General features: G+C 39.9%; 2 long non-coding RNA genes across 2 annotated transcripts; one reads left to right on the top strand and one right to left on the bottom strand.

Annotated features, from left to right (window-relative positions):
- Positions 1 to 48,281: 48,281 nt before the first annotated feature.
- Positions 48,282 to 127,334, bottom strand: LOC117886641. The gene is made up of 6 exons (XR_004648010.1): positions 127,223 to 127,334; positions 92,762 to 92,875; positions 90,990 to 91,068; positions 90,151 to 90,185; positions 72,924 to 73,116; positions 48,282 to 48,628 (listed from the first exon to the last, which is right to left on the bottom strand). It is a non-coding gene; the product is annotated as an uncharacterized LOC117886641 (long non-coding RNA).
- A 223-nt stretch (positions 127,335 to 127,557) lies between these two features.
- Positions 127,558 to 131,690, top strand: LOC117886867. Its single transcript, XR_004648073.1, has 4 exons — positions 127,558 to 127,615; positions 129,179 to 129,262; positions 130,036 to 130,130; positions 130,830 to 131,690. It is a non-coding gene; the product is annotated as an uncharacterized LOC117886867 (long non-coding RNA).
- Positions 131,691 to 144,179: the final 12,489 nt, after the last annotated feature.

The following is a 144,179-nucleotide window of genomic DNA, read 5'->3' as shown; positions in this document are numbered from 1 at the left end:
CAAGAAGTAAATGCTGGCAGCTTTTTGACCCACGATAGTGAGCAAAATTGAGCAATGGACACTTGGATGCTCGGTTACGGAGATAGGGCCACTACACTACCTGTCAACGTGAACAGGTGCAAAAGGCTCCTCATGAAAAGGAAATTGACTTTTCACCAGTTTCACATTAAAGTAGAATAAAAATCTCTTTTCACTGGTGCACTTTTACAAGTAAGCATAAAACAGTTAGTGGCTTACCCTAAAGCCTTAACCACTGTCATAAAAATTAGGGTGCCATCAGATATAGCAACATGCTTTCTCCCCTTTCCACCTTATGCCTTCACTGGAGTGTGTTCCTGAGAAGTAGCAGCAACTATGAACTGATAGAGTGGCTGTGCCCCAAGCTTGAGTTAGGGACAGAATCACCCTTAAGGATAAGACTGTCATGGTCCGCTAGAAGCGACACGTAACACGAGTACCAACTTATCATCCGGCAAAATGGCAATGTATTCAGTGCCTTAGGATTCAAAGCCCAGCTAGTATTAGCTGTTAGTGAAAGAGCATTGATACTATTCACTCTTCTTCAAGAGGCTAATTATTGTAAGTGTCTGGGAACCTGCCATTTTTGTGTCAGGAAAAGAGAGATTAATTCAGAGTTTGCAATGAAAATAACTCCTTACATAACTACTGTTGATGTTTTCCACTAACCACCCTTTACTAGACCCCTATAGGAACGACCAGCACAATGGGGAAGCTAGGATGTCCTTGCCACCTTAGGGAAAATTATAAAAAAATAATCTTATTGACATAGCCCTATGGCTAATTACTTTTGACTAGTTAGTTTTACTTATTTTAACTTTAATCACAGCAAATAAGTTGCAATAACTTTTATTTGCTAATTAATATGTCCATACCAATCATCTGCAAAAGCTCTCACTGTGCCAGATGAACCTCAACATTAAAAAAAGGAAATATTAACACCTTAATTTGTTCAACTCTAGCTGTTCCTGAGAAATCTCCCTTACCTGGTCTAATTGTACTTAAATTGTGAGGTCCAAAAGGATCACAGTACAGCATTCCGACACCTTACACTGACATCCATTCAGCAGAAGATCATGCTTTTAGGCAAACTACTTCTCTCAGCATGTGTTTCAGTGGTCAGCAGGGAGCATGTATATATTTCAGGGCACACTTGGCAAATGCCCCCTCTTCCTTATAAGGAAACAACTGTTGTAACTTTCTAATCATGACATCAAATTATAAAGAAGATCAAAGCACAATTCCTTTTTGTATTTAACACTTAGAAAAATTAAGCATGAAGGCACCATCCTGTTGAGCTTCCCTAGCCTGAGACACAGGGAATGAAGCTCAGCCCTAGAAAGTATAAGATGCGGGACACTACCAAAGATTTAAGATAAATTCTATTGTGTTTGGCTAAACTAACAATGGCTGAACCAAGGTTAAAGTAACCTAAAATGCTCTGATTGAAAAAAATACCCTAGGATCCAGCTGTGACTTCTCCCCAGTGTGCCTACCACCACTGCAGCATGCTTCAAGGGGCACCTCTGATCTCTGGTTGTTATTCATCAGCCACAGCACCCCATGCTCCAGTGAGAACCAAGGAAATAACACTGGACACTCCAATCCCTTTCCACGTTGGCACCTTCAAACCCATTTTACAAGCTCACTGGTGTCCTTTGTTGTTCTACTCCCTACTGCCCCTCACACATGCCCATGCTACCTGACTTCTCTAACACCAGTTTCCTACACACCTTTCCCTTCTCATCTAAATATGCCTGCATCCTCGCTTCACACCCAACCATGCAGATTGTCCCCCACCCTTGCTTTCCTTTGCTCCAATGTCCATCTCCATGACCCATATCACACCACTTCCCTCCTGCAAGCACTACTTCTCCTTCCCCTTTGGGCTTCCCCTCAGCTGCCTCATGCCTCATTACACTGCCCAATAAATAAACAGAAATGGTAACTATCACCAACCATCATTCAACATATTTAAAACAAATTGAACACCTGCGGCCTTCTGAGTGTGTGGTTCCTATGATGTACCTCTCCCATAACCCTGTCCTCCCCTGTTCTATTTCCACCCATTTGTGACATCTTCCTTGTCTGTGGTTCTGTCTAAATTTAGATTAGAAGCTCTTTGGGGTGTGCACTGTCTCTTTCTATTTATTTGGTTAGTTCATCATGCTTAGCTTGATAAAGGGTAGATTTTCAACCCCTTTCGTCTACTAGTAGCAGTTATCTGCATGATTCATGCCAAAACAGTCTACAGAATGACGCCTGGAGTAAAGCACTATGCATGACCCAGAATTGCAAAATCTGGCCCTACTAATAATAATGCAGAAACACCTCTGACTGGCATTCCTTTGTAGTGTATTATAAACTCTGCAAACATTACAAATACATCCTGCTTCCTTTCTGACCAAGTCTATCAACTGGTGTGTGTGCGCGAACTGGCACAACCAGTTTAGTTTGGTTGAATTGTTAGTATTTGAAGCACATACCATAAAAGGTTTCCTGCAGTATTATATGCTAAGATGTGTCAGAGATTTCTTATGTCTGCAGGAGCACATCCTCCCCAGTTGTTTTTCCCTAGGCATCTGCAAAAACTCAAGTGTCCCTGACCTATGGCACATCAATCATTCATTCCTCCTTTTTTCCCCTATGTCCCTCACCTCATTAGCCTTCTGCATACCGTCCACATTCAGCTTGATTCAGGTTCATGGTATAACCTTTATTAGTGTACTGGGCAACAGTAGCTTTGTCTGATGAACCTTGTGAACTAAGTACTATGGATTATACACATCTCTCATAAAATAAATGGTCTTATTCAAGCCATAAAAATCCATCTTTCTATATTGTAAAATAAGGCAATAAGCTGTGTTAAAAACAATCAGATAAATTGCCTGTGCAGATATCTATGCTAATCATAATGCAACCACAAACCCATTTAAATGAATAGGTACAGTAACAGATAAAGGAATAAATGTATTTTGTATTAATTTTCTGACATCAGGTAAGAAATTCAGTACAACCAGAATGTAACGGTTGGTGAGGTACATAGCTTCTTTCCTGTTCTTTAAAATATATATATATGTCTGCAGAGATAAGTTCAATTTTGAGTTGGGGTTGGTGGCAGCATAAACAGTGATCTACTCGAGGTCACATGAGTGGTTTAATTACAATTTGAACTTCAAAGTTTTCTGGCTTTTAGTTATTTGCTCTAACCAGCAGCTGATACAGTCCCCACAAAATGTATATATATATACACAAATCCAGACAAATCAACATGCAGAGATTACCACGATGATGAGGGCTGACCCAACATGCATCTATTATACACACACGTATAGGCTATGTCTACACTACGAGCTAGGGGTGTGATTCTCCTGCTTGTATACACATACTTATGCTAGCTCTCATTGAGCTAGCCCAGGTAGAAATAGCAGCGTAGCAGTGGTAGCATAGCTGAGTACATATCCATCAGTTTCAGGTGGGTTTGTACTCGACACTATTCAGCTGTGCCATTGCTGGCACTACCCAGGCCACCGGGGCTTTGCTGCTATTTATACTCATGCCAGGTCACTGAGAGCTAGTGTGAGCAGGTGTACTCAAGCAGGGGAATCACACCCCTAGCTCATAGTGTCAACACACACTCACTGCTTCTTGGTGGTCATTAATATTCATAAAATACCAAGCCGAATAGCCATATTATCTACCTATCTCATACAGAACACCATGGTATCTAAGCATTACTGAAAGCGCTACCAAGGAGTGGCTTGGGAAAGTGATGTGAGCAGAGATCAGAAAGCTCAGACTTGTTGAGTTATAATCCTGGCTCTGATACTGACACTTTTTATAGCCTAGGGCATATCACTTAGTTCACGTGATGTGGCCTCTATTTTTAGACACTTAGGGCTTGAATTTCAGAGGCACCAAATCCCCACTGATATTAAATGGAGCAGTGGATGCTCCTCAGCTCTGAAAGAGCCATCCCAAGGTTTCTGATGCGGAACACTCAGAAACCAAGGTTCTCAAAATTAAAGGTAACTTTTGAAAAACTGGTCCCAAACCTGTCTATGATACACGATTGTTCCATTTAGGCCCTGGGTGACAAGAAGCACCACACATTTTCAGAGGCATGCTTACTACTCTCCGAGAGCAAGGGGGAACACACACACTACTTCATGGAATGCAGCATCTTCTTGCCCCTACACACACACACACACACACACACTCTGTGCATGGATGGGATGGTGGGAGTAAAACAATAGCTTCACCTGTTGTAGGGTTACAGGAGGCATTCTAGAGTGGAAATAAATGTATACACTAACTTATTCAGTAAAATCAAATCAGATACCCATGAATAAATTGAACCAGGATTCAAGTGATATTCTGGAAAGGTGTTGACACATAGTACGCCTTGACAGGCCATCTGGTAAATGTGGGTGTCATTCAATAGACTAAATTTCCAAAGGAGTGACATGCCAAAATCTCACTAGAATAAGGAGTTGTACCAAATGCCAATCATTCATTATCTTCTAATTCCCAAAGGGGTATTTTTTTTTATCCACTTTGGCATCCATAAGGAAAAAAATGCTGTGTGTTTACAGATGAAAATTCTGCATCTTCAGATCAAACATAAGTACTGGAGTGCATGGTGCACATAGTAAGGCTACTTACAAAGGAAATTACCATGTGCATGATATGGAAATGGTGATATTATCAAAAAGCTCATCAAAACTATATCACATTTAATGATGAACATAAGCAGGAAAATTAAAGCAAAACCAGAGCCATGCTCCCCTAATTTCCCTGCTTATATTCATTTTCTAGACTATTAATATGGGACTAAATGACCAAAAACAAATGGAGGAATAACTCATGATGCTATAATCAGTACCCTCAGTGGTCTGTAAAGAGCGGTGCAATGCCCTCCTAGATTTCAGCTCCACCATGGACTGCTTAAATAAGTATTTTCCAAAGTGTGGGGCCCTCTCCCAGTGGGAAGGGGCATAATGCAGCAGCTGGGGAGTGTGTGATGGAAGATATATAAACTGAAGAGTAGGACTTTAAAAACACATGGAGGGACTGCATAGAGGGCACAATTGGTTTCATTTTCCTGAAGGGGGTAAGTACGGAGCGTTGCTTTCAAAAGTGTCGAAAACTGCTAACCAGATTAATGTTACTTCTAGCACAAGTTCATTTGAACCAGAGCTGGTTAACCTACTGCACTCATAAAACACATTAATAAGATTTCACTTGGTGAAATCATGGCTCTATAGACATCAGTGACAAAACTCCCATTGATTTCAGTGGGGCCAGGATTTCACCTATTATATTCCCTGAACCAGGGGTTAGATTTTGATGTCTCTCTGGTTCTCTTTCTTATAGCAATGCAGATTGTGTTTTGGCTGTGATTAGTTTTGTGAGGATCATGGCTAGAGTAGCAGGAGGTCTGCAGGTCAGGATGAATATTCATTGACAAAACTGCTTTTGCACACAGCTGCTGGCACTGAGGTCTATGTTATACTACACCAGCGCCAACCTTCTAGAAACAGTAACATTCATGAAAATAACCTCAAACTTATAATAAACAAAATGAAAACAAGAGAAAAGCTCCCCCTGAGTCAAGAACAATAAAGAACAATGACAAAGATCTATGACCTCAATGACCCATCATTTTACTGAGCTTACAGCCACCTCTCTGACTATGATGTATGTTTCTGAGTTCAGAGAGATGAGAGAGTTCTGTATTGTCCTGAAGCATGTGCCAAGGACACACAATGCTCCAGGCATGAACATCCAGCACAAAGTATGGCTTGAAAAACATCAGAAGATAAGGGATGAATGAAGGTGGGTGTGACTTTCATTGTGAAGGTCCTGGGACAGGGAAGAAATAAGAGAAAGAAAATGAATTTTTTTTCTGTTTGTGTGTTTAATCTTTTCTCTTCTTATAGGGCCCATTGTCCTTCAATTGACTAAATGCTGAATTCCATTTGGTCTTCCCTTTTACATAAATTGATTTCTGAAGACATTGGGTCTGAGTCACAACATCGTAACACCAGCTTTACACAATTAAGCAAAGTTACACTGATGTGATGCAGTGGTAAATGAGGCCTAGTCTCTTTCAATGTGTTTCACTTAAGGAATATATTATGGTGCCAATTTAGCAAGACATTTAAATATGTGAGTAGTCCCACTGAAGTCAGGGGGACTGCTCAAGACAATGGAACTACTGACATGCTTGAAGTTAGGCATGTGCCTAAATGTCTTTCTGAATACGGGCCTGTATGACTACAAAACTATAAAATGATCACCTACCATTAAAGTAGCAGAAGTAAGGTAATAGATAATTAGGATTTTGAATGAAGACACTGAAGTCTCACAAACTGGTGAAATAATCACAGTGATGTTTTTGTTTTTGTTTTCGTTTTTTTTTTTTGCAAATTGCAGCATTCATTCCACATTTCTAATATATTATAATATAATCAATTATAACTACCAGTAGAGCTTTTTTTAGACAAACTGCAAAAATACCATGTTATATATTCACAGTCAAGTTGTGTGGTTGCTATTTTATCACACAAGTCATAGGGTATTGGATCAGGTGTTCTAATTGACTGAACCAAGCCCATGTGAATAAGAGGGTTAACAGAAGCCAGGTTGAGTAATTTTCTCAGAGAAAGTGGTGACATTTTATGTGCCCTCTTTGAGCCATTCAGAAAAAAAAAAAAAAAAAAAAAGATGGAGATGCTCTGTGTTGCTCTAGAGTAGGAAATGCCCTTCACAGAATTAATTAGTAAAAAAAATGTTGCCATGAACTGTTCACTCTCTCTCTCTCCCTGGAAATCTTCCACAAAGTGATTGCCATTAGGGGTAATCACAGTTACCAAGATTAGTAACTATATCTTCATGCTTCCTTGGACCCCATCACCATGATATTTGAGTGAGTCACACATATTAATTCATAGATTTTAGGACCCAGGGTGGCCCATTATGATTATTTAATCTGATCTCCTGTATAATACAGGCCAGATAACCTCACTCAACTTCTAAATAAAGCCCATAACTTCTGGTGAACTACAGCATAGCTTTTAGAAAGTTACCCAGTTTTGATTTAAAGACTGTAAGTGACAGAGAATTCACCATGTCCCTAAGTAATTATTTCAGTCAGGCATGCCAAACCCGCAAAAAACCCAGCAGAAATTGGGCTTGTTTTTGGGTAAATTAGCTTATGAGTTGCTTGTTGGCTAGTTTTTGGCTTGTAGCTTGTTGTGTTTTTTGTTTGTTTGTTTGTTTTGTTTTTAAATCAGCTTCTGGCAAGCAGGGGTTGGGGTTCAAGAAAAAGCAAGGGTGGGGAAAGAGATTCAGGGGTGCACAGTGGGCCCACCACAGTCCCAGCCTGCACACCGGGGAGGAATCTAGTCAAAGAGTGTAGGGGTTCTTAGGGATTGGCTTGTTTTGGCCTTGTTTTGAAATGATATTAGCTTGATTTTGGTTTATTGTGAAAGTCAGGATGCTTATTTACCGCATGAAAGTTGGCAAGTTTGGTTCCAACTGTCAATTACCTTCACTGTGAGAAATCTGTGTCATTTCTAGTCTGCAGTTGTCTAGTTTCAGCTTCCAACTATTGGATATTGTTAGGTCTTTTCCTACTAAATTAATGATTAAGTCACCTCTTAATCTTTTGTTTGAGTTTGATAAACTAAATAAATTTCTCACTCTAAGGCATATTTTCTAAATCTCTATTCATTCTCACAGCTCTTTTATGAACCCTTTCCAATTAAATGGTTTGTATGACCTGAAATGAGACATTTTGATTTGATTCAAGCTTTTTAAACCTTTTCTTTAAAGAAACTGAAATATTTCAAAACTAAAATTAATTTGGAATGAAAACATCCAAACAGTTCAATTTGTTCAAAGTTTATGTTTGTTTTTACAAAACAATTTCACAAAAATACATGAAATGTTTCAGTCAACCCAAATCTGCAGTTTTCAGCATAAAAATGATTTGGCCAAAACATTTCACCCAGCTCTACTCCTAATCAGCTCAACCTCACAATGCCCTTTGACAAAAAAAGTATTGCTATGTGCACTTCTAAAATGGGAAATTTAGGTATAGGGAGATTAAATTAATTGTTCAAGGTCATATAGAGAGTCTGAGTCAGAGTCAAGGATAGATTATAGACTCTCTCGGTCCCAGTCCAGTGCTTTAACCACATGACTCTCCTTAACCCGTATTTGAAAAACCATAGTAACTCCCTATATTGGGAAAAGAAAGAAACACGTTGGATCTTAGATATGACTTATGAGTAACTGTGTGGAAATAATGACCTTTTCATGGCAACCCAAGTATTTTTTCCTTTACATTTTATAAGGTGCATATCACTGATAGACCTGTTTCAAAGCAAACCACATTTTGCAAATTTTTATTTGCTTGCAAAATGTATGTAACAGTTTCTAAAGCATTGTGTTTTATTTTCTTACTCAAGCAGTGGAAAAAAATCAAAGCGAAAGCATATCATTCACCCTATACCTGTGCTCCTCTTTCATGCCCTTGCTCTCATCTATTCCTCTTTTTTTATGGTTTTAAGTCACATTCAGCATGAGATGGTGCAACATAACTTTGAACATTCACTATAGTGTCAATTTGAGAACTCAAGTAGCTCTTTGTCACTCTTTAAAAAACTGACACAGAAGACCAGCTTTTTAAAGTGCAGATTTAAAGAGAGAGCGCCTTCGGCAGATTCCTTCTTTGCCAAAAGTAGAAATTTTGGTAAACAACAAGCTGCAGCTGTATTAAAAATACAGGAATCATATTTTTGTGATGATGAATACTATAGTAATGCCATCACTTGATGGTCAGTGAGAAGTCCATGGTCATCCTAGGACAGTGGAAATATCGTACTAGAATAATACCGATCTCATTGTTCCCAGATCATTACACTGTTCCTTCAAATAGCAAGATTTGTTATGGCAGAAATGATAAATGTGTATGTTTTTTATATTTCTAAACTTCCGTAGACTTTTTCCACGTTTTGAATTTTAAGTTCCTGTACATTTTGTAATCTCTGGAAATGCAATGGCTGCCTCCTGTTATATCCTGATTATGAGCATTTGTAAAGTAGCTTTTCCTGTGAAAAAAATGACTCATATATTCCAATTCTGATATTTAAGGCTCCATTTTTAACTTATTTTCAAAGGTTTATCTACTGTATGTTGAACAGTGATTTTAATTCCTCAATTTTATTATAGCCTGGTGTGTTCAGACAGTATATTAATCCTTCTTATATTGGCATGAAATCATAGGAAGAATATCATAGCAATTTTGTATTTATTCTAAATACACTGGATAAGCCTTCAGCATTACTGCAGATGTATTTTTATTATTTTTCTTCCCAGCCAGAATGGAAATAGATTTATTTAATATTAGATGATGGTTTCATATAACAGACAGGATTAGCCTATTAGTTTATGTGTAAATTAAGACATCTTGAAATGAGAAAGGAGGGGAAAGAATGAAATCTTGATAAAGATGGGAGACCTATCTATTCCAATAATGAGGCTGAAACAGCTGGGCTGATTTTCTTGTGTAATCAGTGATAAAGTCTGTTAGAGAGATAATCTGTGGATTCCTATAGTACTCCATAATTGCCTACCCAAATTCCACAAAGCTGCATGATTTATCAGTGTCTATATCATTTCCTTCTCCCTCCAGTTCCTCACCTTTTTCCTCAGAAATTCCTCACAAGGTATTTATGTTCTGTCAGAAGACACGATTTCTTCATAGAAAAATCTTGAACTGGTAAAGATTTTCTGTACCACACAAGTGTAGTCTGCTGTAAATTTAGCTTCACAACCCTATAGGCTGCTCTGGTATGGAATGATGGCAATATGATTTGACAAAACTTACTCGACTGTCTATGCTATATCCATATATCCATGCTCAAATAAATTTGTTAGTCTCTAAGGTGCCACAAGTACTCCTGTTCATTTTGTGGATACAGACTAACATGGGTACTACTCTGAAACCTATGCTATATCCATAGTAGTTCTTTTTTTTTTTTTTTTTTTACAGAGATTGTTACAGCCTGGAACATGTTTTAGTGCATCATTTTTCTTCACTGAATGGCATATGCCAGCCTGTCCAATATGCATATCAGCCCCTCTAATGGATGAGTTAGTGATACTTTTGCTTTATCTTCAGTAGTAGAGGGCTGTGGTTTTGGAACATGTCTGTGGTTTTGGAAGATGCATGTCTGCAGTCAGTTGATCACTATGGTATCTGTATTCATGTGTTCCCTACTTCACTGAGACCATCTGTTCATCTCTGACACATTCACAGAGAGGTCCAAATTATATGTTGATTGTGCAAACTCCATTAGGTCTGCAAATACCTTGATTTGCACTAACACAGGGGTATTTGTACATGTATATTAGGACTTGAATGCGAATTCTAAATTCTGTACAGCTTAGCAAACCTAACTGAAAACATGGCCCACATACACTGCTTACAGCACACCATGTCTCTCTCTCACTTCAATATCTCTTCTCCCTTGCAGTCATTTTTTCCCTACAACCAAGACTTCTTTCTCAGTCCTATGTCATCTCACCCTTTTTGGCTTTGGTTCCCATGCATTGCTCTCCCCTATATCCAAGTATCCATAATGGAGGCCTCCCGTGCTATATTGCTTCTCAGCCTTTTCTTTACAATGTTTTTCCAATCCATCACCTCTAAATATCTTTACTGTACTAATGTGTTTTTCTTTTAATTCCTCTCATTCTTTTAACATAGCTTAGCCTATCCATAAAATTCAAATGGCTGCGCTGGAGAAATTCTGACATTAAAATTTCCTCATAATTAATCTTAGGGGGACAATATTGAATATAATTCAGAATTCAAAGAGTTTGGCTTGTGAAGAAATTCTACATTCCTCATGACATGCCCTTTCTTCTGTAACTATTTTGAAGTTATAAAGGAGATATTGATGGTATTTTTAATTTATTTCACAAGGCTTATTTCTAAATTACAGATACATTCTTCTACCCTTCAGAGGAATAGTTAAAATTAAAACTTCTCTCATTGGAATAATTAAAATCAGATAGAAGCTGAAATTTTGTTTTTTAAACTGCAACCAATATATTTCTATTTAATAACCTTTAAGACAGGGTCACAATCCTTAAGAACTAAAAATAAAAATGGCTTAATACTAACCCACATGTCTTTCAAAAACCTTGACTGAAAATATGAGTCTAAAACAACAACAGTTCCATTTCCTGACGTATGTTTAGCCTGACACAAAATGAATTTCTCAGGCAATCATGCAGCCAAATGTGACATTTTAATAAATAGTTTGTACTCAGATAGGAAGAGATAAAAGTCTCATCGTCTACTGCCATGTGCTCCAAAATGGGCATAAAAGATTAAATCTTGTTTCCATTTCTACTTCTAGCTATCCAAGATTGAATGAGTACTGGTTCACAAGAAAACGCGCTTGTTAAAACTAAAAATGTCATTCAAAGTTTGGATTAAACTTTTACACGTCACAAAGAATATTCAGCATAATTTGTAACCCAATCAAACTATGAACACGTTGGCTATTCATAGAGAAAGTAAGATAAAATCTTGGAGTGTTTGGCTCTGATTCACCAAAATATTTGGTTGTATAAAATCAAACTTTTTGTTTTAAAACAGCACCTTGAATCTCCCAGTTAATTTCACAAAAGCAATTGCAATGTGTCAAAGCAGAAGGGGGACATACATTGAGTTATTCTGTTCATAAACAAATGGATGTAATACTGATATAAACATAAGATTCACATTATTTTCTGCATCTCAGCATGTACACTATTCCACCATTAAGTTATGTGAATCAGACTTCTGATCCACTAAGTATGGAAACTTAGATTTGCTTTGGGTATAGCCTATTTATTCTGAATAATACAAGCATATTTATGTAAATGGAGTTTTCTTCTTAAAATTGGCCTGAAAACAGCTGTAGTTTTGGTTGGATGAAAAAAAGAAACCAAGGAGATCTTCATTATTTGTTTCTTTGTCACACGTCAAAAAAGTATATGTGCTTCTCTGTGCACATGTTAGAAAAAGCAGGTCAAAGAAATGTGTCCTGTACTTGGAGTGGAAGGTAGAGAGGTTTGTGATGATCCTTAGCTCTTGGAAGAGTTCATTCCATAGTCTTAGACTGACACCCAAGAAAGCCTTGTCTCCCACAAGGATAAGTGTTAACCTTTTTGTAGAGAGTTCCATTGTGCTGGAGAAGCAAAGTTGTTGACCACCATCTTTATCTGGTGCTTTAGGTGATCTTTTGAGTATCCTAGGCCCAGACCATTGAGTGACTTGAAGTTATGGACCAAGACTTTGAACTTGATTTGATATTTTGTGCGAAACCATTGTAGAAAGTGGAGGGCGGGTACAGTGTGTTTGTGAGGAGACATGCCACCCCATTGTTGCTTTGTTCCTTTGAACTTTGTGCATCTGTTTGTATCTACATGTTCTCTTTTCCCTTAGACTTAGATTGTAATCAGTTTGGGGCCAGGACTGTCTTTTTGTTCGGTAGCTGTACAACACCTAGCACAATAGGATCCTGGTCCATCACTGAAATACTATTGAAATACAAATAAATAAATAGCTGGATGGTCCCCAGAACAAAGAATGAACCTTGACTGTTACGGGGCAATCATCTGCTGGTCTGTATTATGCTGACTGGCATGTTGGGAGCAGGAATGCAGAGCCAAGTCTGTGTGTACTCCCTGCACACTCAACACTCTAGGTTTCAGTACCTAAGTTGAATGTAGTGGATGCGCCAGCTTTGTGCTGGCCCTCGGCCAAAGGGTGAATTACACACACTCTCCGTAAAAGTCTTTTGCCTAATTTTAACAACATTCACAGGACAAACATCATGTCTTTGATAGCACCTCTATGCCAAATAAAGCCACATTTTGAGCGACTATTTTGCATGGATCTAATACTTTGGTGTTTACTTGCACCACCATTTCGCTCAAGTAATCCCATCCTCTCTTTTCCACGTTGCAACTGAACATGCTCATGCTAACTCCTCTTTCACAGATGCAATGTTAGTCCTCAAATAGCCTGTAGGGAGCAAAAGCAGTTAAAGTTCTGTACCACATTGACAGTCTGTATCCACCCACTCACGATGAGAGTATTGCTTCTGTGACACATGCGGCCCATTCTGCACAGTGGCTAATTCCAACTCCACAGACTTCTATTAAGTGTTTTATTTTGCCTGTCCTCGCATCATGGCATCATCTTGTCTACCGCTGACTTTTTCATTACCTTTCATTACCTCTCATTTCAGCTTGCCCTACATTGCAATGTCATTTTCAGAGACTTTCACTGGTATCACTTTGAGGAATTACATGATTTGAGTAGCAGCAATGATGCATCCACTTACTAAACACAATTTTAAAAATTAAGAAAACTGAAAAGAAGCCACAATCAGGATTTCAGCACAGAAGACAGCACAAAATAAGTATTTTAAATCCCCCTCTAATTCAACATTGTAATTTAAGCACTGTAAATTAACACAGAAGAGAATGAAGAGGATGGAAAGAGACAATTTGCTAAATTAACCTTTTCAGTGCTGGGGAATTGTGCATGGTGGTTAAAGTAGTTTTCAAGATAATGGAATCTTTTGCATGTTATAAATGGTGCAGAATCTTTCAGAATCATTTTCAGTTCTTAGTGGATTTTTGGACCTTTCTCCTACTTTGAGTCATGATAGCCCATATTATTTTTAGGGCAGTGGGCTGAAGAGTTCAAGGATATTTCTATTTTTTGCCTCCACTAGACCGCAGAGTCCAACCCTTCCACGGTAACCTTCTGCCCTTCCAGAACGATTCATAACTATGCCAAGTTAATAAGTTTTCTCCAAGTGTTTAGCACACATACATGCAGTTTGGATGACAACAACAGATGTTAAACTCTGCTGATACAACCGCCAATTAAGATAAAAGTAGGCTATAGTTAACAGACATTTATTTGCAGTCTTTCCATTTGTTGCTGAAATAGTTTCAACTGGTCTGCACATTGCAAGACAAATGTTATAGTTGGTTATTTAAAAGGGCTCGATAATTGTATGACTATTCCCAAGATCTAGGCAGGGAAAATGGAGACATTTCAGGTTTCTGGGCTTAAGCCGATTTCCGACAGGAGGTCAGAGGAACTGCTTCCTGCTCATGATGTGCTTTAGGGGATTTATTCCTGTATCTTCTCCTGAAGCTTCAGCTTATGGCCCAGCTGCTTGATTAGGTATGCCACAGTCACTGTTTCTCTACCTTCTTTTCCCATGCATTGCAGATTTCTAATCAAAACTCCTGAGTGAATTTGATGTTGTCCCAGTTTTGTCCTTCTAAAAAGTATGCTACTTTCTCAGTTAAAGTGCTGAGACTCATGACTAGTGCAAATTAAATTGTACTTGGCCCTGCTCTATGAAACCTTTTGGTGGGATTCACCAGAGGGAATCAAGCTGAGCATAGCAATGCCTACGTTTTAGATGCCCTGTCACTCAGGGGAATTCACAACTCCAAGTTAGGCACTCAGGCTCCCTGTAAAATGCCTGGGGAGACTTGGCACAGAAGGCAGCACACTGCTAAGCTCACCAGTAGGAAATGCCATGAAGAGGGGTGTGACCTAGGCCCCATGCTTCAAAGGGAGATATCTCCCCACAGTCTGGAATTAAGTGGCTACTTCCATGCACTTGAGTTTCATAGTGCTGAACCCTCTCCTGAACATAGGTGTCTAAACCTGGTCAGCCCTTTTTCAAGAAAAAAAAAAGAGAGAGGGTGTCCTCCTCACCCCGTCTTTTAATATCCAAAGGTTTGAGCACTCACCCAGGATGAGATCCCCATTCTGTCTATGAAGATCAGGGACTTGAACCCAGCTCTCACAGTGAGGGCCATAGCCACCGGGCTATTTGGTTTTCTGATATGGAGTGCTCGCTTCTCTTGAAGTTAGTCCACTGTCTGTAAATTACTTAAATAGTGATTGTATGAGAGAAACTTCAGAGCCCAGTGGTTAAGGCCTTTGCTTTGTATGTGGGAGATCCATGTTTATGTCCGTGCTGCAAGAAATATTTAAGTATTTTACACAAAATGGAACAGCTTCAACAGGGGAAATTGAGAAAGCCCCACTCACTACTTCAGTGGTTAGTGACTCATCTTAGAGGTGTCAGACCAGGGCTCAAGACCCTGCTCCACATCAAACAGAATCCCACATGTTGGGTGTGTGCTGTAATACTGGGCTATTGCGTATAAGGTGAGGAATCACCACCTCTGGTGGCTATATGATGTGTCTGGCCCAATTCAGTTGATGTACTCTAACGTGGCCACTAAGCATGTTTATCAATCGGGTCCTGTCATCAAGATAGGTGCAGGATACCATTTTGTGACTTCACTGGGGCTAAGGCATGAGTTAGGTGCTGAGCTGCTCAGTGGCGTCAGGACTGAGACAGTTGCGAGTGGGCCCACCAGGGAAATTTAGGCATTTAGGGGATTTTACTTACAGAATATTAGTTCCTAGGGCATATAAGTGGTTACAGGCTTAGGCAGCAACTGAGCAAAGGTTTTGAGATCTAAATTTGGACTTATGTGCCTAAAGTGGCACCTGAACCCCACCCTGTGTTGCTATCGGTAGCAGTTACAAACATTCAATTCTCTAACTGTTGAACCTAAGACCAATTCAGCTGATGCCAGTGTTGCCTGATCCCAAGTAGCATTGTGCTGAAGCCCAAAAATACATAGATCACATCACATCCTCAAAACACCAAAAATCTGCACTCTATTTATAGAATATTTGTGCCCTTCAAGGAAGCTCAAATATAGCTGCACATATATTGGCTCCTGGTGGCTACTTGGTGTCATCATGTCAATGAGAGACATTGTCTTCCTTAAAGGGGAATAACCCCAAAGGAGCTTAATCTCACTAGTTTTTCAGCACAGTACTGCCAACCTCAACCATTCAAAAATCATGGGTCAGGTTCCCCCAAAAAGAAAAAAAAAACCACAAGATTGGTTTAAAAATCATGAGATAAAAGAATTTTTTTTTTTTTTTTTTTTACATTTGCCTTCTGATGTTGAACCTTTAGGGTGCAGTGGGGTCACGTATTAAAACTTTCTTCCCCAGCAATCATGAGGCCTAGATGCTTACTTTTTTAAAAACAACAGCTCAGAGTTTCACGTAAGTCCACGACACCAGGAGCAGGCCCTTGAGGGAAACACACACACACACACACACACACAATAAGATACCGATACATAGAAATTGTTTAAGTGTTGCATGGTACCATCCATCTCAGAAATAAAACAAAAGCTCAGTGAATTCCATAAAAAATATACAGATGTCCAACAAAGCACTGCACAGTTACTGTATGTGAAACCGAATTAGGTAATCAACAAAAACTAGAGAAATAACATCATAATGGAATGTTTATTTTCCTGCAGATATGCCTCCAATTCCACAAGGGGGCTTCTGATTTTAAAACTTCTGGCATGGATAGAGACAAGATGGTCCATTATACTGTTAAAACATACACACACACATCTGTAAATAATGCTAAACCAAGCTGTGTTGTATTTTTTTTCACAGCTGGAATACTAGTTTTTATTACAGCTCAACTGGCATTGCAAATTAAAATTCATCTCTGTTTGTTAAACTGCTACTTAAAATGGCTTCCACCAACTGTTACAGTTGGATATTATGTTGTCATTTATACATTTAGTGGGAACAGTTCAATAGCACGAATATTTACAAACAAGTGTAGAGGAAGTATTTTTAATTGGGTTTCAATAGCTAACTTCTGACTTATGTTCCCAAGTTTTGGTCAATGTTTGCTTAATTCTTCATTAGTGATGAACCAGCTGTCTACAGAATTAATGCAACAAGATTTATTTATAGGTGCATCTCACAGTGCCTGATCATAGGGAGAAGTTTTGCACTTTTAATGGACATTAATTAAAGCACTCTGCCATGCTGGTTAGTCAATACCCAACAAGTTGTTTGGTGAAGTTTCTTTTATCAACGATCAATGAAATACAAATGCACCCTTGAATGAGTTAGGAATCAGGAATGAGATTTTCCAGAGCACTTAAGCAATGTAGGAACCTAACTTCTAAATTAGATGAGATATTCATAACTTTCTAATGGACTGAGGACCTTACAGGGCAGATTTTAAAGGTATTTAGGTGCCTTAAGATGCAGATAAATACCTAGTGGGATTTTCAAAAGTCCTTGGGTGCCTACTTCCATTGATTTCAATGGGAGATAGACACCACCTAGATGTTTTTGATAATCCGACAGGCATCTAAATACCTTTAAAATCTGGCCCTAACTGTCTTAGGTGTCTGAAAATCCCAGCCTGAATTATCAGACTACATCCCACATTAAATTTGTCTGCAGCTTGGGAGATCCTGGTCTAAAATATTCTTGTTTTTTTTAAGGGTTTTTCTACCCAATTTTTACATGGAATTGGGACTACATTATATTCTTAGCACTTTCATGGTGGTTGAGTTACAATACAGGCTGTCAGAAATTTTATTGGGAGTGGCTGAATGTTCAACACTTTTGAAAATCAGCCCAATTATTTAGGCACCTAAAAATGGATTTAGTGTAGGATTTTCAAAAGCATCTGTAGGAAGTCGGTATACAGTTGACTTTCAATTTCAGTGAGAACCAGGCATCTAAATCAGTTGGTCACTGTTGCAAATATCTACTCTGGGTGACAAACATCCCTTCACGCCTTTGAAAATTTTGGACTTAGATTTTCCCCTCCCCACCCAACCACCTTTAAAAAACAGTTGTATTTAAAGCTTTTGTTTTTTTCATTGGAAACCATAATAAGAGGCCAATCATACCAGGTACTGAGCGCAGTCAATAATTATTGAAACCAGAGTTCACAGCCTTCTTCAACTTCTTGCTATCAGATCTCCCTTGCAGGTATAATATATATCAGGGGTTGGCAACATTTGGCATGCGGCTCGCCAGGATAAGCACCCTAGTGGGCCGGACCAGTTTATTTACCTACTGACGCGGCAGGTTCAGCCCATCGTGGCCCCCACTTGCCGTCCCGGGCCAATGGGGGACGGTGGGAAGCGGCGCGGGCGAGGGATGTGCTGGCCGCGGCTTTCCGCCACCCCCATTGGCCCGGGACGGCGAACCACGTTGCCAAACGTTGCCAACCCCTGATATATAGTGTACATTTAACCTATTTTTCTAGTTAGTATTTCATACACTAACTTCAAATTATACACATCTAAGTACCTTGTAAATGTTCCAGATTAGTAAAATGGATGTAAAAGACTCAGGATCAGGGTCTTATATTAGCTTTTTTATATTTCTATATTTACTTCTCTCCCTCTTTCTAAAACCTTCTGCCAAAAAATCTAATCTACAAACCTCTGAGTCATTTTCCCCTTACCTCACAGTGAAGTACATTTTACCTATTTTGTTTCTTTAACTACGTTGTAAATACCATGCATTTAGGCAACAGCAACAAGGCAGTTGGAAGTAACAGTTCAAACTTTTGTCAAAATATTTTCATTAAAGTAGTTACTAAGCTTATATATTTATTTGTTTATTTTATTGGAAAAAATTTTTTGATACAAAGCCATATATTTCCTCACAGCATCATGAGATCTTCTCATTTTCAGAAAGTAATGGTAATGATTTTTTCCCACTGTCAATATATTGTAGATCAGTAGGCAAATACCTTTCCATCCATCATATTTCCCAAAATCAAATAAGCATCAGTTTCACTGCATATCAGCTGGGAAATAGTGCATTTCCCCGTTTCCAGTGAATTTTTTCCCACCTGAAATAAAGGATGCTGCAGAATTGGCTGAAACTTTTTAAACTTCACAATATTGACTTTTATGATAATCATGTCATTTTAAAAATAAAATAAGATAATAAAAATTTGTGTAGTTGGGGCAGAGGAAAATTACTGCGCCAATGGAACATAATCAGCTTAGCTTTAGCCCTATGCGATTTTTTTATATGATTATCCTCTGGGTATATTAGATAAATATCTACAAGTATGTCCTTTGAAACGTCTCTTCTAATCTTACTGTGAATTCCTAACAGGATTTCCTAGCTCTTTTCATTCTTTTTGGAGGTAAAGAGCAGAGGTAGGAGAGGGGCACACAAAAATAATGCTTCAGTAAATTGGTCTCCAATCTAGTTTGCTTTTTTCAGAACATGCACATTGTTCTGACTTGTTACAATGCCATTATCAACATTTCCCCTTGTTAAAAGTGGTACTCAGCTTAAAAAATATAGGTAACTATTGAGCAGAACTTCCCTCGAGCTCAAACTAGAATTCAAAGGGTTCACTTACCTTTGATCCTCCCCCACAAAATAGATCACACATACTGTATAGGTATAATTACACATAACAACTAAGATTTCCAAAGGTGAATTTTGGGTGCCCAAAATCACATGCTTTAAAGGGGTCTGGGCAGCCACCCTCTAAAAATCAGGCCTCTTTAAGGAATCTCAGATTGGGCACCCATCATTTCAGGCACCTCAAATTACTAGAGAGCTTGGAACATGTTGACTCTGTACTTGGTTTCCAGAGACCTATGTATTTTGCAGTTCTGCAGATATAAAGTGTGTTGTGGTATCCATATCCACCTGTTGTCCATTACTAGCAGTAAATCTGTGCTCCAGAATTATAAGATATCTTTTTTTATAAAAGGAAATAAGTTTCTAATCAGCTGGATTGTGAAGAGACCCTTGAAAACATGAGCAGAGTTTAAAAGAATGCAGTGTTTTCTTCCCAAGGTAGCAGATGATTTGAAACAATGGCTCAGAGATGTATGAACTGCCCCATTTTCTTTCAATGGTCTTTTAACTCTGAAACATAAAGATGACAATTTCAAAATCAACTATGCTGATTCCCTTCACAAAAGATTATTTTAGCTGAAAGATCCAGCTTCTGTGTTTTGCCCACCATCCCAAACTCCCTGTAGTGCTTCTCCAAATGTCCTGTATTCAGCTACCCAAAATTCCATATGATTATAACTTACTCATTTTCTTTAATTAAAAAAAAAGCACACTTTATATTAAGTTTTCATTATAAACAGTTTGGAAGGGGTTAAATAAACAACTAAACAATTATAAGTATGTTATAGATATAAGCAGTATGCATATAGATGGTTATATATTTGGATTATTTTAAAGATATGCTCTTGTTCAAAAGGAATTAAAGTTCTGTAGCCTGTGTTATACATGATGACAAAAACAATCCCTTCTGGTGTTGGAATCTATACATGCATGAGAAGAAGGTGTTATATATTCTTATAAACAACCTACTAACCTGTTGCACTCTATAACAATTAATTAATCTTTAACATTTCATTTGACGTTCCTGCATGTGCCCTTGAACTTGACAGTACAGGAGTTAGCCATTTTGTACGTTCAGCCACTGCTGGTTGAACCCTAACATTACATAGTTAGGAATAATTTTAGGCTTTGTAAGACAAGGCTAGACAGCTACCTATTTGCTAATTAGAATGGGAGGATGGGATAAAAAGTTATGGAAAAGAGCAAGTGAATAGCAACCTTGGTTTTAGGTGCTCCTGACATATTGCTTTTATGACTAGAAATATTAGAAATGTTTTGAAATAATGAGTAGTTTGTTAAAATTAGGAGAATTCATGACCCAGTAGAGGTAAGATATGTGTTTTGTTAGTGCTAGCTATAAAAATAGGTAAAAGTAAATACCTTGGAGCAGTCTGAGGGAGCTTTTCTTTCAGAAAGGAGCTGACATCTAAACTCCCCATCAGCTGGATGGAAAGAGGGCCCTTGGAAGTCCAGCTGGTGATTACTCAAAACCATCTCAGACTGTGGGTAACTATATCTGGGATCTTCTAACCTATTGCTTATATCTGTGTGTGCTTAAATCTAATTGTAGTTTTAAATAAAAGCATGCTTGCTTGTATTAATCATTTATCAAATATTTAACAGTGTTCCCATCAATTTATTCCTGACACCACCTGAAGAGAAACAGTGAAGTTACCACTCTTTTTTGGATTCTAAAACCCCCAGGTAATACATCATTTGTTAACCCTTGTGTTAAACTATTTGAACTGGAACATTATCAAGTATGACCTGGTGCATAGGGGAGTATGGAGGCAAGCAGCTCCGGAACGACAATTCCCTTCAGGCAATGCACCACTTTGGAACAATACAGTTTAATATTTAACTAACTCAAAACAAAGTGTGTCATGTGAGCTAAATAAACTAAAATGAAACATTTCCAGTTTTGAGAATGCTGAAATGTTCCTTTTGGACCAAAAATGTCAAAAAAACAAAAACACGATGACATTTCTATTTTAGTGGGGGGTGGGGAGGCAGAATAATCCATTCCAAGGCAAAAGAAAAAATCCCAGAGGATGAGCACGACTAAATCTTCATTTACAGATAGGGAGCTGCTTTTTTTCTTCTACATTGCTATTTTTACTGTTTTCTGTTTATCACACAACTAGTCTTGCAACTGGAAAGACAGGGAAAGATATATAAAGAGATAACCCATATTGTTGAATAACTATTTCATTTTTCATGAAGGCTGGCAGCATGTAAATCTGTGCTGCAGACAGGTTCAGAAAGCTCCAGAAGATCCCAAAGGAGTAGTTTATATTACTTTGCAAGAGAAATTGAAAGTATACTACCTGAATAAACAGAATAGAAGGATATATAGATGCAGACTGGTTTCTTTTAATTTTTGGAGCACTTTTAAGAGGTGGCAAATGCATTGTAAGGGTAAGTTAAATGTGTTTTGAGGGACTAGATAATTTGTGAGGAAAACAAACATATCTTGGAGATATTTGTTGATTCCTGTTTATATACTCTTGAGTTTTCCTCCTGGCAGCTTTTGCACAAGGCAGTGCACCTTTGTAATTCCAGTGACAAAAAATGCCCAACATGTTATGGAGAAGAGTAGAGATAGAACATTTAATTGCACTTCAGACAGAGGAGGAAAGGAAGATTAAGGACTGAGACATTAAGTCTAATAAAGAGAAAGAGGAGAAGGGGGAGAATAGTGATTTTAAAACAGATGTCAGCAACCTTTGGCACGTGGCTTGGCAGGGTAAGCACCCTGGAGGACCGGGCCAGTTTGTTTACCTGCCGCGTCCGCAGGTTCGGCCGATTGCGGCTCCCACTGGCCGCGGTTCACTGCTGCAGGGCAATGGGAGCTACTGGAAGCGGAGGCCAGTACGTCCCTCAGCCTGCACCGGTTCCCGCAGCCCCCATTGGCCTGGGATGGCAAACCACGACCAGTGGGAGCCGCAGTAGGTCGAACCTGCAGACGTGGCAGGTAAACAAACCAGCCCGGCCTGCCAGGGTGCTTTCCCTGACGAGCTGCGTGCCAAAGGTTGCCGACCCATTTTAAAATAATGTGATCTGGGAAGAAGGACCTTTTATTGAGAAGGAACCTGCAGCAAGTACTGCCATGTTGCCAAGAAACAAAGAGATTGGAAGCCACTTTTCCAGCGGGGCTACTTATCTGGCCCCTCACTGATAGGACACAACTCCAACTTGGACAGCATCATGGAAATATTTCTTAAATCAAAGCATCAAGTACTTGCAAACCACATATACCATTTGGCACCCACGCATCAGCCAGAGTTAGAAGATTGGATGTCATTTCAGACGTGTCTTTTAAAAAGAAAACACCTGAATCTAATGCAAAGGATGAGGAAAGAAATTAGAACCAGGGTTATTCAAGAAGATGAGGCCAAGAAGATATCATTTTAAAGTTACAGAAAATTTACACATAGTCTCTCCTCATACTTACTAACTCCTCTGAGTGTGAAAACTGCAAACCAAGAGGTACTATCAAATATGATGGCAATAAAAACAAACATCCTACCCAGCAGAACAATCTTGGAATAAGAAAACTTCAGGATTTAGCTATGAGTTGATGCATAAATCTAATGATTCACTGGATCTTAGCCCCAAAGCAAAGGATTCTACCACTTGATCTACAGCATTAGCTCCTTTCAACCTCTGCTGGTGACCCTTCAAAATGATTAGTCATACTTATGCCTAAAAAGACTCTTGATGTCTGTTGACCTCAAAAAGCTCTTCTTCGAATGGATATTTCACAGATCCTGTGGTTAACATAAGTGCATCATCTAAGACCACTAAAGACAGAGCCATGTGATCTGCATATATCAAATGCTAGATCAAATGTCATTCATAGCAAATGATGGAACAATCACATATGCAAGAATATGATGTTCAATAAATACGAGTCCTAGATATTCTAGGCATCAACTCCAACTAGAAGTCTGGGGAATAAATTAAATGTCTTTTGAATGTCAACAAATTGCAGAGTTATTTTATAATAGTAATAAGACACTCCAGGGACCTACTTACTCTCACTAAGCCTAGGAAAGTTCAAATCAGTTCATCTTTGAACTTGTACTTCACACAAATTACCCTATATGTGGTAACATTAGACAGCATTGTCACACCTTGTCATGTCCTATTGTTTAGCTGGAGAAGTCATCAACTAAGTTTGGCCTTGCAAAGCTCTTCAAATGCAAGTTTAAATCAGGAAGCTTGCAACACTATACATTACAGTTTCTGAAATATCTGACTCTCCAGCTGACCTTCAGGAAATGCAGCATCAGTTGGAAGTCTGCCTTGCCTGCAGGTCCATGACTCAGAATTTAATTACATTAGAGAAGGGTAGGATCAGAAAAGCTGATGCTGTTGTTATTCCACCCACTGCAAGCTGATTGCCAGGTTAGTTATCAACTTCCATTCAGCTGAACTGGTCACACTGGACGTTTGTGGTGTCAGTGCTAATATGAGGCTTATGATGGGTACTTTTTCTGTGGTGGGCCCTCCTGGGAAAAGAGAAGATGAAACAAAAGAAGACATGCAGCCAATTATTAGGACATCAATTTTAAATTGCCTGCAGACTCCAGAATCAGTGAAATATCTGAAGGCAAAACTGCTTGATTTATGCCTCAAGACCAGAATTGTCCCCGTGCTTCCTTGCAATACAATTATGTCTAATTGCAGGAGGAAACTGTAAACCATATGCAGAATGTGTCACTGATTGTGTCCACCACTCATTCGAGTGGTGGGTAAAACTCTCAAGAAACCCAGGCTTATTGGGAAACTCTTTGGTTTTTATATTAGGCTGGGAAGCCTAAGATTTATTATGAATTGAACAAAGGAACAAAAGTTTTCTCTGCTGGATAATACCTGTGTCATAAGCAAGTCCAACATCCTGCCTCCAACAGTGACTAATACTAAATACTGAGACCAGAAAATGGTGGAAAATGACTCCAGAATGGACCTAGACACCTGTGTAGCAATCTACGTAGGCAAAAGAAAATCCTTCCTGACCTGTGTGTTGGTCCAGTTATGCCTTGAAAAAAGAGATTTAATATTCCCATTATTTCAGCCATGCTCTAACAGGATGTTATGTCAGCATTTCATTGCTAATGTTTGATATAGATAGAAATAACACACACAGACACACACACAGCGGGAAGTATAGTTTGCTGCAGTATCCTCACAGAGACATATTGAATAGAACAGTGCAGCAGAACATAGAAATTGCCTTACTAGGTCAAGCCGAAAGGTCCATCTAGGCCAGTGTCCCATCACCAGCACTGAGCAGATGAATCAGAAGGTGTAAGAACCCTGTAATAGACAAATGCAGGATAATCTGCCTTCCTTCCCCATATAAAATCTCACCCTAAAGCATTTAAGCATGTGCTTTACTATAAGCATTGAATAGTCCTATTGAAATTATGTGCTTTGTTAGGTTGGGGCCATAAGGCCCAATGCTGCAGCCCTTACAATGACTAGCACTTACTCTCAGGAACAGTCTCATTCATGCCATAACCATTCTCATATGCACCTAGATCAACTTTGTGATTCCTTTTCTACATGAGACATATTACATCATTTTTTAAATTATAATCTCATTGTGATAAGAATATAGATACCAGTTTGATGTAATACATTCCATATAACATAGTTTTGCACTGGACAAAAGCAGTTTATGCCGAAAGCATGTTATAATCCACACACCACCTACTACAGATCATCTTAACTAACAAGTAATGAGCATGGCAAATGCCACATCTGCTTTTTCACTTTTTAACACACGAGGAACCGTTTTTTTCACTGCCCTTTGATTTGAATGTGCAAGTAACTAAATCCTAGTATGCCTCCACTGTTTCAATGTACTCCTTCCAATTATGATTATTGCACTTACAAGGAACTAGGGGCTCTAGGCTGTTAGAAGGTTATAGCATTTCTCCTATCACTGCACTGAAAGTGCACAAGAAAATTGTAAATATGCTTGGAAACGAGATTCACTGCTACATGTTCATAGCCTATAAAGATGCCCAATTGTACTTAGATTATTATTTACCTAATGGAGACATTTTGAAAAACCTGAAAATTTTCAATTTACATTTTGAAAAACCTTTACAATTTTCATTGTAGCATAATTAAATATAGTTTTAAAAGCACTCAACGTTTTTTCATTCATTAATACTTTACATTATGACGGTGCCAGTTGAGTCTTTATAGTTGAAGTTCTGCATTTAAATCATTAGAAAATATTCAAAGACACTGCAAGGGAGGCCTGTAAAATGTATTATTGTTTAAAATTTTATTCCCCCTATGGATTTCTCTTACATTTTAAGAATCTACACATCCGCTATGTTGCATTCTGCTGTGATTATTGTATCTGAGATTAACAACATGATGAAAAGACTGGGATTTTCAAAAGAAGTCATTGATTTTTTTGTGGGAGTAGGGCAACTACTTATTTCCCTTAAACCTTACTGAAAAATTCCAGGTTAAATCTTTTCCATAACAAGACTATTTCAGTAAAATTTGAGTGAAAAGAGCAAAAATTAACAGCATGCCCTGCTATAAAAAAAAAAAAATCAGCAAATTCAGTAATATTGGCAAAAAATGTCATCAAGATGTGAAGTGTTTTATGTGTCCTTTATGGGCCATATTGTACCATTGGATGTATGCACAAATAGCTCTGGTAGAAGCTGCATGAGCTCATTAGAAGGAAGATTTTTGCCATGGAGTACAATGTAAGATATATTAAATTATCAATTTAAATTTGTAAGTTTCTGTATTGCTTCTGGGCCCAATCTTTCTGTCTTTGAAATGAATGGCAAAACTCCTACTTCAATGGGCCCTCTGTGGATTAACAATAGATTTCAGGCATCAGGGCTCCTGACCTTCATTTATAAGAAAATATCTAAAAAATAGGTAGGTATGATATGCTATGTAATTGGAAATTTCCTTTGAGATCTTCCCAACAATGGATGCTTTATGGTGTTTATCCTTATCCAAAACCCACTGAAATAAATAGAAAGCCTCTCACTGATTTTGAAGGGCTTTGGACTGGGCCATATATTAATTTTCAGCACAGTTTCAATGCCTCACATACATTGGCCACATTAAAGGTGCATCTGACTCATACATGGGAAAATGGGAAGCTATGTGAGGGAGAACTTTAGTATTCTGTGTAATTCAAATCGGTGAAGATACCACTGCAACTGGAGCTATTGAGGGGGCATGGGGGATGTGGGGACATTGAGCGGCAGGGCCTAGACCAAAGATCACAGCCCCTTTTTTAGCACATATCTTGAGGTCCTTACTGCATTTCATCAGCTAGGTTTCATCATACTTTCATCGTACTAATGAAGACATGAATCTTTGTTATTATACTTTGGTCCACCAAGTTTACCTTGGGCAACCTTATTTGAGGGAACAATATTTGTTTACAAGACATTTCCAAAAGGCTTCACAGTAAAATTATACCACCATTATACTAATTATTTTCAAGCAAAGACTTCAGAGGGACTCAGGTAAACATATGATAAATTAATAGGAAAATTTAAAAATGCCATTTCTCCTACACAGAACTCCTTGCATAACTTTGGGCAGAAAGTATCCAGCTCAGAGATCTAGCTAGGAATTTGAGAAAAGCCGAACCTAGTTCTTATTTAAATGTTTTTGGTAACACACGTTTTCTTTAACAAAATTTGAGGGGAAAAGTTGAAATAGTGTAACTTCACTATCTAAGAGGAAACTGTTAAAAAAAATTGAGAGAAAGGTAAACTGGGAGTTCAATACATTCATGGCTTAATTTTCACCTGCAACTCCTACTGGTTTCAAGAGTAGTTATGGGTGTTCAGTAACTCCTTAAAAAACAACAACAATCCTCTAACAATCATTTCCTGTTTCAGTGCTGTGTGGAGAACATCTTTAATTATAATACCCATATAGACAAGATATAACTATTATTACTATTATTATGAATCCAAGTCAATAGCAGCTTTGTTTTTGCCTTTGTCTGTGATTCATTTGTGAAAGCCAACAGATTCTATACCCATCTTGAGATTTCTCATTGGGAAGAGGTCTCCCATAAAAATTGTCTCCCATAAAAATAATGGCTGTGAAAAGTTTTTTAAAATTGTACCAGCAGTGTTTTCTTAGTCTAGGAGAAAGCTAGTATTAATGCTTGTCACCACTATATGAAGAGACATCCATCAGGCATGCACGAATAGTCACAACACCAGGAAAGCAGCCAATGGTGTTAATCAAAACAATTTCAAAATAATGTCTCTGCAGCACAAAGACACATTCATTTTACTTAATCTGGTTAGGCTAGGTATAAAATGTAGTATTATTGATTATTTTTATACCATTGTCCCATCCTGTGTATGTTTGTAGTATGTAAAAGAGAGAGAGAAGGTGGAGTTTAATACTTTTAATATTTTTTACTTCTGGAGATACCAGTTCAAATGTGGCCTAGACCATAGATTAAATAAAGATGGTGGTCTCAGGCTAACAATGTATACATTTCACAACCACAAAACAAGTTGACACCATACAAGCTTTACACTCAGCTCAGAACAGCTCCACTCTGGAATAGCAGGGGTCCTGCACAGCAGAGCTCACTCTCATAACACGTCCATGGTGGCTGCCCCCAGCACATTCATCCCTTGACAGTGCTTCCACTTATTATGAACACTAAAATCAATGCCCAAAACAAATTAAAGAGAAGAGAAAAGAGTTGTCTCCCATCATTTGTGTGTTCTTTATTTTTCAAAGGCTTCTAACAATTAATTTGTTGGACGTTTTATTGCTATCTGGTGAACAATTTATCTTGTAGGGACATCTTGGGTGAAAGATGTTATGGTGCAAACAAACAATGGCATCTGTTCTTACACTATAAATCTGGTTCCAGAACCTGATTCTAATCCTCACAGGTCCCAGATCTCTCAAAAGTAACATATCTGTTTGTCTGTTTGGGAATAGAGGCCTTCCATTTGCACTGTCTGGAAAGTTTCTTCACATTTTTACTCAGGAAAAGTATTGCCATCTGTTTTTTCGATTATTGTTATGGAAGTATTAGTCTGCGGTTCCATAGTTAAGATTGAGTTTCTCTTATATACTTCACACCACACACACACACAAAATCATATAATGAAAGAATGATAACATTGTTGCATCAAGCACTCAAAAATTCAGAAAAAATGCAGTGTCAAAAAAATCCTTCCTCAGGAGATCACAACAGGAAATGAATGATAAGCAGCTGACAATATCACACGTGCTTTAAATCCCCTGCTTTTTTGTACAGAAGATGACTGAATTCACAAGGCAAGGAAGACTGTGAGGAATACTGCATGAAATAGATCGACATAGTAGTTCAGAGCACTAGTAAGTGAGCCTGCATTGTATAAGTAATTGTGTTTTGAAAGGATATACTGTATGTATTGTACTCTTAGTTTATGACTGTCATTTCCTTAGTGCCGTTTCAACATGAATGAAGAGCAAGATTGTCAGACAAGTTTTGACCCTCCGAGATAAAATACACTGATGACTATGATAATGGTAGAACTTTTGTACTGTAAAAAATATCTTGACCATCAAGGATTTAAAAAAAAAAAAACCTACTTTAGTCAATTGTGGCTTTGTAAAGAAAATGCTAGTGACTTGTTGCAGCTCAAACATAAGGATGATTGTCCACAAGACATTATGGCCAATCTAGCTACCCTTCTGGGAACTTGAGCACCCCATTTGAGGCCTGTCAAATAAAATGGTCATTTGCAATGTGAAATAAAGAAAACCAGTGGAAGAATTATGGCACAGACCTCTACGAGTTAAGGTAAATTGGAAGCAAAATCTCTTGAACAGTAGATATAATCCTGTTCCCACTGTAGTCAATGAGCATTTTGCCATTCATTTTTTGATTCAGTGGAAGTAATAAGGCCCAATCTCAGCTTCAAGTACTACCTTCCAGTGCATATTAAAGTGTGAATTTTTCAAAGATGCTACAATACCATAACTTTGATCATTTGGGGCTTGGCTAATCCACGTGCCCCATAATTCACACTCAAATACTGCAGCGTCTCATCTGTTCTCAGCAGACATGCAATAGCAAGGAGCTAGAGTGAAGTTTCCTTTTACTGAGACCTAGTCTTTTCTTTAAGAATACAAAGGGTCCAATCTTGGTCCCATTGAAGTTAATAGCAAAGCTCCCATTGATTTAAATAGGAGCAGCAAACCCATAAAAACACAGTATGGTCACATGTCTGCCATTTACCATTCACAGTGAAAATTAAAACTAGGTTGTGGGGAAATAGAACGGGGGGGCCTTCCTTTTAATAGCCAGAGCTTTGAATCTGAAGGCCCCGAAATAAACCTTCTAGCAGAGATCTGTTATGCTGACGGCCTTTATACAGAGTAGTACAGGCCCTAGCATGAGCAAGACTGAACAACACGGTTCTCTGCCAAACTCGGTCAAGGGTAATGACCAGAGGAGTGGGGTGGGGGGGGGAGGAAAAACCCAAAATGATGATAAAAGCTATAGCAAAAACTGCTTTAGCAACATAATAACTGCAAGTTTATGAAACCGCTCGAAAAATAGAATATCCGCTTACATTAAGAAATTGCTTTTGCAAGAGTTAATCATTCTTACAATTGCAAGCTATCTGCAAATTAACCAATCATAGACCTTCTTTTAGCATCCTATAACCCTCCCCCCCTTAACCCCTAACTGAAAACCCCCAGAAAATATGTGCTTTGCCGAGAAATGTACCCAAACTGATGCCAAGTACCACCCCAGGGGAAAACCACCAAGCGCCCCTCTACCCAAATAAACACCCACTTCTCGGAAAATAATGAGGAAGGTACCGGGAGGGGGGAGGACTGACCCCAACCCCAGTTTCTTAACTCATGACGTATTGTTTGTACTTTGCTTGCGGTTTAATAAAATGAAAACCCGTCTGTGAGCGGCCTTCGGGGTGTCAGTTTTCGAACTGCACCCCAAACGCGTTTGGTACGTATTGCAATAAAGGCCTCAGGCTCTGAGTCTGTGAACTACAATCAGTGCGTGGGTGATTCTTTCCACGCAGGTTTCACTTGACAAAAAGCAAATACCTTCCCTGAAGCGTGATTATTGTTTATTAATGGTCAATCCATGTGAGAATGTTTAAGGGGTTGGGGGAAGGTGCCTTCCTCCTCCTTACATCCCTATATCAAGGGCTAAGAACATAAGAACAGCCCTACTGGATCAGACCAAAGGTCCATCTAGCCCAGTATCCTGTCTTCCAACAGTGGCCAATGCTGGTGCCCTAGAGTGAAGGAACAGAACAGGTAATCATCAAATGATCCATCCCCTGTCACCCATTCCCAGCTACTGGCAAACAGAGGCTAGGGACAGCATTCCTGCCTATCCTGGCCTAGCCTGCATTAATTTATATAGTTTTTTTTTAACCCTGTTATAGTCTTGCCCTTCACAACATCATCTGGCAAAGAGTTCCACAGGTTGACTGTGTGTTGTGTGAAGAAATACTTCCTTTTGTTCATTTTAAACCTGCTGTTTAAAATAAACAAAAGGATTTGAGGTTTCATTTGGTTTCATTTCATTTGGTGACCCCCAGTTCTTGTGTTATGAGAAGGAGAACATAACACTCCCTTATTTACTTTCTCCACACCCCTCATGATATTATAGATCTCTATCATATCCTCCCTTAGTTGTCTCTTTTCCAAGTTGAGAAGTCCCCATTTTATTAATCTCTCCTCATACAGTAGTTCCATAGCACTAGTCATTTTTGTTGCCCTTTTCTGAAACTTTTCAAATTCCAATACATCTTTTTTGAGATGGGGCGACCACATCTCCATGCAATATTCAAAGTGTAGGTATAGAATGGCTTTATATAGGGGCAATATGATATTTTCTGTCTTATTATCTATCTCTTAATGATTCCCAACATTCTGTTAGAGTTTTTGACCGCCTCTGCACAGTGAGTGGATGTTTTCAGAGTACTATCTACAATGACTCCAAGATCTCTTTCTTGAGTGGTAACCGTTAATTTAGACCCCATCATTTTTTTGTATAGCTGGGATTATGTTTTCCAATGTGCATTACTTCGCATTTATCATCATTGAATTTCATCTGCCATTTTGTTCCCCGGTCACCCAGTTTTGTGAAATCCCTTTGTAACTCTTTGCAGTCTGCTTTGGACTATCTTGAGTGGTTTTGTATCATCTGCAAATTTTGCCACATCACTGTTTACCCTTTTTCCAGATTATTTAGAAATATATTGAATAGGATTGGTCCCAGTACAGACCCCTGGGGGACAACACTATTTACCTCTCTCCATTCTGAAACTGACCATTTATTCCTACCCTTTTTTTCCTATCTTCTAACGAGTTACCAATCCATGAGAAGACCTTCCTTCTTACCCATGACAGCTTACTTTACTTAAGAGCCTTTTGTGAGAGACCTTGTCAAGGCTTTCTGAAAAGCTAAATACACTATATCCACTGGATCCCCTTTGTCCATATGCTTTTTGACCCCCTAAAAGAATTCTAGTAGATTGATGAAGCATGTTTTCCCTTTACAATAACCATGTTGACTCTTCCTCAACAAATTATGTTCATCTATGTGTCTGACAATTTTTTTCTTTACTACAGTTTTTAATTGTAATTGCCAAGATCACCTCTGCAGCCCTTTTTAAAATTAGTGTCACATTAGCTATCCTGCAATTGCTTGGTACAAAAGCTGATTTAAATGATAGGTTACAAACTACAGTTAGTAGTTTTGCAATTTCACATTTGAGTTTCTTCAGAACTCTCAGGTGAATCCCATCTAGTCCTGGTGACTTATTACTGTTTAGTTTATCAATTTGTTCCAAAACCTACTGTAATGACACCCCAATCTGGGACAGTTCCTTAGATTTGTCACCTAGAAAGAATGGCTCAGGTTTGGGAATCTCCTTCGCCTCCTCAGCTGTGAAGATCGATGCAAAGAATTCATTTAGTTTCTCCACAATGGCCTTATCATCCTTGAGTACTCCTTTAGCATCTCAATTGTCCAGTGGCCCTACTGGTTGTTTAGCAGGCTTCCTGCTTCTGATATACTTAAAAAAAAAATTGCTATTACTTTTTGAGTCTTTGGCTAGCTGTTCTTAAAATTCTTTTTGGTCTTCCTAATTATATTTTTACACTTCGTTTGCCAGAGTTTATTTTCCTTTCTATTTTTCTCAATAGGATTTAACTTCCACTTTTTAAAGGATGCCTTTTTGCCTGTCACTGTGTCTTTTACTTTGTGGTTTAGCCATGGTGGCACTTTTTTGGTTCTCCTACTATGTTTTTTTTTTTTTTTAATTTGGGACATACATTTAAATTGAGCCTGTATTATGGTGTCTTTAAAAAGTTTCCGTGCAGCTTCTAGGGATTTCATTTTTGGCACTGTAATTTTAATTTCTGTTTAACTAACTTCCTCATTTTTGTGTAGTCCCTCTTTCTCAAATTAAATGCTACCATGTTGAGCAGCTGTGGTGTTTTCCCCACCACAGGCATTTAAATTTAATTATATTATGGTCATTATTACCAAGCAGTTCAGCTATATTCACCTCGTGGACCAGATCCTGTGCTCCACTTAGGGACTAAAGAAAGAATTGTGTCTCCTCTTGTGGGTTCCAGGACTAGCTGCTCCAAGAAGCAGTCATTTAAAGTGTCAAGAAAATTTATCTCTGCATCCTGTCCTGAGGTGACATGTACTCAGTCAATTTGGGGATAGTTGAAATCCCCCATTATTATTGCAGTTTAATTGTTATAGCCTCTCTAATCTCCCTTTCTTTCACAGTCACTATCACCATCCTGGTCAGGTGGTCGGTAATATATCCCTACTGCTATATTCATTCTAAGGAGTGGTATATCAGATGAACTCTGGGAGGCATTGTGCCTTTTTGCTTCAGGAGATGTGGCAGATTTGTTCCACCCTTTTACTGAGGGCTGAGCCTCAGTGTACAGTCTGTCCCTGGCTGTGTTTGTTTGCTTATTGGCTAGTTCACGTGGTTCTGTCATGATGTCTAGTGAATGTGCAAGCCACTGGTGGGAATTAGTGAAATGGATTGTGTGTACACTGTCTTGATACTTATTGTATCTGCCTCAGTTTTAAAAATATACTTTACATTTTGACACTTCTCCCCCCCCCCTCCCCGATACATGATTGAAATTTTCAGTGAGGAGTTCCTGGTTGAATGGGGGAAAATGTAGATGTTCCAAGACAAATGATTCCATCACAACTCCATTTTCACACTTTCTCTTGGCCATTCACCACACTAATGTAATGGGATCCCATGTGCTTTAAGCCTACAGAATCCAGGCACTGAACCAAGTCCAGACATCTCCCTTGGCTTGGGTCCTGTAGGCACACAGTCAGCTTGAAGCTTCTCTGTCTTGCGTCTCCACCTGAGACCTGGTGGTCCAACTGTCTGGCCCCTGGGATCAGTACTGACCCTCCGACTCCACACAGCTTAAACATGCCTTCTCCCAGAACTCAATCCATGTTGGTGTCCTGGGTCCACAGGTTAATTATCCAAGGGCAAGTGATAGGAGTAGTACATATTATACACAGACTTACTTTGCAGAGGAATCTAACACACCATTACCTTTTACTTAAACATTAAAAAAAAAATAGCAAAGAGTAGAGATCATGTTGGGAAAACACACACACACACACACACCCTGAACACAATGCCCATCATTCTGGCTCACCCTTCCCTTTGGAGTTCTAGAGAGATCACCTGAGTTCAGACAGGATACCCCAAAATCTCATCAGATTCCTGCAGTAGCTTCCCTCTGACTGAGCTTGTGAAAACAGGTAAAGACCCCAAATAAATCACCTCCTGCCCTTTTGTAACCTCCCAGGCCAGTGTCAGGTGACTTTTGGATTAGCGTCCTCAGGTGATACCAGACCCATACCAGGTGACTTCATTGCTTAGCAATCTCTCCCCTGACAAACAAGTTCTCCTTGGTGGGAGCCAGTCTATTGTCAAGGACATTTGTATTTGAATAGATGACCATCCCAATTTAACAAAACTCTATTATCAGCACTGAATCAGAACTCCTTGGAATTTAAATGTAACGTGGAGTTGAAAGGACACCAGAGATGACAAAATGGAGTTTGCAGCTTGGTAAAGTTATAGACCCAAAGTTAATAATATCACACAGAATAAAAAAGTTGTACACACAGATCTCCCAAATCATCATAATGCCACAGAAGCTAATGAATCCCTATAGCTTTCCTATCTTCACTAGGTTAAGATATTGTGGAAGATTTAGGAATGAAAAATATAGCTCCCATCCTTTCCAAATAGCAGTGCCTCTTCATATTACCTAACGGGACATTACATTAAGCATGAAGTGATGAAGCAGTGTTAGATACAATCAGATCTTGTTAAACAGTGCTGAGCTTGTCTGGAAGATTTTAGTGGGAGTCAGCTTTAAAACTGATATGCACTACTGATAATGATCTAATATTTATACAGTGACTTTCATACAGAAAGATGCTTAAGTACTTTATAAGAGTTCACAAATTCTATAGATGGAACATTTCACCAGTGAAAATGCAGCCTGATCTGGGGTGAATTGTGACACATCATCATGGCTGATCTGTTTCACCATACATCATCATCTTGATAGCAAATGTGTCACAGATTGGTGTCACAGAGTCAGTTCTCAAAGGAAATGACAGAAGTCTCTATATAAAGGGGAAAATTCTCTCTCCATGGAATTCCGTAGGGCATACATTTGAAACACACACATACAACCAGCCAACCCACCCAATTTGGCTTCCATTAAAATGACTTATTACCTCAGATAGGAATATTTCAAAAATTAGGAAATTGTTATATATCAATTTAAGGGCCAAAATGTAAAGAAAAAGCCTATTTGACTGCAAAATGAACTTCTTATTACTGTGAATTTCCTTGACAAATAGGTATTACACAATTAACGGGCGATTTAGACATCCAAATGTCAATTTGTCGACACGAGTACCACATGTGAGCACACAGCTCTAGTAATTTCACACATAAACAAAGACGAGCAGCTGTGCAGATATTTTTGCATGCAAAAGTTGACTCCTCTTTTTAATATTATTTGGTCCCCAATTATCTCCATATTAGGCCTTAAGCATACAATCAGAGATACATATATATGCATGAAATGCACAGCCATTTTGAATTAATCCTTTTCTGTTGAATGCAATTCAAGAGATAATGCCAGTTCTGACTTTTTTCCCCTCTTTTCAGTTTTATTTCCTTCTTCATGCAAGTCTTTTAACTGAATTTTATTAGGTAAACCAATAGATGTCTCTCAAACTGAATTTTGCCTGATTAAAAATAATCTAACCTGTAAGTATCAAACTTTAAATATGAGCATAATAATAAAGTGCTAAGTGACAAGCAGAATTTATATACATGACAGCCATTAAGCTATTCATACATATCTAGTCAAACCACTACTAGTCTACTAGTTTATTAGTGTGATACTCTGAAATCATCAGAGAGGAAAAAAAGAGAGTAAGAGAGACAAGAGCTGAAGTCTTTTATGAATCTTGACGCTGTCATTAATTTTAAATAGCTTTTCTACTTTTCTCAAAAGCCTTACAGGAGCACAAACAATTTTGCAAGTGATTTTTAACAGTATCTTCCATGGCACATAAAAGGGAAAGACAGCGGGCAAAATTCTGCTCTCATATTCATAGAGTGGAGCTTGACTCTGATTTTCTGTATTCTCTATAGTCACCAATATCTCAGTGAGATAAATTCTGGCTTTGGATACCAACATGCAATTGCCACTGGACCAACGGCAGTTGTGCAGTAATTTCCATGGACAGAGTTTGGCCTACTGACATCAAAGCATATTGGGACAGCAAAAATAATCAGAGCTGACATTCATCATAGAAATCTAAGAGCAAAATTTGATCCTGACCATAGATCATTAGCAGTGACTAAAATAGCATGTGAAAGCCAGAGCAAAATTATCCTTCCCGGTCTCTACTTTAGATTTCTATTACAGGTGCTGCAGTGTGTGACAGAGATCAATAATGCACACTGGAGATGAGAATTTTGACTTTGCATCATATTAAAAAGCACAATTCAAATGAGGAATGGAAAGTCAAACTCTGAAAACAGAATTGGGTTTGTACCATTTTTTATAAAAGTGGTGGCACAAAACTCCCGTTACTATATCTTCCTTTCTGATTACAGATGTCCAATTAGCCAGCTAGCAGTCGGATCTGATCCTTCACACACTTAAAATCAGCAGAGTTTTGAGCATGTCCAAGTGGGAAAAAGATCTAACTCAAAATGTTATGTGATCACTATAGAACTATCCGGCTCCTCAGCTGGGGTAAGCCACTGTGGGTCCATATTGAGGTAAATAAAATTATAATGGACTTACACAAGCTGACTGTCTTGTACATAATATTTAATTAGAGCTAACCTAATTTTCAGTTGCAACCTTTCTCCAACCAAAATAAAATACAATAAAATCAATCAACTCTGAAAACTTCTGAAATGATTTTCCCCCCAAGATATCTGATTTTAATTTAAACAAAAAATTGTGACATTTCAAAATGTTGATTTTTTTTTGCGTTTATCATTCCTTTTTACTTTTCTCTTCTTTCTCCTCCCCCTGCCAAATGCAATACAATTAATTATATCCATGGTGGGTTTGGGTTTTTACACTTTTCCATTTCCTTTCCTCCCCCCACCCCCACCCCAACCATGTAATTTTTCAAAATTGCCTCAACTTTTAAAAAGTTAAAGTGGTAAAAGAAAAAAAAATGGAGATGGGGATCTCAATCTGCATCTCATTTAAATTATTTCATTCAGTGGTAAAAAAGGGGGGGAGGGAGAGAAGAGAGAAAGCAGAAAAAATCTTCAACATTTTGAAGTATTTAAAAAACATGAAGAAATGTTAAGGGAAGAAAGAAAAATCATTCAACTGTGAATCTTATGAAATGCAAACAACTTCAAAATTTGTATATTTTCACACAATTGTTTCCCCATTTTACAATCAGTTCTGTATTTAAGTATATAGCTGAATATTTTACTGAATGGTTCTATGTCTGGCTACATTCAAAATACGAAAAAAAAATAGTTATATTCTGGTAGGAATCCATTAATTTTTGTCAGAAATGGTGACTTTTCCCAGCCTATATTAATATATTTCAGGCTGATTATAAATCTTTGGAAGTTTGAAGACATGTATATTTTGAATGAATGAGTTATTTTGTTTTTCCTATTCTGATACAAGCCTAGAGAAAAGGAGGTAATCTCCACTTTTATAATGCCACATGAATTTCAAGCACCTGACCCAAGTGTGTTTAAACAATGTCATATTATAATGTGTGAAAAATCTCTCCCCCACTCTCCCCTGTTTCTTTTTGCTGGGGTCTTTTATAGCTCAAAAATAGCCAGGATTATCTCTCTGCCAACATCCTTAGTTCATCTCAGTGTTCTGAAAGATAAGATTAGAGGCCTTGATCCGCCTGCTGTTAGAACAAGACCTCAATCTCTCACTGTCTCTATTTAATCAGGTTCCTATTTTAGCTGCCACAAAGCTGTCAACAAAAGAAAATAAGCTATCCTCCATTAAGGGGTTAAATTGGCTTTCACAGTGTGCGAATGCTCTTCAGAGCAAAATTCCACCTGCACCCTCCATCAGGCAAATTACTTCTGACTTTTAATTTATTTCTCTAGGAAATGGAAAGGTATGGCATAACCAAAGTCAATAGGGAATACAGAACGAGGTGTAATCAGCCTGCTCACCAATTCAGAGCTCTCTTCCCTGTCAGCTTTAATAGATTCTCAGACCATACAATTTATAGAATGCATGACATGTCCTTTCTGGTCTGCGTTTTATTTTGGACTCGTCTAGTTAATGGTCCCAACAAGTGACAACTGATGTTTGTTTGATGTAATGGTGCCTGTGAGACATATATGTTACCCAGTTAGTTTTTGGACACGGTCTTTGACCACTATGGACAGTAATGGAATTGGACTTCAGTTTTACTGTCCTGCCATGTATGAATTTTTATAGAAATCTGATCTGCATGAAGTAAAGTGGTCAGTTCCCTAGATCTTAGTGCTATGCTATATGTTTGTCAATTTCAGCATTACCGAATGAATTAAAGGTATTATCTTTATGGCTTAAACTATATCTATTTTTAACCTGGATGAAAATGCAGTCTGATAACATATTACAACCAACACACCTTTTTTCACTTATACTGAAGACACTTACAGTATATTTACAGAAACAGGCACTTTTCAGATTTTTCTTAATTCTTTTTTCCTGTTATTTCAGTTTTTTCCAGTTCTACCAGGGCCTGATCCAAAGCCCACTGAAGTCAATGGAAAGTCATTCATGGCATCACCAGGTTTTGGATCAGGCCCACATGGATTACAAATATATGTGTGTAGGTGTCGCTATCTATCTATCTAAAAAAGAGATGCTTTGTCTATTCTTTATATGTCCACATTCTTGCCCTCAGTTACCCTTTCATGGTACATCTACAGGTGAGAGCATGCCTCCTAGCCTGTTTAGACTGATGTGCTAGTTTAAGCAGAGCTAGTGAGCTAAAAATATCAGTGTGGATATTGTGACATGGGCAGAGAGGCTCAAGCTAGCTGCCCAAGTATGTACCCAGGGCATGTCCGGGGGCAGCTAGCCAGCGCTACCACCCATGCAACATCCACACTGATATTTTTAGCATGATAGCTTGAGCAGAGCTAGTACGTGTCCATCGACCTGCACTGTGATGCATGCGCCCAACTACGACATAGGACTTACCTGCACGGCCCCATTGACTTCCTTATGTTGCTTGAATGTAACTGAGGGCAGAATTTGGATTCTGAATTTAGGCACCACCATATCCCTTAGTAGAGAATGTTATTACCAAAGAGAATATTCATTGCCTGGTGGTCCCTGATTGAAAAGATATGAGGTGGTCCAATTAAACATTCATAACATTAGCATTCTCCAAAGGAAACGAGGTATGATGTCATCAGCATTTCAAACAGCTCCAATGAGTCTGCATCAGATCTGTTTTTCAAACATGAAGGGTAATGAGTGAGTGAGTGTCATTTTCACTGAGCAAAAGGGATATATATCCTCGGTGTCTCCATCTTATTTTACATTTCTGGGGTGTGAAATGAGAACTGCTGTCCTCCAGAGTATTACTGTAGGACATCTGCTACCTTGCTGCTAACATCTGTCCACCTATGATCATTTAGACTTAGGCATAATTTTGTCCTTAATAGCTTTCCCCAAATTTCTTTCTCTTTTTTTTTTTTACCTCTGATAGCCTGTATTTTATAATCCAAAGAGTAAAATTGCCTATTTTTCAGCTAATTATAGCTGACAACTCCTCATTACTGAAATAGGAATGGATTTGGAGCCAGAAGTACATATTTTTTCTGCTTATTACCTCTTTCCTGGGCTGAATTATATGATAAGAATTAATCAGAGTGATATGAAAGGTCTCAGAAGTCCATCAAAAAATCAATGTGTGTGTGTGAAATACTAATACTGTAAAAGGAAAGGCTTTTGTAGCTGGATTAAAGTATAGATTACCCCGTGCTATCAAATTACCAGGCACATTATTCAATTTATCTTCTTATAATGCTGCAATTCATGTTTTTGAACAGAATGTTTATCTAAAATAAAATGCAAGTGCCTAGAGTAAATAAGGACCAACAAACTCTACATATACCAAGAACCACCGCCATCACCAATCAACAACTGCAAAAAAACAAAACAAAAATAAATACATGGTGCATACAGTACATACAAACACACATTGCTCAGAACGAGTTCTTTTTTAAGCCCCCTTTGCAAATCCCATTTTAAGGGATCCAGGCTCCTAAAATGCCAGCCTTAAATATTGTTTTCCATAGAACTTATGGAAACTCACAGAAATAAAACACTTTGTTTTTTATGCAACAAAGTATGTTAGAGGCACATTTTGGAACAATTGTGAAGAGCCTGAAGTAAGCAAATATTGTACCCTGAAAACTGCAAGATGCCAAGTTCCCACACATCATTTTGAAGGATCGGGTGCATTTCATTGATAATAAGGTTCAATTTACAGTATGTGTCTCTTTAGAAGAATAGTTTGAAAGTTCATTTACAAGTTGGCATAACTAAAATATGAAAAAATGAAAAATATTCAATGTCAATGGAAGACACCACAGACTTAATCCAAAGCACACTGAAATCAGTTGAAAGGTTCCATGGGCTTTGGTTGAGGCCCAGTATGAGGATATAAAGACATGTATCTAGAAGATTTTATCTCAGAGGTATCATTCTCCTAGTAATTTCTGGATCAAGAGTAAAACAATGCACCAGTGTAAACAAGATTTACTTTGTATTACAAAGAAACACTTGCACTATCAATGCAAACACACAACTGTCCTGTAACTCTAGAATGACTGATCTCAGCAAATACTTGCCAGCTTTATCTACAAAGTGTCAGAAATATACATCTTCATTTTAATCCTGTCAGTGTGAATAAATGAGCTGAGGTGACAACAATTATCAAAATATGGACCAAATCCAGGTGCAAGAGTCCTTGGACTTTAAAACTTATTGCTCATCCCATAGCCTAGCTTCATGAACTTTTAATGCACACGATAAAGGTCAACTTTTCTCTTGTGCTTTTGCAGTAGAAGTGGTTGACACACACAGGACGGTTAAATGTGGGTTATCATCCTCCTCATTTTAGAGATGTATTATTTGAGGTATTCATTTTATCATGTATTTTGTAGAAGAATTGATTCAGTGGGCCAGATCTTTGGCTGGCATAAATTAGTTCCTTTTACTTCAATAGAGCTATGTCAATTTATATCACTGGAGGATCTTGCCCATTATATGTTTTTATGGCAAACAGCTCATTACTAAACTACTATATGTATCTGACTGTACAAATTGGATGGGATGTGCTGGTGAGAAGATGAGGAGAACACTAGAAAATGGCACTACATGACAACATTCTCAAGAGCTGGACTGTGAGGGAAGTAGAGGTAGAATGTATTTTGTTGCTCCTGAACAAGTGCTGTAAATGTCAGTTAAAAACAGTCGTGGGGATGGGGTGGGATTAATTCAATGTCCGAAAAAGGAGCATTAAATGAAAATAAATTAAAACTGATGGGAGAAGGAAAAGGAAGATAAATGGTTATATACTTTTAATTAACACTATTGCTTTATCCAAAAATCAAATAAAACCCTCACCAGGGCTCTCTCAAATAGTATCTTCAATATTCATCTCTCATTAAAGTTTAATATTGAATAAACAAACTTTTGTAGAAATTGCTTCAGAGGACTGCAGTAGACCCAGAAGTAGGATGCTGAAGACTTGGGCAATGTACTATCACCCCTATGTTTTCCTACATCAGGACCCGAAGAAATGGTCTATTCCACCTGAGAAGTTTCTTGCCAATCACACAACTAAAGGACATAATTCACTTCCCCCAGAGAACAAGCAGCCCCTTAAACTCAGGATTGACCTGATGTGGAGACATATGACCTTATTGGTGCAGGAACATGGAATTGATCCTGCTCCAATGAAGCCCATGGCAGTGTTGCCATGGACTTCATTGGAAGCAATATTAAGCCCTATATGCAGCACTTCCTGCACTATCCTATAGCAGCCACATAGCTATGAATGCCCTGTAGACATAAAGAGACATTTTGGCCATGGTTATGCTAAGCAAGAAAGCTGAGATTTTAGCTGAGATTTAGAGGCTTTTTTATTCTAATTGTTGCTGTTGCAAAATTATTTTTTAATGACAATACAAGAGGTCATGTGTCATGTGCTGTGCTAGCTTGCATCTCCAGGAGTAGAGGAAAATGAAGTGGTGAAAAGCCACACCAGGTATGCTGAGAATACCTTAGGTGCACCAAATATGGGAATTTTCACTAAATATTATGATTTCCTCAACATTTTTTTCCTCTGATAAAATGTCTTATTTTTCATTTGCTTTTGGATTTTGTTTCACTTAAGTGTTCTGAGTTTAAGGGTGGGGGGGAGGAAGAAGGTTTGTTCTTTTTCTCCTTGCCCATTTTAACAGGTCATTTTACTCATATGGTGGGAATTTCAATTTTGAAATAAAATAATTTCCCCTTTAAACATTTCTGATTTGAAATCAAACAAATGTTTCCATAAAATATCCGCAGAAACATTTTAAGAAAAATTTCTGTTTGAAATCTCAGTAAAAGGAGGGCTTTGAAACTTTTGATAGTTTCACAACTTAAACACAAAGTTTCTACCAGCATTAATCAGACCTTTTGATTAGTCTGTAACAAAAAAAAAAAGGATGGAATCCACTATCTACGTTAATTATTATTAACAGCACTTATTATTTGCATTATGGTAAGGCCTACATATTCTGATCAGGATTGGGGCTGCATTTGCCAGAATTGGTAGAACTTCCCATTCTCCCTTTAGACTGTGCTAGGGTTCCATGGTCCAAAGAGAGACATAATTTTACTCTACACAAGGATGATCCAAAAAGCTGAATCTCCTCTCCCGGAAAACTGGGGGCCTTAGCATATACTAACTAATGGTAGTACATTCAACTGTTGCTTTATCAGGATTGATGTTATATCACTGAAATTTCCATTGGAAAAGGACACCACTCTGTGCTACTCTTTCACTACATGACACCAGTAACATCAGCCCAAGTGGTAGTATGTAGACATCTGATGCAAAAAAAGAAGTCTTTGATCTCAGCAGTGATTGATCAGCCCATCAGACTTCTCAAACATCTTGTCTTGATGCATCAAGGCCAGGAACCATGAGTGCAAAAGCCAAATACAGGTTACTATGTTGAGTCAGCAGCAAACACATACAAATTATGACAATGAACACATTTGTTTATGGGAAACTGGTTTTAAATGTCTGCTGTGTTGCTAATTATAGATACAGCAGTCACTATGCATCAGCTTCCCTCTGATGGGAAGAGACTGCTGCATAAGAGGGACTGCAGAGAATTAGGTCTTCATTTACACACACATCCACCTATGCACCCACAGAGTCCAGGGAAATGGTCATAAGGACGATACATTCATTTACTGAAAGTGCCAAAGGACATCAGGGCAAAAAATAAAGTGCCAGCTCAAATACCTACTAGTCATATCATTGTACAACATAGAAAGGACTCTGAAGCTCAGATCCTCAGCTGGTGTAAATCAGTAAAGTTCTCTGAAATGGAGCTATGCCAATTTATACCAGTGGAGGATCTGGCCCTAGCCATTTAAAGGGATTTTTTTTTCAAAAAAAAATCCTGCCATGCAATATGGAATAATTTCCTAGCCAACATTAATATAATTAATAGGATTTTTAGATATTAGTAACTATATAATATATTTGATATCCGTGTTATTTCTTCCAACTTGATACATTTGTTTTAATTTCATGGCATGAATGTTTGGAATCAGCCCTAATCATTTAGCTGTGTTTCTTCACAGGTGCCAGTAGGTGTCTCTCCTGTGTACTTTCCAATGTGCATAAAGCTTTCAGTTTTCCTCCTCTGACTATACATATCTTTCTGCAACTGTAAGCTCTTGAAGGAACACATACGATACCATGATTAATTCAGTATCTTCCTTTTTTCCCCCTGGGTGTTTTTTGTGGTTGTTTAGTGCACTAACTTGTAGCAGTTTGACAGCATTCAAGTTTAATCTCAGCACCACCAGTAAGGCTAACATTTCAATTCTATGTACTTGTACAATTTGTTCACAATTCCAAAGGGCAGCACAAAGGAAAGTAATTTTCCCTGGTAATAAGATAAGTATACATTGAATCCAGGAAGGAAAAGCAAAAATAAAGCCAGATTATCTTGCAAAGTCTGTGGCTAGTCCCTAATGCTAATTTAACTTCCATCAATAGGCATCTGCCACAACATTACACTTCAGTATTGAGTGTAAGTGAACATAGCAAGTGATATGCTGAATCACCCAGTGGATATGCACAGACAGTATCAGGAAGGATGCTGCTAAGGGATTCAAACTCTCTCCCTATCCACACTGTTCTGTGCTTGATCTTTACACAGCAAATGCAATACAAAGGAGCCAAACAGGCACAGTGGAGATCAAATAACCATGTTCACTAACTATACACAACATGCAAGTCCTGGGCTACATATACACACTGCTGCTCTGGCAGGTTCTGGTGGCTTCTGAAACAAGCATGGGTCACTGGATGGCTCACAAGCTATTTAAAGGGATACTACCCAGTTTCTATGCCCAATACATATGCACCTTGAAACATTTATTTTTCATAAATACTGTCAGCCATATTTAAATCCAAGGACAAGATGCAAGTATCCCACAAGTTTTCTATGTAAATACATAGGAAAGTAGTAGGGCAATGATGTTTTTATATGAAAGAAAACAACACAGAAGTCCCACAGCAGCACACAAGATGAACATTGCATAGGGCCAGATATTTCAAAGAAATTAGGGCCAGTTCATGAAGGGCTTAGCAGCTACAGTCAGGGCCAGATTTTCAAAAGAAGCCCATCACCGCTTTGGGCATCTATGTTAGGGCTAGATATTTAAGAGTGCTCACCATCCAGCAGCTATATTTGTGACATGGCCAGTTCTAAAGGCTCAGTCAACATCTAGTGTCGTAAGCTTTTGAAAATCTGAGCACTTAAATGCCTAAATGGGAGCTGAGCACTTTTGAAAATCTGGCCCATCGTCTTTTACATCCCAGCTACAAACAAATCTTTTCATTGGCTCAGTCCTCGGAGGATTCAAGAGGCTTACCATGAATTTTTAAAGTTGTTAAACTTCAATGAAAAGTGTTTTTAAATGGATATATAAAGTAGGTTATCTCAGGCAACACAGTTGTTGTTGTTGCTACAGGAGACATGTGCCAACTATAAATATCATTGATTATCAAAGAATGATGAAAGCTCAGTGTAACTGAAGGCTTAACAGCAAAGTAAATGAATTACTGATCATACTACTGCAACTTAATTTTAACTTGCGGCATTAAAAGAAAAATTAAGTAAGGTTCATAATACATTTCATCAGTAAAACCTAAAATATAAACAACCCACTTGAATAAAAATACCCAGTGGTTATTGGCCACTAGAATCTAGCAGGGCTCAGCCACTCCAGTAATTTGTGTAGACATTTTTGTGGTGATAAAAAGATTTGCTGTTGAGCATTTTACTCCTATTGGCTATTTTTTTGCAATTCACAGAATCATAGAATTGTAGGGCTGAAAGGAAGCTTGAGAGGTCTTCTAGACTAGTCCCCTGCACTCTGGTCCAACTGAACTGATACTGCTCCAGCCCTCCTGAACCCCTACAGCTGGTCAAAAAGTGTGTGGGAGGGGAGGGATCAGTAAAAGAAATCCCTGATTACTCCCCCCACATACATACTTCATCCAAATCTCAAACTTCTGGAGAGGTTTGTGATGGCTCTACTCTCCAGAGGGTATGAGCAGACAGGGAATTCCACAGTATGTGGGGGTGATTTTCTAGGATCTCCACCAGAGGCTAAGCATGGATTTGGAGCACACACAAAATTCCCCATCATGCACTTCTGCCCTGCAGAGATCTGGAAAAGGAGGCCCAGCATCTACCCCAACTCAGAGAGGCCTCTCTAATATTCATACCATACTATGAAAGGATGGTTAGCTAAGGGGATGTGTCTCTGTGGAAGAGACAAGAGAGACAGGAAGGAAGAGGTGGCTCCAGGATATCCCTAGAGTTCAGCTAGGCAGGGAGGAAATGAGGCAGTAGTGGGATGTAGAAGGGGCTGCATGGTGTCCCTGGAGCCAGGTTGTGTTACAGAGAGTAATGCAAGTCAGGTGGGAGAGGGAAGGAAGCTGTGATAGGAGGCTCTGCAAAGTAGGAGGAAGGGAGGGGCATGGACGGCTTTCTGTGCTCAAGGCCGCCCGGGGCGGGGGGGGGCAAGTGGGGCAATTTGCCCCAGGCCCCGGGCCCTGCAGGGGCTCCTATGAGAGTTTTCAGGGGCCCCCACAAAAGTTTTCGCCAGGTCTTCGGCGGCAGGTCCTGGACCCGCTGCCGCAGACCCGGAGCTTCTTCCACTCCAGGTCTTCGGTGGCAATTCGGCGGCGAGGGCTTCTTCCGCTCCGGGACCCACCGCCGAAGTACCCAGAAGACCCGGAGTGGAAGGACCCCTGCCGCCGAAGACCCCAGGTCCCCTGAATCCTCTGGGCGCCCCTGTCTGTGCTTGGGGAGAGGAAGGGAAAGTATGAGAGAATAATGGAGTGGGAGTAAGAGGGATTGTACCTGGCAACCACCTCTTAGAAAAGACAAGTCAAAAATGTAGCATAAAAAACATTTTACACCAGCTGAGGATCTGACCAGTTCAAGACTAGATCCTTTTTGGAAGATACTTTAGTCAAACACATCTAATTAGGCTCAATGCAACAGAAACTGGATGAAATTCTTTGGCCTGGGTTATACAGGAAGTCAGCCTATGTAATCAAATGGCCTCTTCTGGCCTTAAGTCTATTAATCTAGATCCAAAGATGACTTCTCAGGCCAATGGCTTGAGACCAGAATTTGAACCTGAATCCACAGCAGAGAGGTCTGAGCCCGTTTAAAATAAAATAGCTGGCTTCACAAGGAAAACCTGTGTGTGTCACTGGGTCATTCAGCTTCAGCTGAATTGTCATGGAACTGAGGAGGTCTCTTCCAGGATAACTCTAGAGCCAATAAGTAGCACCAATTTTCTGCCCCTCTCCTCCCTGACACCACTTCTTCCCTTGTCATTCAACTCACTTCCTCAATGCTATTTGCAAGTTTTTAAGAGCCACTACCAGCGTTTCCAAGCTCTTCTTACCAGTTGCTGCTGATCTGCCTCTTTTCCACTTGCAAAAATCATTCACACCCCTCTCAGTAAGGCACCTCTCACCACACACTCCAGAGATGCTGCTTCTGAGAGTCAGCTCAGCGGGGGAAAGTCGGGCTGATGGCAGCCGAAGGAAGGATGGACTGTCAGGGGCAATTTTAAGCGGAGTGATGCCTGGCAATACAAAAGCACATACATATAGAAGTCCAGTTTGTACTCCATTTCCGATAGCAAGCTGGCAACCAGCCTCAATGGAAAACAAAGAGCTGTGCTGCTTAAAGACCAGCTGGATACCAAAACAAACAGGGGGCATCTGCTCCTCCTTGCCTCTCTCTTCCCCTTCCCAGGGAGAATTTACATTTCAGCTGCTGCCCTTAATCTTCACGCTCAGCTAGGAGTCTAAACAATAACGGAAAGCTAAAGCATGTAGGCAAATGAGAAGCGCTCCAATCACTTAACTCCCCCCAAAAGGGAAGAGAGTATCATCTTCCAAAGCCATGGATTCACCAGCTTCCCTGCAGTACCTGCGGCGATGCAGATTAACCATATTTGTAAATCATATCTCTTGCATTTGTAACATTTCTGATTTATGTCTCTGTAATCTTCAGAGCCCAAATTGCAGGGAAGGAAACAACATATATATTGGAGGAAGTCATAACAGATGTGTTCACTTCTAAAAAAGAATGTATAACATGTGCTGCAAAATAAAAGCAACATTTGGTAACATAAAATATCTCAGCATCTGTGTTAGATTTGTAACTGCAGTAAAATATTGATACGGCTGATAAAGCTGAAATTCTGTGTTCCTCTGTCTCTGCATGAATGTGCCTTGAAAGAGGGCTTCCTTTCCATTGCAAGGGATTGCCCTTGTTTACTTAAGATATTTCTAAAGCACTTCATATCACTTTGCCTGATGAAGTAGAAACAAAGAAGAGAACTATACAGTACATCACAGGCTACATTCTGGTTGCCTCATTCCATTCAGCACATATTAGTCATTTTTCCCCTCCCCATCTCCAATGAATTCTAGTTTTTAATCTTTAAAAATAGGGATGTCCACCTAGATTATTCTTAATTATCAGAACACAGTATTTCCTTTCATATTCAAAATTGGTGCCATCTGTGAAATTCAGATCCATCTCTAGGTTTGAATTTCAAATCTCTCTAGAGTCCTGAGGTCAAATCAGATATGCACATGCAGTTGAAGTTATAGGTGTGTGGATGTATATCAGAAGCCTGAATTTAGCCACAAAGCTGTTGGTTTTGGTTCACACTCATCTCAGAACTGAAGTTCAGCCAAATCTTTTGGGCACAAAAATATGGGCTGGAAACTCTTTGGGCTCTCCCACAGCATTTCACCACTTCTGCTCCTAGTCAGAAGCAGAGCTGGAACATAAAAATGAAAATAATGTGGATTACTATACTAAACATTTACCATTGTATACAAATATGTCACCCTTTCAACCCCACACCCAACCCCCATGGACTTAATCTCCATTTCAAAGCCAGCTTGATTATTTCTGAGTCTATTGGCAAACCAGTTTGGGACAGTTCCCCCTACCCTACACATTTCCCCCTTATCCAAACAACGAATTCCTGTCAATCATTAAACCAGCACTGTGTTTTGTGGTGGGGGGGTAGGATTTTGGAGCAGGAGATAATTACATAGGATACTCTTCAAAGGTAGCTGCTCCTGCTTCATGACTTGGCCCAATAGTCAGATCACTGCAGTTCTGCCCTTCTGTGGGGATGAGGGGTGCATGTATCTGGGAGTCTCAGGACCCATTGTGCCAGACAATCTTCCCTGTTACTGCCCTTTAATGGTGCCAGTGGCTGGTAGGGGAACCCAGGCCCGCCCACTATGCTGAGCTCCAGGGACCCTACAACAAGCATTTACGGTCTGCATAGTCCTAAACCTTACTGCTGTATCCCTTGGCACTTCCTACCTTCCCTTCTCTCACACAGAGAGACTGCAGCCTCTCTCTCTGCATCCCCTTTCTACTTTCTGCTATTGGGCTTTATACAGGCCCCGCATATGCCTGTCCAGCTGAACTTCATCTTTACTTAGTCCTCCTTGCTCCCTGGCTCCTCCTCCAGTACAGCTTAGGTGGTTAATTGGTCCATGGACACTCCATCATACTTCCCAAATCAGAGAAGACCTGGTCCATGGGCTTTGATGGGCCAAATGGCCTATTCTGAAGTGTTTATGTTGCATACCAGCATACATTATTTTACAACGTCTGTGTGAAAGGATTTTTTGCTACTCTAGCCATGTATCTGCCCACACACAGTCTCATTAGAAAAAAAAAGAGAGAGAAAACTATTATCTACCTGTAGCTCATCTTCAGCAATAATACTTTCCTTAAAGCTACCTGGGGCAAATATGTAGAACTTGTAATGCAACACTACAGTCACCCTTGGAAACAAGTCAAAAGTTAGGATGGAATTGGTAGCTAGCACAGTGACTAGAAACATTACTTGCAGTGGTAACCTAAATGTAACATAATTCCTGTAATATACACAGTTAGTACCAAGTCCAATTTAAAGTTTCCTGCCTTGCTGTCAGACAAAGCCATGCTGTTATTGTAATGAGCCCACTGGTTTGTTGTTCTTGTTCTGTTTTTTTATTTTATTGCTCAAGATGAGTCGGTTAGTTCTTTAAGATCTTTAAAAGATGTGTTAACAGCCCCATGGAAATCTGAACCTTGGGAAAACAGGGAAAAAACAGGGATGAATAAGTGGTGTCACCCCACTAAGTCCATACCTTCGGCTATGGTACAGTACGTATTGACACTATTCCAGATGCTAGCTACGAAACCATAGATGAGAACTTTAAAATATTAACAGGCAGTAGAAATAGCCTGAATCTATAAGACAAAGACCAAGTTCTACAAAACAAGAGGTGCCTTTAACAACTAGAGGAAAGGGACAGTCAATTTATCACTCATCATTTGCCCACTGCCAAAGAGTTGCCCCTGTAAACTGGTACTAGAACAGTTTAGTTTAGGAAATGATTTATTCTTCCTACAGAATCCATGCCCTGTGTGATGCGAGTGCTGGATGCCATGCTGGTATTGCTGGCAAATAGTTGGCGAGATACTGATGGGTTAAAACAAATACTTCCTGGCCATAAATGTTCAACTGATTTGTCAGCAAATTATTGACAACGATTCATTTCATGTACTCAGAAAGGTGGTTTAATGGCAAAACTTTTACATTATTGAGAGAATGATAGTAGCTGTTTTTATAGCATCTCCATCTGAATGTTTTCCTAGTACAGCTATATATACTTTTATGCTTATATACAGAACAAACTTAACTATCAGACCCACAGGGAGAATGTAATTGCTTATACCCTGGATATCACTATGCATTTTAACAAACCATACATCATTTCTCACTAATGCTAAAGAGCTGATTCAAAGCCCAGTGAAGTCAAGGGCTTTGAATCAAGAGCTTTTCCACTGACTTCAGTGGGCTTTGGATCAGGCCCTAATCCTCCCAGGATAGAACTTCAGAAATATTAAGAAGCTAGCAAGCAGGGAACAGGAGTCCTATACAAATGCTCTTTAAGAACAGCAAGGTAATCTGCTGATACATGAATGGAAAGTTCATGTATATTAAATAATGATAAAATAAAAAAGTTAAAAAAGGAACATAGGAAAAGTAAAATGAGTTCATTCTTCATTAAATACAACCCCTGACCATAAGGCTTTGTTCTTCCTTCTGCTACTTCCTGACTCATGCACAGCACAAACAACTCCAGCCAAGATAAGATTATATTAATATGAATAACAGTGATAATCATAATATTAAAATGAAAGGCAAAGGTGGGAGTTAAAAGTTGGACAGAGGAACAATTTGCTTTGAAAAAGTATGGCTAAGGAACTGAGAATCTGATGACAATCTATGGCCTGAGTTCAGGAGGTCAGCCTCGAATATAAGGATGGATCTTTCTTGCCTACAAATTTATTTCATGAAGATGCAAGAAGTAAAAGCCTCTACTGCAAAGAGTCATGGAATCAGAGACTTACCCTTTGGTTGAAAAGAAGGTAAATACTGGTTCTCTAAGAAAAAGGCACAGTGGTTTTCCTAATAGGCACGCAAGAAATAGATGCTTGACAAGTAGAGTACATTCAAGTCTAGATGCGCCCATGACAACAAACACACATCATGCTTTGGGGGCTTTACTGCTGTGGATGTCCAGTTCTATTTTTTTAATCTTATCTCCCATCATTCAGACCTTAAGCTGGACTGAAGCGCCTGAATCTGATAATATTGTTTATATTAGGAGTGTCTGAGCAAAAGACAATTTAGAATAGTTAAACTAAAATATTTCATTAGGCTATACACATGACTTCATTAGGCTCCTTGTGTTTGTGTGTGTGTGCATATACATGAAGCAGAGCATACAATTGTTGGCTATGATAGTCTAGTGGATAGGGCACTAGACTTGTAGCCATTATATTCTGAGTCTATTCCCAGATCTGCTACTGGCCTGCTTGGTGCCCTTTGGGAAGTCAGTTTATCCATATGGGCTTCAGTTTCCCCACTTATAAAATGGGGATAATGGTAGATAAAATACTTTGCAAAGCATTTTGAGATCTATAGATGAAAAATGCTATGTAAGAGCTAGGTATTAGAAGTAGCATTATCATCAGAGGACACATTTGTTATTAGTTGTATTTAGCAATGTTACACAGTAGTTAATTGTCTAAAAATGGTGTATGTATCACTCAGGCTACCAAAAGGAACCAAATTATAAAAAGCAACCTACTATATTTACTTTCTAAATGTACAATAGTCAGGTGTGAAGATCTTAAGATGGCTCCTTCAATGTTTTGCATTTGTCTCCTTTTAATGGTGCAACATCATCATGGGCAATCTCTGATGATGTAGATTGTGTATGGATGTATGTTTTTGTGGATAAAATATTCAATAATGCTATTGCAGTGTATTATAGATACATGGTAAATAATTACTCCATGCTTCTAGCAGTAATGCTCTAAACAGAAGAAAACGAGGACACGTGCTAAGCCATGTGTGTCTTTATGTGTACAAAAAACTATTAATTCCAATTTTACAGTTAACATAAGGAAAAAAGATATATAGGCTGTAGATGTTCGTATTTAACATTGTGCAGTGTATGCACAATATTAGACACTGAGTTAATCTAGCACAGTAGTATCCTCTCGTGGGCTGCGAGTCAGTGTTTACATTGACCATCCACAGGCACGGCCGCCCGCAGCTCCCATTGGCCGGAAACGGCGAACCACAGCCACTGGGACCTGCAGGTGACTGTGCCTGCCGACAGTCAATGTCTTGCAGCTCACCAGTGGATTACCCTTGTGGGCCGCGTGCAGACTGCAGACCGCCCACCACTGTTCTAGCAAATATACTTGATGAAACATATTCTCCTGTTTTGCAGTATTGTATCACTCTAACAGTACGCCACAGCTCCTAAGGCGGGCAATTGCCTTTTTTTTTTTTTTTTTTTTTTTTAAACAGTGCTGAAAATACCAGCTGTTTTCAAATAGAGCTCCAATGTCCCTAAATAATGGTTGGGAAGCCATCAGAGAAGACAAACACTGAAGTCTTGCTTTAGGTCTGTGTTAAATTTGAGGATGCCTGAGATTGCCTAAGGAATGATCATGCAACAGAAAACAAACTCCAAGTTCATCCAGCCCTAATCATTTTGAAGCTACACAGTGATATTATGTAGTCAATGGAACACACTGGTAAAACAATAACTTGGCCTGCAGCCAACACAGTGCACTTAAACAGAATTCTAGTACCTATAGATTAAAAATGCTCTGCAAACGTACACAGAAAGCATTCAGCCTGAAGAGCTCCCTAAATGTTTGTATTCAAAGAGCAGTTGTTGCTGGGAAGCACCTCACAGGTCAGAAAGACAAAGCAGAGGAAATAACAAAGTGCACTGATAGCAAATTGCCTCAGTATGCAGTGAAAATGGAGCACGAAGTTGAAATTGTTGCCAGATTGTCACAAAGTACATGACTAGGGAGAAAAAGAACAAAACAAAAAGAAAAACCAACCCACTCTTAGAGTGGATGTTAAGACCTAACAATAAAAATGTGAATGACATGACCCTCAACAGTGTCCCCTAAGGCCTATAACACTGGTCTACAATTTTTGAGAAGTCGTCTGCTTCAGAGATAAAATGTGCTATTTATTATGTATTGTTATGTGCTGAATTCAAATATGACAATTAAAACAACTGATTGGCTACTGTTTCTAAGATATTTAAGTTTTTACATTTTATGTCTATGTATATTGTGTAGACTGTCCAGCAATAGTCTGCAAGCACTGATGGGCTCCATTTGCCCTGATAGCATTTCTCCATAGTTGCAATGTCCTGGTGAAATCGCTCGCCATGCTCATCACTCACTCCTCTGCAGTTCAGTGGAAAAAAATCTAGATGAGCGTGCAAAAAATGTATCTTTAGTGACATGTTGCAACCTGTTCCACCAACATGTTGCAACCTGTTCCACCAACAACCTGTAGTTGTCTGCCTTGTTGTTTCCGAGAAAATTTATTGCCACTAACTGGAAGGCTTTCCATGCCGTCTTTTCCTTGCCACACAGTGCATGGTCAAATGCATCATCTTGAAGAAGTTCACGAATCTGAGGACCAACAAAGACACCTTCCTTTATCTAAGCTTCACTTAACCTTGGAAATTTTCCACGGAGGTACTTGAAAGCTGCTTGTGTTTTGTCAATGGCCTTGACAAAGCTCTTCATCAGACCCAGCTTGATGTGTAAGGGTGGTAACAAAACCTTCCTTGATTCAACAAGTGGTGGATGCTGAAAACTTTTCCTCCCAGGCTCCAATGACTGTCGGAGTGGCCAGTCTTTCTTGCTGTAGTGGGAATCTCTTGTACGACTATCCGATTCGCAGAGAAAACAGCAGTACTTTGTATATCCAGTCTGCAGACCAAGCAAGAGAGCAACAACCTTCAAATCGCCACAAAGCTGCCACTGATGTTGGTCATAGTTTATGCACCTCAAAATTGTTTCATGTTATCATAGGTTTCCTTCATATGGACTGCATAACCAACTGGAATTGATGGCAAAACATTGCCATTATGCAGTAAAACAGCTTTAAGACTCGTCTTCCTTGAATCAATGAACAGTCTCCACTCATCTGGATCGTGAACAATGTTGAGGGCTGCCATCACACCATCGATGTTGTTGCAGGCTACAAGATCACTTTCCATGAAGAAGAATGAGACAAGATCCTTTTGACGGTCACGGAACATGGACACCCTAACATCACCTGCCAGGAGATTCCACTGCTGTAGTCTGGAGCCCAACAGCTCTGCCTTACTCTTGGGTAGTTCCAAATCCCTGACAAGATCATTCAATTCACCTTGTGTTATGAGGTGTGGTTCAGAGGAGGAGGATGGGAGAAAATGTGGGTCCTGTGACATTGATGGTTCAGGACCAGAAGTTTCATCCTCTTCCTCGTCTGACTCAAGTGAGAATGATTCTGGTGCATCAGGAACCGGCAGTCCTTCTCCGTGGGGTACTGGGCGTATAGCTAATGGAATGTTTGGATAATGCACAGTCCACTTTTTCTTCTTTGACACACCTTTCCCAACTGGAGGCACCATGCAGAAGTAACAATTGCTGGTATGATCTGTTGGCTCTCTCCAAATCATTGGCACTACAAAAGGCATAGATTTCCTTTTCCTGTTCAACCACTGGCTAAGATTTGTTGCACAAGTGTTGCAGCATATGTGTTGGGCCCACCTCGTGTCCTGATCTCCAATTTTGCAGCCAAAATAAAGGTGATAGGCTTTCTTAACCATAGTGGTTATACTGATATAGGGCAATTTGTTCAGCAGAGTGATGTAAGCTTCGTTATGATTGCATCATCCATGACTTCTAGGAATAACACGATGCAATTCATATAATGTATGACACAATACCAGCTTCAGATTGCATCATTCATTGTTTTGCCTAAAAAGCAAGTACTGTCCAAACCCAGTCATAGATTTATTCATAGATCCAGTCAAAGATGTATTTTAGTCATTTCTGGTTTAAATTGAGATTCCCTTCCCTTTATAACTCACTTATCCTCCGCCATTCCCAAGTCAAGGGTCGTATATACTGACCCAATAGCATATCTTGAAAACTAGAGCCAATCAACAATTTTAAGCATCATTTTCGTTCTGAGTGACCCAGAATTAGTAAAGTTTGACTACATTTATTTCAGACGCATTGTGGCTGTAGAGCAGTGTAATTAAGAACATTGGAACAATGGTACAAGTCAAGATATGAGCTACATCCCTACTTGCATTGTGTTGATGTATGGGGTTTGGTTCACTTGTGTTGTCATATGACAGCACATTACCTGTTTATTAATTAGCCTTAGATGTTCATCCTATATTCAGACCTGACACATTACAGTGCTCAAATTAATAACCATTTTAATTAAATCCTGTATTTTCCAACCCAGAAGTGATGGCACATGTACCTCCTGTGAATGTAATGGTTTATATTCTCACCCATTCCAAGCATATTCTAATGAGTCATTGGCACAATATTCATATTCTAATTTTCTATCCTAATTAATTCATCCCTTTCACAACTATTCTTATAATCTAAAATTTGTTCTTATTACTTTAACCTTAGCTTTAAATCTAGCTTTATGAAATAGAAACCAAAATAAAAATTTCAACTGTCTTTACTTTTGCTTGTGCTGAATTAAAATAGCACCAAATTTGTTTCTCCTCTAAACATACCTTGAGACATGGTGGCTTTGGTCAATAATTGCTGGTGTGTGTGTATGTGTATACACACACTAGAATGAAAAGAAAAGGTCTCAACTAAAGCTGAGCAAATAATTCACAATAAATATTTTACTGAGATTTTAGCTACTTGTTCTACTTGCAAATGTCTGCAAGCAGATTGGCATGTCTTATTCAAAATTATTTGACATTTTGGGAGTGAGGTTGTTTTTTTTTCTTTTCTTTTTTTTTCTCCTTATGGGAAACAGATCTCTCTGATCCAGTGGTGGATACTGGATATTTAAGTGTGTTGATTATTTGTGATTGGTCAGATAAGTCACAGGGAAATGTTTCTGCTCACTGATTGTGGGGCCTGTTCCGAACACATCTGGAGCTTTCTGCAGACTCAAGCCAGTACCAGCACCACTCCACACACTTGCTAATAGCACTGTAATTAGTCCATAGTAATTACAATGTATGATGTTTTATTTAATATAAATGAATACAACTTTCATAAATGAGGACAGGCTGATTGTAGTAGGATAGAATGGATAGAGAGCCAGCTGGCTGGGGAAAAAGTGGTCTGGAAATAGGTTGGCTGCTGGCATGGGCTGTAAGGGCAAGAAAATAAGTTATGGGTAGCATGAAGAGGCAGCAGTTGGAAGAGGGCAGAAGATGTTCTCATTCTGGGGCAGTGTGAAGTAGCTAGGATAGAGAGTCCTAAAGAAGGCCCAAATAAGTGTCAGTATAAAGCACCTGGGAGAAGATAAGAAGCTTGAAGCTGGGGGCAGCAGGTGAAGCAGCTGCGAGCAATACAGCAAAGTATACTTACTTCCCCGCCATTTCCTCGCCACTGACACACTTAAAACATCAAATATCTCCAGCCTTGTGAGAAGCAAGGATGGACCTCTAAGCCTCCGCCTCTGTGTGTCCACCCAGCCCAGGTCTCCTTGCATCACATCAACCCAGGTATGCAGCCTGTAAGAACTGGCCAGGGCTGGGCAAACATTTTCTGCCTATTTTTGGACAGAAAATTAGGTTTTCAACTAAATGAAAAGGTTCACTGAAAGTGCCTTGTCATTTTGAAAACTTCAGGTTTGGGCCCAAAAGCTTCCCAAACCCAAAGAATTTGAGCTGAAAACTGAAGCCAAAAAAAGTTTTTCTGTTTATTGATGAAAAATTTAAATTTTCTGTTAAACGTTTTGACAAATAATAAAAGCTTTAATTTCTGACAAAATGTGTCCTGGGAGAAATATAAAAGCATTTTCCAATCTGTTGTAGAAATGATACTCCCTGATGGGACAAGACCACAAAACATCTCCAGCACAAACAATAACTAGATGAAAATGACCATGTATGACTTTGCAGTTTGGTTCCAGGAAGGCTCACAGGAACAGGAAAAGGGAGAAAGGGTGTCCAAGGCAAATCCATTTGTTCCATTTGCACAAATAGTTTCATCATACTCTGTTCTCAGTGTGGAAATACTAGGAGACTAATTTTTCATACAGAAATATCCATCCAAAAATATATGTTCACCCATCACACTTAGAGAAAATATATTTGCATGTGTAACCAGCAACTGTTCATCCAAGTAGTTGTTTGGATGCATATTTACCAACACAAACGCCCTTTGGCAGTTCCACTGATGCTGCACAAAAGTGCAACATGGCAGGGATATCCCTATTTTAAAATATATCCCTAAAAAATTAGTTGAGCCAGTCTTACAAAGGTCAGATACAACAAACAGGTCCCACACATCAATGACTTATTTTTAGTGCCTGCAATACAGCTGAGTGGATGCCAACATATTCTTTTCCACAGCTACAGTGAGTGTACAGACCTCCAAAGCATCACAACATAAATGTGAAAGAACAATCTTAACTCACTCGGTTCATGCTAACGCTACTGGTGCTGTCACTTCTTTTCTTCAATACTTTTCTGCTCTTATATCCTCTGCTTGTATTGTCTCTGCAGATTCTCAGTAAGTGGGTCAAAGGGCACATGAAGGTTTTTTTGAATGCTGACATGAGAAAAATAAATTTCTATTTCCCAGAGGCAGAACTATTGGTGCAGAACATAATTAAACACTGGCTATTGCTTTTCCTCCACGCAGTCTTAAAGGGGGTTAACAGACATAGGTTTGAAACAAATCCTGGACTGCATTATTGGCCTAGTAAAATGTATGAGAGGGCAGAAGGGAATTCAAATTTAAGTAGAGTTTGGGATTTTGTTTATTTTGGGAAAAATAACTACTTTAAGTCTCTACCATGCCAAAATATGTGTCTGTCTGAAATGAAAGAGCCAGACAATTGGAGACAAAAACAGTTTCCTCCTAGTAAAATTGCTACTCAAATGCTGCTGTCAGTATTGACTGGTTTGTTTGCACTACAAGGGTGAAGTTAAAATTCCCCAGATTGTCTTCTTTCACCCCAAAATTTCACAGAATCTGACTTTGGTTCATGAATTAGCTTTACTTGAATTGGTTATACATTCAATTTCTTTTTGAGGAGCATGCCACAGGGTAACTTGTCATCTGTTGTTTCAGCAGATGACATGCCAGTTTAACTTATTAATACAGACTTATTTATTGTTTCTTAAATATTACAAAATTATAAAGGTGATGATTAATTCTGTACTCGGGATGGAACAATACCCCTTTCCTCGCACTGAAGGTATTTTCTTATCGCTGGCCAAAGGGAAGGCATTCAGCAAACTGGACTTCGCTCAGGCTTACCTTCAAATGAAGTAGAGGAAGGGCCAAGGAAACTCTTCACCATCGACACCAAAAAAAAATTTGTCCCAGTACAACCAAATGGTATTTTGGAGTGGCATCTGCCTCTGAAGTCTGGCAGAGAGCAATGAACCAGACCCTCCAAGGAATACCAAGCTATAGGTTTTACTTAAACAGAGTCATTGTCACCAGATTTGGTGATAAGGATCATTTGAAAAATCTGGCACAAGTTTTCAAAAGGTTGGAAGAATATGGATTACAGGTGGACCGTGATAAATGTGAGCTCTTTGCAGAAGCAGTTATGTACTGTGGACACATCATATATGGTAAAAGACTGCCTAAGTCACTGGAGAAAGTTGAAGCATCTATGAGGGCTCCTCACCCTGAAGATGTCACAGGTTTGTTCCTTCATCAGTTTGCTAGCTATTACCATAAATTCTTGCCAAACCTGGCAACACTATTGTACCCACTGAATCAGTTTCTTCAGATAAGAAAATGCTGAAAATGGACTAAGCAATGTGAAGAGGCTTTCCAGAAGGCGAGGCAGCTAGTTACTTCTGAGCACATATTAACTCCCAGCAACCCAGAGCTAGCAGTCTCCTTGGCATGTGATGCATCACCCTATGGAATTGGTGATGCCGGATGGTCAGGAACAATCTATGCTTCCAGATCTGTAGGTTCAACAGAATACAACTATAACCAGAGAGACCATGAAGCCTTGAGTCTAGTCTGGGGAGTTAAGAAATTTGGACTTTACCTGTCTGGTAAGAAGTTTATACTCATGACAGACCGTAATCACATGTTGCCCATGATTAACCCCAAGGGGGGTGTTCCAGAAATGAGTGTTGCTCATATTTGGAAATGGGCTTTATTCTTGCAGGCCCATAAGAATTATGTCAAATTTAAGGGAACAGCTCAATGTTGTAATTCTGATAAATTATCATGACTGTCATTGTTGGGTACAAGCCCCACACAACCACAAGATAAACTTACTGCTGTTGAAATGTTAGATGTGGCACAAATTGGCATGCTTCCTATTACTCAGGCAACACTGAAACAAGAACTGAGTAAAGACATTACCTTAGCAGAGGTTTATGAAGCTGGAAGACAGAACCAGTAGAGAGGTTAAAGCCATTCTTTCATCGGAGGTGTGGCACGCACAGGAATAAAAATGTGTCTGCTTTTGAAGAGGCACTTTCTTTGCCCCCTATGGCCAGAGGAGCTGGCTCCCCTCCACCAATCTTTGAGAGGTGCAACAGAACAACCAAGTTCACTACAGGCCAAACTGCAAACTTCTTGTTGGCATATTGGGATGCCACACATGCAACAAAACCAGTTGCCTGAAAGTTTGTTCCTAGGATGCAACTACCTGTCGCACTTGGATTAGTTAAAGCCTGATCTGTGAAGAGGGGCAATTAACAAGCAGACTGATCAAGCAAAGGACCATGGCCCTCTTCAATTAGAGCGCTACATATCGAACAACGTGTTCTTGCTCAAGATTACAGAGGTGATCACAAGTGGGTTCCTAGTACAATGCGAGTTTAGAAGGGACCTTATTTTTATGCGATCACAGTGAAACCTGATGTGATATGGCATCACCACATTGGGGGATACATTCTGAATTGACTCAATCAAAGAGTCATGACACTGTCTGCACCCGATCTGATTGATTTGAATTTTGAAGTTCAGGACACTGTAGCTCCATTGATTCCTAGCACAGAGGAACCAGAATTGTCTTCCGAAGCATCTGTTGACGTGTCTACTCCAGAACCGGAGAAATGCTAACCTGTGTACCAAAGGAAACCACCTGAGTGATTCAATGTGTATTTGAGAAGTGCAGGTAGTCTATTCTGATGTCCTTATTCATAGCTGCAATTTCTAATGTTAGGTTAGATATGTTTGGGGGCGGGGAGGATAACTCAATAAGTGGGGAGGAATGTAGTGTATGCATTGTAATTGTGCATGTTCCATGCCTCACCACTAGAGGCATCTGTATGTATCAAGATCCTACTAGTGGAGCAGTAGAGTGTGGTAGAACAAGAAGCAATGTGGTTATTGAATAAACAAGCAGGTTACATAGCTCTCTGTCTGTGTCTTAACTGGAAAGTTCCTGGGTCCAGACATAACAGACTAACACTTTGTTAGTTTTAGAAAATGGGTTTAAAATTCAGCAAAATTCCCAGTTTAAAATTCCCTCAAAGAGATCCAGTTCCACTGGGTCAAAAATACAGTGAGAAGAGATACCTCCCTCCCCCAAACACACACACAGAGCTCCTATAAAAGCTGGAAATTGAAAGGTGCAACCAAAATGAAAACAAATAAAAATATTACCTAAAGAGTCCTGGACCTCATAAAAGGGTCAGGTTCAGTTTGGTGTGAAGAACCGGATCCTTTTTTATTTTCATATATTTGCAGATTTTGAAACCAGAAGGAACCATTATGATAATCTAGTCCATGTTCTACATAACATAGGCCAGAGAATTTCTCCCAGTGATTTCTGCAAAGACCCCAATAATCTTGATTGAAAATCCAGTCTTGATTTAAACTTCACTCCTTATTCACACATCCCCAGAACTAACAGGAGTTAATCATGGCTCAAGATTTTAAAATTCTGGGCCTGATTCTCCTCTGTCTTGCCCCAATTTTACAGCCATGTAACTCTAATTGGAGTAAGTTTGGCTTTATGCCAGTGTAACTGAAAGGAGAATCAAGCCTTTTATGTTTCCCTATAATCTTATTATGCTGCTACTGTCTCTTTAAAAGCCCTTAGAACTGTTTATGTATTTAGCTCAAATAAACTATTTAGCTAAATTGCTAAAATGGGGGATATTTTACTCACAAGGAAACATCTGAGTTATATAGATATTAATATATAATCTAAGGCTATAACTGGCGATTGTGCATTTTAGGGCCCTGACGGCACTTGCTTACGTGAAGAAAAAGCTTTTATTTTCCCTGTTAGATCATAAGTGCTATATTGTTAGTGCAGCATCAGCTCTAAACCAGGTTACAAGTTGCTTATTCTTCAAAATGAAGCTTTACTTTTTAGCTTAATTGCTTTTTTTTCAGGACTATTATTAACTTCCTGGGATGAAAAAAAACACACAACATTTTAAAGAAGCAGAAATATCTGTAGCATAATGTTGGTCTCAAAAAATAAAGTAGCAGGAATGTAACAGTTGCATATTGTCATATATTTATTTCACCAACATATGGATTGTTCATAGGGGTAACTATGAATAATCAGGTCTACTACTACCAGGGCTGTGTATCAATTATATTTAAGCTGTTATTTATTATTTGTACTATAGTACTTTCTAGAAGTTCCAAGCAAAGCTCTACCCCCTTGTGCAAGGTGCTGTACAAAAACATAGGAAGACAGTCCCTACCCCACAGAATTTACAATTGAAGGGTAACAGAGGCACAGGGAGGTGAAGTAACTTGCCCAACATCACCCTGCAAGTGAGTGGCAGACTTGGGTACAAACCCTACATCTCGATACCCAATCCAGTACACTACCCACTAGACCATGCTGCTTTTGTGTTCTCAAAAGATCAGCTAATGATGCACAAAGTAAAAGTCTTCTTACTATATGTGACTAAACTACTGATGCCTTTTTTTTAACAATGTTTTCTTTCTAAGCCTCCAAGTTTTTAAATTAGACAACTTTTGAACAAGCATTTTTACTGGTGTACAAAGGTACTGGGATCTTGTATCACTCAAGAGTCTTTCAAGTATTGCACTTAATCACATCTCATTGATCTGGAAATGGAGTGCATGGTTGGCAATCTAAAAATGGCATAAAGCTCTTCGAGTCTAAGAAAGACAATTGCTGATGATATACAGTAGTTAAAAGGAAGGGATCAATGAAATGAAGGAACTGAAAGGCTTTTTTTATTTTGTTTTTAAAAAGGTTCAATACATAAAGAGAAGGAGTTTCTAAATAGTTTAATTAAGTTTAATTTAGAAACCAATTGAAAGACAAATGGAAAAAAACAAATCTGAGCTCTCTCAAAGAGAATGATTGAATGGGGCTCTGGTTCTCACTATAGTCTGAGATTTTTCATGGGAAGTTATCACTCTTTATCTAACAAAACAGTAAAACGTTGTTCATGTTTTCTTTTCTCTTCTAGTCTTTTACACTATTTGTCCATTGGTGTATCCAACATAAAATGTCACCAGGAAAATATCAAATTAGTAACTATAACTTGGCTTTATTTAAGCAAGCTAACTTAGGTGGCTATGTATATATTCTATTCTGTAAACTATTCTTAGACTGTAGTATATTTTACCAGAGTATGAATTTATTATATGCTGCTCATATAGGTGACTTTCATAAAATATATCTGGCATTTTCAGAGTATCACGTCACTATGATATTTTTTCTTCAGGACAGGAACAATGGCAGTCGCCCATTCACTTCAGCTGATCCTAGATAGTTTTATTATACCTTCCAGACATCCAGCTGCTTGTCAGCTGCATCTCTGATGGCAAGTGGTATCTCTTGAGCTTTGAAAAACTGAGAGCTTGCCCCTTTTGTCAGATTGAAGTTGACTTTGATGCTGTTCAGATGACCAATACCCTTTTGAAACACCAGCACCACTCTAGATAAAGTCTCTTCCAACTGCTGTTGTGAGCTAGTACTCAGGTGGACTTGAATAGACTTGATGGGATCACCAACCTAAGCAAATGCTGTTCAGGCAAAGGTGGCTGAAGAATGCTCATGCTCCCATTCTTACAACACAGAGATAAAGGTTATCTGAGAGTAAAGTTCCAACATATAAATGTAATTTGTGGGTGCAATTTAGGAAAAATACAAACTGTTTCATGTCAAATGGAACTGAAGCCATTTCTGTCTCTCTGGCCAGTGAAAGAATCTAAACAAAAGGAAAATTTTCATTTTGAATCAACATTTTGATTAAAATCTCACTGCATTTTGGGTTTTCAAAAGATAAAGCCAAGTAGACTGGTACCAGCTAGATTGTTTAAGTTGAAATAACTATGATACAGGGTATTCAAAGCCCCTGGTAATGTCATGGTTTGATGTGACAATGAGGTGAAAGGTTCTAGAAATGGGAGGAAATGTTTATAGCTGAAATCATCCAAATGTGTTTTGATTGGTTCATGTTAATGAGATGAGGTAATGCCTCTATGCATTGTTTATCTGCAGATCAACATCTTGGGACGGATGGAAGGAGTTAGTTTTACCATCATGGCTGCCACTCCCAACATCTGCTGAGATCCCCAGGAGCCACCATGACCTCATTAGTCCATCATCCTGATCTTGAAAGGTCTCCTTTTCTGACTTGGCTAGTGACTAAGGCATAGCTCAGGGGGGGGTTAGAGCACTGGTCTGAGAATGCAAGGGTTGAAGGTTCAAATCCCATGTATATGAGGATCAGCGTCTCAGACTCTGAATCTTCTTACTAGTGGCTCATCTCTCCTCAGTATTAGCCTAGACCTAAGGCCCACCTCCATAAATCAGGCCATTGGCTTTAACTAAGTCCCAAACAGCACCTGCACTGTGAGACTTAGGTTCCTGCTATCATCCCCTCTCTTGTCTGTCCTTCCCCACCTTATTTCTTCTCTTTCCCCTTTTGCCTTCTGTTTAATAAGAGCCTAACTTAGCCGGCAAAGACTTGCAACACTGCTGTGAACGCATGACACGTGAAGCAGCTCAAAGTAATCCCTAAACCGCCCAATGTCGGTACACGTTTGCCAGGTCTCAGAGTGACTGATAGGACTGTGTGCTGTGCCCATGTGTCCAACAGTGAGGGTGCAAGTGAGAGTTAGCAGTAGAGACAGAAGCTTCATTTTCTCTCTTTCCTATTCTTTTCGGTCCCCTTTTGTGTGTTTTCTTATTTTCAGATAAACAGGATTAAACTATAACAGCAGCAGCTCCAGACCATCTCAACTAACTTCTTCTCTTTTCCCCACAAAGGACAATTAACACCATCTAAAAGACTGCCAAACAGGGGGCTTTCCCCATAAATGCCCTGTACAGCTAAAGGGAATCTGAAATGCTGTTAAAAATGAAAGCCTTACTTAATACTTTTCATTTAAATGCTTTAACTGCTTTCCCTTCATGTTCTGTATCTTTAATGAAAGGTTACATTTTGAGTGCTGGCTGTTGCTATGGAACTAAGCAGGCCAAGGTCTGTGTAGTCAAAACCATGAACCATGTTTAATTGTTTAGTGTTGTACAGTGACAAGGTCATGTTAACTCCTTTGACTCTCTGGGCCCATTTATTCCATTAAATTTAACTCCACAGGCCAATTGCTGCTATGGAAAGAGCTGATCAGCCTGCAATAAGACAACTTCATGCAGGGTCAAGGGGAAAAGGAGGAAGATATTTCCTGACCCCAAGAATCCTTCCAGTTGTGGGATATAGGTCCTTCATCTGAAATGACTCCTGTGATGCGGAGTGGAGAGAATGGGGGTGTTCCTCTGCCTTGTTCTTTGTGTGTAACTTACACCAGTGCAAAGTGAGTGCATGGGGGCTGTGAAATAGTTTCACTCTAATTTGGACTGGTGTAAACAATGACACAAAGTGCAGGGCACTGGAAAAATCAAGGGCTAGAATCTGCCCCAACAAGCCCTAGAAAGAGCAAAGGAAGGTTGGCTGACAAACTTCCCCCAAAGAGTGCAGCTCCCCAGAAAGGAAGGGGAACTACATCTCCAAAATGAAAGTGAGGGTCAAAGTGGAAGAGTCTCAGAAAGGTTTCATGCAGCACAAAGAGTCTGGTGAGTAGTCATGCTTTTGGGTATTAAAGCTGAAACGCTTGCTGCTCCTCTGTCATTTCTTTGGGCAAGTCATAAGCTGTCTCAATTTTGTTCTGTTAGATAGAGTTTAGAATTCTGAAAAGAGAAACAGAGCTAAAGCTTTGCACATCCTGATCTTAGAACTTATACTGTTACAATGTGTCTACTCACAGTTCTTGGAAATCATTGAACATAAGACAACTCACTAATAGGAGAGAGACAGCTCAGGGCATAGATTGATAAATTATAAAGGACATCATTATATTTCCACTTAGAAAATCCATTTAGCACAATGAACAAAAACTCCCACATCAGAGTAATAGTGCAAAGGTTCACTCTAACCTTGACACTGATTACTGTTCAGTTACACTTTGTAAACACATTGTTTAAACAAACAATATATCAATAATGCCTCGTGCCCATGATGATTTTTGCCCTCTGTGGTGAGGTTTACTTGGTCAGACAGTTTCACTAGGGCATAGGTGACAAGCAACCATGACAACCATTAGCTAGTCAAGTGTGCTGTATCTATGATTTGAAAACAGTTAGTTGAGTGCACCAAGGGCCACAGATAAAACCTGATTCAAAAAACTTCAACAAGGCTATAATATGGCAAGAATTTTTGTATTAGTATTTATAGGCTTATTTACTTTCTATTTACAGGCTTTGCTCCAACAATATCCAACTGAGATTAATGCTCTATTGAGTTTGTGAAACAGTCCCTGCTCTGAAGAGCTTATACACAAGACAGACAAAGGATGGGAGGAGAATCAGACACGACAAAATATGTCAATGTGAAATCAAAATATACAACCCACCTCTCCTGACTCAGTCCACTACATTATCCACTTGGCCATGCTGCCTCTCAGTGCAGAGATTGTTTGTATTGTCTCTATGATGCTCTGTGAGACTGGAAAGATACCCAGAGGAGCTCCAGTGAGGCTCCATATGTAATCAGACTGTTGAGCAGCATGGAAACAGCAGGTATCATTTTTGTGCACCATGGAGGGAGGCACTGGGAAATGATGGGAACAAGAAAGGTTAAATCAACCTTTCCTGACTACTGAGAGTCACATCGAAATACATAGCTGGGGGAGGCAAAGTTATCTGTTCATAATCCTCAGGCTAGCACAAAAATGTTGCATTTAATGTGTATGGCATGGAAACGGAACATCTTTAATAAAATATTAGCAACCTGTAGAGCTAGCATATTTACCTGTGGGGAAGTATTTGGATTAGATGGGGTAAATGATCTGCACTTGATGAGTCTGAATAAATTGTAATGAAATGGGGGGGACAGAGATTACTGTATGCCAGACATATAATATGTGCGATATACAATATGCACAATATGACTTTCTACTAATTATTGCATTAGCATTCCCAGGCAGCGGTTTGGCTATTATTTGTATTATTTATAAGTGCCTAAAGGCCCAAATGAGAACAGGCCTATTGTGTAAGGCATTATACAAACTCATAGTAGGAGACAGCCTTTGTCCAAAGGAAATTGTAATCTTAAGAGTTCTAGAAAGGAAGGATCATCCCCATTCTACAGAGAGGGAACTGAAGGGGTAAGTGGTTTGCTCATGGTCACACAGGATTCAGGAATTGTTTGTAGGCAATTTTAGAGTAGAACAACTGATTATAAATGCTTTGTCTCTGCCCGTGATGTTTCTGGGAAGTGTCTGTATGCACTGGAGGCACACAATTTCTGCAAGAGTCAGCTAGTTGGTAAATGAACAAATCAACTGAAGAAAGGATTGAATACTTTGAAGAAAGGAGTTTTCTAGACCTTGGTCTGAATGTTTTGGCACCTGGCTGCTTCATAAACTCACAGGGTGAGATCATGTGTGTTTCTGTCATTCACAGACTTGCTACACCCAAAAACGTTATCTCAGTGAAGGATTTTGCCACACATGAAGATGCAGATTGGCTTTAAAAGAAATCTAACTCTAACACAACAACGTTGCACATTTTATTTTACAATGTCAAAGTGCTTTGCAAACGTAAATGAATCCAACCTCACAATACAGCCAGTAAGGCAAATACAGTGAGATTACTTCAACATTAAATTATAGAAAAGTATACAACCACCATCATTCAGCAAGTCAGTGACCTAACCAGGAACAGAACTCGGGTGTTCTAAACCACTCTCCTCTACACCATGCATGGTGTTACCCTGCATTTCTAGTGACCTCCACACACAGCTATATTGCTACAGTATCTACAAAATGGGCCTGACCAAAAGCTCATGGACTTCAATGAGATTTTTTTCCACTGAGTTCAATGGCCATTGGATCAAGCCAAAACTGGAACCGCCTATTTCCACCAGCTAGTAGTGAAGAGAATTTTAGGATATAGGTGCAGAAGGGGACATCTGCCTTTAGCCAACCCTCTGGAAGAGTAATGAGGGTATGAAAGACCACATTCATATTCCTGTAGAGTAGTTCATATAAAACACTTAACGATTGAAATGATCAGAAATAATAGCACTTGATTTGATATAGAGAAGTAAGAGGAAATGAGCTTTATGTGGTGACACTTTTCTTGAAGTTGTTAATAGCCTCAGAATTTAACATTTGTATTATTCTACATACTATAGGTTTTTCTTTTACTTTCCAAGAAGGTGAAATGAATACTTCAGAATGTTTAGTTCTCTGATCACTGAGGAGGTGGAAAAAAAAATCTCATTGTATTTCTCTTCAATTGCTTTTCAGCTCTGAGTCTATTCTGTAATTGTTTAAAAAAAATCTCACTGTATTTGAAAGATCTACTTTAACAGAGCTAGCTATCGCTAATAAAGTCCATGTAATCATAACCATTACAGTAACTGTTTGGATGCTCTACTGCACCATTTGAAAGTCCATTTAGTCTTTCTTCGAAGTAATATTCACTTCTGAGTTAATTTTGAACTAATAAAGTATTTCCAGAATAACTTTTTTGTTTGAAGAATGACATTGTAATCTCCAATTTCTTTCATCTTCTCCTTGAGATGTTCTGATTTGCATAATGTTTTAACTCTTTTGTTTTATATATATATGATTTCTTTCAGAAGGTAGCCTTACATCTTAGCTCTCTGAATACGTTGCAACATTGGAGTCAAGATTAAAAAAAGGGACACAGACTATGAAGATTATAAGGAACAGACTGACATTAACCACTTCAATATTTCTCCTAGAAATGAAGCAGAATTTTATATACTGTAAAATTCATTCCCATTGGCAAAACATTGAACTCAGGGATCCAAAGCTACAAAACATCTCAGAATACTGTTTTTTTTTTTACAGACACAGACACACACAACCTTATAAGAAAATGTTTCCCACAGTTTCCTTTGAAATACTTCTTTTTTGATTTTACCAGACTTTACCACAATTTTTTCTAATTGTGATGTTTAACACTTTTATGGCAGTAGAGCCAGGGCTCCTTTCATTTAGGATAATTTTCATGTAGCATTAACATTTCCCTATAAAGAATTTCAGGCGTTCAGGGGACATTCAAAAGACCACAAACTGTCTCTCGGACAGTCGGACTGCAGAGCACTCATCCTTCATGCCCCTAGCAGTCTGGTTGCAGTTCCCCAGCTTCCTGTCTGGAAGGCTCATCAATTTTGCTTTCTCCCTGCAGGCTGAAAGTGAAATGGACAAGTCATCCACATAGGCAGCCATCATTTCAGTCTTTGCTGACAGGAAAAAAAATATCAAATTTTTCTGGTAAAACTGAAATTTTCCTGCAGAAAATTCTGATTTTGGGCCTTTTGTGCCAGAAGATTATTCCAATAGAAAATTTCCTACCAATGCTACTGTTGATCTTCAGGCTATGTCTATACAGAAATTAAAAAAAAAAAATAGTGCCTGGCCTAGGTCAGCTGACTTGGACTCTAGGGCTGAAAAAAAATCTCTGTGTAGATACTCAGGCTGGGGTTGGAGCCTGCACTTTGGGACCCTGAAAGGGTGGAGGGTCCCAGATCTTGGGCTGGAGCCCAAACCCGAACGGCTAGACAGCAATTTTTAGCCCAACAGCCAAAGGTCTGTGAATCCAAGTCAACTGACCTCGACCAGCCGTGGCCGTGTTACAGGTCTTTTATCTCAGTAGGTGTTCCCTCAGAAGTTGGGGCTTTGTCCTGCACCATAGGGAGTTTGGCCATTGACTAGAGCTGGTCGGGATTTTTCTGATGAAATGTTATTTCAACAGAAAAAGCTGATTCATCAAAAGTGAAACTGTCCAAAGGGAAGGGTCAGTTTTGATAAATATGCCAATTCCAAAAACTTTTGAAAAAAAGTTTTAAAATGATCAAAATATCCCATTTGCTGCTGAGTTCTACAACTGACTTCAGTGGGAGCAGGGGAAAGCCCATAGTTAAAGATGCATTTCTGGTCAAACGTTTGCTTCCGTATTCACTTTTTTTTTTTTGGCGCGCGGGAGGAGGGGAGACTCTCAATTGTTGATTGAGGCAATGCAGGACCAGTGTCTTTAAGATATCTACCCACTAAATGTGTCCTGCTCTAGATGTATGGAGTGGATGCACAATATGTTAAATGACTATACTCATGATTGTGCTTCTGGATTAATTCCCTACTCTCATGGATATTATCTAGGTATTTTTATGGTCCCCAACATCATAGTATCTGAGAACCATGGGATAATAGAAAATTATGCTCATAACTGCTCCCCAGTCACCTGAGGAGCAGCCCTAAAGTTGGATTTAAGAAATCCGGGTGTAGTTTCTTTATAAAATATGAACATACGCACTGTGGTGTGTCCATCGCACATAAGGCAGAGCAGATTGTTAAAACAATTAACCTGATAGGTTGTATCTGGGGAACAGTCTCAGAGTGAAAGACTAATTGATGAGGAAGGTGGGCAGGGTCGGGCTGACCTTGTATAAAGCCAGCAAGCTGAGAACAGAGGAGGGCTGCAGTGTGGATGCTAGCAGTCACTCTCTGGTCTTAGAGAGGGAAAAGGAGGAAACCCAGGGAGAGAGAGAAGCCCTGGGTCCTGGTGGAAAGTTTTACCTAGAAGGATGGAGAAGGAAGCCTCTGGGAGGTGGAGTAGGAAGCAGCCCAGGGAAAGAGCAGCAAGGTTAGAGATAATGCTGAGCTTGGCTCCTATTGTAGGGTCTTTGGGCTGGAACCCAGAGTAGCAGGCGAGCCTGGGTTCCCCTACCATCTACTGGGAAGTGACACAGGATTGTGGGAGATGTCAACCAGACAGCTGGTCCAGAGGGACTTTGGTACACCAGAAGTGGGGATTATATAGTAACCTAGCTGGAGAGCTCAGTCATGCTCAGTATTAGCAGGAGTGTTGTAAGCAAGACTCAAGAAAAAACTCTTCCAATCTACTCAGCATGGATAAGGCCTCAGTTGGAGTATAGTTTTCAGTTCTGGGCTCCGTACTTCGGAAGAGATGTGGAAAAATTGGAGAAAGTCCAGTGGAGAGCAGCAAAAAATGATTAAAGGTCTAGAAATCATGACCTACAAGAAAAGATCTTCAAGTACATAAAAGGCTGTTATAAAGAGGAAGGTGATAAATTGTTCTCCGTAACCACCGAGGACAGGGCAAGAAGTAAAGGGCTTAAACTGTAACAAGGGAGATTTAGGTTAGACATTAGGAAACACTTCCTAACTGTCAGGGTAGTTAATTTGGGATTTAAAAAAACAAACAAACAAACAAACTTCTTCAGATGCATTTTTACCCACAAAAGCTTATGCCCAAATAGAACTGTTAGTCTTTAAGGTGTCACCGGACTCCTCATTGTTTTTGTGGATACAGACTAACATGGCTATCCCTCTGATACTAGAGAGGTTGGATGTTTTTAAGAACAGGTTAGACAAACACCTGTCAGGAATGTCTGGATAATACTTAGTCATGTGCCCCATTACAGGGACTGAACTAGATGACCAATCAAGGCCCCTTCCAGTCATTTGTATGATTTCTGTGAAGAAAGAAGCTTTGAGGTGAATGAACAACAGAAGTGGGTGTCAGATTGAAAGAGAGCAGATTTCCCAGATGTAGCTACAAGGAAGCCACCCAGCAGTGGATGAACCCTGTGACAATTATCAGGGGGTAGTCGTGTTAGTCTGTATCTACAAAAACAACAAGGAGTCTGGTGGCACCTTAAAGACTAACAGATCTGTTTGGGCATAGTCTTTAAGGTGCCACCAGACTCCCTGTGACAATGCTATTGCTCAATATAAACTAATGTTAATCCAAGCTATTTCCCCACTAACTTGGTTATATTATTCTGCTCCTCTCATGTTATTCAAGTGTTGGGTTCTATTGTCAGTCTTGGTCTCAAAATCCCACACTCAGCCAATGGACACAGAGCAGTTGTGTCTTGGAGGAGAGGAAATTATTGAGAGCAACCCTAGTAGCCAGTTAAAGAGTATTGCCAAGGGAGCTTTGTCATCCAACTTTGCTCTTTCAGAAGGATGGTGGCCAAGACATGGAACTTTGAAATTATGATATGGGTGAAATGATAGTGAGGATGCTTAAGGGTTTGGCATAAATATGGAGGACCAAAAGAGGGAATATGTGATTACTTGGTTTGATATTGCCAAAAGGGTAATCAGAGACCATAGCTGCCCAATAAAGCATATTGTAAGTTCCTTTAAATACTGGAGTTTCATTTTTGTCAGCATTTTCCAACATGTGGAAAAATTGGAAAGAGTCCAGCGGAGGGAAACAAAAATGATTAGGGGTCTGGAGCACATGACTTATGAGGAGAGGCTGAGAGAACTGGGATTGTTTAGTCTCCAGAAGAGAAGAATGAGGGGGGATTTGATAGCAGCCTTCAACTACCTGAAGGGGGGTTCCAAAGAGGATGGAGCTCGGCTGTTCTCAGTGGTGGCAGATGACAGAACAAGGAGCAATGGTCTCAGGTTGCAGTGGGGGAGGTCCAGGTTGGATATCAGGAAAAACTATTTCACTAGGAGGGTGGTGAAACACTGGAATGCGTTACCTAGGGAGGTGGTGGAGTCTCCTTCCTTGGAGGTTTTTAAGGCCCGGCTTGACAAAGCCCTGGCTGGGATGATTTAGCTGGGAATTGGTCCTGCTTTGAGCAGGGGGTTGGACTAGATGACCTCTTGAGGTCCCTTCCAACTCTGATATTCTATGATTCTATGATTCTATAGTGATTATTGGACCACAGAAGGGTATGGAGTGTCTGCCATATAAGGAAAGGCTAAAAAGATTAGGGCTGTTCAGCTTAGTAAAAAGAGATGAGTAAGGGGAGGTGGAGGGGAGCTATATTAGAGCTCTATAAAATCACAGTGTGGAAAAAGTGCATAGACAAAGTGTTATTTAACCTTTCACACAATACAAAAACCAGGGAACACCCACTGTAATTAATAGGCAGAAAGTTTAATACAAACAAGAGAAAATATTTTTTCACAAACCACCACACAACTAACTTGTGAAACTCATATGTTCTTACCAGTGCCTCTATTGTGGGGGTGCCCAGCTTGTGGTGCTTTAAAGCAACCTAGTTGTCACCGGATGGGTGTTTGGCATGTTCTGAAAATTAGTTACATCTCAGAGGTCTGAAGATGAATGCTCAGAAGACTGAAGCACCTAAAATCACTCATCACTTTGGAAAATCTTGGTGTTGGTATTTTTCATCTCTGATCCTGTTAATTTATGCAAGAAATATTTTATGACATGTCAGTTTCTCTTGCGATAAACATTTTCAAATGCTGCCAGAGCTCCATGTGCTTTCTTGACTTTAAATACGGTTTAAGGTGAAACGTTTAAATAAATATTTCAACAAATGTGACACGGTAGCAATCAATAATTTCTATAATATTTCTTGAGGTCAAACAGTTCCTTAAACTATCCCACAAGTAATTCAGCCTTCCCAGTTTAAACACTTGGGTAATGTCTCATTTCTAAGCATTTAGAGTTTGCCAAAGCTCATTTATTTTTAATGAGATGGTAGATATTTTACAGTGTGTATCTTTGTTTTTTCTTCGTTCTGTGATATAAAGGCTAATGACAGATTTGTGTTCCTTCTGCTCAATGAGGAGAACACAAGCTTTACTTAGCAACATATTTGGAAGAATAAGACAATTTAGCATTACCCAATACCCCATGGAAGTCAGACTTCCAAAAGGCTTACTGTTCTTGTTTGTTTTTAATCCCATCACTGAAATTGGAAGGTACATATCTAAGAAGCAGTTTCAAATGGAATATTTGATCAAATCCATGGAGCCCCTGCAGACACAAAATAGGTAGAAGACACCCATTTATATTACTCCATACAACAATAGTAAGTTGCATCACATACTGGGTACAAAAAACATTGAAGATGCTGGCTCATCAATTTTAATACCTAAGCCAGAAGCATACACAGATCTCCAATCACATAAAAGAGAATGTCAAATATTTATAGCTTCCCTTCACCACTATAAGAAAATTCCAGGCTGACACACTGGGCCTGATTTAAGGGGGACAAATAATTCCGTAGTTGTGCAATTGTACTTTATTTACACATGCAGTTACCACCGCTGAACTGCACATAGGTAACTGTGACCACAAGTTACACTAATAGGTCATAAAAACAACAATCTATAATAATAGGTCATGTAGTTATACATTTAACCAATTTCCATGTGTAAAAGAGGCAATTGTCCATAATAATTAAGCATGCAAGTGTTCTCAAATTTTGCCTGTGCAGTTATGTACCTAATACTTTAGCAAACAAAGCCCATTTTGTTAAATGTCAATCGTCGTTTCATAGAATAATAGAAGGTAGAAAACTGAAAAGGGCTGTTATAACATCCAAGTCAGCTCCCTGCTAATGCAGAATTGTTCACTCACTCCAGTTACCGATATATATATTTTTTTCTGTCCATCTTAGCTTTAAAAGTTTTTAAGCAATGGGATTACCTCCAAATTCTCTTGGGAATGTATTCCAGAGCCTAATGCATTTTAGTGCTGAGGAGCTTTTCCTGATATTCAGCTTGATGTTCTACACCAGTTGACTTTGTGAACATTGCCTTATTTTTTTAAATAAGCTTCTCTGCTTCATTGGAAAAGTTTGTAGAAGTTCTTATTTTAGGGACAGATGAAAGCTTTGTTGTCTATAACCAATAATGAATCACTAGAATGACCCAGATTTGTCAGAAAATCAACCACTGAAGTGTTATTACTAAGTCAATATTTCCTTTTTCATCAAGTCCAAGGAAATTATACCCATAATAGAGGCATTTGCCACAGTAACATTTTCATCATAACTAACACAGGCTAATATTCTGTGTAAAATTACTACCATGAATTAACTTTATGTCTGTAGAAAATGAGATTGTATGTAATTACTGATTTCCATTCATAATAAACTAAGCGAATTATCTCCACTAACATAAATGCACCATAAATTTGTTTTGAGGCATAATGAAGAAATAAATTTGTTAAAGAAATATGGACTGAATCTGCCAAATTATTGTAAATGATAGCTTCTTTAAAATTAAGGCATGTAATTGCAATTAGAAAATGTTATCCTCTTAATGGTTGTATTATTATTTAGGTAGACCAATAATCTTCTTTGCTGATGCTTCATTTCTAAACAATTGCCAGATTTTGTGCATTTTAAATATCAAAATACCATGCAATCTAAAAATGGAATGATTTATCATTGGTAGGATTCGGTTGGTCCTAATGAATTTGAGGATTTTTAAAATTGAGATAAAAAAGGTTTAGCAGAAAGTCTCACATTTTTGTGCTCGTATTATTAGGCTAAGTGTACTCATTCAATAGACAAGATTATTTTAACATCTGGTTCCCTGCATTTCATGTTAATCAGTGAAAATCACCTTATTGAATGACCTTTAAAATCAAATAAAACAATCAGAATTTTATGACATTTTATCAATTACACATTACATTTTGTAATGGAATTGCAAAATTAACTTCTTTAAAATGCCATAGATGTTAAAATCTGATCACATTGTTGTTTGACAGTTGGAGGGAAGTTACAGTATTGTGTCTATTGATCCCCATTTATTGTCAATGACCATAAGAGTTGTTAGTGTTAAAATATGACTTGATACCATCTAATGGCTTGATCCTTTGAACACTTACACATGTGAGAAAATTTATTCACATTCTAGCCCTGCTCAGTTCACTGTTCATACTATAGTGCACGAGTGAAATTATTCACATGCTTTTAAATGTCCTGAGACATTTCATAATATTCTGTTTGTATGCATTCTAAAATAAACCAGATCTTTCTGAAACAACATCTTAGTCCTCATTTGAAGTACTGTTCAGTCAAATTGATAGATATTTCTTAGGGCAAAGATGTCAGGAGACATCCACTCCTGCCAAAATACTTAGTACCTTTCCAGAATAGATAAGCCCCCTTTTTATGTAGCGAGCTACTAGAAATATAGTTGTATTTGTGTCAGTGGGTGCTAATGCTCTATGCTGTTCACTGCATGCTATTATACATTATACAGCTATTCAAAGCAGGCATCATGTTCCAAATCTTCTCCCAGCACACAGTCCCAATGAGCATCACCTACAGTGTATTGGGGACAGCTGGTGGAATCCTCCCTCCCCCCCTCCCCCCCCCCCACACACACCAGCAGCAGAACTGTACCATTATTAGAGGCTTAAGGCTGCTCTAGTCCCTGCAGCTCAGTTGTCCCCTTCCCATGCAGTGACTGGACCACTCCTCTAAGCCCTGCTCCTCCCCCATTCCTCTTTGGGGGATAGATCTCCCTGTGGCTTATGGTGCATAGAAACCCTACTGGATCTGAGCTGTGAGCAGTGGATCTGTTGAGCTGCTGATCCTTTTGTGTAGCAGAATCTCATTGGTACCACTGCACCTGAGAGATACCATGGCCACTCTTTAGGCCCACAGGAGTTGGCCCAGTGTGCAGAGATGCTCATAGTAAAATAAGCAGATCGGGTTTTTAGGTTTCTTTTCAAAAGAAGTGGGAAGAAAAAAAAAAGATAGCAATATTTTTGATGTTTTTATCTAATGAGTTGTCACCATACACCTGAAGCAGGTTTTGTCAAAGTGACTGCTTAGTGCTAAGTGGAGACATAAGGTGTGCTTTATAATGGAATATGGGAGTTCAATTATTCACTGCATGTGTTCATACAGCACCTAACACAGCGGAGCAATACGATCCAAGGCAAAGTGCACCCATTACTGATACAGAAGAGAGTGGAACTCTCATCTGTAACTAAACAAATGTGTGACCAAGGCAAAATGTGGGGGGTGGAAAGAGGGGTTTGCCTCTGCCACCATTTTCTCTTGTGAAAATAGCTTGGGGGGACGGGGACAACATTTAAGGGAAAACCAGCCATTTTTTTTGGCTCGTTTTCACTGTTGATGCACTGTTTTTTTCTGTAGATCTAGATACAAAAAGTTAGTCTTGCATTTAGTAGCATTTAAACTCTCAGTAGTGAGAACAGAGAAGAAAAAACAACTCTGGCAGAAAACTCTGACCCTAAAGTAGCTTAATCCGTATTAAGAATAAAAGAAAGTGGCAGCAATTATTAGGGAGTTGTTGCTAGTACAAATGGCAGCAACTCTCACATGACCAGCAGCAGGAAGAATTAAAGTACTTTGGGTCAGAAACCTTCATTTGAATATATGGGCTGTGAGGAGGTGGGAAAATTTAATTTCAATGTGCTTCATTTTTCCAACATTTTTAACTGAATTTTTGATAAAGTTATCAAAATTGTCTTTTACCAAAAACCTGGTTTTCATTAAAAGTTGATAGCCATTTTGGCAATAGTTTCTGTAAGATTTTTGATGAATCAATGCAATTAAAAATTGATGAAAACAGTTTGAAAACAGAAAGATGGATTTGCTTTAAACCCTGCAAGATATAAACTACCTTGAAATAGTGGTGGTATTAGGCACTGGCAACCCATGCAATCACAGGGGGCCCAAAGGAAGCAGATCCAGTCCACTGGGCATCAGCTGTTCCATTCTGCTGGGTGCCACCCGGGGCTCAAAATGGTACAGTGTGACCTTGTACTCACCTTGCCTCATGAAGGACACCATTTTGATCTACAAAATGCCATCCTCTACACAACGTGACCTTGTATGCACTGTACACATGAGGTCATTGCTAGGGGCCCTGGAATTGAACTTTGCAGGGGTCCTCCCGAAGGACAAATGCCACCACTGCTCTGACATTTCAATCTCTTTTGTGAATTTTAAAAGTGTTTGGACCAAGTTTAGCAATGATCCTTATGTGACTCCACTGAGACATTTTATGACCTTTGGATCCAGTTGCCTGCCCCCATTTGTCCCCTCCCTCACACGAGTATCCATGCTAGGCTCACATCATTCACTGAGCTCTTCTGCATAGTGTTCAGGATTGATAGAAGTCCCCCTGTATGACTGTTCCAGCCATTTCCCATCTTCGTGCATGAGTGATGCAGTGGTTCTGCCATACACATGGTCCCTCTGACAATAGGTGAGCTTTACCAGGTGATCACACTTGTATCTTAATCCAAAGCTTAGGCTGCAATGTCCCTAGGTATGGCGTTGTGGTCAGACTAGGGGTCTCCTCCTGTGACTTCAGCACTTTAGCCAACCCTCAAAGTAGCATTAGCTAAGTGAGTGCTCCTGGCAAGTGCTACAGACAGCGCTGGTAGTAAAACAGATGAGATTGAGATTCTTGCATAGTAAATTAGTTCATAATGAGAAAATGACTCTCAGCCATCCAGATAATCAAGAGGAATGTTGTACTGTGCCTGCTGCCCTTAGGCATCAGAAGAAAGCCATTGGCACTATGGGGTTTGAATCTTAATATAAACATTGTTAAATCAGTTTCGTTTTGGATTTTGAAAGCTAACACTGGGAGTAACAACAGGTAACTGGAAATTATCAATAATTAATATTACAAATTAATATCAAATATTAATTACAAATAATAATTGGGGGAAGAAAATTGGGATGCTATATCAGTGCGTAGATACACATGCAATAAAAGAGTTATCTTAAGAACTCATTAAAAACAGAGACCACACATACAAGGGAAAAGGTAGTGTCACCTAGGCATATGCTCCCCTATTGTTCTTATCCCATGGTAACCGTGGCTTTGCACTGCGGGGAGCAGTAAGAGATCTAGTGAAGGACCCAGTTTGGTTTCTCCCCTCAAATCTAGGTAATTCAGCCTCAGGGGCCCCCCTGCAGTTCACAACAGATTGGTGGGCGGGGGGAGGTGGTGTGGTTCCTTCCATCAGAAGAATGAGAAGGAAACTGTAAATTGAAACATTTGTCTATGCTTTTTGCAACAGTCACCATCAGGACCAGGATCCAATCCATCTACTCATTGTAAATCCATATTACATTCACTGAAGTTAATTTGGGTTCCATCACACCAAGACGATTGCTCAATTATTTTTTTCAAGAGCAAGTGGCTTAAAGAGTGATTTCATACCAGAAGCACCAAGCTCACCTCCATAAAAGGGGTGTGGGTGTGGGGGGGGACGGGGGTTGTTTGTTTATTTTTTAGTAAGAGGGCAGTTGATACATGCTTTCTTATTGCCTTGTTGGACACCCAAGTGTAAGACATTTGTTGCCAACTTAAGTAGATGTAGCCTCATTCTACTTACAAAAATAAATGTGTTTCACTTTCAACTTTATTTCTACAAGAGTAACTGAGGCAAAGTCAGCATCTCAGCAAAGTGTCAGAAAAAAAAAGTGCAGCAAAGGAGGGAACAAAAAAGTGAGAAATTGTGTTATTTTAACTACCTTTTGTGAAATATGAAGGAAATCACAAATCAATCGTCAAACAAAACAAACAAACAAAATCGAGATTATGCCTTTATCTAATGTTTTGTCCTCTCAGAAAAGAGGTATACACTAAAGAGAGAGAGTCTTAGACTAATTTATTACAAAACATTTTACCATGTTTGCATACAAACATTCTGCAGGTTTTCATCCCTTAAAAAAAGAAAAATACACACACACACACACAAAAAAAAGTAGAATATATATCTATCTCCAATGACTCTAGTAATTCAATGGAGTTTCCAGTATTTTGGAGTGAGATGTGCTTAATAGAGCTTGTGGAAAAGAAGTTGTGTTGAAATTGGCTTTCACTGTGGCTCCTATCTTGCAGCCCATACGCAGATTAAAAGAGATCAATAGAGGAATGAGAATTGATCCTAGGTGCACAGGATCAAATGCTTCACATATAGTGGATCTGATAGGGAAACTGATTTAAAGGTAGATGGTGTGTGACAAATTGCCAGAAATTTGCAGCATTCATGAAAAAATTCAAGATTTCAAACCTCCCCCCCACCCCAATTATTATTATTTATTAATTATTTGTATTGGGGTAAAGCCAGGAGCCTGCATCCTGGTCGAGGACCCAACAGGGCTAGCCATTGTAGAATCACACAACACAAAGACAGTAAATGTATTTCTTCTCCCCTATTTAAGGAGAGTCAATTAAAACCATCACCACCAAAATAACCCAAATAATCAATTTTATATCTAGAATCACAGGCTTAGGGTGAACTGCCAGGGTCATCTAGTCTAACCTCCTGGCAAGATGCAGGATTTGCTGGGTCTATACCATCCAAGACAAATGATTATCCAGCCTCTTTTTGAAAAACCTCCACTGAAGACGCTTCCATGACTGGCTTGGGCAATCTGTTCCATTGTCCTACTATTCTCACAGTTAGAAAGCTTTTCCTAAGATTTAATCTAAATGGAAGCCTGTGCCGTTTACTTGGGATAGGACAAACAAACCTTATTATTTCTCTGAACTGTCCTGGAGAGGGCTCAACATATCAGAACACAGTTTTGGGGACACTTGGGACTGGGAGTGTGTTGGGGTCACTTCACTGGTTTTAACCAATGCTGGTGGAATCCAGAGTGGGGTTGTAGACAGGCTGCTGGGGTCAGAGCTGCTGAACCAGGGCTGTCTAGCACAAAGATGCATCAGGGTGTGACCTGCATGCTTGTAGGCTGGTTGTGAGCATCACAGGCTGGGAGCTACATAGAAAGGCATTCAGAGTTACAGGGCAACTGGTGACAACCATTCACTGGTCTGGATTGCCCCCTGAATCCTATGACACCTAATTCATGGGGTTATTGCAGGGAATAATTAGTTAGCATGTGTTAGATACTTGAAACTAAGTGCTAGGTACGATTGTTATTTATTTTGGGGGAAATGGACTGCTGCTCTGAATAAAGCAACTCTACTCAAGTGATTACTGTGCTGTTTGTCATGTCTATAATTTCAGTCTATCACAAATCAGAATAAGAAAAGAGGAAATGAAATGGAAAATAAATATACCTTTTTAGCTTTTGGGAAAGCATTTAAAGTATTCTATAGAGCTATCACTATCATATTTAATAACATGTAACTAAGTCAAGAGCTAAGAGATAATATAGATATAATGTACAGAGCCTGCTAGTACTTATATGCACAAAAGGTGTGTTTGAGTTTAACAACAATTAATGCAAGTGAGAGCTGAGAATACTATCATCAGATAGACCTAGCACTAAGGCACACTGCTCTTTCTGGAGAACATATAACAAAGATGAGACTTCTGGAGCTGCTAATTTAAAAAGTTAGAAGATATAACAAGTGCCAGAAAAAGCCAACAAATCATCAGCATCTGCCAGCTCTGAGTACTTAAATACCTTCCTCTATTTATTGCATGGCAATCACTTCTCATTTAGAAAGATACTCACAGAAACAGCTTGTGCTTAAGAAATCATTGTCTGCATTGGAAAGAAGATTTCCAGTTCAACAGGAGTAACAGCAGCTGGGCATTATACTGCAAATTATTACAAACAAGTAGTTCTTACTCATATGGGCAGTTCCTTGAGGTTAGTGGAGCAAATTCTTTGCTGGTGTAAATGACTTGCTTCAAAGGAGCTATATCCATTTACAGAATTTGGCCCTACATGAATTACACATACAAGAGTTATCTAATGGAAGAACTGGAGCCATATATACATAAACTGCACAGGTGGGTGCAATATACATTTATGGACAGTTATGTTCACATAATTCCATTAAAAAAAAGTTATATTAAGAGAAAATGAAGGTTGCACAATGAAGCACTCAGAATGTAGCCAATGCCAGAGGTGAGGATGCTCAACAACTTAAAATCTTCATCCTCATGGACAAAGGCCCGAGTTAAACTACATGATCACTTCTTAGTATTTCATCAGGAACTGAGCTTCATTCAGGTCCTGATCAAATAAGGTGGTGAGCACCTCCTGGGAAATGTTCAGAACCTTCAAGTCCCACTGAAGGGAATGGGCACACTACAGTGAATGATGCATAGGGTGTATTGAAGCAAAGGATTTTGTGGATATGCACCTCATTTTGGGTCAAATTATGGCCCCAAACTTGCAAACAGTGAAATATTGGCATAACTTGACTCACATCAGTAGTCACGTGGATTTTAATGGGGCTATTGTAGGCAAGTAAAGTTACACATGTGTATCAGTGATTGGAGTCTGTATTTGCTACTACAATAGTGTAAATCCAGAGTAAATCCAATGGACTTAAACAGGTGTAGCTGAAAGAAGAACTAGGCACAGGACAGATGATGTACAGTCAATGAGACAGGAACCTAAACATAGACCCAAAGGTCATCTGTGCTCTTCCCATGATCAGGTTGAATAGCATGTAGTGAACAAAGCTGGGATCTGCTCATTGAACAGGGAAAATAAAAGTAATACATACTTTAAAAAAAATAATCAAATTCTTAGCATAATAGAACTACATTGTCTGACACCAGCTGAAAGTCTGCCCAAGGAAGTGTTGTTACTGTCTCAAACTTATACAGTCCTGAAGTATTAAAATGCCACCTGTTGTGCAGGAAAAGAAGTGTCTTGGGGAAAAAAAACAACAACCCAAAACCAGGAATTCAATGTTATTCAATGGTATTCATGTTACAAGGCAGAAAACCCTCTCCAGCACAGGCAAAATGTCAAGTCTCCACAACTGTAACTGTGATTAAAAAAAAAAATTCTTTCAAAAGCAGAAAACATAAAATAATAAAAAAAGTCATTACAGCATATAACGTGGGCAAGACAGTGTGTGATTTCTCTTCTTTATGCCGATAGAGAGTTCCCTCCACCACTCACATAGACTTTACAGCCACCAAACAAAATAAGCCTTAAAAATAAGACAGTTGACAAAAAAAAAAAAAAAAAAAAAAAGTTCCCTTTGTGGTAAATGCCAAGACAGAACACATTGCACATTAATTGCATGTCTCTCAGTCCAGACCATCTGTCTCTGCAATGTAATGAACGCTGGTATTGGTATTTGCTCAATAACTAACAGTGGGTCTGAACTGAACCTTCCTCACTGTCTTGTTATACTCTCACTGAATTTTGTGGACTGCTTCTAAATTGGATGCAATGCCTTAGCCGGGTGTAATGAAGCTGAAGCTGAGAACTATACAGCAGGACTAATGAGAGAGAGCCAGAACACCTACACACGTGAAATCTCACTGTATTATAACTGCTATGCTTTACCAGGGTGGAAGTTTATTACATGTACTGGTGGTGGCCGCTTCTGTATATTATAGAGCCACTGTAGGGGATTAAGACTCACTACAGTAGTAAAAGAAATAGGAAATACAGGTCTACTAGTGTATCTGGGTCATATAACAACACATATTTCACTAATGTATGGAGAGAAGCTGTGAATGCTTAAGTAATCTTAACTGAAATCTAAGAATAATGAAATAGCAGAACAGCCTGGTAGCAGCAGCTATCAAAAGAGTCACAAGTCAGGTGACCTGCACAGTGGTCAGAGACCTGTAAGGGAAGGAGTTTTGATTTAGCATTTAATGTAGATGGGCAAATGCGAATATCAAAGGCTGGATTGCAGCATTTAGGCACAGCCCTCAGTAGAGGAACCATGCTATCTACAAAGAATAGGGGAAGGGACTGTTCCCCTCACAGGTCCCAGGTGCTTAAAGGGATGATGCAACCCCCTAGGAGAATGCAGCTTGCTGCCCCTTTTGTGCCCATTGAACCATGTGGGAGTGGAGTGGAGGGAAGCAGAGCAGTGGCCCTGCCTCCTTCTTACCCATTTGGAAAAGGTGTGCAGCCAGCATTCAGACAGAGCAGCCTTTCAGCTCCCTGAGAGAAAGGACTGGGACTGTCCCTGGATCTTATCCATCACTGAGTCTGCGCCTTCCCTTAAGGGCAAAAAACTTTCCCCACCAAAGACAAAGCAACATATATCACTTAAAAGATAACAAAATACAGCAAAGATTAGTACAACTCTTTGTTTGTGGGCTACAGAAGAGTGATTTGACTAGGGCTGTGTGCCAGCAGTGTCCTTTGACCCTATTGTTAACACTAAATGTTCTAGGGGGAGAGGAGGACAAGTCTTTGATACACAATTCAGATTAACTAGTTTCTCTCTTGTGCTCTCTCTCAAAAAAGTGGCTGTCTTACTACAATGCTTGTCCTCTAGAAGCTGGATTTATCATTTCCTAGCCTGCTGAACATGATTAATGACTTTTCATTATTTTCTGGCTTCAAAAGCAACTGGGAGAAGTCAGTTCTACCGCTTTCCTGATTTTGCTCCAGGAAATCTGTTCTCATCATGGATTTTTTTTTTTTTTTTAAACAGTGCCAGGATAGTCTGAAGTGCCGAGGTATTTGGGATTCACATAATCTCAATGATATCATATGGGGAGCAAACGTTTTTACTCCATTAATTAAAATCCTGCAAAGATTTTGACAGATGGAAGCTATTGCACCTACCCCTGGGGAGAAAGGTCAATTCTATTAAAATGATTTCTACTCCAAAAATGAAGTAATGACTGTTGATGATGCCATTAGAGTCTGAAGAGTATTGTTTATGAAGTTAGAACAAATGTTTGAGGAGTTCCTAATCTCTCAACCAGCTCTGCATGTGGCTCGAGACACGTGGCTGCAGTGGCTGAAGACAATGGGGTCTTTACACAGTGAACCTGCAAGTTCTGAGTGGAGATTTAGGCCTGGTCTACACTAACCCCCCAATTCGAACTAATATGAATAACGTAGCTGAAGTCGACGTACCTTAGTTCGAACTTGCCGCGGTCCAGACGCGGCAGGCAGGCTCCCCCGTCGACTCCGTGTACTCCTCGCGCTGAGCAGGATTACCGGAGTCGACGGGAAGCACTTCTGGGTTTGATTTATTGCGTCCAGACAAGACGCAATAAATCGAACCCAGAAGTTTGATTGCCTGCCGCCGAACCAGCACGTAAGTATAGACAAGCCCTTAGTCCTTTAACTCAGGTGTTAAAGGCTTACACTTTCAGTGCTAAAGGTCCTCAGCTCAAAACTAGAGTGGGTTAAAGTTTTTCACACAAAACACAAAAATATTCCATGGGGAAAATATCAGTTTTGGTGATGTTCTGACACTCTGTTTGGGAACAAATTGCTTGGTTTCAAAATGTCAATGCAGAACACTATTTCATTTAGAAAATGTCTAAATGGTCAATTTCAATTGAAATTGACATTTTTCTTTTTCAACATTTTCTAATTTTTGAAGATTTTGTGTCATAAAAAAATTGCATATTTTGACTTTTCAACCTAATTTGGGACAAAAGCAGATGTCAACGTTTGAATTTCCCATTGGACAAAAATTCCAATTTCCAACCAACTCTATTTCAAACACTGCTGTCAGTCAAAGTGAAGTGTTTATCTATTCACATTTTCTATGCACTTACATTCTCAAGACAGGGCATAAGTGGGACTTAATTAAGCCTGGATCTTGAGCTGGTTATGTATACAAAGTTAATTACATTCAATAAGTTCACCTCTATTATCTTCCCTGCCACCTTGCAGTTGTTTAATTTCTCTCTTTGGGTATGTCTGTATGTGAGCTGGGAAGTGTGGTTCCCAACTTGCATAGACATACCCATGCTAGCTCTGCTCAAGGTAGTGCACTGAAAATAGCAGTGTAGCCAGGATAGCCTGGACAGCAGATCAGGGTAGCTGCCTCAATATGTACCAGCCTGGATCCCCTGGATATATAAGTGGGTGGCTGCTACCATGGTACCATGTGCACGCCAGGAATCACAATCCCCGCTCAAATAGAGACATACCTTTTCTGTGGAATTTAAGCAATAACCAATCTCAGTGCAGATACAGTACAAGATCAGCTATCCCTAAATACATGGCAGATGCATAAATACACATAGGGCTGAACGCATTATCATTGTCAAATCAAAGTGATCACTCACAGATAACCCAGCGCAAGACACAAAGAATTAACTGTTCTTCAACCAGCTAATTTTTCAGAGTGTTCATTGTCCCATGAGGACATAGCCCATAATAAGGGACAGAAAATTGCTGTACTGTTCCAGGAACATTCATTGGCGACACAGAGATGCCATAGTTCCCCAACCCACTTCATCGTTGTTCCAGGGCAAATTATACACCCATTTCCTCCTCGACAAACACACAAGGCCATAAGGGTGGGAGTTACCCTCTCTTATGTCCCTCCAATGGACAATCTTGCTCATTGTTTACATCACTGCTAGGATCTTAATGCTAATATTATTAAATCTTACTCAGAAATGGAAGTCTGAGGTGGAATATTCAGGTTATTTGAAACACCAGCTCTGATCCAATGTCAAAAACTGTTTTCTATTCCCCAGTATTTCTCTAGGCTAACAGAATACTGCTCTAGAAAATGCCATACCCTACTATTGCTTATCTAAGAGCAATTGCAACAATGGGTCTAAAGTTCCTAAATAATTTTGCCGAACATGAAATTTGCCAATAGACAAAAATTGTTCTATTTTTGTAAGTTGCCGGTTGTTCCATGGTGTGATTTAACTAACATCCTGCAATAACCAACATTTTTAGATGTCTGCATGAGCAAATTGATATCTTAAAAAAAAAAAAAAAAGGAAGCAAGAGAATCCGGGGAATTACAGACCGGTCAGACTCACATCAGTCCCTGGAAAAATCATGGAGCAGGTCCTCAAGAAATCCATTTTGAAGCACTTGGAGGAGAGGAAGGTGATCAGGAATGGTCAACATGGATTCACCAAGGGCAAGTCATGCCTGACCAACCTGATTGCCTTCCATGGATATGGGGAAAGCTGTGGACATGATATACCTTGACTTTAGCAAATCTTTTGATATCATCTCCACAGTATTCTTGCCAGCAAGTTAAATAAGTATGGATTGGATGAATGGACTATAAGGTGGATAAAAAGCTGGCTAGATTGTCTGGCTCAACAGGTAAGCAGAGTGACCCAGGGTTGGTCCGGGGGACGGTTTTGTTCAACATCTGCATTAATGATCTGGATGATGGGATGGATTCTACCCTCAGCAAGTTCGCGGATTACATTAAGCTGGGGGGAGAGGTAGATACGCTGGAGGGTAGGGATTTGTGACCTAGACAAATTGGAGAATTTGGCCAAAAGAAATCTGATGAGATTCAACAAGAACAGGTGCAGAGTCCTGCACGGAGGATGAAATAATCCCATGTACTGAGACAGGCTGGGAACCGACTGGCTAAGCAGCAGCTCTGCAGAAAAGGACATGGGGATTACAGTGGACGAGAAGCTGAATACGAGTCAACAGTGTGCCTTTATTGCCAAGAAGGCTAACGGCATATTTGGAGGTATTGTGTCCAGTTTTAAGCCCCCCACTACAGAAAGGATGTGGACAATTTGGAGAAAGCCCAGTGGAAGGCAACAAAAATTATTAGGGGGCTGGGGCACATGACTTACGCGGAGAGGCTGAGGGAACAGGTCTTGTTTAGTCTGCAGAACAGAAGAGTGAGGAGGGTTTGATAGCCTTCAACTACCTGAAGGGGGGGAGGGGTTTCACAGAGGATGGAGCTAGGCTGTTCTCAGTGGTGGCAGATGACAGAACAAGAAGTAATGGTCTCAAGTTGCAGTGGGGGAGGTCTAGGCTGGATATTAGGAAAAACTATTTCACTAGGAGGGTGGTGAAGCACTGGAATGGGTTACCTAGGGAGGTGGTAGAATCTCCATCCTTAGAGGTTTTTAAGGCATGCTTGACAAAGCCCTGGCTGGGATGATTTACTCTGAGTTGTTCCTACTTTGAGCAGAGGGTTTCACTAGATGACCTCCTGAGGTCTCTTCCAACCTTAATCTTCTATGATTCTATGGTATGTGTCTTCTTGACAGTTGCCTATTCACAGCTTTGGAACTGTAACATCCAGTAATAGAGTCAATGGTACAATAGTGACAGCATACATATTTGAGCAATTTTTGAAACCTGACTGTGCATGACTTTCACAGAGCACAAGCCATGAAAAGTATGTTGATTGCAACACACACACACACACACAATCAATCAATCTGGTGTTGGGGTTTCCGTGAGACCTCTTAAACGGAGTTCTTGGGGGATTTGAATGGGACTCCAGTTTTGTTACTTATGTTTCTTTATTAAGCATGCAGCAAAGATACCCTGAGTTGATTAGACTCAAGCATAGGGGATGAGTACTGGGCAACCTAGACATCGAATATTGCACTGCAAACCTCTACACACACACACACACACACACACACACACATTTTGGGATCAACTGTGTAGGAATCAATCTCTGTACAGCAAGTTCTGTCCATGCGCTGTCCATGCAGAGCTTACTTTTTAACTCATTTTTACATTTTCAAGTTATTCTATTCATTGTCATTTTGTCCATTGTAATTGGTTCCTCAGGTGTTCTCATTATTTTAGCTAATACAGAAATTTCTAGCCTGCTGATTTATTTACCTAATCCTGTCTCCCCAAAAATGAGGCCTTACTCATGTTCAATTACCCATGTCAAGCCAGGCCTATATCTATGTCATCTTAATTTCATAGGCTTGAAAAATGCTGAAAGAACATGTGGTGAAACAGAATACAAATATGTGAATATATTCTTGCAAGCGGTGCCAGTCTAGTGGGATTGGATTAGGGTGACCAGACGTCCCGATTTTATCGGGACTGTCTCGATATTTCCTTGTTTGTCCCCCGTCCTGACCAATGTTAGGTCGGGACACTGGACAAAGCAGCAAATACTTCGGAGCCCGGAAGTGCTCGCGCCCCCAGGCCCCGACTCCATTCCCTCCTTCCCCCATTGGCTCCCTCCCCGAATCCCCTCCTCTTCCCCAGGCTTGCCATTCCTCCTCTCTCCACAAGCGCTGGAGGGAGGTCCCGGAGACGCAGGGGAAGCACGGGGCCGGGGTGAGTGAGAGTCCGGCCTGGTCCCTAGCGCAGGCAGGACTCAGTCGGGTGGTAGGGAGAGTAGGAGGGTGGCCCGCGGGGCCAAGCGGCGGCTGTTCTCCCCGCCAGGCAGCGGGACTCGGGAGCAGCCGCTGCTGCAGCTCCTACTGCCGTGGGGGGAGGAAGCAGCCCTCCTGCGGGGACCCAGCTGCGCGCACGCTGCACCCAGCCCCTGGCCAGTCACGTCTGGGCTGCTTCACAGCTGGTGCAATCCCACGGTGGCCCTGGGGCAGAGGCATCGGCAGCACCGTTCATTCCCCTGCAGGACCCGAGCGGGACGGGTGGGCTGGGGCCTGCTGCCCCCACTCCAGGGCCGCCGCAGGATTGCACCAGCTGGGCAGCACCCCAAATGCGACTGGCTAGGGGCTGGGCGCAGCGTGCGCGCTGCTGGGTCCCCACAACAGGCCCAGGCTCGGGGGGTTTGGGCCCGGGCACCAGAGCCGCAGCTGCCGAGCTTGGCCATCGGCTGCTTCCTCCCCCCGCGGCAGTAGGAGCTGCAGCAGTGGCTGCTCCCGAGTCCCACTGCCCAGGTGGGGAGAAACAGCCGCTGCCTGGCCCCGCGGGCCGCCCCCCTACTCTCCCTACTGCCCTGCCTGCACTCGGGGCCAGGCCGGACTCTCACTCACCCTGGCCCCGCCCTCCCCCTGCGTCTCCCAGGCCTCCCTCCAGCGCTTGTGGAGGAAGGGGGGGGGGTGTTTTTTGCCCTTCCTCACCCCGCCACGCCCCCCCCCCCCCCCCCGCGTCCCAATATTTGACCTGGGTGATCTGGTCACCCTAGATTGGATGCCTGTTGGCCAAAGAAACAGGGAAACACAAACAGTACAGGAGTGTTGTTCTTTCAGGACATTAGAATAAAAATGTCTTTGCATGAGAATTCAAGTGAGAAGAGTGGACATAAGTCAGGTATCTACCAAGACAGAGATCTTCATAGAATCATCGACATGTAGGACTGGAAGGGACCTGCCAACTCTCCTTTTTTCCTTAGTCTTGCTGCCCATGGGATCTTATCTACCAATTCTATGAATTTGCTAATGTCTGCCTTCTTGAAGCCCACTGTCTTTATTCTGCTACTTTCCCTCTTACCATTCTTTAGAATCATGAACTTTATCATTTCATGATCACTTTCACCCAAACTGTCTTCCACCCTCAAATTCTCAATTAGTTCCTCCCAGTTTATCAGAATCAAATCTAGAATAGCCTCTCCCCTAGTTGCTTTGATTGCAGAAGGTGCAGAAAAGTTATCTCCAATACATTCCAAGAACTTGTTTGAATAATCTATGCCTTGCTGTATTATTTTCCCAACCGATGTCTGGGTAATTGAAGTTCCCCATCACCTGTGTTTTAGAAGATTTAGTTAGATTTTTTTTAATTGACCTAAGGCCAAAATTGTTATTTAGATTAAGACTTCACATCTCTCACAGTGTAAACGGACTGTCAAAGGAATGTAAGTATAATTTACACTCACCTGAGGACTTCTTTATCCTGATAGAATGGTGCAGCCTTAGAGAAAATGAAAATTGAGGCCAAAATGATTCAAGGTGTCTTTCAAACTTTGGGAACACACACAAAAGAATAAAAGCACATGACATTCTCAAACCCATCTCCTTCCAACAGGACAGCAATGCACAATAAAGTTATTATAAAAGGCATAGAGTTGGAGCTTATTTATCTGAACAGGTTGTTGAATTAAAAACAAATTAGCCTTGTTTCCTAAACAATCAGTTCCATGACTTGAATGAGCTCTTCAGATAGAAAGGAAGAAAATAATCAAAATGTACTTAGGTGAAACAAGGACTCGGATCTTTTTTCCTATTAGCACTTCCACCCCAATCAAATCCTTTATTTGAAAGCAAGATCTCAAGGATGAAAAATGTATTTTGATAGATTTCAAGCCTACTCAACATTGTACATTCCTAAATTTTAAATGGAACCATATTTATTAGTTTTGTTTTGGATTTTTCTGGTAGCCAATATGAAAGCTTCAAGATCAGGCCAAAATTTAGCTGGTCCTAAAGGGGCGTGGGGAAGGTGGAAGGAATCATCCACACTTCCTTTCACTCCCTCCTCATGGATGGCCATAATTGCAGTTCCTCAGACTGCTCCCTGCTAAACTCCTCTTCATAGCAAGCCACCCCAAAATTTATGGGAAGGGAAAGGAAGGAGGCAATTAATCTATTGTTCCATCGTCCACTCCCTCCGGAAGAGCTGGCAGGTTTATGCAGGGGAGTGAATTCCACTCCTCCTTAAAGGGTGACACAATTAAAGCATTCCACCCATCTACCAGATTGCTCCAGAAGGTATTACCTGGATTCATAATGCCTTGTGTGTTCAGTGGAACAGTGGGCTCACAACATGGGACAGTAATTACACCTGCAATCTGGCCCTAAGAAAACCATAATGAGAGCTAAGTTAGTTGACAGTCACCAATCTGGATCCCCAGATAATAATACTTAGATCTTATGTAGATTTTTTCCCTATCATTAAAGTCTTTTACATCCTTATCTTATAGATGAGGATAAGGCACAGGAAGGGGAAGTGATTTGGCTAATGTCACCCAGCAGGCCAAGTTAGGAATAGAACCCACCTCTCCTAAATCAGAGTCCTGCATTCTGTATACTAGACCACACTGCCTCCCTTTGACCTAGGAATGCAAATAGAAGAATGGTGAAAATTGCCCCATTTTGCCTACTGCATGTGTTTTGTTTTTAACTGGAGTCAATTAAAGAAAACTAACATTTATTAGAGCTGGCTACGGTTGACTTCTCCACTTCATATTCACTAAAGAGTGCAGCACTGAAATATATTTCCACATGACAACTGATTCTTTCTAGAATCCCCCTCTTTCCACTACTCACATTGTAGGAAGAGGAGGAAAAAGTTTGTGGAAGCATCAAAGTACTTAGGCTTGAAATAAAGATCTCCACTTCAGTTGGACTACATACAAGCAAGACTATTTCTACGATGATATACACAAAAGTACTACAACTATAAGTATATCTGCTAGAACTGATTATGCATTGTCCTAATCAAATATTTGTGCAACTATATATGGTCAACTCAGTTTGCTGGAACTTGTGAGGCTGTATTAGTCATAAGTATTTGGACAGTCCCTGGTTTATTCATGAAAACATTCGTGAATCACAACAGGTTCATGAAGTTTAGCATGAATGATTATTTGATGGAAATTTCTGACTTGAAGTGCATTATTTATTCTTCTGTTTAAAATGAAAGGTCAGACATCAAATCATACAGAAGACAAAATACTACAAGTCCCTGGCATCTAGTAAAACCACCACAGGAATGCCAAGCTGAATGTGGAAATGGATAGTTCACAAAGCACCCTTTGGCTGGGATTGGTTACCTCAAACATTCAGCAAAGATAATAAATAATAAACACATTTATAAAAATCAGGATCCGTTTGTGAATAGTTCATGTCTAGAACACATTTTTTAAAAAAAAAATCAGTGGGTATAATTTCCATTTTCCTTAGTTAAAACACAAGACAAATGTTTTTTTTCTTTATAATTAAGATAATTACAAAGGACTGTGCATTAACTGCAATTACTCCCATTGACTTCAATGGGATAACTCACATGAGTAAATAAAGCAGCATCAGCCACAGTGTAATTATGGCCATTAAATGTCTCTAAAAACCCCAATACAATTAACCACTTTTATGGGGCTCTGTGTGGATGTGGGTATCCCCCCCATGTACAGCTAAATGCACATTTGGGATCTAAAGTAACACATTATTTTCCAGATTGCACAGACAAAATGGATGTAAAAATTTGGAAGTATTTATTACAAGCTAATGACAAAGTTGTGCTGTAGTGCAAAGAATAATCAAACTCCTTTTTGATTAATAAATATTAAACCTATGCACTGGTATTTTTAATGCCCTAGTTTCAAATTGTCAAGTCTTTTGTTGAAGTCAATCAGAATGCAGCAGTTTAACAAAGGTAAAGTGAGCAACTGACACCCTCGTGCACTAAAAGAATGATTATACACACCGTGCATCAATCACCTGGCAGAACAGAAATAGAGTCATAATACAACACTATCACATGATAAATACCTTGTCCCTTGAAATTCTTGTGACTCAGTGTTTAGAGATGATACATGACTGGGCTCACTGACATTTTTTCCTAGTAGCAGACCATTGTCCTGTGACATGTTTCTTGGAAGACAGCTCATAAAAAAAAAAAAAAAAAAAAAAAAATGGGTGAAACTGTAAAGAAGTGACACACCTACAGAAACACACAACAATTTAGTCACAAGTGTACACAGTTGCTGACATAATTTGCTATCTAAGACTAAGGAGGGGAAGTTTATTCTGCTGTTCACTCTGCTTCACTTCCTTCATGAAAAGTAGCACTTATACTAGTAATTCCAGTGAAGTCAAGGGTTGAAGAATTTGACCGGTAGAACCATAGTCTCCCCTCATTGTATGTAATTCCTCTGACATTGCATTAGCAAACTTGTACACTGCTCCTTCCTCTTGCCCACTCAATGAGAGAACAGGTCTTCTACCACTCTCACTGCTCCTGAGGCTCAGGTCAAAGGAAGGGAAGTGGTGCTTCTAGGAATTCTGGAGCCCCTTGGAAATATACTGCCCAATACCTTCCCCTACCTTTCCTGGTCAGAATGCTGTATGGTAGGGGAAGGAGGAAGCCAAATTCCACCACATCTCAGCTGCACCAGCCCCTGCTCCCTATCAACCCCATCACCACCATAAGCTCACCAGTCTCTCTCATTCCAACCTTGGCATTCACTCCAGCATCACCATACTCTCCAAAACCGCAACACCAGCAAGGCTACCTACCACCCCCCCTTCTCTTTTTGATCTGCATCCCACAACCCACCACCCACCACAATCCTTTGTACCTGAGAAGGATCATGAAATGAAGTGGTGCCTAGGTTGATTTTTCAGCTGTTTTATGTGTCACAAGCCAAAAGAGACTCAGAAAAACCTGTGGTGGAGCAATACTGTGCACTTTATGATTAGAGACAACACACAAAGACATGATTTGGCATAAAAGAGTTATTGGAATGAATGTAATTACATGCAAATGGTGAAGCTGTGACTGGCTTATGAGAGTCATGTTTAAAGGGTGCAAGTAAACCTTTTGTATCATACTACAATCTTCTGGATTTTTTTTGTATGTTACGTACTTTACAGAGACTTTTTGGAATATTTGAAAAAAGTGATATTAATATTTTTCATTTCTTTCCCCATGTAAAGCCAGTGTGCAATAGTACTAGGAATTTAATCAGTGCAGATCTTGATGGGGAGGCAAATTGTAACGTACATTTTAGAAGCCTCTGAAAGTGATCTAAAATCCCTATTTAGATGCATTATTTTAAAGATCCAAGGTCTCGTCAACTGCTAGGATTAGAAAACAGTCATAAAGAGGATTTCAAGGTCTCCTGTGGTTTAAAGCCTTCATTTTAGCCCTAGCGGCCCAAGAAATTGGGTGTGGGTTTTTTTGGTCAATTAATTGTATTACTGTAGCACCTAGAGGTGACAAATTATATCTAGTCCCCATTGTGCTAGTCTCTACATACACAGTCTAACATACACAGGAGTGGTGGGCAGGGAAACAGAAGCATTGAGACATGGCCATTCAGCAGGTAAGCAGCTGAGACACTTAACCCAGTTTTCCCAATTCCTAGTCCAGTGCTCTATCCAATACATGATGTTGGGCCTTAAACTTGTGATTAGTCCAAGACTGAATATAGAAACAAATTTTCTACATATATTTCATTTTTAATACAGAAAGACGACCCATCAATGTGTTTAGTCCTCCAACAGAATTATATCCATGACAAAATTCTACGGGGAAAATTGGCAAGTTGGTAATTATCTATTAAATTCAATTTTTAGATAAAATTGTGAAAAAAGATTGAAAAGGTCGGATTTTTTTTAAGAAGAAGAAACAGTTGTTATTTGGAATGTTAAAAGTAGTTTGTTGAGACAGGTTATGGGGCAAACTGCAGGTGAGGTGACCAGAAATGCATGTTAAATACACGTCATCATGTGGCTATACAATTGATCACATGGCACTTACTACATACATGGTATAGTAATCCCAAAGTTATAACATAAGTTAAAAGGTCTTTAACTTCCAAAAGTCATAGTATATGAAGGGAAAATGCACTCATAAGCATTTTAAAGATGTCTACAAAACTATTACACATTGAAGTTCATTATCACTGGTAATACAATTGGATTGCACAAAAACAGTTTGTAAGTAATTGCAGATGAACTGCACATGATCGCACACAGTTTACACATGATTACAGTTCGATTGCAAAGACAACCATACAAACAATGAGCTCAATTTACCAGAGAGTTGTAAATGTTTTGTAAATGGATTATATGCTCTTAAATCCATTTGTTTAAATGTATTCAGTAAATATTTTTCAGCTGTGAATTCATGCGGGATGTTGGGTGAAGATTTTGTTTACCTCAAGCTTGAGCAAATGACTTTTCTATTCCTCATACCCTATTCAGTTTTCAAATGTTTTCCACCTTCCCCCACCCCCACCCCCTTCTCTTATTCTATTAGGGTCTGATCGATAGTCCATTACAGTCAATGGAAAGACTCCCATTCCCTTCAATTGGCTTTGGATCAGGCCCTTATTGTTATGATAAAATGAGATGGCACAGATAATTACATATAATTTGCTTCTATTTACAGCAGCCATGTGAACATCATAAGGCTAGATACACAAGGTGGACTTAGACATTGTAGTGACTAACTTTTGGGTACTTTGCTGCCTCATGGAATTCACAATCCCAATTGAGCATTGGCCTGCTAAACCCAGGGTTGAGAGTTCAATACTTGAGGGGGCCACATAGGGATCTGGGGCAAAATCGGTACTTGGTCCTGCTAGTGAAGGCAGGGGACTGGACTCTATGACCTTTCGGGGTTGCTTCCAGTTCTATGAGATAGGTATATCCGGGGAAACAAACAAAGCAACCAACCCAAAAGATGCTGAATGTTTGCAAGATCTGGTAGTTGAAGGTACTTGCTTACAGGCAGACAAGTATTCTGGTTCTATTCTTAAATTATTTTTATTTTTTAATTAAAATTTTTCCTGAGCAGATTTTGGGGGGGAGGGGGAGAACAGACTGATGTTATTTCTAAAATGCTGAGAGAACTAGATTCTTAAAAGATTATGCCAATGATAATTTAATTAAAAGAGAACGCTACTTTTCATTGTCTTCCCCGTAACCCCTCACACCTCCCTTTATCCAGGTAATTAGAAAATGACTCTCCATATTAGTTGCATCATGTCAACAAAAGACCCACAGATGACTACAGAGCTACACACTTCTCAAAGATTCTTTGGGTCACTTAACATACTTATATGGATACAGTCTCATTAGATCATCTTAAATTGACAGTCTACCATATTACTTGTTTCTATAGCTTCTGAATGCACTGTAAGCTTTTGAAAACAAGAAAGGCAGTGACTTGTTGGTATGCGTAATATCCTGAATGTTAACATGGGCCAATTTTAGTGCTGCTGTAGGAATATAGCTTTGCTAAACTCAATACATTTATGCTTCTCTACACCAGTTAAGAACTTGATTCAGAATTGTGTCTATAAGTTACAAACTCACAGTAGGTTCAACAACTGCCTCCCAGTCATGCAGGAGAAATGTAGTTATGCTATTAGAAATTATTTTTACAGAGGGAATTAATTAGAAAAAATGCCCTCATCTTTATGGGGAGATAAATATTCTTGTTAAAAATTAGAAACAATTTCACAATTAATTATGTCCACTGAGACTTGTATAGGGGGCGGGGGGAAGGCAGAAATATAGGCATCAAAATTATTGGTTCAAAACAATTTGGGGAATTATCAAAATTATTCTTCATATATTCTGGAATTCATTTTTAAATGATTCCTTTAAAGAGATATTACCTTGTTGTCATGAATTAATACTAAACAAATTCTATAGAATAATTATTCGAGTAGAATAGGCCATACACACACTAATTAATTATATATATATATATATATATATACACATATATACACACACACACACACACACACACACACACACACATACATATACATACACACACATAAATAAAACACATGCAAGTATCCTTCAGTTTTTGCCATGAGAATATTAATTTAAATGAGATTTGTTTTGGGATCCCAAGTACAGGATATAACATGAAATATATACTATAACTAAAGGACACTTAGGACTATTTTTTTAAGCAACTACTAATTTGGGGTTCCTCAGTCTTTGACCGGCCAACTTTAGACACCTGAAAGTGGCCTGATGTTCAGAAACTACTGAAAAGTCGACCTCTGAAAATAAGACTGTTTTAAAAGGTGCCTCAAGTTGGGGACAAAAAGTCGACCTCCTTCTTCCCCCCAAGTCTATAAACCCCTTAAAAACATTTATACCTCACCTCCATTGACTACTCAGAGGGTAGAGATCTCTTTGATAACTGATAGGACTTTCAAAGGATATGCAATTTTTTGGTTTGTTTTTGTCCTCCTTCCCACCCCTTAAAGGAAAAAAAATAGCTAAGAATGGTAGGGGCAAGTTCTACTCAAGAATTTGCCTGCATTCATTTGCAAAAAACAAACTCTCACTGAAAGCAAAACTGGACTCTTGGTAGATTTTGTGTAAACTGAAAATATTTCCCAATCCATTGACAAAAATGTTTGTTTACTTCAAGGATTTATTTTCTATCTTTCTCTTCCCCCTTGCCCCGTTATAATAAACATTTAATTTCAGTTAAAATAAAAAGCAGAATGAGCTGACAAGGGAGTTGGTTCGACAAGCAAGAGATGCAGCATATAGAAGGGCATAGAACAGGCGGTGAAGCATCTGAGGAGAGGAAAACCCTCAGGCAAATGTAGAAATGCTCCTTGAGACTGAAGGCCTTTGTGACCTCCTGTATGTGTCATCCAAACAGTGTGAAGAAAATATCCAAGGAATGGAAAGAGACAGAACTGTCAGACCAGAACATTCTATATCTTCTTTTCATTTCATTAAGAAAGGTGTGAGTTACAGTTTAGATTTTTCCTAATTCCATATATACTTGATGGACTGTCTTATTCCAGTCTGACTGCAACAACCAGTAAGGATTGCAAGGACTTGAGACGCACAATTATAGGATAAACATATGTCGACTGCATGCAGTGGCATGCTGTAACAGTTTTAATAAGGCATGCAACAACTCACTTGCATACCTTAGGAGGTCCAAAAGGGTGACCTCGCTGTGGTGTGACCTGTCATGTACAGTGCATGTGAAGTCACACTGTGCAGAGGACACCATTTTGTTCTGCAAAACAGTGCCCTCCAACAGGGATGAATGGAATCATCTCACAGGCCACCAAGTGAACAGCACATAGCTGGTCAAAACACATGCAGGCTATGTAATGCATACATAACATGCAACTAGCGTGTGCTGTCTAAGTGCTTGTGTAATAAACTAGTCAAGTGGATCTATGTCCCATGCTTCTGTTTGAGCCATAGAAAACAGCTGGTTGCTACTGCGTTCAGCTGATTGTCTTTTCACTCAAGTAGTAGAAGTCTAAGATTTATACCTAGAGATACAAGGTTCAACTATAGTAGGATGCACTTCTTCCAAGTACATGTATAACCTCATTTTAAAAGAGGGAATGCATTCAAAACAATGCCAAACACTACCTTTCAATGCTATAAAAATAAATTAGGGCATAAGTGAAAGATGCACATGAATAAATAAAATGAAAGTTAGATCCATACAGCATTCTGTATTTACACAGGTTTGCACTGTAGTTTTTAGTGGTTGTATTCATTTGGGCTCAGTGTGTGGCAAAGGACTACCCCATTCCCCACCCCCACCACAGGAAGCATGCCTAATATGCAATATCACAACATACCAATTCATCTTGGAGTTGCAGCTAGCAAGAGATGTTAAGAGTAACAAGAAAGGTTTCTTCAGGTATGTTAGCAACAAGAAGAAAGTCAAGGAAAGTGTGGGCCCCTTACTGAATGAGGGAGGCAACCTAGTGACCGAGGATGTGGAAAAAGCTAATGTACTCAATGCTTTTTTTGCCTCTGTCTTCACGAACAAGGTCAGCTCCCAGACTGCTTCACTAGGCAGCGCAATATGGAGAGAAGGTGACCAGCCCTCTGTGGAGAAAGAAGTGGTTCAAGACTATTTAGAAAAACTGGACGTGCACAAGTCCATGGGGCCGGATGCGCTGCATCCAAGGGTGCTAAAGGAGTTGGCAGATGAGATTGCAGAGACATTAGCCATTATTTTTGAAAACTCATGGTGATTGGGGGAGGTCCCAGATGACTGGAAAAAGGCTAATGTAGTGCCCATCTTTAAAAAAGGGAAGAAGGAGGATCCAGGGAACTACAGGCCAGTCAGCCTCACCTCAGTCCCTGGAAAAATCATGGAGCAGGTCCTCAAGGAATCAATTCTGAAACACTTAGAGGAGAGGAAAGTGATCAGGAACAGTCAGCATGGATTCACCAAGGGGAAGTTGTGCCTGACTAACCTAATTGCCTTCTATGATGAGATAACTGGCTCTGTGGATGAGGGGAAAGCAGTGGATGTGTTATTCCTTGACTTTAGCAAAGCTTTTGATACGGTCTCCCACAGTATTTTTGCCGCCAAGTTAAAGAAGTATGGGCTGGATGAATGGACTGTAAGGTGGATAGAAAGCTGGCTAGATCGTCGGGCTCAACGGGTAGTGATCAATGGCTCCATGTCTAGTTGGCAGCCGGTTTCAAGCGGAGTGCCCCAAGGGTCGGTCCTGGGGCCGGTTTTGTTTAATATCTTTTTTAATGATCTGGAGGATGGTGTGGACTGCACTCTCAGCAAGTTTGCAGATGACACTAAACTAGGAGGCATGGTAGATACACTAGAGGGTAGGGATTGGATTCAGAGGGACCTAGACAAATTAGAGGATTGGGCCAAAAAAAACTTGATGAGGTTCAACAAGGACAAGTGCAGAGTCCTGCACTTAGGACAGAAGAATCCCATGCACTGCTACAGACTAGGGACCGAATGGCTAGGTAGCAGTTCTGCAGAAAAGGACCTAGGTGTCACAGTGGACGAGAAGCTGGATATGAGTCAACAGTGTGCTCTTGTTGCCAAGAAGGCTAACAGCATTTTGGGTTGTATAAGTAGGGGCATTGCCAGCAGATCGAGGAACGTGATTGTTCCCCTTTATTCGACATTGCTGAGGCCTCATCTGGAATACTGTGCCCAGTTTTGGGCCGAACACTACAAGAAGGATGTAGAAAAATTGGAAAGAGTCCAGCGGAGGGCAACAAAAATGATTAGGGGTCTGGAGCACATGACTTATGAGGAGAGGCTGAGGGAACTGGGATTGTTTAGTCTCCAGAAGAGAAGAATGAGGGGGGATTTGATAGCAGCCTTCAACTACCTGAAGGGGGGTTCCAAAGAGGATGGAGCTCTGCTGTTCTCAGTGGTGGCAGATGACAGAAGAAGGAGCAATGGTCTCAAGTTGCAGTGGGGGAGGTCCAGGTTGGATATTAGGAAACACTGTTTCACTAGGAGTGAAAGCACTGGAATGCGTTACCTAGGTAGGTGGTGGAGTCTCCTTCCTTGGAGGTTTTTAAGGCCCAGCTTGACAAAGCCCTAGCTGGGATGATTTAGTTGGGAATTGGTCCTACTTTGAGCAGGGGGTTGGACTAGATGACCTCTTGAGGTCCCTTCCAACTCTGCTATTCTATGATTCTATGATCACTCATGGAGATAATAGTCTTCCTCTCATCTAATATTAACAATCATTTCTGAACATCTAAGAATGGTCTTGGAGCAACTTCTTGCAACGATCAAAAACATGAGCGGTGTATTATTAAATTTGTAATTCTCCTACAAGTCCTCAAGTGCTTGCTTAGTAGTCACTTTGTACCCAAAGAATACAACTGGAAAACAATATGGTAAATTAAAAAGCTGATACTTCAATATGTTCCTGGGTAATGTTCAACTTTTGTTGGCAAAAAGCCAAAATTGGCATATCATTTCGGGCAAGATGCCACCGAATCTTCATTTTTCTTGATGTGCTACAAGAGCTTTTCCCTCCCTCCATAGGTTATCATCACTTTGCTTATAAAGTCAGAAAAATGACAAACTAAGGGTATTCAGGTCTCAGAGGGGTAGCTGTGTTAGTCTGAATCTGTAAAAAGCAACAGAGGGTCCTGTGGCACCTTTGAGACTAACAGAAGTACTGGGAGCATAAGCTTTCGTGGGTAAGAGGGATGGAAGACGGATGGTCTTCCATCTGAAGAAGTGAGGTTCTTACCCACGAAAGCTTATGCTCCCAGTACTTCTGTTAGTCTCAAAGGTGCCACAGGACCCTCTGTTGCTTTTTAAGGGTATTCAGATATACTGTGCTTAAAACAGACTTTTCTTAAGATGACATTCAGCATGGAGCAGGGAAAATATTGCAAGAGATTTTCTGAACATGTACACCTGGATATTTCAGTGAATTTGGTTTGTTTGCCTTTGTACCCTTCCTGCTTTTGCTTCCATCAAACATGCATACAATCAAGTTTTACTGGTGTTTAGTTTCACAGGAAGAAGACTCCCAAATGCATGAATGACAGATTCTTCATGGAAATTTAATTTTAAGTTCATGAGTATTCACAGAAGGAGCGAATTCATCAAATCAGGAAGCAGAAACAGTAGCATGAGAATTATCTGACCAATCACATCTAAGCAACTACTGTATGCTGAATATCAAATATCAATGAGAACTCTTGGCACTCAATCCTTGGAGTTAAAAATATTCACAAAATAAAATAATAATTAAAATAAAAGAAACTGATGTTTGGGCAGAGCCCTCAACCAGAAAAGGTTAATTTCACTGAGTAAAATGTTCAGTTTTAAATAATTTCCTCACCAATGTTCAGCAAAAAAATAATCAATAGACTACTAGGAACTTTAGGCACAAACTGACCAGCCTGCTTCTGTTTTTGGAACAAAGATCAGCTACTACTCGTAATATGCTTATATTTATTGACACAACTCTATTATTTAGTATGTTTATATTATCGGGTTGTCCTCTGATTCTATGTGCATTTGATGGTCTGCTTTGGGACATTCCACCTTCAAGTCCTCTCCTTTTCTAAATGTCTTTAGTCAGCACTTCACTGGGTGGCACCACTTAAAGATACTATCTATGCAGCAGAATAGTCATGAACATCTTAAAAACGCATGGGCGATGGGAGGGTGGGGGACGACGAGGACAAAGCCATCTGAAGTTAACTCCTTAACCAATTTAGCACCTACTTTAGGGTCTGCGCCTGCAGGAGAGTGGATGAATGTTGGCACAGAGCAGCAGTGAGCCACCAGCACTACACAAGCAGGTACTCATTAATATACACAGTTGCAGACAATACGACATCAGAAGTAGCTCCATCTTATCCTCCCCATCCAAGTCACCTTTTTTCCCTCCCTCTCCCACTCCAATTGCTGCTGGTGCCCTATAAACAGCTAATTAAAAAGTGGATGAATTAATGAAAGGGGAATTGATGATGCAGTGGATGGGAGGCAGAAAATAGACAAGGCTTTTGTATGCATGTGCATTCAAAAAAACCTTAATTAGTATTTGTCTCTCAATACTAAAGTAAATAAGCGTACCCAGTAGATGGCATCATCTTCCCCCAAAATTGAATATGAATAACTAACTAAGGCAGCATGGCACTGAACTGGTGCTACTGCTTATTCTACCACTGACTTACGGTGTGACCTTGCACAAGTCCCTAAGGGATAGATTAACTAAGGTATTTAGACACCCAAAGATGCAGACAGGCATCTAGTGGAATTTACTGAATTACCTAAGCAGGTTAGGCACCTAACTCCTGTAGAAATCAATGGTAGTTAGGTGTCTAAGCTGCTTAGGTGCTTGTGTTAATACCAAGTAGGCACCTACCTGCACCTTTAAGCACCGAAAATCCCTTGTAAAGCTGTCCCTAACTCTTTCAATGTCTCAGTCTCCCCTGAGTAAAATGGAAATTATATTTCCTTCCTCCCATACTTTTTAGATTGTAGTTGGGGCTGGGACTGTTTCTCATGTACTGTGCCCAGCACAGTGGGGCCCTAATCTTGGTTTGCATTTCTAGGTGTTACTGGAATGCAAATATCAAATAAACTAAAGGGGCAACTGCAGATTTAAGTGAAAAGGGGATAGTGAAAGAGGTAATGGAGATGATGGTAACTCCTTTAACTGGGAGTCACAGCTGGCATTTCAGCCATTACCTTTAAAACAGATTCCTCTGCCATCAAGGAGGGTTCTACTGTTCAGACTCTTAAATAATTTTATGATGCTACAGCTTGACTTTGGCATGACTCTGGAATTTGGTTATAGATCTTGTGTCCAGTACATGGCACTAATAGCTTCTCTACACCATGGGGCAATGTGCTCTACAGAGCTGTAATTTCTAAAACACACAAATGTCATACTGCCTGGTATGTGGCTACAACTGGGAGAGCAAAACTCGGGTCACACTGTCAGAAAACAGGGCAGACACCCCAAACTGGTGGCAGATTCTATAATTAGATTTCACCAAACCAGTAGCAGATGTGCATTCCTGGATTACTCTACTACCCTCGCCATGGAGTCACAGGCAGTCTCCTTAGCTCTCCAGCCTTTTTTACCACCCAGACAAACTGGATTTTATGATGAAAGGTTATTCAACCCAAAAATCATCAGACGTTAGGATCTTCCAACCCCAAAGAATCAGTCACTCTCCCAAGATACTGAGGATCTTACCAAAAACAATGCTGTCATCAATTCCTTTAATAAATTAAAACCAAAGATGTATTAGGAAAAAGAAATTAATTAGAGTTATTGAAAGGTTAAAGCCAATAAAATACATTATAAGTGAATCAAAGTTATAGTCCAAATGATGCAGAGATGTTATGTCTGCTAGTTCTCCATAAGCTCCACAAGGTTTCCAAAAATAGTGTTTTGGGGAACTCTATCCAATCATTTAAGATTCTGCCCATCAGAACCCAAGAAGCCTAGAGGTGATGATCCCTCTCATACCCAATAACCTGATGATTAGGCACTCACTGGAAGGAGGGAGATCTGGGTGCAGTTCCCTGCCCCAGTATGGAAATTTGAACTTGTATCTCCCCCCCTCATGTGAGGGCCCTAACCACTAGACTACGGGGTATAAGGAGAATACCACTTCTTCCTTGAATGGCACCTAACCCCACTTCTGAACATGGGCATTCATTTCCTTCGCTTTTATTAAAAACAGCGAAAGATGCCCACAATCAAACCACTACATTTAATTTCAGGTCAAACTAAATGTTTTGTTTTATCCTAAATTATCCCCCCCACCCCGACTTCTCAATTTGCTGATTTTTTTTTTTTTTAAAGCTCAGTTTTGGGTATACCCCACATGAAATTTGTTTCAATTGAAAAAAGAAAAAGAAAAAATCTTGACAGCAAACAAGAATGTCAGTTATTTGTACAGCTCTAGCTTTACTTTATTAAAAGTCTGTTGTAGAGCCTGCTTGCAAACTATGTATATATTGTCTCCTGCTCACATCTTATGCAGGATTCCTAATTAAATTAGACTGAGCACTATGTAGTACGCTGGACTGGCATCAATACATTCATATCTCCTCACAGTTACAGCACAGTGAATTTGCGTACAATTACGCTCTCCTTGATGGTATAGATTCATTTAAAACTCAGTTTAAGTGTTCTACTTCAGATCCTTTCTATCTTTGTCAAAGTGTTTCATATTTTCCTCTCTCATTTATGAGGAGAAAGTGAAGCCATGTAGCAGTTCACATTATCACTCAAAGTGTCTATAATTATCCAAAGAGAAAATTAGAGGGAAGAAAATGCTCACATCTTTTCACCTAATGTGAAAGTGACTGGTTTATTCATGGATGTTATTCAGAATCCCCCTCAAGCAAACCAACCGTGCTTATTTTGGTACAGTACAATGGTAGGTGGCGGTTTCAAACCGGCACTGATGGAAGAAATGTCTTTCAAAAGCAAGGGGGGGGGAGGGAAACAGCTGAGTAATGACAAATGTTATGTATCAAACCATGTTGTTAGTTGTTATAAAATAGTGTAAACAGTTCAGCTCATTGAGAAACAGAACATAATGATTGTGAATGAAGCCACGGTTCAGAGAGGAGTTGTCAAAGCATGGGGATTTGTATGTGCTATACAACAATAAAATAAGATTTAATTTTTCATTGAAGTCCTAACTACCAAAAAAAAAAAAAAAAAAAAAAAAAAAGCCACTGAATGGATAAATTGAAGACAACAAAAGTTACTCTGATGCAGAAAACACCAAAGTAAAACAAGCCAACTAACTGATTGTACTGGTTGAGTGGCGCTGTATATTGATAAAACGGCTCAGTTGACCAGAGGGGCAAGTTCCAAATGATATTGTAGGGCAGGGATCGGCAATGTTTAGCACACGGCTCGCCAGGGTAAGCACCCTAGCGGGCCGGGCCAATTTATTTACCTGCTGACTCGGCAGGATCGGCCGATCGCGGCCCCCACTGGCCGCGGTTCGCCATCCTGGGCCAATGGGGGTGGCGGGAAGCTGCCACCAGCACATCCCTCGCCCACGCCGCTTCCCGACGCACCCATTGGCCCGGGACGGTGAACCGTGGCCAGTGGGGGCCGTGATCGGCCGAACCTGCCACGTCAGCAGGTAAATAAACTGGCCCGGCCCGCTAGGATGCTTACCCTAGCGAGCCGCATGCCAAACATTGCCGACCCCTGATGTAGGGGCTTCTCGTCTAAAAAGCTACTGTGTTCAGTTGCAGCACAGAGCTGAGGTTCCTCCATTTAATCCAGTTATACATTGCTACATAATCTATCGGCCTAAATGTGCCTGTCTGACAGTGTTGAGATTTTGACAAAAATATAAAGTGGTTTATTCTCGATTTCACTTGGGAAAGTCTCAGTCAGTTCATATGCTGATTTCACAGCAGAAATGCAAGGTAATGTGGCAGTCTGGGAAAACTGGATGGTTTACAATAGATTTGTTTCTACCAATTGTAACCATACCTCTTCTAGATTTGACTCATCTCAAGCAGAGTCAAAGAGGCTTGTAAAAAACAAAATAAAAAAAAACCTACATTTAATAGTCAGATCAAAAGCTATGTTCTGGCATTAAAAAGGGAAGTTTATGATTAATGACACAGCAAGTTGAAAAGTACAGAGCACTTCCTACAAAATTAATGATCTTCAACAAGCACAAAACACATTTGACTCTTGCTCCATGAAAAAGGAAATCTGAGTACTACAGCCAGATAGAATTGGCCACTAATTTTGATGTTAATGCATTACCTTTGAAGTCTTAGGTCCAGTTGTCACAATCAAGATCCTCACCTCTGGTACAAAATTCAGCATGCTTTCTGAAGTCTGAAAATATTTGCACATCAAGTGAAATTGAAATGCTAACTTTTAAAAATTGACCTCAGTGTTACAACAAGGTGGACTAGGTATTTAGCATTCTTTTGGTGTTAACAAATTGGAGCACTCCTCAATTGGTAATCTCTCTGATTCTCCACAGTGTGGAAAAATTTGCAATCATTTATACCCATGGAAAGTAAGTGTCATATGGATGAAAGTGATACCATTTTGCATCAGTAACATTTATAAGTTTCTAAGGCTTGGTCTACACTACAGAGTTAGGTAGGCCTGAGGCAGCTTATGCTGACCTAATTATGTCAGTGTACAAACTACAGCCTTGTTCCTGCAGATATAAGTGCCCTACTACACCAACATAATAATTCCATCAGAGGCGTAGGGCTTATGTCGGTGTAGTTAGGGCAACAGTGTCCTTTGTGATATGCATGCTGGTTACAATGGGGTGGGTCTACTTCCAGTCACAGTTGTCCATCAAGGCCCATCACCTCTGAAAACGTCCCCATGAGCTCAGACGCTGCCACCTTGTTTCATTAGCAACATGAGAAGCTGAATGCTAGTTAAGTTGAACAAACAGAACTTTCTTAAATCCCAAGCAGTGCTCAGCCCATGTGGCTGCATTGCTTCCAGCCTCACTCTGTATCTTCCCCAGTTCCCCTGGTGTCCAGTTCATAACACTCCCTCCAAGGAACAAGGGACCTCTGACACCAGTTCAACTGATCATGATACACAGGGGAATAAATCACTAAGCAAGGTCTGAAAGGAAGGTGAAACTAAGGGAAAGGCGTGACTAATTGTCAACATTCAATTAATTTTGGGCTCTTACTCTCCCCAAACAATTCCATTATCTTGTCTCAATGACAATAGTACAGACAGAAACTTCTAGGAAGGCCAGCACAGCTGACATTGTAGCTTTGAAAATTGGACTCCAGTTCCATTAAATAGATAAGATGTTGAATATAAGTAGAGCTTGTATTTCCATTATAATTTAGAACAAACATTTGACTAGTACATAATTACCAGTCCAGATGAATCATGAAAACAAAACCAAACCAAACAACAACAACATCATCAGCATTCTGAGGCCAAGTTCTCACTCCATGAAACTTCCAGTGATTTGCTCCCTCCTCTCCTTGAGTCCTGTACCAAGCACAGCTGGAGTCGAAGATTGGAACCTGAAAAGGTCATGGTTTAATTTTCTTTCAGTTCTAAGTTTTGTCCTTGATCTGGAAAGGTTTTAAGCACCTTCAGCTGCCATTAATTTCAATGGGAGTGCAAGGCACTCAGCAAGTGCACAGCACCTTCCATGCTAGAGGCCATTATCTCTGTTATGAAAGCCTTGACCAGAATAGATTTGCAATGATTGTGATGGTTTAGAAAGAGTAGAAATGTTGCCACATAGTGAGGAAGCTGTACTTTGTGATATACATGTGCTTGCCAAGGTTCTTTCCCCTGATTGAGTTACTATGTCCTAGAATCCTTTGTCTATACTATGTGCCCTGTAACAATATTTTTGAAACAAACACTTTGGAGCAGTGGTGGGCAACCTGCAGCCCGTCAGGGTAATCCGTTGGCAGGCTGCGAGACAGTTTGTTTACATTGACCATCCACAGGCACAGCCACCCGCAGCTCGCAGTGGCTGCCGTTTGCCGTTCCCAGCCAATGGGAGCTGTGGGAAACAGTGGCCAGCCCATCCCTGTGGCCCGCGCTGCTTCCTGCAGCTCCCATTGGCTGGGAACGGTGAACCACAGCCACTGGGAGCTGCAGGTGGCCGTACCGGTGGATGATCAATGTAAACAAACTGTCTCGCAGCCTGCCAGCGGATTACCCTGACAGGCTGCATGCAGCCTGCGGGCCATAGGTTGCCCACTACTGCTCTGGAGTGATGTTCCTTGTTGCATGATCAATTGATTGGCTGGATTCTTTTTCTAAAATGGCCTTTAGCCTGACACTGTACCAGGCATTTATACAATAGATGCATTCTTTCAGTAACATTACCCTTACAAAACCATGGTGAAGTCCAGAGTACAGCCAATTTTAGTGGTTTTAAACAAACAAACAAAAAACCCACAAAGTGCCACTTTTGAATTTTTGATTCAGACTCTTTGGGCATCAATTCTTTTTGTGAATGTAAAAAGAAAAAAAGAATGGTGTGTTCAGGAGTCAGTATTTGAATTTCAGTATTGGTCACCCAAGTATCTAGAAAGTTGACTATAGGTATTTTTCCCGATTATGTAACTGCAACTCAATGCATTTATTCAGCTTATGTTTATCTGCAGTCAAATCCATGTCACTACTTTTCAGAAAAAAAAAATGTATCTGACCAAGTCAAACAGGTTAGTTCCAAACCTTTCTGAAATCAAATATGCTACTGGGCTTGCATACATTTGCATTGAACTCAAGTCTTAGGAGGAGTTAATATTTTTTCCAGTAATTGACCAACTCTATCTCTTAAAAAAAAAAACAACCAAACAAACAAACACACATACCCACCCTACAACATAACCATGTTCTCCAAATCCTAATATTTTCTCCTATTCATAATGAAATTTTAGGAGTGTTTACTGTTGTAGGGCGGGGGGGAATATTTTACATCTGCGTTCATTAGAGATATCCCAGGAGTACCTGAAGACAAATCACTGCAATGGTGCTCCACAGATGTTTGGCAGATATTTTTTTTTCAATTATACACAATCAGCAGAAGAAACAATACCACAAATAACAGTTTGCAAACTACAGACTAAAAGTATATTTGCATTAAAAAAGTGCACATGGTGATACATTCCTAAATCCTTGAATACTATGCAAGACCATTCTGTTATTGTTTCTTTGATATGTCCTTTTCCCCAGCTTTTCTTCCACCATTTCCATTGATTTGATGTGTCATTGCAATATGACTAGCAAGTATTTTCTGCACTCTTTAAAAGAGTGCATTATAAATACAGAAGTGAAGGAAAGAGGGGGAATTTTAAATTGGTCTTTGGCTGCTATGATCGATAGAGTGGTCCATTTCAACATCAGCCAATTCACAGGTGTTACACCACTCCTTTGAAGTATGGCTGAATCCTCCTTCGTAGGTCCTGCAATTTGAAGTGACTTCTTCCCTCTCCTCACATGGATTGTGTCCTAGGTAGCTGTTTTTTGTTTTTAGGGGTTTTTTTATGATGGCTGGTGCCTTCATACAAGGAGAGTCCTCACTATGCCCGAGATGCTGGGGGAGCTCACGCCTGGGGAAGTGAATAATGTCATCCCTGCTGGTGAATATAAGAACTAATACACAAAAAAACAACACAGGACATCAACACAAATCCAAGGGTAAAAAAAGACATCCCCCCAAAATATAAAAATCAAGGACATTATTGGGAACAAGAATAGGATCTGGGGAAAAAGAGGGTTTGGTTTAATTAATAACGACTTAACACATTAACCAAACAAATCTCATCTCCCAACTCTCACAATCCTTCCCAACTCCAGTTCCTTTCCAAGCAGATGGTATGCTGAGGATTAGTTCAGAGATCAGTGTTGCCGCGCTGTGAACATTGGCTGGCTTAAAAAGTCATCCTCTTGCAGTGTCTTAACCCCTGAGTCCCTGGACTGGAATCCTGAAAAGGTCTTAGCTGCCTCTCAGTAACTTGCACCGGCTTGGATCTCTGCCACTCTGGACACTGGTCTCTGCAGGGCTGGAACTGTGGACACACATGCTAGTTCCCACAGCAGTTCAAAGACTCCCTTTGTGATGAGGGGGAATTAAAGTGGACTCCTGAGCTGTTCTGCTTCTCTCTCAGGTCCTAAACTCAAAGCTCAAAACAAACTAAAACTAGTCTAGGGTCAGGCTATCCCCTCCCACTGAGGGGGCCAAGCAGCCCATGCTCATTGCTGGCCCAGCAAACTGCGTATTGACTCATGCAAAAGCCTCCCTATTGGCTTCAGCAGGAGTTTCTAGTCCATTCTCTTCTCACACCTGACTCCAAGCATACTGGGTATGGTGTCAAAGAGCTCTGGTAGCTATTATTGTTTTAGTCCATATGGAAAGATTCCCTAAAAGCTCAGTCCAGAGTGTCAGATGAATGCCTGCATTGGAGAACCCATTATGCTTGGGGGGGGGGGGGAAAGTGTTTTTCTTTTATCACTTTTGCATGATTCATCACAAAGTGAGCAGTCAATATTTTGAGTTGAGAGGTTCCCATTCCTTCAGCGTTTTAGCAGTTTCCTTGCTCAATACAAATCCTACATCTTCCAGTGTTTGTCATCCTCTCTTTCAGAATATAAAAATCATACTTTCCAGTGATAATTTGCCTCATCCAGTCCATCTTATCTCTCTCAGTCAAGTATATGTAGGCCAAAGGTTTTCATTTCTCTCATAACTTGTGTCAGTCTACCTGTGCTCCAAAGTGATCTAACATGCTGTAGTGAGTCGGTGTGGCTCCCCGGCACCCCGGAGGGGGAAGAGCCCATCGGGAGGCCGAAGTGGGCGGAGCCAGGGAGCTCTGAGCCCGCACCTCAGGGGGTCGGGCGGCAACCCGGAAATATAAAGGCTGGCCCTCAGAACTCAGTCAGGCCCCAGCCGCCAAAAAGACCAGACGTCTCCAGCCTACCTCGGGGTTGGGAAACCTCTGCGGCCCGGGGCGGCGCCGGGCCCGCCCTGCGCCCGCTACCCAGAGGAGCCACCGGACTTACCGAATGACACCTGGCCTGACAAACCCATGATCCAGGATCCCCCCCGAGGTCGACACCGGCCCCCAACTAGGCCCAGAGGGGGAGTGCGGAAGTAGCCCGCGGGCAGCCGACCCCAGTCTGGCTGCAGCATTGCCAGAGCCTTTGTCGGTGTGTTGCGGCCAGGTTCCCCACTGACTAAGCAGCGGGCCTTCTGCCGCTGCTAGGGCCCCGGACTGGGACGCAGTGGAGTGGGAGGGCCTGCATCCCCCCTGCCACCCACGGGTTGGGTGGCAGTCTCCCCCTCTTCCAGACCTGAGGAGGCTTACTTTATACAGTTGCTCAGCCCTGACTGAGGGTCTGAGCTCTGACATAACATTGGTGTCCGCCCGAAGCTCGGGCCAGACTTATCGTGTCTCTCAGGACAGCAAGGACCGACGGGGAAACCCGGCCACCAGACAGAGTGCCCAGCCCCGCTGTGTAGTGAGTCAGTGTGGCTCCCCGGCGCCTGGAGAGGGTCGAGCCCCGGCAAACTCTTGTACACATGCCAACACCCAATTCTTGTCTTAATCTGAAATGAGGTATCTTCACAGATAAGATTAAAAACTTCTTTATGACTTTGATTCTCCATCATCACCACATCAGCTGGATTTGCTGCTTGACCAGTATTATCTTGCTTTACGTCCAGCAGATCATGTTTTTTGATAGTCAACCACATTTGCAAAATGGTGTCAGACTCACCTTGTCTCTGGTTTGTTACTGTAACAGAAAGTGTGTGTGTGTGTGTGTGTGTGTGTGTGTGTATGTGGGGTAGAGGGGGGACAGGCTGTTAGCGGTTGTGAGGTGACCAATGAAGAAGTGGACTGCCTTTAGTGTGGCTCCTGCCCTTCAACCTGCTTGGCTTGGGTGGCCTTCCCAGGAGTTTTATTCCTTCCAACATTGCAGGAATGTCAGAGCACAAGCCTTCCCACACCCAGACAGTAAGGTTGAGCCTGGGGGTTGGGGGAAATCTACATATTAAGATGTTTTCATCCTAAATTTGAGTCTAAAATAAGCCCCCAGTGTTAGTGTCATGCCTTGCCAGACCCAAACATTCAAAAATCATGCATCAGGCCACCAAAGATCATGACACTGGCATGAAAATAATTAGGTTGTTGTTTTTTTAAATGAACACTTTTGGTTTCTTTATTTGATTTGAACCATTTGTGTGCCACTCACTTCATGTATTTCTCTGCAACTATGAGGGCTACATTTATTTATTTTTTAAAGGAACTATTGAGATTTCCCACCCACCCCCCATACACCTCAGTTTTTTGATTCCAGCTATTGGGGCTTCAAGACAGACATCAAATATCAGTGACTTATTGCAAGTCTCCTGGAGTTGGGATAATACTGCTTGTCACTAGTTCCATGCTGGTCCTACATCCAAAAGTACTAGAAACCTGTTTTCATATCCAAAGTTATGGTTTTGTAATGGTACATACTGGGAAATGAGAAATACTCATCAGACTGGGAAGTGCGCTGGGACTCTCCCCATAAATAATGGAATCACAGCATTAGTGTGGCTATATTACCCACAATGAGACAATGACTACCGTATTAGGTTGCATCTATTGATGTCCACTCCAATATATGAAATGTTGGGTGCCATTGCTTGTTTAGGGTTGCAAGTCTCATCTTTTTTTTCCTTTTACAGAATCTTGGCATTAAAGAATAGATTTGGATAAAAATTGATAGCTGACTAATGAGTAACTGCTGGATAACTGGTGTTTGTGAATAATAGATTATCTGGATGTTTCCTGAGCATTCATTCTGCTCCAACTTCTTTCCTTGGCACAAAGCTCAGGTAACCAGCCAGGACACACAGTGGCAGTAGATATTGTCCCATCTGTATTATTAAGGCTGTAGCATCCTTTGTACCACCTACATTGGTTGCCCCTATGGGAAGGAACATTTGGTGGATCCACCGCCCTGCCTGTTTTTCCCAGCCTACTTGTAAATCATGCATCTGTGCAGCTTGGCCACAAGTGCACATCAACTGTGCATCTCTGTGGGGTTCTCCAGTACAAGAGAACCTTAGGTATTGGTTCTACTCTTGGCAAAGCTCTGTGACCACAGAAGGGAAGGCAACAGGTTCAGCCCATTTTTCCTCCAGTTTCACTATGAAGATGCTTTTATCATGAATGTGGGTCCTTAATGTTATCCTCTGAGTGTCTGGCCCAAAGCCCATTGAAGTCAATGGGAGTCTTTCCAGTTGACTTGGAATGGGTTTTGGATTAAGCTCATATTTCCTGATGTTCAATTATCTCATTATTTAGGTAGGACCAATATATCTTTTTTCAGAAGTTATTGTGCTTAATATTCCACAAGACCATGTAAGGAGATTTCAAGTTCTTGTGGACTTCTAATGATGTTAAAGTAGACTATATGCCATTACAATTAATAGCCTTTAGAGACTCAGTTCAGTTAATTTCAGGACAATGGGCATGGTTTCCTTAAGTGACTAATTGAGCTGACATTTGTAAACCATTATGGACTCTAAATGATTATATGTGACAATCACCACTTCTCCGCACACTGTTTTTTCATCTGACTAGAACTAGGTTGATTCAAAAAGTACATTTTTGAGCGATAATTAATTCAACTCATAAAGTGTGCCTAAAGTAAAAAGCACCTTTAGGGAAATGAACACATAATAGTGTGGAGCTTTTAAGTAAGCTGTCCGCAGGGCTATACCAATTTAAACAAATTAAAATAATTGTCAGTAGGCTAGCTATGGAAATATCCCCTTTGTAGGACTGTTGTGTTAGGCCCTGGGGGTCTGGATGGCACAGTAAGATTTTAAAGTGATCCCACTCATGACTGCTAGATAGAACCTGCACTTAAATTATCTCTCCAGCCATATAGCAATATCCTCAGGTGTTAAAGTGCCTTCCCTCAATATTTTACATGATGGTTTTAAAAACCATTTAAGATAGTACTATATAATTTATACTAAAAGTTTTTATATACCTGCCAACCAAATGCTCATGTTGCCATTTCTAACTGTGGTGGCTTCTCTCAGCTGTTCTCCCTGCCTCCCCCATTTAATCAGCCTAAATGCTTATGTTCCTTTTTATAATGTAAAGTGTCAAACAAACAGACTGTTCATACAATCCAGAGAACTCAGGCCCAGATCCCACGCTGGATATGAGCCACGCTGGGTGCAGCTTAAATCTTCTCAGGGGGATAAAGGTGGCACCAAGTTTAACTTTTACCCACCCTAGACTGGGGATAACTTATTTTAACAGCTGCTTCATCTTGCACCAGCAACACACACACCTTAAGGACTGTTCCATAAGCCAGTGATTACCAGGGCATTGAAACACTTAGGCTACACTCCCTCTCCTTTATACTACCTCCCATGGGGTTGAGTGCATGGGTCAGAGTAACTGCAGGTCTATACCAGGGCATTGCTCCACACAGAGAGAATGTTCAGGGGATCAGATCCATTGACTTTCTGTAAAGCATCCTGAGTGGGGAAGTCAGGATCTGACCCAATACCTTGGACTGGGTCCTTACATGTAAGCTGAAATGCAGAATGCCTACTCCCAAGATGTAAGAGACGCCAATTACTATTGTACCGGTTACCTCAAATAGAATTTCATATGGTAGTTAGTTTATAGAAATGAAAAACACAACAGCAATTAAGATTCATTATGAAAACTTTCACATACAGCAGAGAGACAAAGAGAGGCCTGATTTTTTGAGAGAGTTTATGCATTCAACTGTGCACCTAATTATCAGGATTGGATGCAGAAGGCAGGTGTTTGGGTGTACAAAATGCCCAGTAGAAGGACATTTTCACATACAAATGCATGATTGTCAATTTAGGCATGAAATTGCACACATTTGGATGTGCAACTACTCAAACAGTTTTGAAAACTCAGGCACTAAGATGCATGTATGAAAAAAAATGCACTGGCAACAGATTTGCTACATTCCAGGTGAAAACAATTTTTCTGCAAAGTTTACTCCATATCCTTGCAACATATAGCAGCCGTGAGCTACCCAGGCTTAATTTGAATCAGCAGGTTCATGGGGTAACTAATGACTTTGGGAGAATGCAAGTCTTTTGCCACCTGTTATCAGCAACAGCTTCTAAAAATGAAATCCTCTTGGGGAAAATTTTACAATCTTAGCCTAATATATCACATTGTACCAGGTTACGTGAGGAGAGGTAACCTAGCTTTGGCTGTGCACTGCTTATAACTGTCAGAAATCATCATTAGTCAGTTTTCCCCCCCTAATTATATAAAGCTATTGAAATACCAAAGAAAGAGTGCAAGATATTTTTATTCTGCCTGAGGAGAGAAATGGCAGCATTTATTCAAAACCAGAGTAGCTCATTTAAAAAAAAAAAAAAAAAAAAAGGTGTGTGTGGGGGGAAAAAAAACCTCTGATATTGTCACTAAGCAGAAACATTCAACTCCTTTAGGTTTCTGAGGGAAAAATATGCGAGATTAAATCCATAACACAAGTATGGCTGCTGATACATACATAAGGCTGTAGCATTTAGACCTGGTATGAAGGTTTTCACCAAAACCCTTTTGAATAGAAACACCATGGTTTGGTTCCAAAAAACGCTACAAAAAATAAATTCCACCCTTCAGGTTTTAACTGAAATACTGTTAATGTTTGAATTTTCCTGGGGTTTCTCCCCTTTTAATTTTTCCATTTTCTCTGGAGACAAAGGGGAAAACCTAAAAATAAGTTGATAAAAATGAAAGAACAAAATATTTTGTTTCTTACACACTTTTTTCTGCAGAAGATATTTGCCATTTTTCTAGTCCTAGAAGCATGGACAGCCCTCCATGTTGCCCAAAAATGCTGAGTATTGTGAACAAGTTGGGATAGAATCTAGATCTCAACCGTTACGCCACCCTTTTAGAGATTTGAGTGAAGCAGTCTTTGTGCTCCTCAAGTACAAAGTGTAGGATTATGTCCTTCTGAGCTAGGCAAGGACAAGCTTGTGGGGTTGGTTCCTTGCACACATTCTTATGAAGGTGTGTGTCATCTAAATCATATCCCAGATTATTTTCATTTGCTTTGTGTTACTTTTATTGCACGTGAAGGTGGTGGCACACCCCCAGCCTGGCAGGAGTTTGCTGACCTGGACAGTTTTAAAATGAGTTAGTGATTCTGTTTGTTCTTTCCCTGACAAAACCTTTTGGAAATTAAGAAGTTTGTTGATATATTGGGGGGGGGGGAAACCCATAATTCCCTCTAACATTTGTTGCATGTTAACTTGATGTTTTACAAGCACATGCTTACGTGAAAAGCAGAGGCAAAAGCTTAGAAGAGTTCAAATCCCAGTAGTTTTGATGTAATTTGTTAGTATTTCTATGGCAGGAAAACAGGCGTCAGTTGCAGGTGGATGCACAAGGTGATGAAAAGCCCCACATCTGCCTCACATGGACACTTAAAATCCTTGAGCAGAAGGTCTCTCTTTGTCTATTGTGCAGTGCACAGTACACATGCTGACTCCCTGCTGCTCGTGCTCCAGCCTAGAGGTGAATACATTTCAGTAGGGAAATCATTTCTGAATGTGTGGTAAATAGTGTCCCAATCCCTCTCCCTTTTGCAGTCATCTCCCAGTTGGTAAAGTGCTTTCTAATGAAGAGAAAACCAAAATAATTAGCATCTTTTGTGCATAGCACTCTGTATGCCCCAGCCCCAGAAGTATTGAAATCCACATTTAACAGCTGGGGAAAACTAAAAATCAGATTAAGTGGGATTTGCCTCTGGACAAGATTAAGACTCAAGGGGTGAAAGCCTGACTCCACTGAAGTTAAGGTAAATTTTGCTTTTGACTTCAATGGGGTCAGGATTGCATCCAAGATTTCTTGACAGAGGTATATGCTCATTCCTCTAGCGCAGGTTGCCTCTTTGCCCGTGGACAGAAGTTTATGCAAAAACTTGTTTATTCAATATTTTATATTTAAGGCCTTCATTAGGGATTTACAGCTCTACATGCTATAGCTAAATTAGAAAGCCTCTGGTTTAGAGAAACTGACTATCCCAGTCTACTCCATAACATAGCCCTCCAACCTGAATAAGGCCAAAACTAACCCTCTAACTTATTTACAAAGTAGTTTTCCAACAAACTCCAGCTCAACTCTCCTCCCACAGATTCGATGCTCCTAGGGTTCTTCCTCAAGGATTGTTTACATATCCCAAAAACCTCTTCAAAGGGCCTCTGCAACCTCCCTTGTATCTGAGGGATGGGGCTGGGTGGGGGGGGGGAATTAACCAACCTGCAAGTCCTTGGACTCACTTTGATTCTGGTGAGAAGTGCCAGGACCTGTGTGTTCACAAAGGCTCACCTGTTCTTTTCTTTTCCTTTCCTTTAGATGAACAGCAAGAAATAGAGCTGCTTACCAAAGATAACCTGCTTTGGGGACCAGGATGATTCTGGCTGGCACAAGGATTGTGAAGCAGAAGCGTGGTTTAAAGTCCTTTGCCCCAACCCTCCCTCCAAGTTTGTGCCAACAGATATAAAGAATCCAGTCTTACGTAATGCAAATCACTGAAGATCTGGTTTGTCACCAAACATTGATTGGTAGCTTGTCCCCCTGATTTTGTGTCAAGAGAAGGCAGGTACGAAGACCTCCTTTGCCTTGCCATCCCTGTGAACAGGAGTAATTTCATCCACACCCAATCATTATTAATAGACTTCTCAGCACTGTACAGCTTTAATGATGCATCATGAATTCAGTTTGAACAGAAAAATGTTTCCTAACATATAGACACTTTTCTACATTTGACCCCTATTGTGACCCTCAAATGTATTAAAGATGGCTTATGAAAGCAGTTTCTTATGGCGCATACACAAGTCTGAGTAAATGTCTATGTATACCGAGTATTTCAGGAGATGAAAATGGATGAACAAAATACACTCTATGGAAGAAGAAATAGAAAAAGGATTAGTAGCAACCTTTTAGCTATGAAGCTTCAGGATGCAGGAAAATTAAGGTTAGAGCAAAAATCCTGCAGAGTTAATATGTATGGAAAGATTAAAGAGGGGAGAGAATGGGAGTGAAAGAAAGGAGGGGAGCAGCTCCAAAAGGTCAAGATGCACACAGAAGAGATGAACACGGTATCAGAGAGTAGGAGCCTTATGAGTAGAATCAAAGTTTAAGGCACCAAGGCTTGAAATAAACACAAGGAGTTTTGTATAATGGTTATTGGATTAAACTTGAGCAGTGATCTTCCTCTTGTGCATGGGAACGGGAAATGAATTTAAAACATTTTTACAGGAGAATGCTGAACTGAAGGTTTCCTTTTTCTCATTACTTAAGTGCCTATTGCTTTTGATCCTTTCCTTTATTTCTACTAGCTTTATTTGATGAAACAGTAGAATGAAAAGATCACTAAGAGGGTTTCCAGTGCTATTTTTTTTCAAACCTATTTATAGTTTACGTAACCAGAGAATAAATGCTCTTGCTTTTTGACTATTTGGATCCATATTTAATTACGGAGGGACATCAGTGTACTCAAGGAGGAGATTGACTACAGTGTGGAATAGTTATTGAAGAAAAATTATTGTAGATACTACCAGATATACAGTATAGAGCAATCCAGCACTCTGAGGGGAAGAAATTAAATGACAGTCTTCCATATCTAACTTTTATCTGATAGAACCAGTTTAATATTTGGGAGCTATGTAGATTGTATCAAGGCTGGGCCAGCTTTCATATAGGGTTAGGTTCTTTGAGGAAACAGTTTCTTACTTCTTGATTTTAGTGGTTCTCATTTTCATTACAAAGCTCTTTTTTATATAGACAGTCACAATGCTCTTCCACCAACTGAGAAAAAACAGGAAGATGGCATTTTCCCAAGGTCATTTTCACTATTAATCCATAGATTAGAAAGAAAGTTATCTTAGAAGCAAAGTTACAGTACTTTCTTGAAGCCCTGTGGACCAATCCAACTCCCATGGAATTTGGCAGATAAAATTCCTTCTGAAGTCCAGAGGTGTCTATAAGGCTACAAATTCTGCCTCATCTGTGCCTGAGCTCCACCCATCCAGGAAGGTTGAAACACAAGGTTCTTCACCAAAGACAATATTATAAAATGATAAATGCAAGAAACTGATGCCTAAGTGTCCAGATATCAAAGTAAATGGGAAGATAAAAAACAAATAGATCAGGATTATATTATGTATCCTATTTCATAGAACTAGAAGGGACTCTGAAGGGTCATTGAGTCTGGCCCCCTGCCTTCACTAGCAGGACAAAGTACTTGATTTTGCCCCAGATCCCTAAGTGGACCCCTCAAGGATTGAGCTCACAACCCTGGGTTTAACAGGCCAATGCTCAAACCACTGAGCTCTCCCTCCCCCCTTTGTCATCTTAGAAGATTATATGAATGCTGCAAACACGAGTTCTAGTAATCATTTCTATCGCTGTGTTTACCTTCAGCAGCACGTTTGCAGCAAAAACAAATGCTTTATTCAAGTACTTAAGTTTTTTGAGAATGTTCTGATTTATATGTATCTAACGACACTCTAGCACAAAGATGATCCCCTTTAGGTTGGTGTAAAATGACAGTTCAAACTACTATTGGCCATATTCCTCTCAGGCATTTTGACCATTTTATATCTGTGATTTTTGCAAAAGGACAGACATCAGCTGTGGATATACTGTTACAGTCATGGCTCAGACATGTCAGTTACGTAATGTGGGGTAAGATGGCAATATATAAATCTAGTGCACTCTAGACAGGGTAGTCACTACATACAGACTCAACAGCTACAACAATGTGTGTGAAGACTGTAGGTCAGTAGCCCTTTTAATCTGCAGCCATGGATGCAAGTAGTTAGAAGAGCTTCCATCCTCCCTTGTTTAAAGCCTTTGATGGGATTGTTTAAACAACACAAACTTAAGTGTATTTTGTCAATAATGAAGACTGAAAATGTCCATGGTGTCCCCAAAAGGCCTTATTAGTCATTTCAGATCATGAGGACTTTTCATGTAGTTTTGGAAATACAGAAATGCTCACTATCATGTACAGAAACATGCAGCATCTCAGTGTCTGCCAACCAAGGTCCAGTAGATCAGAATATTATCCCAACCTTGTGTATGTGTAGTAATGAGATCAACAGAGAAGATTACTACATGACAGTCTGTCACATTAATACAGCAGACCATAACTCCTTAGAAACCACGGCTGTCTAGAAGGTCAGAAATTGGAAGTCATCTTTAAAATTGGAAGTCAAATCCTACTGAGGAAAATAGAAAGGAACAAGCTTTGGCAAGTAAAGTGCAAAAACATAATTGGGCAGACAAAAAAAAGCAACTAGCAAAAGACAAAAAAAAATAGTATTCGTTTTTGTACATACACAAGAAGCAGGAAGTTTGTCAAACAATCAATGGTGCCACTGGATGATCAAGGTGCTAAAAGCACACTCCAGATAAAGCCATTGCAGAGAACCTAAGTGAATTCTTTGCATCAATCTTTACTACAGAGAATGTGAGGGATATTTCCATACCTAATCCATTCTTTTTAGGTGACAAATCCGAGTAACTGTCCCAGATTGGAGAAGAAGAAGTGGTTTTAGAACAGTAATAAGTCATCAGGACCAGATGGTATTCACCCAAGAATTCTGAAGGAACTCAGATATGATATTACATACCACAGTCAGTAATTCTGTGATCTATCACTTAAATCAGCCTCTGTACCAAATGACTGGAGGATAGCTAACATAATGCTGATTTAAAAAAGAAAAGTTCAAGAGGTGATCCTGGCAATTACAGGCCATTAAGCCTAAATTCAATACCAGAAAAAAAAGTGGTCGAAGCTATGATAATTCTGTTCTTTACTAGACACATAAATGAACACAATGTGTCGGGGAAGAGTCAACATGGCTTTTGTAAAGTGAAATTATGCATCACCAATGTTATAATTCTCTGATGGTGTCAACAAGTATGTGCAAAAGGGTGATCCAGCTGATAAAGTAGTGTACTTGGACTTTTAAAAGGACTTTGACAAGACCCCACACCAAAGCATCTTAAACACAGTAAAGCAGTCATGGGATAAGAGGGAAGGTCCTATCATGGATCAGTAAGTTGTTAAAAGAAAGGAAATGAACGGTAGGAATAAATTATCAGTTTTTCACACAATGAAAAGTAGTAAATAGTGAGGTCTCCCAAGGATCTGTACTGGGACCTGTACTGTTCAGCATATTCATAAATGACCTGGAAAAGGGGGTAAACAGTGAAGTGACAAAGTTTGCAGATGATAGTTACTCAAGATAGTTAAGTCCAAAGCTGACTGAGAAGAGTTACAAAGGAATCTCACAAAACAGAGTGATTGGCCAATAAAAAGCGCATATGACATTCAGTGTTGACAAGTGCAAAGTAATGCACATTTGGGGAAAAAATAATAATAATCCCAACTATACATATAAAATGGTGTGGTCTAAATGAGCTGTTACCACTGTGACACTCCGTACCCCAAAGCAGCACCCTAGCACTTCCCTGCATCCAACTCTGCCCCCAGGCCTCAGGCCCTGCCCCCATGCCTCTGACCCCGGCCTCACACATGGCGTCCCGGCTGCCGGCCGCTGCCCGGGGCTCTGCTCCTGGCCTCACACCCACCCCCAGCTGTGGCCATAGCCTCAGCCCCATTACTCCTGTTCAGGTTCCCCCGCCCCGGGAGACATTGCCCTGCTCCCAGCCACAGCTCTGGTGGAAGGCACGGACAAGGTAAGGGGGCTGGCTTTCAGCACCCCCACTACTAAAAATGTTCCAGTGCCCCTGATTGCCTCTGCAGCATCTGACACTAGCCACTGCTGGAAGACAGGCTACTTGGCTAGATGGACTATTAGTATGACCCAGTATGGCCATTCTTATGTTCTATAAATCTGATGCAAGATCAGTTCCCCCTAGTTTTACATTCAGCATATCAGAGTACTCAAATTGTGACAACTGTTGGGGGTGATATGAGAGGTATGAATATTAATATATCTTGGATAAACTTAACTGAATTTTGTGCACTTGGGGAAAAGTGTTTTTGCCTTACAAAGCTGATGTCAGTTTACAAAGATTGCATATAGTAGTGAAAACTATAAACTTCTCCTGGAAATAGAGATACACAACTGCTTGCAAAAGCTGTTAAACTCTGACAAAATAAGCACAAAAGAAAACGATGTAGCGGAAGGTGACAGACTTAGGTTCAAATATAAATGCAGATTTCTTTCATGGCCTGAATCTGGAATCTAATGGACACGTTTATATCATAAAACCACCACTACATAATTAGATACAACTGATCACAGATCTTAAGGTCAAAAAGAAGTTTGGCCTTTTGCAGATTAGGACTAAGATACAGTGAGAGAACTAATAGTGTATGTAAGGAAACCTTCATAACATAAGAGTGGGCAAATGTTATCAGTCTGCCTTTTACAGTCACTATGGAGTTGTGCTCTTTATTTGCAACACATTTAAAAATGCACAGAGCTCATAAAAAAGCAAGTATGATTACAACCATGCATAACAAATTTGAGTTACCTTAAAGAGGAGGGGTCGTTTTATGCTTGACATTGCAAAATAAAGTGATAACCTTCAACTTTGAAGGTTGTTGTCACTGCTAAAGACTTGGTGCTTGTATAGTCAAATTCTCTGAACTTAATACGTGACATTGCTGTTACCTTTCATTCTCTCGGTGGATTGTAAAGTACATTCTTAAGTTCCTCAGAGCTTTGAGACACAAACTAACATTTCCCCTTCCACATTCAGGCCCTGACATCAATGAAGCCTATTATGTGTTGTTTATTTTGAAAATGAAAACTTACATTTAGAGGAGGTTTTGAAATGCCATCTTTCTGAGCACACGTATGCATTTAAAAATCAATAAAAATCCAACACCTTTCTTTTTTGCAATTCAATAGCAATAATATTAGAATTGCCTTTAAATGTCAAGGATGTTGGAAGAATTAAAGATAAAATTACGACAGCACTTCCCCTGTGAAATCGTTATTCTTTTAGTAATCTTGTAAACAAAAGCACTTATAAAATTCTGCTCATCTGTTATAAAAAGTACTTTATGACAAAGATATCTCTGTGATAAGAATTAATTGAGGGAAGCCATCTGGTTTGAAAACGGACTTTTCTAAAGAACAAGTATATAGCAAATCTAAAGTATAAAAAGGCTTTGCACATTAGAGACATTACAATTTGAATTAAACATTATCCTAGTTTAATGTTGCTCTACATGTGTGGATGCATCTATATTGTATTACTGGTGCTCGTGCAAGTTTGATAGTAGGGGTGGTCTTTCTTAACTCAGGGCTGTATACCTAGCACTGAAGAACATAAATGTATCTGTGTTTGTATTTGCCGCTATATCTACAGCACATACAAAATCCATATTATAGTACTTTATACAACTATTAAAAGCAATGGAATGAATACCTTTGGCACTACATTTTCATAAGAAAAGCCACCTTGATTTCTTATTTTATACCCACAAAGGGCATAATTTAACTGACTTAATCAATGGCAGACAAATTGCATTTTAAGGATTAACTTTTCAAAAATAGCCTTGAGCTTTGCACCTACAAGTTGTAACTAAAATAAATTGTTGACATAAATGATGTTAGACAATTGTAATTGAATTTATGCAAGTATCTGTTCACAAACAGCCTGGCCATTAAACAGATGTATGATTTTTAAGTTGACTATGTCCATTTAACTTTCCAAGATCTTAACATATAACTAGACAGGTTTCACTATGATAGTGTAAAATATTTCCCAGCTAAGTCCCCAAACCTGCTGCAACCTATTCCATGCAAGCCATCCCTGAGACTGCATAGATGCCTTTGGTGGGGCTTTGCCTGGGGGTAAGGGTCTGCCCAGGTAGAAGTAATTGAACAATTGGAGTGAAAAAAAAATGGAGACGTGAAGGAAACATTGGCATGATTTGGCATCAGGCCCAGAGAAGATAGCCTTCTTCTATGATGCATCATTGGTAGGTGGTCATGTACAAGCTATTAAATCATATGGCCAGTAGTTAAAATTGAGTACATCATTCTCTTGATAAAAAGGGAAGAAAACATTAGGTTGTAACAAACATCATTTTGAAAAATAATGTCAGTAGTATCATCCTCATCGCACTGACTCATCGCATGCAGAAGTCAAGGGTAGGTTTTATTTTTCTTTCTTCATTGGTCCAAATAGCTAATTTGTTTTTCCTTTTTTTTGGCGGGGGGAAGGGAGGAAGAGTAGTCTCACTATTAGGTTGTTACGTCTACCCCTCCACCAACTCCTGTCTCTTTTCATTGTCCTGCTGGCATCTACCCAATTGTTTTCCCAGTAAGGGGGTGAATGGGGAGGGTCACAGGGGCATGGCCCTCCCACTTTTCACCACAGGCCCTGCCTCATCTCCCCCCACCCCCAGATGTCCTGCCCCCTCTGGCCAAGCTGGCAGCTATAGCCTGTCTGGCTGGGAAGCCCGAGCAGCTGTGGGGTGCTGTGCTGTGGATCCTCCACCTGCCCAGGTTGGGGGGCTGAGAGCAGCTCCCAGCCTGTGTCCCCAACTCATGCCCCCCTCCCCCCCTGCACTAAGGACCGGTGCAGGGTCTGTGGCTCCACACAGCTGCACGTGTGGCTCTTACCATGGCTGGGCTGTGGCCCCCAGCTGGAGCCGGATCAGGGTAAGAGGCACTTGGGCAGCTGGGTGGAGCATCAGACACTCCCGCCCTGGGTGGGGATCCCTCAGGGCAGGGACACGGGCCAGGACCTGCTCTCAGCTCCCCCATCCTGGGCAGGTGGAGGGTCCATCCGCAGCTCCCAGCCCACTCCAGCTTTCAGCTTGGCAGGGACCTTGGGGAGATGAAGAAGGGCAGGGATGGGGCCCTGCCCCCTCCACCTTTGGGAAGGCTTCGCTGCCCCTGTTCCCAGTACAGAGCTGAAACTCACCCCCTCGGTTTGTGATTATTACTTTTTTGACTGACATACTCAATCCAGCTTATGGGCATTTTTCTTAGAGGGCATGGAATGATCAGACCACATTTGAAACTCATGCCAATTAAAAAAAGTATTCTACTTAATTACAGTCTATTGATCAATTAAGTTACTACTGATAACACTTTGCATTTCTACAGCACCTGCCTCTGGATGATCCCAAGGTGCTTTGCAAACACTAAAGCAGTGGTTTTCAGACTGTGGAGCACATCATTCATGCCTGCAGAGAGCTGAATGATTGCATGAACACGTGGAAAAAAAAAAATCAACCTAGAAATCACTCTGTGATTTCTCTATTTTCAGAGGTAACTAAATTCAGCAGGATTAACTTTTTAGAGACTTACCACATGACAATTGCTTGCATCTGTCGGACCACACTTAGGCCAGGGCTCCCCATTTCATTTGCACATTTGTATCAAGTGTTAGTCTCTCTGGGTTACATCAGACTATGACTACCAAAATTGTCATTCAGCTCTAGTGAGTCCGATTCTGTTTCTAAAGTAGAACTCCCACTGAAAGCAATGGGCAGTCCAGGTATGGAGTGGTTGCTATTTGGGCCATAAGTGTGTTGCTCATAAGGAGAGGAGAGGGAGATAAATAGCAAAACCCCTAATCTTACAAGGCAAATCTGTGCCATAATATTGTCCCAGCTATAAAGCTGCTCGAGCAGAGACAGATTGTGACTTGTCTTAATGAAGACTTGGAAAATATTCTGACTGGTATTTTCCAGGTTCTCCCATTCTATATATATTTATTCTGAAATTATGGAAAGTAACTTTGAAGCAGCACGTGTGTGGAGAGCGACCCAACCAAGTTAAATGGAGAAGTATAATCATTTTGATATATTAGGTTTCAAAACACCATACCTTGGGCAATACCTCACCTAGAGGAGGTTACTGCACATTAATTTTGAGAGTGTTAGGATCTGCCCACCACTATTTCAGCAGCAAATGCCATGGCAATAAAGAATAATCACTGCAGTAGTCATGCTGCTCGAGTTAGAGCTCCATCAGACTTTCTATTATAAATTCCCTCACACACACGCGTGCCCACACACCCTGCGTTTTAGGTACTTGCACCTTGGTACTTTGAATTCATATTGCACCGCAACTTCACATGCAAGTTCAGACCCTAGGAGAAATATTTTAAAATAAATATCATTTGATTTGTTAGGTATGTCAACTGACAAAGAAAACGCAGAACTGCTGAAACAAAGGCCTGGTCTACACATAGTTTTTGGAACTGATTTAATTATTTTGGTTAGAGTGAGATTTTTATATTGGTACAACCTTTAGTGTGGACAGTTATACCAGTGTATAGGAGTGTCACCAAATCTGCATTTTTGCCTCCCGTCTCCCTAAACAAAGAACGTTTTGTGCAAAAAAAATAAAATAAATAAATAAATTGCCATGCTGTAATAGACAATATTGAATGAATAGAAGAAAGTGAATCAGCAACGAATTCGACTAAGAACAGTTCTTTCCCCCAAAAGTAAACAAAACTAACTAGTCAAAACCATGAAGATATACTTGTAAATGAGTGGGATTTGTTTACAAGGAGAGAGACAATGTGTGCGTGGGGAAGGGAAGGAGAGAACTCACTTTGCTCTTCTAGTTTGGGCAATAAAAGTGAACATATTTGGGCTTATCCACACACAATTTTTGGAGTGATTTAACTATATTGGTTTAGAAAGCCCTAGTGTGGATCCTATATAAAAAGGTGTTTATATGGGTAGAGTGTGTTTCCCCTAAATTCGCAGGGATAAGCTAGCCTGTTAAACCACATTTATACCTCAGTTGCCAGTGGATGTCACAACAATCTCTCTCTCAAATGGTTAAGGTACCCAGCCAAACTAAAACAAACATAATTAGGGTTTCTATCTCAGAATTCGTGCAAGAAAGGAAACGAGTTTCAGAAATACTTTGTAATTATAAGGGAAAGCCAAAGTGTCAACAAGTAAAGAGTACAAAAACTGGTAAGTTGCACCAAAATAGGAGAACAATATCATTACTGTATGAACAAGACTAACTTCAATGCAGAACTTGTCAGATCTAATATCATGAACTATAAAAAACCTGATGTAGGGAATCATGACCCTAACTCCTCTGCCACACTATTCTTCTCCTACCCGAAGGAACCTAATTAATTAATTTCCACTGGAAAATGTTCTCCAGTTCTGTAATTAATAACGAGCAGCCACCACACTAATTCTCTGTTGTGGGAAGGGTGTGCAAGGTGATTAGTGAAGGCAAATTATAGCCTATTTTCCTCAGCTGCAATCAACTTTTTAAAATCAAGATAATGTCAAAATCTTTTTCATTTACATGTACCAAAACACAGCAAGCACTACAAAGACAGAATATACTTGCAAAATTCTTTGATAACTAAGCAGCCTAGTCAGTAAAAATAATTGTTTATAAAGGAACAATGTCTGTTAGGGTGCATTATAGACCTACCGGAACTCTAAGAATGAAGTCCTTCCTTTCTATATTAGTTACTGTGCTGGTCTTCTTGTGCTAAGGAAAAGATTAGAGGTGAAATCCTGGCACAATTTAAGTCAATTGGATTTTACCTTGGCACAGTAACAGAACTCCACATCCAGGAAATCCTACAGTTCAGCTGTTTATTTTTCATTGCATACAAGATAAGTTATTTGCTCATTACATTTTTATATTTACAACAGCAAGAATGACTTCTGAGTTGGGCAATTTCTGGCAGTTAATGACCAGCGATGTAGAGAGCCACTAGTTTGTCATTAACTAAATAAATGTCACTCTCTTGTGGGCCGATCCCGCTCCTTATGAAGTGGATGGGAGTTTAGTCACTGACTTCACGGGGAATAGCAGCAGGTATCTGTACAATTATTAAATACTCCCTCTGAGGGGACTACTAGTGTCATTAGCACTAAACCTGTCAGCAAGCAAAATTCCCAGCTGGGAGAATGTGGGTGGTGTAGAAGGGTAGACTCACCTCTGGAGTACTCTTTTATGGGTGGGTGTAACATAACAGGCTCTTTCCTCTAGCATGCCCTGCCAACGTTTGCTCCAGTCCTGAAATGGCCTCTCTTCTCAAAATTCAGCCTTCTTGCCACGTCACTCTTTAGTTCCACCCCCTCTAGGGTAACAAAATCCAACAGAAGAAGAGTCCATTGTCCTTACAAAAGGTCTTCAGTCCTGACCCTGGGTCCCATGGTCTTTATGTTCTTCTCTTGAGGATTATCGGACATACGTGTCCCCTTCTCAGGGGCCTCATGCCACGTTCCCCAGTGGCAGATAGGAGAACAATTCCTCCCACCCGTCAAACTGGGTTCCAGCACAGGGACCCTATAACTAGCAGCTAATGTCTTCTCCTTCAAACTCCTTGCTGCTGAATTCCTTTACTTTTTACTACTTTAGCGTATCAGCAGGCCTTTCCAACAGCCTCTGAAAGTTCACCTTCTCACAGGGCCAGGACTCTTCAATAGAAACCTCTTAAGAAAAATCCCAAAGTAAAAGTACAAATAAAAATCCAATTCTTCCCTCCTCAGGCAGGATATTTTATTCAAATTGGTTCCTCAGTTGAACACCTGCCAGGGCACTCTTTGTCCAGAAGTCCAGTTCCTGCTTTTTTACCAGGACTCCTCATCACCAGAGCTTTCTCTATACCAGTATCTTTTCTGTATCTCTTCTTACCCCCTCCCAGATGTTCCTACTCAAGAGAGAATCACTAAACTAACTCTCCCTAGTCTTTAATCTCTAAAAGTAACTGCAGAATTTCTCTTAGGAGCCCCCTACTTATCTGTACTTCTCTTCTTTATAATCAGCACTAGTTCCTTTCCCAGCTATTCTTCATATCTTAGTAAGCCTGACTCTCTGCCCTCACCTCCAGGTGCAGCCAGGTAGCCTAATTGGCTGCTCAGGCCCATATTAATTCTATCAGAGCCAGGATGGGGTATATGCCCCATCACAGTGGATTCTGTTCCTTTTGCAATGCCAGAGATGTGCAAGATGGGTGTATCTGCCCCAGGGAGTCAGGTGACATAAGATATTTGAGTCAAATTTAGCCGTGGAATAAGCAGACACAATTCTCATTGAATTGAGTGGTAGTTGTACCTATTAACACCAGGTCTGAATTTGATCCATTGATTTTTACCTAAATTTCCCTAGAGCTTTGAGACTTCCTAATGTAAAGAATGAAAATGGCTCCTGAAAACACATAGTAAAATGCATATAAAACCAATTTTGCTACTGCTATTAGGAAGCCAGCTTTTAGCAAAACTGCTAATATAGTAAGGTGGAAAAAGCAAAACCTAAGTTTTAGGAGTATAGTGTTAAAACTAGCTTTCCTTTTTTTTTCACATGGGTAGAAAGAGGGAGCAACTAGATATGACTTTTAAATAAGTCTTTAGCAATAATTCATTTTTTATACTACAGGTTTGTAGAAGAAAACGTGGTCTATTCAGCAACAGAGTGAATTACAATGAGGACACAAATAACAAAACTAATTTTCATTTTGAGGTAAGAAAGTTTAGTTTCTATATAAAGTAGTTGTATTGAGTTCTAGGCATCTGACTCAAATATAGATTAGGAAGCATCATGCTGGAAAAGCACCTGCCTATGTGGTATTTTGCCAAGTTAATCCCCAAGGTTGGAACTGATTTTGTGTACCATTATTGAGTCAAATAAAAGTTGTTTAAATAATTCTACTTTGGGTTGGGTTTGCTCCCCCCCCCCATTATGTTCATAGCGAGGAAAGTCCAAGACTCTCATTTGCTGTTTCACATCCTGCTTACATAGAAAAGAAATATGAGGAAAGTGTTTAATGTATTTCAGCTTTTAATGCAATTTAGCAGCTGAAAATAATAAACGGAAGCCAGCAGTCTGTGTCCAATCAGCTCCTTAGGGACCAACAGCAAGTGCTCTGTGGACTGCAGTTTGGGAATCACTGGTCTAAAACATTTTGATCATAGGTTTTTTTTTTCCTTCTGTAATTGATGTGGTATGCTGTACACAGAATACATGATGCTGTGGTATAGCACACAAAGGCACTCCTGTGGCATGCCCTCATGTCTTATCAATACAGACATCCCAAAATCATGCCAATAAAACCACCATACCACTCCTCACCATCCCCTATTAGAGTACACATACCATAAAGTATAAAGTACATACCTGCAAAATCATACCATTATAAACAAGGTTCTGAATTCTGTTCTGTCTCATAGGTATAAATCTATGGTGACTCTGTTCTAATCAATAATTTTTAATTAAATGTAATTCTGCTGTGTCAGGGGCCCTCCACACCTGCAGATCAAGGGGAAGGATTTGTGTCTACTATCCTGGCATATTCAAGTTCCACTTCTGCAGAGAAGGGAGAATGAGAAAGGTAGAACCTGCCTTGAATTTCATTGAAAACTTTGAATTTCTCTAAAACACATACTCCTTTCCTGCAAGACATGTAGCATTTTAAAGCTCCAGGACTTATTTTCCCCGCCTCCCAGGGCAGAAATCATTGGTAAATGTGCAATTCACATACCAAAAACACAGATAAAGGGTCCTTCATTTAATGATTTCAAGTTATTTCATAAAATGTAAAATTAAAGGACGGCTCCTATATAAGATGAAAGTCCTTGTAAACAGTCTGCCTTGATGGCATTCATGCAAAAGCCTCTTTTCATTGCCTTGTTTGTACACATTCTGAATATAGCAATACATCAACAAATGTTAAATATAAGGACTTCAAAATAAGAACAGCAGCGAGCTGTTTATTAGAGATTCAAACTTTGGCAAATAAACCCCTCCAGGCATCTCTTGGAAAAGCTTTCAGAATTACTTCTGTTTTCCTGCTTGGGATGAAAAGCTGCCTATTGGCTGCCAGTATTTGTATATTTTTATATTTGGACTATCTGTAGTTGATTCTGAAAGCCCAACTGGTTCAGGAGAGAACATATTGGTGTGCCCAGAACAAAGAAAACACATACTTTAAGTACTCACAGCCTTTTGTACCCTAACACAGAAATTTTCCTAAGGAAAGGAAGGGCCTAGACATTTTGTAAAGTTCACTTGTGTGTTTTGCTCCCACCAGGGACAGAAAGAAGTCGAGTTGGTCATGAAGAGAGTAGAGGCCTGGGCCTCTAACCTATAGAGTCCATGGATCCATGCCAAACCCTGTTATCCCAAAGCTTCCGGCTGGATTGTCTTCCCTCATTGATGATCCAAGGTGTCCACAACCAGCAGAGCTTTCTAAGAGACTTACTACCACGTTCAACTCACCCTTCTCTAGCTGCCCAGCAAAAGCCATAGAAAACATCCTATACTTACAGCAACACTGATTTCCAGCATAACCTTCCTGAGCCAAGATCACACACAACTAGAGCAAATACAGTGTGAGCCAAAGGCTTAGTGGAACAGGTGAGCGCCATTGCTCACCCTACGTTCCTCCATCCAGTCCATCTCACCTGCCTCCTCTCTGCAATTTTTACCGGAGCAATGGCTCTTACTGTCCTCAGTCAGACAAAATATCTGGGTAGCAAACAAAAACAACAAATACAAATACAACACAATCGTTGAATTTTCATTGTGATTTCTCCTTTTACTTTAATTAACTCTAGGCTTGCAAGCTTTAGGCTTGCTAGGCAACTCTACTGAAAATTATCCTATGCTGATTGAAGGTCCCAGGCCTGAAACCTTTTCTCACAGGATTAGTTCTGACTTTCACAACTGATCCCATTGACTTCAATATGAGCGTATATGACATGTCAATATGAGTGTATTCTCAAAATTTGGATTTATCATTCTGAAATTTTCCACATTATTGACTGATTGATTAATATTTGAAAAACCTTCTTTCCCCCAAGTGGGAAGCAAAGATAATAAAGGATTATCAGTTAATGAATTATTTTTACTCCAACATTTTTGTCTAGTATTTTAAATATAAGCCCGCGTTAAAAGTTAACAACCAAAGTATTCATCTCTTTTATATGAAGCATTTTGTTGCAAATGCATTTAATTTATCAACACTACCTTATCTAATCTCAGATTATGATGATACATGACCTGGACAGTACATTATGTTATTTCAGATTCTCACAGAGGTTGTTTCATAACAAATTGACAGCTGTTGAATTTCCAGCTTAGCATAAGGACTTATCACTAGGCATTAAATTGGATTCTGTAATTCAGAACTAATTGTTACATATTCATTTACTACATAGAATCATTTATGCTGTAGGAAGACAGATATAAAAAGACTCCTGGAATTATTATATGACTTATAATGAATTACCCTGTTGATATCCATTTTATTATTGTTTTTAAAGGCAGCTTTTCCTACAGTGCTGCAGTTTATGTACTATAGGAATATAGCATTTTCTCTCTCCACTGCTGCATCACAGTATATCATACGTTACAACATATTGTCACAGCCCAAAGTAAAAGGGAAATAATATTTTGGCTCTTTCCAATTACAATTAATAACATATACAACCAGATATTTACAACATTTCAACTACATGCAACATTTTAAATAGGAAAAACACCTCCCTGAAATTTCAAAAGGATCCCACCTTATGTATATAGATTGTTCCTGCTTTGTGCGTTTTGCCTCATGTTTTACATGTTCAAATGTTACGGGGAATTGCACATTATAATTGTACCCTCTTGTGGTGAAGATGTTTTGGGTTTGCTTTTTTGTTTGTTTGTTTTGTGTTGTTTTGTTTGTTGTTTTTTCCACAGGACAACAAATAGAGTGTCACTGTATTCATAGTATCAAAGGGGTAGCCGTGTTAGTCTGGATCAGGGGTCGGCAATGTTTGGCACGCGGCTCGCCAGGGTAAGCACCCTAGTGGGCCGGGCCAGTTTATTTACCTGCTGACGTGGCAGGTTCGGCCGATCACGGCCCCCACTTGCTGCGGTTTGCCGTCCCGGGCCAATGGGGGTGGCGGGAAGCGGCTCAGGACGAGGGATGTGCTGGCCACGGCTTCCCACCGCCCCCATTGGCCCGGGACGGTGAAGCGCGGCGTGGGGGCCGCGATTGGCCGAACTTGCTGCGTCAGCAGGTAAATAAACTGGCCCGGCCCGCTAGGGTGCTTACCCTGGCGAGCCGCATGCCAAATGTTGCCAACTCCTGGTCTGGATCTTTAAAAGCAGCAAAGAGTCCAGTGGCACCTTATAGACTAACAGACGTATAGGAGCATGAGCTTTCATGGGTGAATACTCACTTCTTCATATGCATTACTGTATTCATATTCATTATTGTTAAATTCATTCCTTCTACGTAGAGATGGAGTATTCTGGCTCCATGAGGGCCAAGTGTGAAGCAGTCGGGATACTAGAATAGCATCTGCAGCCCTTCTACCATGGTTATGCAGAGCCACTGGAATCACATAAACACAGGTCCACAGCCCCTCTCTTAGAATGACACCAGCCCATCCCTAGCTTACTCACAGTGTGGCTGGCATTCAGACTCTTACAGCAGCACACAAGGGGTCCTATGCATGGGTACTCAGCATTTAAACCCTAATCAGGGTTTAAGTGGTGAAGTGGGCCATGTGATGGTCCTCCTAACTGGGGTGAATATCACCCAATCAGAGAAGTCTCTTTACCCAGCACCAAAATGAAGCCATCTCTGAAGAAGAACATAGTAGTTATAATGACTCCAGCAACCCAACACAAGAGTTTATGGATAGAAAGTAAAGCCTTCATCAATGTGCTGAAGATTCCAATCTGATATGTTGAAGATGTCTTTCCCATGTCTCTACCTCTCAAACCGAGCACTTCCTTGTCTTCGCTTCAGCAATAATGCATTCAAGCATCAAATGTAAACTGTGTCTTTCTTTTAAAGAACAAGCAAACATAATGAGGTGAGTCAATAATATCAATTATCATTAGCACTACAAATTTGAAAGAGGCAATTTGAGTTCAATTACATTAACTCTGAAAACATACAGGTGCTGAACACTTTGTCTCAGGTTTAAAGTAAATTGATGGTCTTTGTAGTTTAGAAAAAGAAGGAACACAATGATTTTGTTGAAGGCAAATGACTGAAGAGATCATTTATATTTTCAGAGAAGGGAGACTGCGATGGGGGAGGGGAACTCTTTTAGAACCCAATCCTGTTAAACTGTGTGGCACATTAAATGGGAAGTTAGTGAATCTACAGTCCCCTAGCTTGCTGAGCAGGAATGTCCTATGTGGACACAGCTGCAGCTCACCAAAAGTTCCGTAGTATGCTTTTACATACTCCTTGGCTTGCCACGCACTAACGTTCAGTGTAGACAAACCCCCAGATTTACCAAGGTATTTAGGTATCAAAGGATATAGATAGATGCCTAGTGAAATTTATAAAAGTACCTAAGCATGTTAGGTTCCTAACTTTCATTGAAAGTCAGTGAGAGGCACCTAGCTCATTTATGGACCTTTGCTAATCCCACTAGGTGCTATCTGCATCTTTTGGTGCCTAAAAATACCTTGGTAAATCTGGTCCTTTTTATCTTCAATGCCCATTGGCTTTATCCTCACAGAATACATCAGCAACTTGCAGGATCAAGTCCTACGTTTTAATATAAATATTTTCTTAGACATGATTCCTGATTCCAGTTGCTCATAGGATCTTCCAAGCATATATTCACTACCAACGTCTTGCAAAGAGAGCATACATTTACCTTAAACCTGTGCTTGATTCAGTTACCTGTTCAATATGTGTATTTCATTTAACTTCAGCTGATTTGAGATACCTCATTCTCTACTGTGAAGCACTTGACTTTTCTCATAAATGTGTAATTTTCTACTTGAAGAAACATTTGTGCCTTCGGGGAATGATATATTCTCTTTCCCCATGGTTTTTAATTTTGTTTACTTTGTTAAGTAGCCAACAAGAACATGCTGAAATATTGTACCAGACTCCTGTCAGGTCCAAAGCATATATTTTACATGTGAGATCTCTGAAATTGCTATAGAAATGCAGTGCAGCATAATTGATCTATTTATGTCCAAAACCAAGATAACATACGGATAGATAGATAGATAGAAGGGAGGATTGCAGCAAATTGTTGTCAGTACATTTGAACTGTAAGAAGCCTGTTAGATCACCTAATAAATCCAGGGCTGACCATATCTTCATTTGCTCATTAGGTACTCAGTTTAAAAGAAAAAAAATCAATACTTGTTCTTGTCTCATTTCTGAAGAATAGTGTTGAGCCATCTGAGGTCTAGAGCTCCTTCAAGTGAATGACATGCTCAGGTAAAGTTCAGAACCTCAATATCACCTCAGTTCATTTGGAACATCAGTCACAGGATTCTGATTTCTGACAGAAACAGAATTAAAGTGGAGGGAGGGAGGAAAACATGGACTGTGTATCTGCTGTGAAATTGCCTCACTTCTGAAAGGAAAAAAACATTCGGTCCAATTCTGAAGTTCTGCAGCAAAACTCCCATTGTAAGATCAAGTTCATTATTGTCCTAATAAATTACTTCATTGTGAATATGAATAGAGATAGCCTACAGATAGATAAGAGAGATAAAATAGATAGATATGCTAGCTAGACTGTTAAATTTTGTGACAAGAAAGGATACAGTGTTTTACAAAATGTTATAAAGTTATAAATTTTAAGTGTTTACACCAGATTGGGCTGCACATATGAGCTCATAAGCGCACAGACCAAGGAGGTAACAATTCCTCTTTAGAATCATTGGAATCATTCCACCTTCGGAAAGTTATCTGACAGTGTTTCAATTTAAGAAAGGTATTGACAAATTGGATTTGGTCTAGAAAAGGGCATTAAAGAGGCCTTAGGTCATGGAAGGAGTGATCAATGAGAAAAGGCTAAAGCACTTGGAGAATACTCTGTAGAAGAGTATCATTGGAAGGGAGATGGACTGAAGATCTAATAGGAGTTTCCCATCTCTACATTTTACAAGTCTGATCTTCCTTTTACCTAAATGTAAAGTGACTCCATTGTAGCCAGTGAAGTTAAGAGTGTAAAACTGGCATGGATCAGAACAAAATTAGGCACCATGGCTAATTAAAAATACTTCAACTATAATCTAGTCGTCATGCGATGATAGCAAAGGAACTCACAGAGTGTTACTTCCTAAAATTGAACAATGAATATTATTAGAATAAGGAAAACACTTCTCTCTCTCTTTTTTTTTTTTTCTGGACGGTTTTGACATTCTTTGCAGGGATCAACTATGTGAGTGACATCACAGAGAGCTGAACCCTGAGGCTTATGCATATATTTTGACTAATGCAGTCTTTGGTGTCCTGAATTCTAACACCATCACAGCTCCATGCAGGCTGCTGATACAAGACCAAATCACTAAGTCAGCGTTAGAGTCATATGATGCCTCTTACTGAGGATTAAAATGCCTGTTTCTGAGAGGTGAAAAGGGAATATGTTAACGTTTAATATTAAATCATCCTTCTAACTGGAACAAAGCTATAAACAAAAACAATAACAACAAAGTCCTAGAGGAACTAACAGATTCAGTCTTTATCTGGCAGAGGAGAATATGCAATTATAAAGCTATCAAGGCTCTAAAACCATAAATATAATTAAGAATAAAGATGGGCTGGAAGAAAAAAATACCAATGTGAAATCATCATGTCTTTTAAAATAATTGGATAATGCTCTAACTGGAGGGAAACTAGTCAGGTATATCCTCCCTCACATAAGATAATCATATGTTGTCACAGTTCCCCATTTGCTTAGAGGACTAAATATAGTCTCAAGTGTCCCATCATTCTTAGCTGCACATCTCCTCACCTCGCACACCATAGAACCAGCCTCCACCCTTGTAGCACAAAAAGTCTGGAGATGACGTCTTCGGAATTCACTAGCATGCCAATAATTTAGGCACACGTGTTTGCAAAATAGGCTCATGTCCATACCAAAGGCTGAAGAGAGGCTGATGTAAGAATACAATGGTAAAAATCCCCTCTGTGAATAACCTGCCACAAAGCCAGATGCCTTGTTAATAAATCTCAGGGGTACAACATACAAGTAGGTGAAAAATGTGACTGTGAGAATTCAAAAGACAGTTCTGTGTAAATAATGCATTCTTATCCATCTGTCGTAGGGACACATGACATGGCAGGATGGAAGAAGGCCAGCATACATTATCTCTGACACTATTTTGTTTATTGCTTTTTAAGAAATATGTCTAAAATGCTTCTAGGGCCAGACTCCCTTTAGTTTAAGTTCATACTCCCTTAAGTACATACTCGATATTACACTGAATCGAGTCACCTTTTCTCCATCTATCTCTTTATGCTTTTCAGAGTTGTGTATCTTCCGCTGCAAAGCAATGAAGTCACAATGCAGTCTTTCTAAATTGGTAATGACTGAGTTCTTGTTTACTGTCATTCACAGGGTCCCCAGCCTCCAAGACAACTAGATCTATGATCTCCATCCTTTGTGAAGTCTTTTAGTTGTTTCCCCCCAAAAATGTGAACAGAGCTATTTATACATGCTATCATCCATTAAAGAATAAGTTTCCACGTTTCCCTGTTGTTGCTGTAGCATTTCTAGCATGTTTTTCAGTGCTGCTAGAACCTAAATAAATAAATGGAGATATCCTATCTCCTAGAACTGGAAGGGACCTTGAAAGGTCATTGAGTCCAGCCCCCTGCCTTCACTAGCAGAACCAAGTACTGATTTTGCCCCAGATACCTAAGTGGCCTCTTCAAGGATTGACCTCACAACCCTGGGTTTAGCAAGCCAATGCTCAAACCACTGAGCGATCCCTCCCCTCCTATCAGTACCTCACTTACTCCAAAATGAATATTCTTGATCTACAAAAACTTCTATTGTCTTAATGCAGCACTTTTATAATTCTTGACTCATTCATTGCATGCCCTAGTTATTGATATTTATTTATATTATTGCCTTTTCAAACAAAGTGGCAATTGCTTTGAGAATTTCTGTTGTCTCTCTTGAGAGATTTCACAGCTCTACCAAAACCTGTAACTTTTTTTTCTTTTGTGGAACACTAAGAAAAAAATTATTAAAATTTTAACCATGAAAATGTGCTCTATTTTTTGGGTTGATATATTTCTGACATTATTGACATGAACTGTGACCGTATCGATCATTGTTGCAACCAAGGTCCTATAGTTGCACCAAATCTTGTACAAAGGAGGTCAATTAAGGTGTCTATAGAAAGGTTGTAATTTGATGGCTATGATTATGCTGTCTGTATGTGTGTATCATTTTTGTATTTGAAGTTATGAATATTGGCTGGGTACTTGTATCTCAATGTGTTTGATACTAAGTAGCCTCAGTGATGCATTTGGTTAGCTTCTTAAGAAAGGACTATTCTCAGTAAGTGCCACATCAAGAAACACTTACCTGACAATGGACTTTGGGAGATGCCAATCCACATCTGAGCTTTCCTGGGAACATTCAAACAAACATGTAAATAATGGTGTCAGCCTGCAAAAAGCTGAATTGTTCATGGACATGTGACTTGCCCAAGTGACTACAAACTCCATCTTGTTGCTGTGATTTTGCACAGAAGAACAAAGGGGTTTCCGCCCACGAGAGAGAATATAAAAGGCCCTGGAGGCCCTCCATTTTGTCTTCAGCTGCTCAAGAGATGGCTTCTCCACCCCAAAGAGATGTCTGAAAGAAACTGGAACAAAGGATTGTAACTATGGGGGTTTGAGTGATTGCTGGACCCACACCATAAGCCACAACGTTGGTCTGAAAAGGATTGGGCCCAGACTAGGAAGGAGTCTAGTCTTTGAAAGAAGCTTATTGAAACATCTCTGAGGGTGAGATTTACCTGTATTCAGTTTCCTACTGTATTAGACTTAGACTTGTGTGATTTGTTTTATTTTGCTTGGTAACTTACTTTGTTCTGTCTGTAATTACTTGGAACCACTTAAATCCTACTTTTTATATTTAATAAAATCACTTTTTCTTATTAATTAACCCAGAGTGAGTAATTAATACCTGGGAGAGCAAACAGCTGTGCATATCTCTCTATCAGTGCTATAGAGGGCAGACAATTTATGAGTTTACCCTGTATTCACTTTATACAGAGTAAAACAGATTTATTTGTGGTTTGGATCCCATTGGGAGCTGGGTGTCTGGGTGCTAGAGACAGGAGCACTCGCTAAGCCATTTTCAGTTAAATCTGCAGCTTTGGGGGCATGGGTCAGACCCTGGGTCTGTGTTGCAACAGATTAGCATATCTGGCTCAAAAAAGCAGGGTTCTGAAGGCCCAAACTGGCAGAGAAAACAGGCTCAGAGGTAGCCTCAGCAGATCAGGTGACAGTCCCAAGGGGGTTTCTGTGACTGAACCTATCACAATATTGTACAATAAAAGTTTTCCTCCCTGCCCACAATTCCTATAATCTAATTTGAATGAACCTAGCATTTCAAACTTCCAAAACTTGCTTTGTTAACATTCAAAATCCATATGTTCTCTCTACTCCTTCCACCTGGAATTCCAAGAGGTTTGGATCCAGTTGTCTATGGGCCCCTTGACATTGCTACTGAGTATTAGGTGGAAGCTGCCTTCTACAACTGTTTAATTCTACTATTTTTTGTGGGTGTATCAATTATTTTCATGTAAAGCTGAGTCATGGGCTTGAGTCATTAAAGGTGGGATTTTCAAATAGTATTGAACTAAAGCTGTTCCCATGGAAGTCAATGGGAGACTTAATATTCACTTCAGAGGGATCTAAAATAGAGCACCTCAAGTGCTTTTGAAAAGCCCACCCTAGGTGGTTTACATTGGATTGCTTGATGGGCTAGCAATGAACATCTGCCATCTTTCACTATAATCAGACTGGGATGTGACTGCATCTTATGTAGACATATCCAGGCTAGCTTTGATTTAGCTAGTTCAGGTACCAATAGCAACAAAATCATGACAGCATGGGAAGCATTACAGGCTAATTGCTTGAGTATATAACCTGGATCCTGGGTGAACTTGTATAACCTTACTGCTGTGATTTCACGGCTATTATTATTTGAGATAGCTACATCAAGGCTAGCTCAGATATGTTTACACATGATGAAGTCACATCTCTGGTTGCAATGTAGACATAGGGTACAGTATATCTATAATTCCAGCTGAGGATATGATTCCTAGCTCAAGGAGCCATACTCCTTCTAACTCTCATTCAGCTAGCACATTAAAAATAGAGTGTAGCCACTGCAGTGAGCTGTGGGATTGTCTAGTTATCCCAGATACACGCCTAGGGTCTCAGATGTATACGTATTTGGAGTGGCTAGCCCATCCCGCTGCCAAGGCTGCACTCTGTTTTCAGCACACTAGCTCCATGAGAGTATGCCTGAGCTGATATTCACACTCCCAGCTCAAAGTATAGACATATCCATAAGTTACTATTTATAATTCAGCCCAGGTCAGGAGTGAATACAAGGCATTGTCATCCAATACTTCCTTGATAAATTCATGGTCTCCCTCAATTTCTTGGATGACAGATATTAACATCATGATTATCTTCTTGGCTTACACAGTCAACAGAGAGGCCAAAATGCTCAGACTTATTGAAACAATCTAGAGCTGTTCTTTGATTCTTTGAATTGCATGGTCACTGTACACACTACTGGTATATCCTGTGACTAACAGTAATAAACTATCAGGATTTGGTTTCAATGTATCTCCTTTGAAGAACATTTCTTTTTTATTGAACAAGAAATAAATAATAAAACAGGTCTTGCTCTCAACCTTCCATGTGAATGAGAGAGAGATTACTAGCAGCAGAACGGGCAGCCCGAGTGTCTGCCTTATTTGAGAGCATCAGGAGTGCTGGGAAGGAAACATATTAATCTCTTCTGGTCGGGAAAAAAACATAAAGGGGAGGAGGTAGAAGAGCAAGATGATTTTATGACAAAGTTTCTCAACCTTGTAATTTCTAGCACTGGACAGTCCTCCCCCAAAATAAGTACTTTTCAAGGAAAATGTTGGTACAAAAGGAACTTTTGCAGTAAAATTTTAAACCAATGGACTGGGTTTCAGAAAGGCAGCAGCAAGTTGCCCCTGAATGGGACAGGTGAGATGAAAATGCCACATGATGTCAGCTACAACTACAATTCATGACATTTTGCATTTAAAATAATTTACAGTTGAATTCTGAGTCACAATAGTTGTTGGCACAAGCTGGTATAACTCCACTGATATCAGAATTGTTGCACCACCTTACCTCAGCAGTGAATTGAACTCTATATTTCCATATATGTCCCAGTTAGATTTGTCATTGTTTTTCAAGTTCTCTTACAGTCCTTGGACCAACAATTGGGCAGACTCAGCATGCATGCAGTGTAATCATACAAAGAGATGAGATTGAGCTACGAAAGTTAGGATCTGAATTCAAGCTTCTCCAAAGCAGCTAATACTCACATCTAGTATTTTGGCTAAGGCTATTACAGTTACCTGCATTGTTCAAATAAATAGGAGTTTTTTCCACTAACTGGAAAGGAAGCAGGATCAATTGCTTAGAGAACAGTGATGAAAACCAGATTCAGATCCTAGCCTTACAAAATTCTGGGGATCTCAGACCAAAGGTTTGGGCTTTTCAGGCATTTATGTACCATCAGTACTATTGTACGTTTCCTTTCTTTGGAAGCTGGAATGTAAAATTTCCCCACAATAGAAGCTATGATCCAGATTTTCAAAGCAGCAGATTTGTCCATCTGCAATCCCTTAGCACACATAAAAGTCAGGGTTTGTTCATACAAATCTCACTTGTGCACAAACACAGAAAGTTGTGTCTGCACAGATCAGACAAATGCAAAATCTAGTCTTTTGAAAATATGGCCCTGTATGGAAACAGGACAAGCATTTCCCTATCTCATGGCTATTCCACATCACATGTATTAGCGACCTAAGACAGCAGGCTGTGAAATGCCACTTCTCCATTGGCCAGTTTGTTTAGATTTATATGATGCACAGGTGACAATTATAGAAACAGATTAACACCTGCAATATTAAGTATGGACTCAGTAGACAGGCAAATACCTGACCCTGCCTAGTGCCTACTGCCTACCCGACCCTTCCTATTGACTCTTCAGAGAAACCCAAATATATTCAGATTGGTTCTGCCCACTGGGAATTCAGAACAGTGATAATATGAAATAAAGGCCATTGGCTAAACAGCCAACAAACATATCACACATATATTTTAACAGCAGAATTGATTCAAATAGATTAGACTGTTAGAGAAAATACACTTTTCAGACAGACATGCAAAGTTGACACATCTAGATTAAAGAAATGTTTTGATTAAGTAAAGACAGGTTAGCGTTGATTCTAAAGTGATGCATCCACTATTAGTATTGAGGGAAGAAGAAAAAATCACCTTCAATTTCTCTTAAGTGAGGATGGCTAATAAAGTCTATAACACTGACGAATCTTATGGTACAAATAAAAACAGGATGGCAAGATGAACTCAATCTTCTGCTTGAAGTCATTGAAAGAATATATGGCTCACTCTGAAAAGAGGCCAGAATATAACAGAAAATGGCCTGAACATGCTGTTCAAACATAGCTACTTGGTGCCTTCTACAAAATGATGGCCAGACTTTGTAATATTCAATCATCAGTTCCAAATGCATCTCAAAAAGTGAAAGCTTTATGTGTTGTTCTGGAATCCAGGAAAGTATGTAGCCTTAGGGGTTGTATTCAAATGAGTCTTCCAAGATACTTATATGTGTTAGCTCAGACACCATTTATCTAGTGCTGGGAAAGCAAGGACTCAGTTTCATTGCCAACATCCTTAATAACCATGAGCCACTGGCACTGTCCATAATATACCAGATAAGCAGAAGTTATACATCCCACTCATTACCATGCTATATTAAATCTTAGCACAGTTGAGAGAACAACATTTCAGAAGTTATTTACAGTGATGTGAAAATTTTAATCCATAAACAAATGAACAACAACATGCTAGTTCAGGAGATTTTAGAAAATTAAAAAATAGCTGTTGACAGAAGAGTCAAAATATATATATTTTTAAGCAAACCTGGATTATTAATGAAATGTTAACACCTTGGGTCTATTTATTCTAGTTATTTATTCATTTGATTATATTTAAAATGCTCATTGTTCTGGGTTTCTTGCTGGGAGACAGTATAGTGTCATGTAGGTGATATGATGACTAGTTGGTCCAGGCTTCTAAAATAAGTTGAATTTTAGAGATGCTTCCTGTTTATTGTTGTTCACCATCTTGTCAATACCAACTAATATGACCCACAAAACAGTCAGCTGAATTCAACTCTTTTACTTGCATACATTTTTCTGAATATGTTTCTCTTTTTCCCCTGCACAATTTGACACTCCCTATTCAGGTGCCCACTGTTTGCCATATAAATTCAGAACTTGAGGTCTTGTTGTGTCCCTCCATCACTACTGCTGACAGAACTGGCCTAGACATCTTTTACAATATGAGGCTGGCTAGAGAACTATGACTGCATCTCAGATGTAGACCTCACTTACCTCCACCCTATGTCATTCTGAGAATGCATAACAGCAATGCCCTCTACACCTGAAGACTGTTCAGAAATGTACATTGGTGCAGAATGTGGCAGTCTACACTTCTCAGCCATACTTCACATGGAAACCACATCACATCTGTGCACCAAGACCAGACATGAACAGATTTCCAATTCATTTCAAAATCCAGGTCAAAGAGCTTATTGCTCTATAAAGCCCCAATTCACCAAAGCACTTACACATGTGTTTAAGTTTAAATATAGTCCTTGTAACAATCTGCATAGAACTTGGAGGGAGGCGCACAGGTTGCAGGAAGCAAGAGTATGGAGAAGGCACAAGGAAGGCACTCTGTGTAACATGGCATGAATGCTAGTTACAGTTGCAGCATCTTTGTAAATAGCTTTCTTAATAAAGAACCAGTTTAGTTTTAGACACATTAAGTCTTCTTATGTGATGATTTAGCACGTGGTACATGAAACAGTCCCATTGACTGAATAGGATTCGACTTAACCAGGTGCTTAAAGTTACAGATATGTTTAAGTGCCCTACTGAACTGGGACCCTTGATGTTTTATATCTTGGCTGTTTGAGAAACCACCTATCTCCTCGTCTGCTATGACTGCAGTTGAGATCAGCTGACAGTTCATTGGGTTAGCCACGAGAAGGCAGTTAGAGTTCACTCCCTACCTTCACCTAAATCTGTTGATCTTCATGGCATTCTGCAAGGTATATCTGTTCTCCCAGACTTTGGAAGGAAGGAAATCTAGATAGGCATATCTTTAAAAATTAGAGTAAGTAAATAAACTGCTATGAATGCATGTGCAGGCATGGTAATTACACACATACAAATCATGTAGAGGGATTTTTTGTGCACAGTTCCCAAAACAGAGGCTGTAATATGCAACTATCAGAATTCTTTTAAAGCTGAGATGTTACATTTAGCATTCTAACGGTAACTTGTCTTGCCC

Source organism: Trachemys scripta, chromosome 13 (assembly GCF_013100865.1).
Source record: "Trachemys scripta elegans isolate TJP31775 chromosome 13, CAS_Tse_1.0, whole genome shotgun sequence".
NCBI lineage: Eukaryota > Metazoa > Chordata > Testudines > Emydidae > Trachemys > Trachemys scripta.
Note: the sequence above shows the minus strand (reverse complement) of the source record. Positions and strands in the feature narration are given on the sequence as shown.